General features: G+C 39.3%; 2 protein-coding genes across 2 annotated transcripts; one reads left to right on the top strand and one right to left on the bottom strand.

The window, feature by feature from the left end:
* The first annotated feature begins 1,647 nt into the window (after nt 1-1,647).
* On the top strand, nt 1,648-26,749 carry LOC104156363 (ankyrin-2-like). Its single transcript, XM_009695479.1, has 12 exons — nt 1,648-7,429; nt 8,828-8,902; nt 11,081-11,212; nt 11,731-11,877; nt 13,218-13,500; nt 15,865-16,150; nt 17,930-18,022; nt 18,491-18,574; nt 20,291-20,455; nt 21,886-22,068; nt 23,617-23,708; nt 25,815-26,749. The coding sequence occupies exons 1-12, from the start codon at nt 1,648-1,650 to the stop codon at nt 25,996-25,998; spliced, it is 7,506 nt and encodes a 2,501-aa protein (XP_009693781.1). The 3' UTR covers nt 25,999-26,749.
* Nucleotides 26,750-54,913: 28,164 nt separating this feature from the next.
* CAMK2D (calcium/calmodulin-dependent protein kinase II delta) lies at nt 54,914-107,078 on the bottom strand. Its single transcript, XM_009695478.1, has 16 exons — nt 106,968-107,078; nt 104,056-104,158; nt 97,891-97,974; nt 96,766-96,860; nt 95,071-95,193; nt 93,946-94,029; nt 93,172-93,214; nt 89,043-89,080; nt 83,052-83,111; nt 81,410-81,451; nt 78,801-78,849; nt 62,775-62,850; nt 61,502-61,596; nt 60,056-60,284; nt 55,795-55,844; nt 54,914-55,250 (listed from the first exon to the last, which is right to left on the bottom strand). Exons 1-15 carry the CDS (start codon nt 107,076-107,078, stop codon nt 55,838-55,840), a joined length of 1,239 nt encoding a protein of 412 aa, XP_009693780.1. The 3' UTR covers nt 54,914-55,250; nt 55,795-55,837.
* Nucleotides 107,079-108,876: the final 1,798 nt, after the last annotated feature.

Raw genomic sequence — 108,876 nt, 5'->3', positions numbered from 1 at the left:
GAGAGCCCCAGCAAGCATTCTTGCTACCAGCCACACTGCATTTTATTTCCCACTGGAGTTTTTTTGTTTCAGGCTAATTAATTAACTTGACTCTTTGGCCAGCGAGACAGTCACCCATTTGTCATTAATGCAAATATGTATTACAAATCTACAAAATTACTAGACAGCATTTCAGTACGCACGCTAAAAGCAGCAGCACCAAAGAACTACGATTTCAGCACTAAAATCACCCCCAGCAATCTGGTTATAATTAATGTTCAGCACAAACATTTAGCATTCATTACACACAAGAGAATAGTGTATGGATTTTTTTTTTTTACAAAGTAACACACATAATTATGTATTGCTTAGGTTCTCCTTATTTGCATTACTACTTTGACTTTTAGACTGGAGTGCAGAAACGTGTCAAGCTTTATGTGATGTACTACCTTTAAAAGAAAAATGTACCATTATAATTTCTAAGCATTGCATTCTGTTCCTAACTTGCTTCGGTCCTCCAATGTTTCATTCTGTTCAATATACATTTTCTAGTAGTCCTTCCTGAAATTAAATATTCCCAGCAGGCAGTTATGGCATAATGGGAATTACCTACATCTAGCCTACTGTATATTGATTGCACAGATTAGACAAATATTTCACCACAGTATGTTTTACAATATTTTCATGTATCTTTAATTTATATGGTTAATTTTTAGAGCTGTTGTTTTTTAACTGAAGCTACATACCCAGCGGCATTTGCAACACCTTTGCTTTGCATGGAAATAACTTGCCTTACATGAATTGTACGTATGTGTCCAGTGTGACTGTCTCTGATTTTTGGTTGCCATACATTACATTTTTTAAAACTTTGAAATCACTTCTAAGTTGATTCACAGTTTTTTCTTATTATCTCTCCTACTCTGTCTTCTCTTTCCTCAGTCAATTCATTAGTTGTCAATGAGGATGTTCCAAGGAAAGGACCATGCCTCTTAAAACCAAAGAATGTTTGTTTCATTGTTTAGGTGTGAAATCCCCTTAGATGAAATGCCGGTTTGCAGCTGATTCAGATCACTATGTATTTGATCGTATTTTAGATTACTGCAGAATTACTTTTAACTTTTTATTTTGGTCATTAAGAAAAAAAAAAATGTTAACCCAATGTTGTTTGACAGTTTGCTAACACTGGCTTTCTCTTAGAGGAAATCGACTTTCAATCAGTTCTAATGCTTTCCCCCTTTTCTTCTTGGTTGTTTTTTTTTTTTTATTTGAACATTGATCTGTAACATCTGAACAATCTTGAGATGCCTATCTTTGTGTAACTTCACTGTGTTTCTTCCGTTTTTAATTTTAAATTTGTTGTTGTTGTTTTGGTTTTTTTTAGTGGTATCCTGATTTGGTTTGTTACAGCTTTGACAATGTATGTGTGGTTGTGCTATATTGGTAAAGTTAAGCAAGTTATTTCCTGCCATTTTCCTTTTCAGTTTTGGTTTTGTTCCCCCCCCTCCCCCTCCTCCCGTTAGCTTTGCTTTGCTCTTGTACCCTCAGATCTTGTGGATCCACCATTCCCGGCCCATTTTGTTGACCTTCCTACCACTGCAACCAAAGACTGTCATTTTCAGTCCTGATTACATTTTCCAATCTCTATTTTTGATTTCCATTTTACTTTCAATGTTTTTCATTCACATCAAAGATGACGAGACAGAATCTACAGAAACATCTATCCTGAAAAGCCATCTGGTTAATGAAGTCCCTGTACTAGCCAGTCCAGACCTGTTGTCTGAAGTTTCTGAGATGAAACAAGATTTGATCAAAATGACTGCCATCTTGACAACTGACCCTTCCGAGAAATCAGGCTCCATTAAAGTGAAAGATCTTGGAAAACCCACTGAAGAAGAGCCAGGAGAGCCTTTTGAAATAGTTGAGAGAGTGAAAGAAGACTTAGAAAAAGTAAATGAAATTCTGAGAGGTGGATCCTATACCAGAGAAGAACATGTTTTACAGAAGTCCCTTTCCAAGCAAGAACTTGCAGAAGAGGAATGGGTCATTGTCAGTGACGAAGAAATTGAAGAGGCCAGAAGAAATGCTCCTTTAGAAGTCACGGAACCTACCTGTGTAGAAGTCAGGCTAGACAAAGGGACAACAAAAACGGAGAAGCCAGACATGACAGGAATGGTCAATTACCTTACAGAGGATTTAGAAACATACATTTCTCTTCATGAGGTACAGCCACAAGCCTTACAAGAAGACTTAGTAGAAGAGAGATTTGAAGCTGTGGTAATAAGCAGGCATTCTGAAAAAGGAGGGCAAGAATCTCCAACAGCTGACACACTCAGTCCGCAGGAGCAACAGAAGCCAGCCTTAGAAATTAAAAAGCCAGTTAGGACAAAATTAAGAGACAAGCAAAAGCTAAAGGAAGGCAAGGTGCACGGCAGTGAAGAACAAGCAGGACTAACGAAGCTCACTTCGGATGAGTCACTAGGTGAGGAACCTGGCTTAACACTGACAGCTGCTCCTGAGGCTAAAGCTGTGTCCCCTGTTATAGAGGAAACTCCTATTGGCTCGATAAAAGATAAAGTTAAAGCTCTTCAAAAACGAGTGGAAGATGAACAAAAAATACGGTCTAAACTACCTGTCAGAATTCAAACAAGAGAAGGCACTGCTGAAAAGGCTTCTAAAAGACCAGTACAAGTCAAAAAACCGGTAGCACACAAAGCGCAACCGCCTGTTTCACCTTCTTCTAAGACAGAAAGACTTGAAGAGACCATGTCAGTTCGTGAACTGATGAAAGCCTTCCAGTCGGGTCAAGACCCATCCAAGAATATATCTGGACTGTTTGAGCACAAATCTGTCAAACAGAAGCAACAGCTCCCTGAGAAGGAAACAACCCGGAGAAAAACAATTTCTTCACAAAGCGAAACGAGGCGAGTGTCAAGCCACAAGACAGACAAACAGAAGGACAAACAAAGCACAATAGTAAAAGCAGAGAAAGAGCCACAATCCAAAAAAGGAAAAATGCAAATTTCCACTGTCGAAATTACCAAGAAAGCTGTAGGTAAAGACCAGGTGAAAGAGCAGAGCCGCAAAAAGCCAGCCGAACCTCTCCCTCCAGTATTTGATGACGAAAATGCCAAAGATACAGCGGTTGTGAAGGGCCCGACTTCTGATGACCAAGGAGATACTGACTTCCAGATCAGCCCTGACCGAAAAACCTCAACAGACTTTTCTGAAGTCATTAAAGAAGAACTGGAGGACAACGACAAGTACCAACAGTTCCGACACCTGTCAGTTTCAGAGGAGGGAGAGCTTAACTTGGAGCAAGTACTGACCAGTCCCTTCAGTGTCGCTTTTCCCACAGAGTATGTGAAAGATGGATTCCTTCCTGCTCTTTCTCTGCAAAGTGCTGCTTTTGATGGGAGCTCAGAGAGCCTTAAACACGAAGGTGTGGCTGACTCTCCAGGTAGCCTACTTGACGCAACCCCTCAGATCAGCTCTGAGGAAAGTTATAAGCATGAGGGTCTGGCAGAGACTCCAGAAACAAGCCCTGAAAGCCTTTCATTCTCACCAAAGAAAACTGATGGGCAAATTGAAGAAGCTAAAGGAGCAGCTAGAGCACATACAACAGCAGAAACATGTTCTCCGAAGGAACTCTCTCCAAAGGAAGATGAAAAAGGTATTACTGAAAGACAGCTAGATGCTGTTACTGAGACTACTAAGTCTCATTCTGACCATGTATCAGAAGAGCTTGTACCTACAGCCTCTGAAGTAGAGGCTGATAAGCTTAAAGAAAGTAGCTCAGCTTCCATTATCAAAGATATTAGCAGGGATAAAGAATCCAGAACCACTGCACATTTAACTGAGTCTTCTGAAACACATGACACTGCTTTAGAGAAAGAAAAAGATATAACGTGTGAACGCCGTGTTGCGGTTAGAAGTCCCCAGAAATTGGAACTTTCACTTGCTAGCCATGATAGTGAAAGCTTTAGCCCAGTTGCAGATGACTCTTTGGCTCTAAGTCATAAAGACTCACTGGAAGCAAGCCCAGTGCTAGAAGATAACTCATCACACAAAACGCCTGATTCTTTGGAGCCCAGTCCTATGAAAGAGTCTCCCTGCTGTGATTCCCTTGAAAGTAGCCCTGTAGAACAAACAGTGAAGGCTGGTATTTTGGGGCAGGGTCCTCTTCAGTCTGTTCTTAGCAAAGGAGAAACCTGCCCGGAGCTGGCATCGGTGCGTTCCAGGATACTCCGTGACCCTGAGGGAAGTGCTGATGATGACAGCCTAGAGCAAACATCCCTCATGGAGAGTTCAGGGAAAAGCCCTCTTTCACCTGAAACTCCTAGTTCTGAAGAAATTAGCTACGAAATCACACCTAAAACAGCAGACTCACAGGCACTGTCAAACATACCAAAGTCGGCCGCGATCCCTGAAGTCAGTGAAGAACCAGAGGATGATTCAGAAAGTGAACCAAAGAAGAGATTCACCCCTGAAGAGGAGATGTTTAAAATGGTGACCAAAATCAAAATGTTTGATGAATTAGAACAAGAAGCAAAACAGAAGAGAGATTACAAAAAGGATTGTAAGCAGGATGACTCTTCTGTATGTGAAGCTGAAGAACCAGAGTCGACAGCTGCAGAAGAAAGAGAGATACCTACAGTGGTGATGTCTGCAGCTGAACCTAGAAAAAGTTCTTCCTCTTCAGAAAGTGAGCCGGAATTGACTCAGCTGAAAAGAGAAGCCGACTCAGGCCTCTTAATGGAGCCTGTGATCCGAGTGCAGCCTCCCTCACCATTACCATCCAGTATTGACTCCAGTCCTAGCCCCGACGAAGCAGGTTTTCAACCCATTGATTCAAAACAATGCTCTATCAGGACAGGTGCAGTGAAAGCAGAACAGGATAAGCCAACAGAAGGCGACAAAGAGGAACCACTTATCCTTGGGGGCAGCTGTAAGGCTTCCACAAGAGACCCAGGCACTTGTCATTCTGATGGCTGTGTATCAGCAGAAGCTGATGAATCAAAATGTGATAGTACAGATGGCAGTGAGGCAGTTAGTCCCAGTGCCCTGGTCACACAATCTGGGGGTTCTCTGTGTCCTTCCACTGGTGACAATTCTCAAAAAGGAGTTCATGTTGAGGCTTCATTAACACTACAGCAATATGATACCACTGAAAAAGATGTCGAAACCCCTGCACTGTTAACACACACAGATCTCATTTCTACAGGAGCTGTGCCTGAGAAAGCAGGTGATAGTTCTTGTGGACACAGTACCGCTGAGTACTCTGGACCACAAGATGGCAAACTGGCTGAAGACGATACCACTGGCCATTCTGCTTTGGGAAGTGATTTGGGAAAAGCAGATACCAATTTTGAAACACCTCAAAGAGATGCTCATGCTGAGGAACACTTACCAGAGTCTTCATCCCTTATCACTGAAACAGGGGAACTTGCAAGTTGTGTAGCAGATGCTGCCGAAAGTAGTGCTCCTTATATAGTAAGCCCTTATGAAAATGTGTCTTCTGAACATTTCTTTACTGACTCTGAAAGTAAGGTAGGGTCTGGTAGAAGTCTGCTATCTAGGGAAAACTATTCCATTGAAGAAGGAAAAGTTCAGACTGGTGAAGCTTTACTTAGCAGAGACACAGGTAGTGAATATCACTCTTCAGAAAAAGTATATATGGAAATAGAGCCAAAACCAGCGGATGCATTTCAGAAAATGTCACAGGGGTCTTCAGCATCAGATTCCACAAAATTAGGTGAATCTGCCCTTGAGGATGTAAGAGATGAAACGGAGAAATTGATCAGTCAGGTTGTCATCACTAAAACTGATGTGGATTCTGACATGTGGAGTGAAATACGTGAAGATGATGAAGCTTTTGAAGCTCGAGTGAAAGAAGAGGAACAAAAGATATTTGGGTTGATGGTAGACAGGCGATCACAAGGCACAACACCTGATACAACACCGGCCAGAACACCCACTGAAGAAGGGACACCACTTAGTGAACAGAATCCTTTTCTTTTTCAGGAAGGAAAGTTGTTTGAAATGACTAGAAGTGGAGCCATTGACATGACCAAAAGGAACTATCCAGATGAAAGCTTTCACTTCTTCCAAATGGGGCAGCAGTCTCAGGAAGAAGTTTCTTTATCTGAAGAAGTGAAAGAAGCAGCAGAGGTAGAATCTTCTAAGCTGAAGAGTTCACCAGATCCATTTTCACCTTCAGAATCAGAGGACTCAGATATACAAGAAAAAGATACATCGACATATTCGCCCCCAGCATCTGAGTCTAGTGATAAATCAGAAGAAATGATGGGTGAAGGTGTCAGCACAGGCACCACAAAAGCAGATCTTAAATCCAGAATTCCGATTAAAATGGGTATTTCAGCTTCTTCAAAATCACCAAAGAGAGAAACTGCTGCCTCTGAAGCTGAGCCCCTCTCCAGAATGGAGGCTGACATGGTTGATGATAGCAGTCAGGTGCCTTGCCCTATCTCTCCTGAGCAGTCTGTAGTAGAAGACGAGTTAGATTTTTCCCAAGTCACTAGATCAGTTTGTTCTGAACAGGGTGATGAGTCCCCAGACTCTTCACCAGAGGAACAGAGATCTGTGATTGAAATCCCCACTGCTCTAATGGAGAGAGTGCCTTCTTGTGAAAGCAAATCCAAAATTCCTGTAAGAACAGCTGCTGCTGCATCGCAATCCTTGCAACAATCAGAAAATGAGAACCTTCCCACAGACGTCTTCCTAGACAGTTTGCAGTGTGAAGGAAGAGATGACCAAGCAAAACCAAAGTCTAAAATTCCTGTCAAAGCAGCTTTCCAAAAAGCTGAACAACAATACACATACACAGACACATCCGTCCGCAAGCCAGAGTCACCCAAAGCTCTTGACATGACAAGCAAACTACCTATGAAACAAGATAACCGAAGTAAATCTGAATCCGATGCAAGTATTCCCATGGACCCAAAGACTATACGTTCAATAAAAGCTAGGAGTTATGCTGAGGCAGAAGCAGAGACCAAGGAGAGGGAGAGAGAGATGCAGCTTGAGCTAGACTCAGATGAGGCAGCAACAGCAAGACCCAAGGTCTTTTCATCACGGTTGCCAGTTAAAAGCAGAAGCACTACAGCCTCCCGCAGTGCTTTTAGTCCCACAAAAGAAAGTAAGGAACATTTTTTTGACCTTTACAAAAACTCCATAGAATTCTTTGAAGAAATTAGCGATGAAGCTTCTAAATTAGTGGAAAGACTCACGCAGTCAGAGAGAGAACAAGAATTAGTTTCAGATGATGAAAGCAGTAGTGCCCTAGAAGTTTCAGTTATTGAAAATGTGCCATCCAGTGAGACTCAGCAGTCAGTTCCTGAAGACATCTTTGACACCAGACCCATTTGGGATGAGTCCGTAGAGACTCAGATTGAACGTATCCCTGATGAAAATGTCCATGACCATGCTGAAGGTATTTGCCAACGACTGGGATTCCCTGTGCGACGCATGTCATGAATTAAACTTTTTGGTTGTTTTTTGTTTGTTTGTTTTCTTTGGGGTGTGTGTGTGTGCGTATGTATGTTTGTATACAAGTGTAACCTGTGGCATTTTCTTTTAAGCTTTTGGTGGTTGGTTGTGTATTTTGTTCCCCTGTGAGCTGTGTTTGGTTTTTTGTGTTGTGTCTGTATTTTTCGTGTCTGTGAAACAATCTCAAGATTGCAAACCATGAATGCTTATGGGAAGTGTTACCTTAATAAACAAAAACACTTCTAAAAATATGTATTGTTTTACCATTAAGCTGATGGCTCAGGTCATGCACATTTTGGCTTTTGGCTTTCCCTGGCCCTATTCCTAACTATTAATTTTTACTAATAATGAAATATTTGGGCATTGATTGAAACTGAGATGGGCAAATTAATTTTCTTTTGAGTTGTTACACAAAGAAATCTGCAGAAGTTTTAAGCAATCAAGTTTTTCATGTTCCTTTTTTTGATGATCTGTGTCTCAAGAAAATTCTGGGTCACCAGTAACATTAGTACAAGTTTTCTGGTGTTTGGCTTTTCCTCTCACCTACTTGTGTACTACTGCTGAGTAGCCACGATGGAAATCCAGTAGCTAAAATGAAACATGCATATATCATTAACCCTAAGCAGTTTTCTGAATCTGAGATATTGCAATCCATGTGTGCATTCAGGGAAAATCAAAACTCATTCGGCCATCCTCAAATTAGCTTTGAGGATGGGATTAACAGTCAGTCTCACAGTTACCAAAATAAATGAAGACTGGCGAATGAACATCTGATTTTTCCTTGCCTTCGTTCTATTTTGTATCACTCTCTAGCTGAAAGGGTCAAAGACACTTAAATTAACTATCTCAAATACAAACTATAATACAAAGTGCCATATGGACTGTTTGAACAAAACTTCCCCTACAAGAGAAAGAACATCATTAGAAGCACCAGTCCAGATGAGATTTGCAGCCTTGGCATTTACTAAGGAGGCATGGAAAATTATGGCTCTTGACTTAGTTAAAGTCTTCAATTTAATGTTAGAATGAAGTTTTAGAATAAAATGCTTGGCCAGAATAGGCACAGTAGGCACTTCAGTCCTTGTTTAGATTTTCACATGAAAGCCTGATTTTCATGGAAAATGTAGAGTCTCCTGTGTTTTTTGAAAAATCAAGCGCTTTTTTTTTTTTCCTAACCTGGGGGTTTACAGTCCTCACTTTAGTTACCCAGTTGTAACAGCCTGTCCGCATTCAGATTACAGCAGTTAGGGAAAAAAAAGCACTTTCCCTTCTTGGGCTCTATCGCCTATGAAAATGGTTTTTAACTTGTAAAAGGCAACTTGTGGCTCTCTTTGACCTCTAGATCAACAGGATGATCAGGAAAGGACAGAGGAAAGACTGGCCCACATTGCTGATCACCTTGGATTCAGCTGGACAGGTAAAATGCATGTCATCTACTCCAGACAGAACGGAGGGGAGCATTCCTCTCTTTTTTCATGTTTCATTCCAATGATTTCCTGATTATCCAAAGAAGTTTTATAGAAATATTTCAGTAGCTTACTGTCTTCTGGTGACTAAGATTCCTACAGCCTATTAGGTAAGAACTTGGCCTCTGCACTTAATGTGGCATCTCCAGAGGGAAAACTCCTAGGACGAGAGAGTGACAAAGACCTGGCATATGTTACCCTACTTTTGCTTGCAAAATGCAGCAACTCTGGCTAGAAGATAAATGAATACATGATTAAACGTCATCTGGAACTCCTGAGCTGGAAGGCCATTATAGGGACAAACGACATCAGCTTCTTTTCTACAGAACTGCGCTGAGGAAAAAGGGATAAAAAGGGACCTATTTGTAACAATCACTTTAATATTATGGATTTAATAGATCTGAGACATTACTGGGGACAAGTGAACATAACACAAAATGAAATGCAGATGACTGTCACTGAAAATCAGCTCAGAAGTCTTTACAAAGAAAAAGCTGTGCAGAAATTTCAGTGCTGTGTCAAACGGTGCAATCCAACAAAAAATTGCTGCAAAAAAAAGTTAAATCAGGTCTACACTTTTTTGTATCTATCCCTAGAGCAGTACCACACTCTGGAAAATAAGCAAGGCTCTAGGAGTTAAAGAAGAGTTGTATACCAGAGAAAAAATGTTGACTCCTTGGTAATGAAGACTGTCCTCTATACTGTTTTTATAAGCGTCTTCAGAGTATAAGCAAAAGTACCAGCGATATTTTGCATATGTTGCTCGCCTCTTCCTTTCCTGTCTTCTATTTCAACCCATAAAGAAGACTGGGAGCATATGTCACTCATCCCAACAGGGGTTATCTTGAAATCAGAACTGGGACCTGTGCAATGTAACAGATTAGGAACCTGCTGCAAATCGTATGTAAATGAATAGACAGTTCTGAAAACAAAACTATAAAAAAAATGGATGCTCATCAAAATAGTCAGTAATGTTTCATAGCATTTTAGAGAGGGCAGGGTAATACACCTGCATAAATGTTCCTGCCTTATATTATGGTAAAGATTGATTATAGTAAAGATTACTGTGTCAGATGTTACTTTGGGGGATAAAATAGTGGTTGTTTTTTGTTCAAACTTATTTGACTACCTAGTATTTCAATCTAATGTGTAGTTACTGTGCTATCTGTTGAAGTCTACAGTTGTACCAGTTTACAAGCTGGCCTGGAAATAAGGTTAGCTGGGGTTTGGGGTTAGGGTTCCCTCAACCCCGTTAAAACATGACACCCTCCAAAATCAAGTCCATGCCACTACAGCAATAATGACAATGGATTAGAATATGAATCCTTCTTTGTGAAAGAAGCAGAAATCTGAGACCAGGAATAACACTAGAAATCTCACAAATTCTCCGTGGCTTTAACTAATTTGGTGACCCGTTTCAACAGTTGCATCCTAATTTGGCGATAGCAGAAAGCTGCTTCTTGTTCTGGATACAATAAAGATGTTACGGACTATTAAACCATACCTCTCTTCTGGATTTCAGTCTGAGCCTATGCTACATCAGAAAGACATCAGTTATTCTTAGTTTCACGTTTTCAGTTTTTTGTTTTCAACTGTAATTCATAGACATTTACCTTTCTTTAAATGAAAAAAGTCCAGGGGAGTAGTAGTATTATGCTTTAATGCTATAATTTAATTTAATGCTATTACTTAAAATGAATCCTTTTACCAGATTTTGATTAAAGTTTCTGAAATATTCAACATTTCAGAGGATAGAATCTGCTGAGCATGGTGCTCCATAGCTAGCAATGTTTTTATCTCCTCATGTGCTATTTCTGCAACTGCACTCTATTTGATCGTTTGTCACTGCTAAATTTTGTCAGCCATGTTGTGCCTCTGAGAACTGGGAATGCTAGACACAAAAAAGAAAAGCTCACACAGACCTATCACTTCTAGGTATAACGCATTTCTGTCCTTGTCATGAACTTACTGTTGAACAATGTCTCTAAATATAATACAAGGCACATAGAAGCAAAGAGAATTTGGTTTCAGAAAAGTCTGCAATCCGCTTTGCTACTGACAACTATAAAATAGATGTAAGGCAGGGAAAAAGAAAAAGAGATCTTCACAGAGATGGATTTCTTTTTCAGAGCTAGCAAGAGAACTGGATTTCACAGAAGAGCAAATTCACCAGATCCGAATTGAAAATCCTAATTCACTTCAAGACCAGAGCCATGCACTCCTCAAATACTGGCTTGAAAGGGATGGGAAACATGCAACAGGTTCGTTTCCAGTTATAGTACATGTAACGGTCTCCAATTTGCTAGCTGAGGTGACAGATGTGTGTTATAATCACAAAAAGAAAATCTGGGTAAAATGTAGGCTATGGAAAGAATGACCATAGAGTGTACTTAATTATTTTGAAGCTTCTCTGTATAATATGGCATATCATAGGATTCTCAGAGAAATAGTTTAATCTTGTTCATTTGAGGGCAAGGCAGAATGTCTTACAGCAAAAAAAGAGTGGAAAAACACTGAGGCCTCTTTTTCCTAAATTGAAAAATATTTGGGGAAAATGAAACAAATTTGTTAAAGGAAAAAAGAAAATGAGTGGTAATTTTTATAGGCAGCCCTTCAGTGAATTTTAGATTTTACATAGCAATGCTTCTAAATGCATCTGTATTTTATATATGATATTATATTGCTCCGTATCCTATATATGTCCTTCATATGACAAACAGAAGGGAGAGAGCATGTGAAATTCTTAACTCAGCTACATGGTGTTGTTCTAATGCCACAGATACAAATCTTACCCAATGTCTCACAAAAATCAACCGAATGGATATTGTTCACCTAATGGAGACCAGCGGCATAGACTCCATGCAGGTCCACAGCACTCGCACGTACGCAGAAATTGAACAAACCATAGGATTGGACCATAGTGAAGGTAAACGTCTCCTGATCCAGACTGCCCAGGTTATCTCACCTAAGCACCAGCTTCTGTTCTGAAATGTTTGACTAGGATAATCTGTTCAGTCTTATGACTGAGTGCTAGAATCTCATTTTGAAAGCACAGATAATATGGGTGAATGCAAGCACGACATCACACAGGTCACCATTTCACCAGGTATAAGATCTCTGCATTAGCTGATTCTTTTAAAGCAAATAAAGGAATGTTGTCAGAAAGTACTGCAAATGGTTACGCCCAGTTTGTTGGGGTTTTTTTGCTTATACTTTAATGAAAGTTAAGAAGGTTGCATTAGGATATGACCAAGATTTGTAAAAGGAAAACTACTCCATGCTTTGGAAAAACTTTTGGATTCAAGTATCCAGGATATTGTAATTCTGCTGTGATGCTGTTGCATTTCTTAAATTTCAAAGTTCAGTAAATTAGATCAATGGTTGTAAACTAAAGAAATACCTCCAAATTATGTGAAATAAAACTCTCTTCTTTGGAAGTGATACTTTTACCTCCTTAACTTAATACTGAACTAGTAGCTCAGTAAACTGTTAGACAGCTGCAAACGTCCCATCTTTAAGAGAATGTAGGAATAGAAGGTTGTTTGTTATAATTAGCATTCTAATATCACAACTGATTAGTTTTAGAACCTTAACTTCCATGTCCAACTCAAATTCAGTACAAGCAGTTATGTCTTCCCCCAAGCTGTTCTTCAGAGTTCACTAGGTTCCTAGGGAATGTGGCTAGTAAGGAAAAACAAAAGCCCAAGCTTGTGACTTGCAGCCTGTGGAACAGAAATGCATATGCTATTTTATATTTTTTTTTGCAGCATGAGAGCTCTTGCTTTGATATTAGTGGTTGGGGATGGGTGGATGTGTTTATATGCTTTGAAGCACATAACTTAGCTAATTCTTGCATCTAGTCCTGTATGAATTTCTTTGTTCATACTTGTGTAGTTATTTTTTACATAGGCAGATAAACAATGGATGGGGGGGAAAGTCCCTAAAACCTATCCTAATCTGCTGGAAAAAAACCTGTTGTGATTATTCTTTCATACTTTGAGGGTATCATGATTAATTACTCTAGGTAAATTCCTGGGTCAATTTTATTTTGCCTGCTACTGTCAAGATTCATTATTCGGCAATAGTAGTGGTAATTCACTGTTCCTTCAGCTACTCGGAGAGGTTATGCCCTCTCCCACTCAAGATGTCTAAAAATTTCAGGTAATGTGTTCCATCCCGGGATTTTAAATACACATGGAGAATGAAAAGGACTTCCTGCATTCTAGTAAGACTTGTAATGACATTTCTCATCTCTGTTTTTTAAAGGGTTTTCTGCACTGCAAGAGGAACTGTACAGTTCAAGACATAAGCAAGAAGAACAACACAGAATATCTAAAGACAGTGAGCCAACTGAACACCCTCCTATTGTCTCTGAGGAAGATGTGTCCGTCAGTTATTCTCCTTTTCAGGACAGTACTCCCAGGAGTGAGGCAGAAGTATCAATGGCCGAACTCCTGAGACAAGCACATAAGGACCAAGTAGAAGCTGAATTCTCAGGGAAACCCCAAGATGTGCCAGAAAAACCATCTGCTTCACAACATGAATATTTGTAAGTGTCGGAAGACCAGAATGAAACCTACGTGGAACAGATTATCTCTTCTCTTGTAATAAGAGGATTTTCCAGTTTTCTTTGAAGCATGTGAACTCACTAGAATTTTCCTCCAATGGTGCGCACCAGTTCATTAGCTCCTACTGCAGGTTTGACTTTTTAATCTACGTGGAGGAAGCCTTAAGGAGAAGGAGAAAAAGTCAGTTCGTCACTGTGAGCACAAAGCAATAATCTAGTCTAGTACATAGGAAAGAAAAGAGAGATAATGTAGAGGTGGGGCTTTTGGCAAACTGCATACTTTTTCCATATGTTAGATGGCAAGTAATGTTAAACTTAATGGAATTAACAGTAGAGGGGCCTTTCTTCAACTTCAGGACAGCTTCTTCAGCTGAGGTAAAAACTTTCCAACTTAATCGTTACTTACAAAACTCATAACCACGTATTAGGAATTAGATTTTTAGAAGTAAATTTCAGATTGCCAAAGGAACAGACACAGGGTTTTATACAGACCAGACAAAAGTACTTAAGGAAACACCACATGATAAAAGTATAGATTTAGAAGACCTGTACAGCAAAGCCTTGAATTCTGATTTGGGGCTGTGTCAGTGGGGTTGGTTTCATTTGGAAAGGAACTTGAAAGGAAAGGATCATCTTTCTTTCTTCCCACCATCCCTAATCATGTGCCCATGCTGAGAACTCCAGGAAGGGTTGATTCAGGTATTCATAGGCTAGTGAAATACGAAGGATCCCCTTCCAAAGAAGTGATTTTCCTGGGAGTGATTAGCTTTGATGTGGAGATGCAGCTCCGAACAGTCAAAGCACAGCCGAGTCCAGCAAATGGTCTTTTGGGGATTCTTTTGCTCAAGATACGCTTTACACCCAGGAGAGAGTGTGGGAGACAGAAAACAGCATCTAAGGTAGAGGACTTATGTTGCACTGATAGGCAAAAATACCAATGCTTCCTAATGTTTTGCATGAGGAAATGAATGTTTCTGAGGAATAGAGAATATATTTGAGACAATATTGCCAATACTAAATGACAGTAATGATGACAGGGGAGTATCACTACACTTCAAGTCTAGTTTGAACTAGGAGGAAAATTGGGCTAGATTTAAATAGCTCATAAGGAACCCATACTAAGAGGAATATACAATAACTGGTAAAGCCTAGTGAATCAGAAAAAAGGCTGGATCAATACTGTTTAACTTCTACTACAATGAAATCTTTTCTTACTTTAGAGCACAATTGTTTCAAGGGCAGTAGTTGGGGGAGCACAACAAACTGTCAAAATCCAACTTGTATCAGGAAAAAAACATATACGTGCAAGTTACTCTGTTACTGTTATCTACTCATGGGATAGGTTATGGAGAAAGGAATCTGGACTCAAAATTATTAGAATTTAACCATTTGCTCAGTTAATTTTGAGGATGAGAGGGGAAGAAAAAGCAAGCATGTAGATGCTAGCTCCGAAGCACCTCAGAAGTTTTAGAAATGGAAGATTTAATTTTTGCAGGCTCACTATTTTTCAGGCTGTAATTCCACCAGTTTTGATATGGTTGTCTTTTTTTCTTTTTACTGATATACTTGAGAAAAGTCCACCTCAAAAGAGGATTCTAGGTGATGAAGCAGGTAATGTTTTCACAATTAGTGCAAATCAGAAGTGACCTTTTCCAGCTAGCATCAGGGTTCTAAGTTTACTTGATAAAACTCAGATGAGTTAGCTTAATATCTGAAGTCACTACTATTCACCCATATTCATCAGAAAAATACTGCATGTACATATGCTTTAATATATGTATTACATTTATATATGTTACATAGTAACATATGTAATAATATGTTTAAATAACTTGCGGCAGCAATTAAATCATAGCAATGTTCAACAGTGAAAATAACATTACAAACAAAAAAAAGATTCTCTACTAAATTTCTGTTTGGTAAGGCTCCAGAATTCTACATAAAAGTTGGTGTCTCCTCACCTGCAGCTGTATAGCTTGTAATTAACGTAGTAGTTGCTTCACATCCATCTATTGTGATCCAGTCTTCACCCCCCCAAAATAATAAGCAATATGTAGATTTGCGAGGGCACAAGCGACAGCAAAGCTCACATAAATCCTTTAGAAAGACCAAGTTTTGCGGAATTGGGTGCAATGTTTGGACAGCCATTTGAGATTTTTCTTGGGTCGGGAAGATGAGAGGGATCCCTAGCCAGATTGCTCTGTAGTTCCTGCCAGGTAGTATCAGTTATTTCTAGACTTTGCTAGACAGACAACACAACAATATTTAATCAGTGCACAATGTTCCATTTATGGAAACTGGAAAGCACCCCATGGTAGTAACTTCCCTTGAACCTGTAATTCACAGTGTCACAACTCCAGGAACAGAGCAGTCTACAGCACCAGTATCTGGAAAAGCAGCAAGTGAAAAATCTGCACACTTCAGTGCGACAAAGGAAGAGAGAGAAAAGCCACCCCCACAGCCCCCATCACCTGCTCAGAGAGGTGACTCTCCCATCATCCAAGAGCCCGAGGACCCCCAACTCCACCAGGATGACCTCTCTCCAAGGAGAACTAGTCTAGTGATAGTGGAGTCAACTGACGACCAGACAGAAAAGTTTGGAGGAGGCTATGAAGAGGAATCTTTAGAAAAGGTAAATAACATCTTTGCCTCAAAGTAACTGACACAAAAGAACAAGTTTTGTGTCTTGCTTATTCCTTAAGATGTGAATATTTGTAATTGGCCAAATTAATCCCCATCTGCAACTGAGTCTTTTCTCCTTTCCTCTGTGGTTATACGGGCCAGCTATAGTAATTTGCATAGAGGCTTTCAAAGCTGAAGCAAAACCCAGATCCTATAGTCCAGACTGTAAATCTGGTTCTGCTACCCTTATTTGTCCTTTGGTCTGTGCCAGTTATGTCCATGCACGCAAGACAGAATTAGTGTAAATAACAGCTGCAGAAACAAACCATGTACAAGTGAAAGCTGAAAAGCAGATGCAATGAAAGACAAAGTAATAATGTTAAAAGCTTATGAAGGAAGGCAAGACGAGCTCAGAGCAGCATGAAGAATGACATGGAACATACTGCAAAGTTAGCGAGATGGAGAAGAGGCAGCAGGATGTAGATGCAGAATGCTGAGAATGGTGTTTATGTAGCATGCAGGCAGTAAAGAGAAGTGGAGACAGGAGATGCAAGAGAAGAACAAAACCAATGCAAGGTAGGTCACTGGTGGTGTAAGACAGGAACCTTACTGCAACGTTTGGACAGAGGAAGACGTCAAGAGGCAATGAAAGAAAGCAACTATATGGCTTTTAGTGGGGAATTTGTATTACTTGGCAGGCAAAGGTTTAAGAATAAACAGCTTGCTTTGCCTGTTCTAAGTGGAAGAAAAGGAGAAGGCATAATTGGGCAGGAAATTAGTTTTATCAATGAAGACAGAGCAGAGAAAGCACAGTTCTACTTAAGCAGATATTGTTTCCCATTTTGACGTTCACCTAGAAACAGGCTCTTCTTTCTTTGCTGTTTATGTTGTCAAATGTACCACCCCTAGAATGAAGGGTTTCAGAGCTCTGCCTCTGGGATCTCAGAAAAAAATGGAACATAAAATGCATAGGATAACTCAGATGTTGAAAGATTAGCTACAATAGGACTCAATACAATGGCTGCTGTAGGAAAGGCTGCCCTCAAAGATAACATATTTCTTTTCCCCTCCATTTTTTTAATTAAAACAACAACCAGCACCACCAAAAAGGACCAACCCCCCCCCCTTATTTATTTTCCCCTTTATGCTTTTATACTGCTGATACTTCCCAAGTAGTTCTTTTCAGCTTCTCTTTGCCTTCTGATCTCTTCATTTACATTTTTAATTCTTCCCTATGCAGGAGAGAGAACTTCAACGTTTGTTACTAATTTTTCTTGATCTTTCCAGTGCTAAGGCTATTGATACATTGTCCTCTAGTTAAAACTGTTTAGTCCTACTATCTATATGCTGCACTACGTGCTTCCTGGTATCGAGGACTGAAAGGCTTTCACATAATTTTCTGTGTAATTAATACAGAAACCATATGCAATGTGTATCAATTCCAGAGCTGGTATTAGTAATACCCTCTAGTCCACCTGCAATGATGTCGTGCCACAAGTTTCAGGCTTGTCCCTGGCAACCTTAAGACCAGTAAGGGCATCCTATAGAATTAGTACCACAAAGATTCAGCCTTCTTTTTTCAGTATCCTAATGAACAGCTAATGTATAGTCAAGTGGCCAAAGCTTCCCTCCCCGCATCACTGTTTCACAGATTGAAGTCAGGTAAGAGGGCAAAAACCTAAAAGCAAAAGTTTTCAGAAGTGAAGATGGTTTTTGATTGAAAACAAGACAGAACCTGTAAGTACTGCTAGTACCATACAACAGAGCACTGCTTCCATGCTTCCACTAGGAGTTAGCAGAGGAGTTAGGTGGGCTGGAGACCAGCTCGGACGAGGATGAGATGGTCACTACCAGGGTCATTCGTCGGCGGGTGATTATTCAGGTACTGAGTGTTAACGATTGCACGAGCCTGTCGTGACTGGGCCCTGGTAACACCTTTGGGCATGCTGCCGAGACAGCCACTTGGCTGGTCGTGCACCTGAAGCTGGAACGCTCCTGGATAATGGGCACTGGATAAGCCATTCCAGTACCTTTTCTTGAAGGGAGGATTACAGTAACACTGCTAACCCAACTCCAAATTCTGTTAGATGCCTCCGTAGGAGGAGGATGAAGACTTCTCAGCCCCATACACAACACAGTCAACTAACATATATTTGCCTGTCTATTGTGGCATAACTTTTCTTTGCATGCCTTTCTAAGTATTTATTTGCACAACAAATTTTTTTCTAACATTTCTCAATTTTATTTTTTTTCATTCTTTAATCAGTTAATTAACCAATTTTAAAATTGCTTATTTACAGTTACCTACATGAAGGCCTTGCTTCATAAAACTTTGTTCTTTGTCATACAGGCTGATAGTATGCCTGAAATGCCACCAGAGACAGTCACAGAAGAGCAATATACAGATGAACATGGCCACACAGTGGTAAAGAAGGTATTGTCAGTTATGCCCCTTGCCAGCTTCTTACTGTCCTATAAAAGGAAGGATAAATACATCCACACCCAATTTTCTTTTGTGAAGGGGCATGATTTTTAAGAGTAGAGCATGGAAGGAACCAGAATTTCTGTTCGTGAGAGATTCTAAAGTTTGAAGAATTATTTTGATTTGCAAGATTATTCTGCGTTACAGTTTATGACTTAACATGACCTATTTTGTTAATTTTCCCACTTAAAGCCAGTGAAAATTCTGCATAGACCCACATTTCTGAGAAAAAGTTTTTAAAAAAAACCCAAACAAACCAACCCCCCCCCACACCACCACAATTTTATCGAAGATCATGTTTGCTCTTATTAGTGAAACTAATGGAGGGCTGGGTCTGCAAGAGTCATCTAAGTCCAGACTTTAGATCTTCAAAATCTCCACTCAGCTGTGCCTGACCAGGTTCTTAAATTTCTGTATCTGTACCTACAGTTCAGGTCTTATGGCACAAAGAATATTAAAAGTCCTTATTTGTGTGATGACCTCATAAAATTATAAGCGTGGTCTGAAAATGCTTAAAGTGAATTCTGCACAGCATGGAAGTGGAAGAGGAAGGAACTGTTGTGCTCCTTGCTTTATCTGACAACTCAGTGCTTAGAGAATTGGTCTAGGACTTGGCTGAATTCTGCTGGGTGGCAAACTCCATCTTCTGTCTCCCAAGAAAACACCACAGACCCTCAGCTGGATAGCCTGTCTCTGGAAGTCATTTCAATTCATATTAAAATAAACAACCCAGCCAAATATTCCTGGGCACGTTGTGCAACAGTGAGCATGACTGTATTCTTTCGGGTAGGTCCATGCCTGGGAGGGCACTACCCCCCACCTCTGTGACCCTTAAATACAGGTGACCCAGTGTGATTGAGCATCACAGCAAATAAACTTTTGGACAAAGCAGGAAGTAACTGCTTAACGTTACCTTGTCAAAAGGGGCTGGGAAGGCGTACGAAAATGTAGAGCTCCAGGTCCTCTGCAGAAGGATGCATACCTATCCTCCTGAGAAACATACCTCCTCTTGAACCCTGTAATTCTCTTCTGCTCCTCTTTATTTGGCTTGCCAATGCCTAGAAAGCTTAAGCACCAGATTAGCCTCTTAAGTAGGTTAATTCTAGCTCACTAGTTCAGCAGCAGTTGGTACCATCCGTGTTAGTGTGATGTCCAAGTCCCTCTGAGAATTCTAGCTCACTAGTTCAGCAGCAGTTAGTACCATCCGTGTTACAGTGTGATGTCCAAGTCCCTCTGTGAATCTAGTTCTAAGCATTTGCTAGCCAAGCTGCTAACCTCTTACCTTCAGAAGCCTTTTTGAAAATGCCAGTCTGAAAATTATTTCTAGCAGTTGTCAAGTATGTTTTCTGTCTAAAATACTATACCTCTTTTCCTAATGATAACTACTGCTTTAGAGGGTCATTCCAATATCTGTGTTGTGCCCACTTGTGAAATAAGTTTATGGAAGCTTTGCTGTGTGGTAACCTAAGGAGGGCGAATGCATCAACTTGCAGCTTTACTACAGGTACTTGTGAGTATATGTGTTAAAGGCTAAAACACTGAACCATCTATGAAGGTTTTTCTGTGTAGGAAAAAATGCCCTTTGAGTAGAAAATACTATACAGAGAATAAGAAGGAATATGTTCTTGGTTAATTCTTTTGGGACAAAGCTCCATTTCATTCCTTCAGGTCACTAGAAAGATCATCCGGCGATACATTTCTCCAGATGGCACAGAAAAAGAGGAAGTCCTAATGCAAGGAACACCACAAAAACCTGTCAGTGTTGAAGAAGGCGATGGCTATTCCAAAGTTGTAAAACGGGTTGTGCTGAAGAGCGACAGTGAACAATCAGAGGTCAGATCTTCTACTTCCCTTGCGACAGTACAAAGCAGCAGTATGCCAGCAGCGTACTTAGTAACTACATCTTACTCATGCCAACAACATGCACTTTTGAATGACACTTTAAAAAGTTTTATTGCAGATGGAAAGGCCTCAGAATAAAGACAGGGAAAGTGGGCAGGGAAATTTCTCTGAAAATAAGTCAGGATACAGATTCAGTGATTTATGAGAAGTACCAAATTTGTAAAGAAAGCGGCTTTGTACTAAGATGACATATAGATAAATGGCAAATCTGTATTTGTTATTATACCTCTTAGTCTAATAAGAAAATTAGCGAATGTTGTAATGAAATTATCTTATGTTCTCTAGGATTCTAGAACTAAGCTCTTCTAAAACTATACAGTTATATTAGGTTTAACTTACTGGTGTGTTCTTTGCTTTGAAGAGGCTAAAAAAAAGTATTACTTTCATGCAAACTGTTTGTAGAGCCAGGTAATTAAAAAGAAAAAACAACCAGAAAAGGTAAGCGCTTTTCAGCTTATCTTTTCCTGCCTTAATTCACCATGTAGGCCTACAGACATTTGTATCAGCAAAATTAAGGTTGTGACAGAGGGCCAGAAACTAGTAATAGGGCTTGCTTTCAGCAGTACTGCAGTTGAAAGCAACACTTAACAAGCGGTCGTTGGAAATGATAAGAAGGTAATTGCCATTTTCTCTTGCCAGAATTAATCATCAGAATTAATCCTCTAGGAGTAAGGTAACAAGAAAACAAATTAATTTTTTTTTTTAGTTAGCTGACCACACCAGAGCCACTCTTTATCATATGGAACCCATATACATTAAATTCCTGTTTTGCCAAGTAAAATCATGTTTGTGGCTTTCCCATGGTATTCTAATATTCTGGTCTGTTGCTCCTGTAAGAGTTCCTTGGTTTTACAAGTGCGACTCATCTCTCATAAGAATATCTTAAAATAAAGATACAGACTGATACCACTAATTCATACTACCTGTGTGAATACAGCAGGGATTCACAGCAAGAGGTCCACGTGTTACTTGGTGTAACTCCAGTGGCCTTGGCAGGTCAGCCAGTACGGCAGCCTGTGGTGTGGTGGAGGGCAGCAATGATGTCCCGGGTACCCTGAGGCTCGCTGGGGTTCCAGAAACAGTTTTCACCCTGCCAGCATAAAGCTTCTCAGCAGAATGAAGTATCCAGGGCTGTTCCTGCTGTCTGAACTGGCGTGTATCTTGCAACGTCTCATTGTGGAGCTGTAAAGCAGGCAATAAAATGTACACTCGCTATTTTGATGCGTACACATAGAAAGTGAGACGCTTCCTATATTCCTGTTCTCTATGGCAGTGATTAAGAATGACAGAGTAACTAAAAGCTTTGTTAGTATCCATCATGTAATTCATATCCAGGATACTTCTGCTTTCTAACCTTACAGGTGACCCTGTCTGAACCTGCTGTTTTGCCTAGTGCCTCCACATTCCAGTCTGAACCAGTGGAAGGCCGGAAGGTCAGCAAAGTCATAAAGACCACTGTGGTGCAAGGAGAGAGAACGGAGAAACACCTGGGGGATGCTAGCTTAGCTACTGATCTTCCATCAGCCAAAGAGGACTTTGAAGAGGTAAAAATGCCTTTTAAATATAAATACTAAAACAAGTGTTGCGACATACCTGGGGACAAATTCTACTGTATTGAAAGTTTTGTTGGTGAAGCATCATACTCAATTACTGAGTATAAACCTGTGTTGTTATACTCAGCCATGTTATAAAAGGATTACTATACGAAGTGTGTGTTTGGGGAGGGAAAGGTGTAGGAAGCTACCATTACAGAATTAGCTATGAAACATTTTAAGATTCTAAAAAAACCCATGGAGGCTTTAAGTAAAGTTGTTAGAAATCATGGGTGTGGTTACTGTTAAAGAAAAAGTTCATTCATATGTTATCACGCATGGAGCTAATTTTAGAAATTGATACAGTTAAGTCTACTCTCTGGGTAAGCTGATGTATTTGTCCTTGAAAAGAAGAATGAGCTACCAAGCTAATTAACACCTTTCCTTTTTTAATGCTTTTCTGATCAGTTTAGACATTTCAGTAATAGAAAAGTGATACTGAATTAATACAACTTTTTCTATAAGGAACTGATAGCACTTTGCTCCTAAGACATTGTGTTGTCCCTTTGAATACCATGTGTAAAACCCATCTTAAAGGATAAAAGCTGTGTGTCATTAGATGCAACTTAAGTACTTGATTTGTTTTTTCAATTCGACAGAACACCATATAAACACATAGATGCAACGATGTCATGGTCTGGGTGTTTCCTGCTGTACAATGGCATTACAGCTTGCAGGAAGCCAAGCAGCACTAAGCTATTAGATTGAGATGCCAAATTTCCCATTCCGAATATAGGCCCTGCAGCCAGATCCCCCTCTCCTGACAGTAACAAAACGAGCAGCAAAAACCGTCATGTCGAGGTTCAAAGAAATGGCTTGGGAAGTAACGCTTTTTTCCCCAGCTTGCAGCAGCTTCCAGTTTAGTAAATCAAGAAGCCTGCAGAAGATAGCACAGACAAACCCACATCCAGCAAAAAGGAAAATAAAAATGCTGCCTTTTTTTCTGTTTCCTATGAAGTATTAGAAACAGCAGATTATTCTGTGGAAAAACTTGCCAGGCTGCATTCCCTGCTTCTCCCATTTCAGCACAGTCGAGGCTCAGGAGCATCACCCATCGTTTCTGTGTACACCCGTCTCTGTACTGCTAGCACGGAGAACAGGCAGCTCAAGGTGGCCGTGGGAACAGCTATAAGAGAAAGAGTATTTTCTGTGACAGGAAAAAGGTCGCTGTAGCAGCTGTCGTAGACAGATACAAAGGATAAGCTCTGCAAGCATGGTATGGCAAGGCCTTCAGCTGGGCTACTTCAGACTTGAAAAGAAAGTACCAGGACATGCTTCAGTACAAGTATTAGTAAAATGAAACTATCCTATACAAGAAACTGTATCTGATCTGTACTTTTGAGGAATATTTGAAAGGATGCAAATGGCACGCAGATGCTTCTCTTATTTGTCTATTCATCATTGTCTCAGCATTCAACTTCATTAATACAAAGCACTAAGGTATGAAGAGCAATTATCTTCTGTCCGAGGGTTTGGTTTAATTTTATGTTTTAATTCAAGGCTTTGAGCTATGCAGGGAACCAAACGAAAGTCCAACTCCCCACTTTAGTAGAAAAAGAAATTATGAAAGAGGATGGATCAATTATTAAAAGGTTTGGCTTGGCATGTCAACGAACTGTTTCTAGTAACAGATTAACAAATCATAATAAAAGAGTGGATTTAAGCGAGTCTGAAGTGAAACCACTGGCAGCATCTAAAGCTTTACTTGCAAAAATACTAAAGATGACTACTAACATTCTGTTACAGGCAGGGATGATACGTGCACTGGAAAGGTCTGCATTCACTTGAAAAGACTGGGTAATAGGGGTGTGGTGGGTTCACCCTGGCCAGCAGCCAAGCGCCAGGCAGCCGCTGCGTAACCCTCCTGCCCACGGCGGAACAGGGGAGAGAACAGGAACAGCGAAAGCGAGAAAACTCATGGATTGAATGAAGACAGCTTAGTAACTGAAGGAAAGAGGGAAGCACAACCAGACAAGGGATGCAAAGGCAATCACTTGCCACCTCCCACAAGCAGACCGGTACCCGGACAGGTGCTGAGCAGTCATCACCCTGGAAGACATAATCCCCCGCAGCTTCTTCCTCTACCCTGTTTTTATTGCTGAGCAGGATTCTATATAGTAGGGAATAACCCTTTGGCCAGTTCGGGTCAGCTGTCCTGGCTGGGTGCCCTCCTGATCTCTTGCCCACCCCCAGCCTACTGACTGAGGGGGCCAGTGGGGAAGAAAAGAGCAGGAATCGATGCTGTGTAAGCACTGTTCAGCAGCAGCCAAAGCACTGGTCTGTCACCAACACCGTTTTGGGCTCAAACGGCCAACGGTGCCGCACAAAGGCTGCTGTGGAGAGAGTTACCTGCATCCTGGCTAGACCAAGGGGTATCCCTGCCTAGCTGATTTCATAGGAGGCGATGCAAGAATAACAGCGTGATTTACAGTTAACATTAATCAAGGTTACTTCCAAAATATTTTTTTCATACCAGTTGACTCTGTGATCATTTGATAATCTGAACATTATCAAAATAGATGAGAGGATATATGGCAATAGAGATATATATAGATATATGCATGTGACAGTTGAGCCTTAGGAAGAATGAGGCAGGGCAGATAGGAAAGTATTTGGGAGACAAAAAAAAAAGCTACTGTAGTACAGCAAGTGTATTCATTCCTCCCGCACCCAACTTGCGCCAAGGCTGCTACAGGCTAGGTATCTTTTACACATCTTTTCTTTTCGCAGTGGCCATTGGGGTGGTAAAGCCAATGTTTGCATTTGAAAGCCCGTCCTGCCCAAACTGTGTCTGTAGGGGTAACAAGCTGTAAATCACATACCAGGTTCAGCGTTCGGGGGGTGGGGTCACAAGGACACCCTGGGAGCCAAAGACCTGCTGCATCTGCTTTTGGGTGAAGGGTGCGCATTCTTGTCAACGTGCTCCATCTAACAGAGGGACCTTTTGGTCATTCAGGTCAGACTAGGAAGTGTCAGCTGTCTGATAAAAATCAAGCTATTCCTGGCTGAGCATGCAGGAATTTCCAAGTGTGCTCAGCTTCCCGTGGTCCTCTCAAGGACACTGACCAAAAATTGGGCTTCTAGGTAAGGCTAAGCAAGAGGCACCCAGCTATCCTAGGACAACTACATTTATTTGCCTAGAATCTGGAAGGGACTTGGTAAGGTTTAAGGTTCTGACTAGTAGAGCAAGATGGTTCCAATGAGGCAAGAGAGTAATTAACAGGATAGTCTAGGACACTACATTATCACAAAGGGAGTTTTGCTGGCTGTCAGAAGTAAGACTTGTTCAGAAGTAAGTGCTCAAGAAATTAATCAGCTTAAATTACTATTTTACAGGACAACTCTGTATGTTGAAGTTAAATACAGCAAATAGGAAGGTCTTGTGTGAATTTAAACATATGTTGCATGTCTGTGTGTTACAGCATGGTTTTGCTGGGCATGTAAAACTGCTTAATCAGCGTATAGAGATTAATTGCTATTAGTTTACATTATGAAAGCCAGTTAAAGCGGTGGTGTGTTGTATTCAGAATCCGTAATGAATATCTGACCTCGGTAGCTGGCTTAAACTGCCAGCTGCAGTTCTTCTCATGTTATTTTAAATGAGAAAGCCTTAAAACTGCAGCTGAAAAGGAGCATTTTTTAAAACCTTAAGGAAGCGTGGGCTTTTTAAGACAGTGTTCTCATTTATTTTGTTTTAGGACAACACTAAGTAAAGCCAGCACACAGAAGAGGACTGTGATGAAGGATCGGTATGGAAAACATGTTCACATAGAAGAGCTGGAAGACACACCAGAAGCACTACCACAGGATGACCTCCAGCATGACCTCCAGCAGCTTTTCAGACACTTCTGCAAAGAGGACTGGAAACAGGAGGCGAAGTGAGAAGCTGCCACCCCTCAACACCGCCACATAACCGTCCATCCCATACGCAGCATTCATCCTCCCTGGGTGTAGACATTATTACCTACATCATCACTGGAAGACACTGCCATTTCTACTTGTGCAGATGCAGTGAATTTGTTTCTTCCCCCCCCACCCCATATTTGATTTTGGGTTTTTGTTATTTTTTTACCCTGTAAGCTAATTTGTGACCAAAGATAGCATCCTTCATTTCGGGATGATTTATCCACCGAATCGTCGTCTTTGTGCTGTACTGGGAACTTGTCAGCATTGCCACTTCTTGCTGTTCCTTTGCTTCTGCACTAGCTTCATGAAATTGCATTTGTCAAGCCAACTTCATCTACAGGCCTCTTCAAGTGACTATGTACATGCATCATAAAAGAGGGCGTTAACATGTAAACTGTATATAGCAAGAGTATTTGGACTTACAAGACTGCAGAAAACACACTGCCTACGACTACAATTAGCATCATGGATTACAAGGCCTATTGACACTGCTGAACAGCGATTAATAAAATAATGTTAACACAATCGACTGCAAACACTGACTGAGGAAGCCCTGCAGATCTACTGCATCCGTAAGACTTCCAGTTTAGGGATCTATTATAGTTAAAGGCTCTAAGAGTCAGGCTAAAAACCTGGAAATTCAGCTGTTCTCATGAAGTAACAGCTGACTGTGGCCATTAATACTTCTAAGACCTTCGGACAGCCACTTAAAAGATTTCCAGAAAAAGAAGAGAAGAAAAAGAAAAAAATACCCAATTAGGTAACCAACTTGCTAGCAGCTATATCTATGGCACATTTGCATACGGTATTAAAATCTTTTAGATCTGGACATGTGGCAGGGTGTATTAAACAATTATAACTACCGTAGTTTCCTGTTTTCATCACTGCTTAGCAAACCACACTGTCTTATTGGTGGTACTTCCTGCTGGCCACTGCACTGTAGATAACTATGGGAGAAAGACTTACCCACTATACAAGGAGAATAATTAATTCACCGTGTTTTATCAAGATTGCCTCTTATCCGATACATGCATGTGGCATTTGAAGGTCAAAACCAAACCCTCTTATAGTCATGTCAGCTTGTTAGCCCTCTTAGCACTGAGCGAGCAGTTTTTATCTTCCAATCAAGCGTTTTTTAAAGAGAAAGTGCTCACAATCCTTGAAAGCCAGTTTCTGTTCATATTTTGTTATCTATCTATATATGTAATATATATATTTCTAAACCAACCCTCTGAAAATCACAATAGCATGTCTGCACTTTTATTTTCAAAAAAGGGAACATAGAGATCTGACATTCTGCGTGTTCTATAGCTTAATATTTAATGGAGGGAGCTCTGTAGTGTTGTAGCGTATATAATACACACATACACACACAAACACACAAACTAAATGTTTTTAAACAGCTATTTGATTTTTTTAATAGTATACTCAAAACCAGAGCAAAACAAATCCTCTCCTCTAGGAGTAGTACTTTTTCCAAGCTTATCTGGCCTTCTACAATTATAGGGTGGTTTGTTTTTTGTTTTGTTTTGTTTTTTTCAAATGACTCACTCAGTGCTCAGAACAAGGGCACTTCCTCATTAAGGTAGTGATGCCAAAAGCATGAAAACATCTTGGGAGTTCTGGCTTCCTGCAGGCAAAACAACCCAAGGTGCCATGCTAACGCTTTTGGCAGGCAGGAAAAGAAGAAGGAAGGAAAAAAAAAAAGTTTTGGCAGCCAAACCGAATGAGACCCATGATGAAACATTTCACAAGACATCATGGCTTTCTTACTCTCAGAGACAGCACAGGATGATCTTCAAGGATGGGGCTCTAAAGAAATGCATTTCTGTTGTGTTATTTGCGGTGCAGATGATGTTCTGTGTAACAACATAATGGTTATTCACCTCTTATTTTGGTTTTTTGCTGTGTTATCAAAGAACTTGAATACTGTGAGAAGAAGTGAATTTTAAGTTGACGAATCAGCATCTTGTTCCCATGGTGATAACACTAATTGAATATATCTATGAGGGCATGTATTAGTTAAAAAATAAAAAAAAAAATACAACACTAACAATACATAGCTGCAATGTGTACAATGGCTGATTTAACTAAATAAAAATGTACAAGTGTTAAATGTAGAAATAATGGCTCACTCTCTTTTACTGCCAATGCAGCATAAAAAGAAACAGCACCCACTTGGGTACCTTAACTGAACTATCATCATTCCTCTGTACACAGCTCCCTAAGATAGATTTATTTTTTTTTTAATTCTGCTATTCAGCACTCATTGCTAAGTGTCAGTCTGTTTGTTGTAACAGTCAGATAGAAATTTATTTTTAAAATCATGGTTAATAGTTTTTCAAAGGGTACCTAGCCATGTTTTCTAGTTATTTTATTGGGCCTGAAATTGTGGAATTTTCCTTCAAATATGGCCCAGACTGTTTGTTACAGTCAATTACTTTTTCAGTGCCCACTACTGAGAGTTTCTCAACCAGAGGAAAGAGAGGGAAGAAAAACGTAGGGTGAAATTCGTTCACGTCCTTGTAATGCACAGAAAATAGTCTGTCTGTTGCCAATGTAAGTATTTATTCTATTGCTGCAGCTGGCTCTCTGGCTAATGTAACAGGTCACATTGCCGCAGCATCTCCACTTTTCGCTGTTTGCTTGTGCGTTACCTTCATGGCCGTCAAAGGAGTCCTCTACCTACATCAATTTAAGCAGTTTTGGTATTTGCCAGACTCCAGAGTCAGTGGCCCTCCCCGATGAAGGGCTCAGGTGAGGCACACCGGAGCGCCAGCCCAGCCCAGCCGGATGCCTGCGGGCCAGACCAGAGCTCAGGAGGTATGGATCAAACCACACGTCAGTCACCAGTCACCTGTGACAGACACAGCAAGCCCACATCAAGGCTTACACATTCAAGGTGGTACTTAAGCCAAAGGCTACTGACTTTTTCCTCTCTTTTCTCTTCTTTCCCAATGAAAGACAATAATATTAAAAAGAAAAACCAACCCAACAATCAAACTCAGAAACCCGCACAAGCAGCAAACACACAAGCTCCACCACACTACCATGACATCAGCCTGAGGACAAAGAGCAAATAATGGCAGAATCCAACATTTGCAAAATATGAAACCAGTTTTTTCTTTTTCCATGCAGATCTCTTAAATATACTCATTAAGATAGACCAGATTAAAAAAAAAGTCTTTATTTCTTCCAGCCTATGCATATCAGACCATGTGTCAGTTGCAGAGCAACAGTTGTGGCTGTAATACCAACACGGTATTCATGTACTCTTACTCCAATTTATTCAATGAACTTTCTTTGGATGATGAAGGCCACGTAAAGCATAAGCCCCCCAGAGGCAGCAGCCACGTTTCCACGTGGGTGTCGGCGTGGAACGCAATTCCTTGCAGCCACGCGTCACAGCTGTGTCACCCCAGGGAGCCGTGCTGCCCGTGCTTCAGACTGCAGCAGTCAGGTATGCTGGAGCTGCACCAGGGTGGTGGGGAAACGGGCCACATATCAGAGGTAGACTATCAGTGGTTTTAAAATGTTTTTAAATCCTAGCCCGACTAGTTTCAACCTCACTATCAGCACTTTCCAACAGAACCACTATTTTCCTGAAAGACTTTGGCCAGTTCTGCTGAATAATACCAAAAAAAGTAAACACCTTTTGCGACACCACTTCCCCCCCCCTTTTTTTTTAATAAGCAAACATAAGTTGTTAAATAAATGGCAGCAACCATTCAGGTACTAACTCACTCTTCCTTTCCACCTGGAAAATGGAAAGGCTTTTTTTCTGTATATAAATATACTTAAAAACTGAAGTTTTATTAAAATGTTTGTAGTATCAAGCCTTTTTAGTCTGACTGTAAAGCTCTGCAAGTCAGCTCAAAAAAAAAAAAAAAAGAGCATTATTAGCAGCCCCCTCCATTATCTTCTGCCTCTACTCTGCGGCAAACCCCAAAAGAAGCCAGTTTGGATCTACGCCCAGCAGAGAGCTCTTGAGCACTTGATGACCGACCTCTCTGACGATCCTGGTGCGAGCTACCGCTAACAACGGCGGGACCTGCAGAACACACAGAGCCACCTGCGGCAGTTGCCGCCTTACCCTGATGAGGTGGTGCCACTTCGGCAAAGTGGGGATAAACTAACAAATGTGTCATCCGAGACATCTGTCTGGGGAGTTTTTAGTTGACACATTCCGTAAAATGGAAGTAAGTAGAGCATCTTGGCAGGACCTGTGGGTGCTTTCTGAATCATGCTAGCTAGAGTACATTTATTTACAACTCAAAGCATTAAATGAGCTAGAAAGACTGAATTTACACCTAACACCTGATCACATCATACATGCATAAGCAATGACTTTTGTAGGTACACTATATATATATATATATGCGCCACACACTAAAGCCTGTAATTTCAAGCCTTTGATAGCAAGCAATTTCAAAGAACAACATATTTCCCTGAGGAAATAAATAGAAATGGCTTCACCTGCATCACCGCCTTAAAGCCTTCTCCACCGTATCCCAGCTATGAACTTTGCAATTGCTGCAAGCACAGAAAGCAGCACTGCAGAAAAGCCCAAAGCTAGAACAGTTGTCGGGTCTCAAAATATCTGGTAAAGAGGATATCGGTTGCAATTTTTGTCAGTGAACCATCAACACCAGAAAAAGAAGCCGTATTCTCCATCTCTGCCATCCTTCTTCAGTCCCCTGCCTAGATTTGGTTTGTCTTCTGATGTCTAACCCTCTTCTCAGTAGTGCCAGCAGCAATGGGTACAGTCCAGCGCCACTTCTCCCGTCACGTCTGCCTCCCGCTCCTACTAGCACGCGAGCAATCAACAATACTACCTATCTAGGAGGCTGTCAAATACTGGTTGCTTTAATGGGGGGGGGGAGTCGACTCTACAGAAAGAGGGAGTAAGGCAAGCTATTTTGGAATGTCTTTCTGACGCATTGCAAGAGTACTGGGAATATCACTCGTTATACATGCATGCTATGGGGCTATTAAGACTCAGGAGTGTACCCAGAACGGAATCATCTTTAGCTGTCAAACAAACAAGGGCATGCAGCCACACAACAACCACCAACCCCAAAACCCACTCACACACAACAACAGCAGCAGCCCAACCCCGGACCCATTTATCCCATGAAAGCTAATGCATTTCCCAGTCACTGAACGGCTAATGAGGGCACCAGCTTTTCGATTTCAGTGAGCGACTCCCTTTCCCCTTTGGATGCTTTTCAAATCTACACCATCAAATTAACATCCTTCTTGGTCAGACTTAAGCTCTTTTTGATGAATCTGACAGCAGCTTTCTCTCTCTGGTTACTAAATCAATACCCGAGTGAACATGACATGAGCCCAAACACCCCTGTTGCTGAGCTCAAGGATAAAGCAGAGCGCACCTGTCAACCTACATCCCTGTAATTACGGGGTATGAATCTAAAAACGGCACACCATTTAAACACACATAATTGAAGTGATTGAAGCACCAGCATCTACTACCAGCTGCAACGCGTCAGAACACCCGGCGTGCTCAAAACCAGCCAGATTTGTGGTGCAACACCATGGCTTTCACTGAGCTAATACAGTTAGAGTAGTAAATATAGATCTCTCAGAGAAGGCAACTGGAAAAAAAAATGTTAAGTTTGGTCAGGTGCTGCTCAACTTCTAAACAGATGAAGGGTAAAGATCCAACAAGGACTCTCCCCTCCATCAAACTAAAAACCAAAAAAGGCTTTTAAAAGAGCAAAGAAACACACAGAGAAATAGCTCAATCCAATTCATTAACTTGTGTTTCAATTTGCTCTTCATGTTTCAACAGGTGACTGACCATGAGTATTAGCTTTTCCTCTTTGTAATGCTATGATTTCAGCTTCATGTTCTTATGCCAACATGACTCCATAGCAGGAGCTGTCAAAATAATAGGATTAAATTAAAAAAAAAAAAAAAGGGCTGTAAAAGGCTCCAGCAGTGCTAAAGATCAAGCATTCCTCCTAAGCACCTTAGGGTTTCCCTTCGCATCTCTGAGAAATGAGATGTTGCCTAGTTGGTTGAAAGGTAGGAGACAACATCCAGAAGCACCCTGCAAGCCGCCACATCACCCTGTTGTTTCTGAACCCAGAAACAAGACAACTGAGCCGCAGAAACTAATCCGCCCGCTTACACCAGCCTTGCCTCTGCAGGCTTCCACACACTTGTCTTTGTGTCTGTCTGTTACTACTAGCAGAGAAGGCTTTGTGTTACTACCTCCAGTGCTACATGCAAAAATGGGGGCGATTAAAAGAAAATGTGTAATAGCTGGTTGAACCTTTCTGAGGCCAGATGGAATTAACGTCCACTCAGCTTTTGCTGAGCGGTAGCTGGCATTGCAGACGACTTTTATTAAATAGCCACCAGAGTGCAGCAAATCACCAGTGTTTAATAGAAAAAACCCACCGAAACTCCCACGAATTCTTGAAGTCAAATACTCCAGTATTGGCAAGAAACTCCCCACCCCTTATTCCAAATGTTAGAACTTAAAGTACATGTGTATTCTCTTTGCATACATACACAGAGTTCTCCCCTGCGACAGCAACGCTAAAAGCCAGGCAAAACCAAGTTTCAATAAGCATATCAGAATACTTTGGGAATATTTAAGTTTTATTTGCTTAGACAGCATTTACATCCCTTCGTTGTTTACTTTCCATGGGTATCGCAGCAGATGGGTCATTGTCAGCACCCAGAACACGCACATTTCACTAGGGAGTATTAAAGCAAGTTTTGTACTTGCATGTGCAACTATTCCCATCATTCACCTGGTTCTAAGAATAACAGCCACAGGACATGAACACGCTGTGCAGCCAGTGCTTCCAGACAGACCAGAGCAAAACATCTGGGGTTTGGTTTTCTTTTTTTTTTTTTTTTTTTCTCCCCTTAAATTTCAAATACTTTCTGCCTGATCTGTAAAGCACAAAACTTGTTCTCCAATTTAATTCATTTATAGCCCTGGAAAGATTTTTTCTGGTCAATCAAGATCATTTAAAAGAAAGAAATAAAAAAAAAAAAAAGGAAAAAGAAGAGAAAGTCATTGCCCTACTATTTACAGCTTAGATGACTAAGCCCAGAGAAGGTTTCAAAGGTGCGAGACATGGCTGTACCTGACCTGGGTGCTTAGCCCAAGCCCACTGAAGCCAACCCTACGCTTCAGAAAGTTTTAATATCAGGCCAAATTTGCTGCAGTTGTTAGTGAAACTCTGAATGGTTTAACCACGTTGGGAAATGGAAGTTACAGTCACTTTCTAACATCTCTGTATTCAGTGGTTCTAAAATTGAAATACATGACAATTTTATCAAAACTGATATCCAGATCCAGAGTAATCCTGTGACCTTTTTATGACTGCATTTGACATCTTTATATCTCCCTCCAAGCGTGCAGTTTTGCCTTCATCGAAGCTGATCTCCCTGCCTCTTTCTAAATGGTACGCCAGCTCCTGCAGGCACCCTGGAAAGCGGGCTCCTGTTCGCATGAGCCAGTCCTACATCGGAGGGCTGGGGGAAAGCAGTATCTACACAGCAAAGTACACAGGTAGCCAACAATAAATAAGGGAATTGGAAACACATTTTCAGAGTTGTAATACATTGCTGTAGGCTTAAGAACAGACATTCTTCATGTCAACTTTTAAAATAACGTATCTCTATGCAAGTGCCACAAAACTCTGCGTTCACACACAGGTACCAGCTCGAAGAGCCTCTCTTCTCTGACCGTTTTACCACCGCCCTTTATCCAGAGTGATTTCTGGTGACTGAGGAGAGATTCTTTTCATTCCAGACCTGCTCTAAATTACATCAATATCAAGCAATGCAGGTGCTTATTCAGGGTTCTGGTTTAAAAATAGGATTGCCTATATGTATTATATTACCCTCTTCTCACTACACAGAAGTTATTACAAATTCATAAAGTCACTGAGGACCACTGATGCATTCAGGGTACAGCACAGGCAGTACTCAATAAGCAATTATTCTTTTTAGCCTTGTTTCCTTAGGAAACTAGGTAGTGAACAGACATAGGAATTCCATAATCCTACTTTCAACCAGGAGTTTAGAGCAAGACTCAAATACTGCAAAGACATTTTCTGCTGTTGCTTTTTCTATGGTTTTCTACAACGATAACCAAGTTCTTCACAAATGTTATCTTCACAAAGTCAGACAGAATGAGAAATACAGAGAAAGAAAGGCTGCAGTTAAGTTTTAGAAGACCAGGTTGTGATTCTGCAGATATGATATTCTTTCCCATTTCAAATAGAAATCAACAAGTGAATTCTCAGTGGAGACAGAGGATACAGCTCTTAATTTCATTTTTCACATGTCCATCTTTGGTAGAAATAAATAAATTAATAAAAATCAAGCATTACATGACTGCATCCTTTGTTGATACAAATTCAACTGATAGACTAGACTGACTTCCACCAGCTGTTGAACTTGTACATAGGCATAAGCAGGGTACTCATATTAAGCTCATTCACTGCAAGGTTGTGATGTTTCATGCTTCAACTCACTCAGAAATTCTCCTTTTTCCTCAGATACCTCTGCTGTTCATAGATACATTAGATCTTAAATACCATGAGATTATGCAATCATTTTAACAACTATTTTTAGTTTCTTTGAGATTAGTTTGTAAGAACAAGAACAGAACAAGATAGTTAAGTAACCAAGAAGACTACAAAAAAGCTAACGTTTTGTTCAGTTGGTATTTAAGAACTCTCTTTATCGTACAAGCCATTTGAAAATACAGCTGGGAAAGGGAAGGGTTACAAAGCACAATTTCACTCTTCTCCTCCCCTCCCCTATTCCTTCTCACAGGTGGAACGCGTGTGCCTGCACTTGATGATGATGCTGGCAGAAAAGCCCAATTAAAGTTCCAGAAAGGCTGAACTACAACTGGCATGGTGGACTTTTTTTCTTTAAGCCTACAGTAAGGTGAAACTACTCCAAAAATGCTCTTTAAACTCAGAAAGCAGTTTACATTGCCCTCCTGAATTCTTAAAGTATCTATAAGATGAGAAAAGTATTTGTCCACAAGCAATTTTCATGGGGAAAATCAAATTAAAGTGCAAACCAAACATCTCTCCTCTGATAACCACAGACCCACACAGAGTGAGGCTTTCCCCACCCTTACCCCCCAAACTCCAAAATTAAAGCTTAGCACTCTAACAAATATTGGTTTTCATCTTTTTTTTCTTGCAACCTATGAATCATCAAACAATATCAGATTCTTCTCAGTTACAACGCTGAAATCAGACAGACATAATTCAAACTATGACACACTTTTTTTGCTTGCTTTCCATACACGGGGAGAAGTATGTAGCATTTAAATAGTGGAAATTGTGCGATATGGTTCATCTGCTTAATGCACATGAACTGACTTAAGCAGGGTCCGAGCCTTTCAAACTATGACACACTTTTTTTGCTTGCATTCCATACACGGGGAGAAGTATGACTTTTGTAGCATTTAAGTAGTAGAAATTGTGTGATATGGCTCATCTGCTTAATGCACATGAACGGACTTAAGCAGGGCCTGAGCCCGCAATCATCATCAGAGATGCAAATTTTGCATGATCCTGCAGTGAAACATTTTGCCTCTCTCCCCAGAAGGCCCTGAACCTTTCTTAAGGCCTGAACAGTAGTGCCCCATTTCTCTATCAGTCATGAATACTTTCCACTCCAGGACAGAGATACTGGATAGTACCGCTCCGGTTTTAGTTCAGCCTTCAGTAACTTATTTTTCACCTACACAAAAGCATGTGTGTCTTCTGCAGATTTCCATAAGGCAGGTTTTACGGTCTCCGCTTTGCCAGCGTTATTTCTGGATTGCTTTCAAAGACTAAGGCCAAATTCTTCTCACAATAATTTCGAATGAGGAGAGCAGACTTCATGTCACCAGTTTGACTCAATCCCATTATCCAGCAGTGCTCTAAATCAGCGTTTCAAGAACATTTGCACAAGCAACTATTTGTTCAAAGACTGAAATCTGGATAAATACACCTCAATCACGCATACATCACAGAAAGCTAGTTAAAGCCATTCGGAGATGGTTTTGTTGTTACTAATGAAGCTAAACTCTGTTTCTGTCTCTCCATAGCAGTACCAGAGTAACAGTGACTGACCTCCCATGGCATGGTATCTATTGCCAGTAGGGAAGTGTGTTAAGTGAACGTCACATAATTGGCACACAATATGAAATTCATTCCAATACAGTTAGTAAATGATTTCAGCATTTATCAATCCATGAGAAATTTGTGAGAAAAGACGTTACTCTAGTAAACTATTTTCCATAAAGAGTATGCCAAAGTTTATCCAAGAATCTGGTGACATATGAAGAAAGATTTCCATGCTCTTGCTCCCCATGTAGTGTGTCCGGGATGAAGAAGAACATGTGTAACACATGGGAATAATCAATAGCAGACAGGGCATTTACATAATTTCTTTGAGCTCTGTGAACACTTACTCCAATCAGCACCTCATAAGAATCACAGAACCTAGCTAACTGCTGTATTTATTTTGTTTTGTTAAGGTGTGGGGCAATTCTGAAGATCCTGAAAAACTCAGACGTTACAGTCCTGGCACATATCCAGTAGAAACCTCAATAATAATAATAATAAAATAATCTCTTATAAACAGCATTATCATAAAGAAGGAATATGAGCAGCAGTACATTTGCCATGAAAGGGCACCTAACTCTAGGCCTTTGAAAATAAACCAGTACGTTTGAATAAACTGTTCTCATACTGTGGCTTGTATATACTTGAAGGTTTTCAAAGAATGAAACACATCATTTAAACAAAGCTTTGTGTACGCCAGTTGAATATCAAGTGCAGATGTCGGCTAGCACAGGAGGAAGCTTGCCTGGCAAACAGATGCTCCATTTTCTATGTTTAAAAGACGCTTTTAAAATGAAAGCCTCTTACTCACAAGAACAAACTAAACCACACTTGCGGGCGTGTTACTTTTAGCTTGTTTTCTTTGCTGTGCAAGGCTTAAGATTGCTGCCCCATAAGGGTACCTAGAGCCTTTTATCTAAGTTTTTAGAACAAAAAGTAACCTCTGCAGCAGGACCAGATCACCATTTTCCTAGCAAGAGTCCAGATCAGCAGAACAACAACTCTTCAACAACACATTCACAGATCTTCACCTACATCTGGCAGCCTCCTCCCCACTCCTAAATCACACACCCTCTACAGAAAATACCCTGTTTTCCAGTCATCAGCTACTGTATCTCTGCTGTGCACAACAGGGCCCCTCCAGCCAGTACTCACCATTTGTAAACACCTCACAGGAACACCTGCTCCTCCATTTGAAGGCTGAAACACAGCCACTCCCATCACGAATTCCTGAAGGTTTCCTCACTGCGATGCTTCCCTCTAATATCAGCACTAAGAATATCTCAGAAGATCTCTAACTTTCTGGTAAAAAGAGCCCAGCTTCAAGGACGCTCTGGGCCAGCTGCGAGGCAGCGGCCCTGACAGGAGGGAGGCGCAGGCGGGGCGTGGCCGCCCCAGGTGGCGGCAATCACCACAGGCAGGGCAGGCCGAGGCCACCCCGCTGCAGGGCCGTTGGGCTAAATCACCTTTAAAGGTCCCGCCCTACCCAAACCATTCCACGGGTCCACGAAAATGTAGCACGAGGTGCAGTTACATTTGCTCTTTGAAATGGTAAAGGAAAATAATAAAACAAACCCCAACAAATGCACATATATATGAAGAGATTGCAGGTAATGAAGCCTGAAAACATGGCTGAGTACACGCTGAGACAGACTTATATGAAGTGCCACAGTCTTTACTTCTTAAACAGCAGTATTCTGTTTATGAGTCATTTCTAACTGGTGCCGCAGGACATATGTACCCCATCTTTGTGTTTTGCTTTCAAGAGCTTTGGGTCATGCACTCCAACCTTTAGCAAGTTAACCCATCTCAGAGAGAAGGTTTGTGTCCCTGCTGCCCCACACGCACAGCTGCGAGCACCGTGCCACAGATATCTGCCAGCAAAAAAGTCATTAATCCTTAACTAGGCACCCCAGCACTTCACACACGCTCGCTCTGTTACGGTTCCAGGCGAGTCACCAAGCCACTGACTCGGTCCTGCCAGCGGCCACGCCAACTGAACAGCGTCTGGAAACGAGGAATTGCTGGGTGAGGCACAGGAGCGAGTGAGGAGCCGACAGAAGTTATGGACGGTGCCCTTCAGCGGGAATTCGGACCTCACAGGTAACTGCAGGGGAGTACGGGGGACCTCACGGAAAGCAGATGCTTGTGAGGTAACCATATCCATAATGCCCTCTAAGGGAATAATAATAACAATAACCGTTATTATACCATACTAGTAACATTGTTATTGTTGCTGTTGTTGTCGTTGTTATTATTATTATTACTATTATTCCCTCTAGATGACAGCACCAGAAATACCAAGTGTGGGTATGGATCTAGTAAAACTGGGACCATCCAGGATAAAGTAATCAGGGGCAGGCTATTTATTCAGGAGGGGACTGAGGCAGAGAAAATGAGGTACAAGGACAGCAGAAAAGAGGGTCAAGAAATGGGAAGAGGGATAATACAGTCGTACGAATGGGGCCTGTGCTTGACCGCAGCAGGTGGAGCAGGACAATGAAACAAAACCTGTGCTCCTGACCCTCCCAAAAGAGTCAAGCCTGCTTCTGTGGGCGGGAGGAGCGGAGGGGAGGGGGGAAGGCAGGCAGGACGCTTTCCCTGCCCAAAAGGGCAACACCCAGACGGATGGATCCCATTATCATGTGTTAGTGCCCATTCCCGGCCAGATGGCAAGTACCCACCACTTCCCACCGCTCTCACCCTTCTACCGGCGCATCGCATTGCTCTGTATTCGGGCTTCTCAAATTCAGCAGTATTCTGCCTATTTTCCGCAAGAACGTTGGCATTTAACACAGCTGCATATGCTACAACCTGTGGAAAAACAGTCCTAGGTGGTTTTTTTGGGTTTGAGTTTTTTTTGTTGCTTTCTTTGGTTTTGTTTGTTCAAAGCAATTAAAACCACCTACACTGCAATAACAACTGTATGGAGGTTAAATCCCAAGCTGTGTTTTCAGGCACAGCAAGGTCTTATGTTCTGCTTAAAAGAAAGTTTTGTTAGTTTAGCATGCCCATAGACGATACGCAAAGCCGAGCGCTATCTTAGCCATGTGTAGTGATCCTGCCTCTCTGTTTACACCATCACTGGTAGCGTATTATCAAAACCTTCTTGATAATCGGAAATGGTTTTAGGAAACCGTCAAGTACCTGAGAAGACAAAGTGCAGCTTCCTGCAGCTTGGCTTTGTCTTCTCAGGTACTTGACGGTTTCCTAAAACCACTTCCGATTATCGAGAAGGTTTTGAGTGCCTCCTTAGCTGCAGACCAATGGCCCTATTTAATAGGGCTTTTAATGATAGCCATTGGCAGACAGGCATGATTTTCTTTGCCCCTATCTCACCAAACGCCAGATAGTCTAGAAATATGAGCCATTAGTGCCAGCCAGCTATTTCCAATTGAGTTATATCTTTTCTGTATTCTATTACATTGTTACCTAGAGGTCTTTGCTTCTGCTCTTAATTTCTCTGGCCCGCTTATTTTATTATCCAAGTGTCATGGCTGAAAAGTATACAGCAGCAGGTTTTGTGCGTTTACTCCAAACATGCTGAAAAAAAATTGACTTTGAAAATCCCAGAGCCATTTCTCTGACATCTTTGCAACAGAGTCTGAAATACACATTTTAGAGGGGTGGCAGTTGCAGGCTTGCCTGACAATTCAAAGACACCAGAAAAGCTGTTGCAGATTTTGGACATTAAATCATTTGAATATTGAACAGTGTCCAGGTTCTCTGGCTAGTTTCCCAGATAGATAGTGTGTCAGTGTTGAAGAGAAAGTCCTGTGCATGGACAACACTTACAAATAAATACGTTACAGAGACAGGAAAATGGCTGATCCTGTAGGATGCAGAAATACTTATGTAGGAAGAGATAGGTAAAACTGCATATGGGAATTCAGACCCCGTTTGACAGCCACAGGACCTCTAAATCCCTTACAAATTTTAAGCTTTTAGCCCAAGTCTGCAAGCATCTTCAGCACAATTTTGCTATCAATCAGACTTGAATTAATTAATATTCAACAGAAATTTCTGTTCAGTACAAATCACTGAATATAGCCCCAAATTTGAACCAGGACTCTTACTGTACTAAGCCTTTACACCACTCATTCTCAGCACTTCTCTAACCTCCCCTTTCCATTAGTTACAGTTTATCGATTTGTTACGATTTCTGATACCGCCTCAACTTTTACATCCACCATTACGACAATTTTCACCTGTAGGTTGCCATTTGCTGATACGTGACGTATTCATATGCATACCTTGAGGCATTACCTTAGCGACGTAAAAAAAAAAATCCTCTTTGCAGAAGCTACTGAAGTCACAAACATGGTATACTCAGATGTTAATGATCAAAATTACCATAGGCAGTTTTGGATGGGCTCCAAAGTAGAACTGCTCCCTCTTTTTATCATAGGTAACCAACTTCTGCCCCCGGTTATCACTTAGTTGTTTGTTAAGCTGACCGGAGGAAGGTCACTGAAATGAGATGCTGGAACAAAGCTGTCTGTAGAGATGTATGATCTCTTGGTCTTTCATAGATTCTTGAATTAGGAATAGAAACCAACAACAACAACAAAAAGAAATCTTTCACCAGTCAGCTGATATTTTTAGGATATGTGAGCAAGAAAAATGGTCAGACTTTCAAACCAACTTAGTCCTATCCTTTTGCTAGAAATGCTTCTAGGTTCATTATACATTTTTGAAAATTGTCTCCTTTTTCTAAATAAAAGCTGTTTTTTTTAAAAAAATTACAATGCCTGTAAATTGGTTGTGTTATTCTGGAGCTTTCCTCTGCTCATCAGTATCTATGATACCTCAGATGGTTAAGTACAGTTCAAAGAAGACGTGTTGTAGAAGAGGATGAGACAGCCTACGCTGTTGGCTGTATTATCTCTATACTGTCACCTGCCACTAAATTCACACTTTATTATTTGACTGCAAAGGAGAAAGAAGGGGAAAATTACAGCCTAAAGAGGAAATGGAAGATGTGAACTCAATATTTTTCTCCCTCACGCTTCCATTTTATCTCTCCGTAACCACTGTTTCATTCCCTGAAACCAAACTCTTATGAGAGGTTGCAGCTGAGCTTCTCAATCTAGAAACTTCTCAAATGTTATCCTGAGTTATGAATCAAAAGCATTTAATTTCTCACTCATCTAACCTAAGCTGACTTCTGCGAGGAGACAGACTGGCTGGCAGCAGTGAAGCACAATGATTGTTTCCCATAGATACAAGTATGCATTTATGTAGGTTGTGCTCAGATTCTTCATCATCATCATCATCGTAGTTGTCACTGCTGAAAACAATAAAAAGTGGGTACTCTAATAAATTGTAGCAGAATTGATGAATGCCTCCTCTGAGGTTATTTTCATGTGGTGGGACAGCTGATCACACCAGACTCTTGCCACAGAGCATAAGATAAAGTACGCATTATTTTATGAAAATCAGCAGTTCTGGTCAAATCCGTTTGTGCATAGCTCAAATGACTTGACTGCAGCCATACAAGCTGTGCACTGAACCCCTTCTATTTGGACAACTGAAACTGTGAGTTATCTCAAAGGGACTTAGACCCCAATAAGCTCCAGATTGCAAATCCAAACTTGGTTTAGGTTACTTCCCAATCTTTTAATTGCAACAGGAATGAAGTAGGCCTTGATCTTTTTCATAGCTCCCATAAAGACACACGCCCCCCAACTTAGACGGGAGTTGTAAACTGAAGAGATTTATTTAATGTCAGGTATACGTAAATTCTGCCTCCTGGAAGAAGGATGAAAGTGTAGCAAATAGTAGGAACAGACTCCTAATAATAAGAAAATATATATGTATGTAATATAGATTACTATGTTATCCAGCCCACTTTTCTGAAAGGTAATAAAAATTCACATCAAGCTCTGCAAGCAGATGCTAATGAAAGGATGAAAGATAGAAGTTTTAACTGCCCCTAACTCCACCTTTCAATCATAGTTAATTACAGACCGAGGACACCAGTTATGCAGCTGGTCACCTCCATTGTATTAGCATCTGGTCTGCATCAAGCACTTTCAGCCAGTAGAAAGGACCTGGCTTCTTTGTAACAGCAGCCAAATAACAGAATCTCACAGCAATGACCTGGGTAGCAATACCGATCTTTTGTGCTCGGGGACCGGGAGTAGGACCCAGAAAGTTTGGTATCATCTCCTAGCACAGGTAGTGGAGGTATCTTGGGCTGGCCATTAAACTTCTCTTATGCCTTTGTCAGCCCTTATCTGCAAACAGAATACTGCAATTATCTGGTTTCCTTTGTCTTACTTCTTCACAGAGGAATGGTTTTTTTCATGTCGGGGAACTGATGACAAGGATGATCCTTCACTGTAGGAGCTCACCGAATATCTTCAAATTGAAGTATTTTTTTTTAACTGAAAATTATCAATGCATTCATTTCAGTGGGAACCAAGAAGGCTCCTTAAAATTGGAAGCTTGAAAAATTCAATTTATTGAAGAACTTTAAAAAAGTCACTTCTGCAAAAACATGTAACAACCTTTTGTTCTGCTTCAGACTCTGCATGCCTGGGTGTGCACTGTAGCATTATATTTTAACCAAGTCACTGTAAAACTGAAATCTTGTAATTACATCTTCTCCATCAACCATCACCATCTCAAATCTCCTCCATTTGTCTAACTGCCAGCTCAGAAAGATTTATCCGGCATCTAAATATCAGATCGGGTTCTTCTTGCTTTTGCAGGCCAGTATCAGTAGCAAAAAAAATAACTTTGGTTTGGGGCTTTCTGGGAGGGATTTTTGGTGAGCTTCTCTTTTATTTGCCTTTTTTTTTTTTTTAGGATGTACAAAGAAAATGCACTGCTAATGTTTTACAGATGTATTGGCTTTGAACTTGCTGACAGATGCAGGAAGTTGGTTTTAGCTAACATAATTAACTAGTATGACCTTCAAAACTCACAGGGTATTAGCACATGCTCTGTCGAGAACAGTGGTACCTTGCTGCCGCCCTCAATTCAAGTATTGCCCTCAGAATGGTGTGATGTGGCTTTTCTCAGATTTGGGAACCGCTGCTTAATTTCAGTTGTCAGGATAGATGTGAAGCTTGCTTTTCAGAGGGAGCTTACTTGGGACACTACCTCTTCCCAGCCAGCTTGGAAAGCAGAAAGGTTCCCATGACGAGGACTTGGAAGATGAGCAAACGCCACAAACCATGAGGCGCTACATGCCATGCAGCGAGCAAGCACAAGTCTCTCTAAGCTCTCCTTATAATTCTGGCCATAAATCCTTCATACACAGACTGTAATCACTGTCATTCAGAGAATGAAACTCACCCTTGTACCTAGAAATCCCTGTCATCCATCAACTTTGTGGCCTTGGGCAAATTACATACTGTCATTTTTTTAGCCATAAAACTAGGTAGGCGATGCTTGCTTACTGTCAGGGACATGTAAGGATTAATTAGCTAATGTTTTTAAAAGCCTCCCAGTCAAACACCAGTGCACGGCAACACTACACCCAGTAATACTGCCTATTGTTCCAGCTGCTGACTGTGCCCCAGGAACAGGGCTCACATGAAAGAGAGAGACAAAGGGTACGTGGAAAAAAAATAAGGAGAACGGAGGGAGTAGAGTTTCAGACATAGAAGTAAATGATTCATTTTGAGGAGTGGCACGTGTTATCACTGTTTTTAACATGATAAATGCTATGTGGCAATAACCTCAGGGTTTCGGGGGAGGGGGGGAGGATGAGGAGGTTTGGGAAGAGGAAGGCAGGGCAGGAGCACTAGGCAGCAGAGGGAGGAGGTGAGCATCCGAGCAGAGAGGCAGGGAGCAGCAGAGGTACGTTTTGGCAGCGGGGTGAAAGGCTCTAACAAAAGCGAAGCCTCAGACTGCTTTCTCCTCTCACCAGCAAAATGTTTAGATCTTCGTGCCAGCTACTCCTCCTCAGAGATGAGTAGCATGAGCTGCTAAAGCCTTTTAATGAAAACAGTATACTCTTCCTCCCACTGGCTCCTCCACTCTCCCAAACATCCCCCTTACATCCTTTTGGCAGACAGCATAAGACTTGTGGGATGTAAAGTAACTCTGCCTCGTTGCGTGTGAAAAGCTGGTCTTAACTGGTAAAGAGTGCTTATAGAAAGGTGTGAATGTGTTAAGACTCAAACACCAAGATCCCCTATTTAACTATAGAGGAGAGAGTAAATATTGTCCCATGTTCTTGGTGTACCACGGAGTCCTAACATTGAGAAACCCATTACAAAGAGATCTGCAAAGTATCAACTGAGGACTTTTAAGCCTTTGTTATTTGTATCTCTTCACATGTTGAAATCATCAAACACATCCATTTATTTAAGTAAAGAGACTTGTAATGTTTCCTGCCCTCAGCTTTCTGTTAATTAATGCTCGCTGCATTTTTGAGCCTTTGTGGCACCGTCAGTTGACAGTTGCCCAGGGAAAGGGATCCTTTCTGCTGTTGTCATTAGGGAGATTTTGACAATTTTTTTTTAACCTGCATTGAAACACAAACTAGATCCTTCCCTACTTATTTTTCAGTGAAAAAAACAGGAAAAGGCTGTCTCAAATATTCACTCAGTGGTTATGGCACTGACATTGCACAAGAGACACACAGGCTCAAATTCCTGGCCTGAATGAAAAAGAGAACGAACTCCTACTTGTGTCTTCCAGATCCCTGTCAAAGTGCTCTACATCCAGGCCCTGGAATCAGTCTGCTGCTGCTGCACTTGTCTGTCTTCACCACAGGGTATTTAACTATTTATACAAAGTGGTTTGGTCCCAACAGGAGTCTGAAACAGTGCTTCCAAAAACAGATCACAGAATGATGTGCCAACACCTGTATGTCTCCAACCATGTGCATGCAAAAATCGCATTTGATGAAACACAATTTTCATACCAAATGATCTGTGTTGCTGACCTCACAGATGGGGACAGACTTTTTATCAGGGTCTGCTGTTGACAGGACAAGAGGTAATGGTTTTAAACTAAAAGAGGGTAGATTTAGACTTGACATAAGGAAAAAATTTTTCATAATGAGGGTGGTGAAGCAGTGGAACAGGTTGCCCAGAGAGGTGGTGGAAGCCCCATCCCTGGAGGCATTCAAGGTCAGGCTGGATGGGGCTCTGAGCAACCTTATCTAGTTGGAGATGTCCCTGCTCACCGCAGGGGGGTTGGACCAGATGACCTCTAAAGGTCCCTGCCAGCCCAAATGATTCTATGATTCTATGATCTATTTCAAACCGCAGCGATAGCTGTGAGAGGCATTTCACTTCAGTGAAATTTCACAGCACAGGCCAACCTGCCATGCTTGCACTTCTTAGAGCATTGTGACACTTTATCAGTTAAACACTTCTATTGAAGGATCAATGTGTTGCACAATAAAATTCCCTCTTCCCCCATTTTAATCACTGCTCTAAGTACTTAGGGCAGAATTTTAAAAAAAACCTGAAACTGTTACTGCTCTTTAGAAGGGATTTCTTTGCATGAGTACTTGCTGTACACATTTTGAAAAAAATATTTTGACTACCAGCACGCAGTAGAATTCTACCATTCTAATGAGCCAGGAATGTGCAGTTTTCCAAGTATCACTGAGGATTTCAGGCACCTCAAACTATATTCAGAAACTTCTTCAATCATGTTGTGAAAATGCTGTGACCCGGAGAAAGTTCTTGCAGGTGATCCACAGAAGCAGACTTTAGCTGGGTCCCTCTCAGATGCTGGAAACTAGTTAATACTCCCATGTTCTTAAAAATACATACATGAAGTATATTTAAGTCTTTAACTAAAGGGTAATTTTGTTCAACTTTCACAGAACCCTTTAATCCACAGGTTGTCCAGGGTCTAGAGAGACAGTCTGAAAATTACCAACACAAAGAAGAGCAATGAAGGCATGGAAATGGAAGTTGACAGATGAGAGCTAAAAGCGCGCCTATCTACACCATGTTGTACTGGCAGCATGAAGGCCAGCCAGAGCATCATAAATAAAGCCTGCAAACAGAAGGCCAGGCATGCTACCAATCCCGATTATTACGTGTAAAGTTGCTCTGCTGTATTGAGACTCTTGTTTAGAATAACTTTTCCGTAAGATTAGATTTAGGGAGTGCTGTCTCGGGAGGGGGGGTGTTCATAACTTAGTGTGTTCAGGCAGCTGCTAGGAGACAAAAAAGGAGGCAAAGCTGATAATTATTCACCTAAAACAAACATTCCCTGTCACTAATCTGCCTTCCAAACAATTTCCAAATTAATTTAATAAATCATCTTTGTAATTTACTAAAATATATTACTTTAAAATATTTACTTTTGATCAAAGCCAAAAGAATATCCATATGTCACTGTAAAAGAAAGTTAAGCTCCCTAAGCCTACCTCCATTGGTACAGTATTGATTTGAACTACTAGAAAAAGAAACATGCACTTTTATAACTTCCGATAGTACCTTTATCTTGGTTTGGTAATACAGTGGTTTGACGATTTAAAATTTTAGTAATATAGTGGGATATAAACAAGGTTTTTCACATGTACATGCTGTTCTGGTTTTGTTTTTTTCCTTTGTAAAGACTTGCTTGGAATTCAAGTATTCATATGAGAAAGAGAATTCATCCATGAAGGTCAAAGTAGCACATTTTCCATAACTGTATTTGCCACAATGAACACAGCAGGCAAGCTCTGGCATGGCCTAGCCTCTGTACTACACTCTGCAGTAAGTTTTGTCCAGAAAAAAAACAGAAACCACCATTATTAGTTTCAGAGCTGCTGATAGGAAGTGTCTTTCTTCGATTCCTCTCTTGTGTGCATGCACGAACAGGAAAGAGAAATTCAGAGACTGATGTACGAAAAGGTGTTTTTCCTTGGTTTTAGATAAGGTATCTGGAGAAAATGACTTACTGTGCTGAATCTCATGAGCCCTCCTGAGGGGCCAGGCTATTGCCCTCTCCACTTGGAACACAGTTTGGCTGACCTTATTAAATACTTTTGTTTTCCTGCAAGAACCCAATGGCATTGGCTGTGAGTGAGTTAAGTGAAGGATGAAAAAAGAGCTGCTGATTTTTGGACTTCTCTTAATTTACGTTGGTCACTTCTCTTTCCTCCCAATGTGTAAGTGCTTAATATGGGCTTATAGCAGAATTTGGTTTCCTGGGATGATCAGTATCTCACTTTCAAATTGAGAATGTCCCAGGTGCCTAACATTTGCTTTTGCTTGTATATTGAGGCAAGTCACTCCTGACAAAATGGACAGCTTAGCACTGAAAGGCTGCAGGCTGAGCTTCTCATTGTTAGTGCACACCAACCATAGGGTAACTCTTCTACTCCGCAGCAGCCAGTAATCTAGTGGTTTGGGCACGGCAAGAAAAGGAAAAGCTGGCTTCTGCTCTCAGGACTACTTACATGTTTTATTACTCCTCTTTTCTTGTTGCCATCACCCTAGAGTAGGGCCACATGAAGCTCTCAAATGCTAGATGAGTGCCGTACTCCTTTCACCCTCCTGAAATGTCCAGCTACCATGTTTTGAGCCTGTTTTTTGGACCCAGTCCAAGAACTCATGTTCCTAGATCAGAAAGTACTGGTGCTCAGTTTCTCCCAAAGAAAAAGCTGATGTTTTAAAAAATTATTATTATTAAGGGTGCTTCGTAATTATCCAAACTGTCACAGCTTTGTACTGTAATACAGTTTGAGTTTGAAGAAACCTACTTTAGAGCTACTGATCCCTCTCCGTTGCCAGCCAAAAAGCAAGCACCTGAGAAAGAGCATGTTATTATAGTATGAGACATATTCACAGAATGATTGATGATAAGGGAAAATCCAGTTAATGTCTGCTGTGGGGATGACTAGAAAAAACAGGTGTGGGAAGTAGTATAAAGCTTTGTGTTCCAAATTGTTAATCCAAAACTAGAATTAACCTACTGGTTAGAAACAATAATTGGAATTTTATGGCAGTCAATAACTGAGGAAGGAATCACTATTTTCATCAACTTTACATGAAGACATGTATCTGTACCCAATTAATTTTTTTAAGTTGTTCACCGGCTCTGGACCCTTGACCATAAACTAGTTATGTTGGTAGATATGCTGCATTCAATTACTTAAGAAATAATTGGATATACATCTTCTCCAGTGGTAAAACTGGTTTAAGAATCCTATCCTTCCCCACCCAAAACTTCTTCTATATAACTCCTTTGTTATGCTGATGCAACCTCTTGTCAGATAACCTTGCAAAACTAGATCAGTAAAATGATCTTAAAAAACCATCTATTTTAAAAAATCCAGCTTTTAACTGTGATCAAAAGTGGAAATAAGTATCTGGGTGGGGACAGGAGGCACCTTTTGAAATAGCATTGTCCTGGAGAAAAAGGAGAAAAATGTAAGACTGCAACGTGAGCAGCAACATTTGAGTATGCCAGAGTCTCTGGAGACCAGACCTTTGAAACAAAATGGGAATTCAGCATTTAGGCTCTTCCAGCAAAGCCAAATGGCAGCCCACTAACTGCATCCCAAGGAAAACCTGCTCTGCTCCAGACGAGCTGTCAGGCAGCCCTTCTAACAGGAATTCCTACACGAGGAAAAATAAAAGCTACATCCCTTAGCAATGCCCCTGGAAGCTGAAGCAAGAACAGGAGCTACACCCAAACCTGTGATTGTAAAACCGCCGCATGACTCTTACCCCTTCTGTAGTAGTGCCTACATTTCATCATTTTTGAAGTGTCCAAGGCACTTACGATTTCATTTCAGTGTATGACCAGCAGCACTCACAGCTGAAAAGCAGGGTAGCCATGCTCTCAGCTAAATCTCTGGCTCAGGCCAGGGAGTAGATGTTCAGATGCCCATTTTGCCAGAGGAACTGAACCAAATAAGGGTGCTGAGAACACACCAAGCTCCTGATCTTCATGAATCCCTGCTTCAGGGTACTAAGAAGCAGAGGCATCACCTACAAGCCTCAGAAAACAAACATGGGGGCACAAGGAAATGTACAGTGAGAGGGTGCAAACTGAGTTCAAGACAGAGATTTTCTGACAAGGGAAAGAAATAAAGCTCAAACAAAACACAGCACAGAAGATGTGCAAGGAGAGCAATTAGAAGGGAATCCTGTTAAAACAGGACACTGATAGTTCAGGGACAGATGGGTTAATAAGGTATCACAGAAAAGAAGGAGACTACTCAGGGTAGGAAGGACAGGCCTGCAGAGCTGAAGGACACTGGTGATGGGCAAGGTGAAGGCATGTTCCAGGGATACATGGAGCACCAGGGAGAGCTCAAGTGCCAAATCTCACCCAGTGTCTACCAGTCCTTACACTGGGGTTTTGTGAAACTCAGTTCAAACTGTTTCACTCCAGGCACAATTCAGAGTTTCTGTGACACCCATCACAGCAATGCTCCTTGCCGGTAATATCCTCTGTCACTTTGCAAGTAACAGTAGCACAGATCATCAGCTGCTTCCTACACCAGCCTCTGGGGCTCCCATCATCTTTGCTTCTATTCCATGAAACCCTCAGCAGATCCATCACCTAGCAGAGCATGCTGGGATTTCTCTGGGAATCCTGTGGTACACTGTGTTTGAAGGAGTGACTGCCAGATTCAGAAAGTCACCATGGGAAGCACATGTATACATCAACCAGAAAAGAACACAAGCTAAAAATGGGGCAGTAGGCACTACCACCAGTACTTGAGGTAACATCACTATGTCTATGCAATATTGACATCTGATCTTTGCAGTTGCTTCATTCTAGGATAATCCCACCAAATGACTTGTGCAAGGGAGGCAACAGCTTAGTAGTCCACGAACATCTTCCTTGATGAATGTGCTAATGTACTTACTTTTTGTCCACTGAAACTGTAAGCACCCTTAATCCTGCCATCAGTCCTGGAGCTGAACTCTTGCTTCTTGCTCTGGTACTTACCCTCATTCCAGGGCACAGGACAGGGCAACAGTTTTATATTGTGTTTAAGTTGATGTTTTGCTGTAAATGTGACAGAGGTGTGCGCTTGGGAGTACTCTCTTCTCCATCCTTACTAAGAGTTTGACTTCTATTTAGGTACCAATGTTCAGCAATAACTTTGCTTATAAAATGAGTTGTTAGGTACACAAACATGTGCTCTTACCTCCACTATCAGGCTGGCTGCTTGCTAGTATGGTCCCTTGACTACATGTGTTACTTAACGATCTGTGACTGTCACCACCTTGGTCCTGGGCAGCTGTCTTCTCAGAGAGCCAACACTGAATGCCTGAGAAGGGTGGGAAAAGGAGTGGTGAAAGAGCGGAGTGGTCTCTTTCTTCCCAGCTCAGGGTTATTTGTTTGCCATGAACCTTCTCTCAATGCAGCAGACAGTTTACTAATAAACTTCGCTCCCCTCTCTGGCTGTACCAGTTTGCTAGGACACTGGAAAATACCTGACAGTGAGCAGGGAACCTGGTGGTACACGCTACTGTTTCTTCTGCCCTACCATGAGACAGCATCTTTCCACTATGAGCTGAGCTCATGGAATAGCAGAAGTGAGGAACTAGAAGACCTAGCCCCTTAGCTGTCATGAGGTGTGTCACATTCCTGATAAATTCCACACTGAAATTTAATGCAACTTTTCAGAGGATATTCTGTGGTCACGCAGACTCAGCCCTTGCTATTTTAAGGGAAACAACCTTGTCCCAACCACTTGCCACATTCAACTATCTAACTTTGTTAACTAATTAGAGGTCATTATGATGAAAAAGGTTATATGGGACAAATTTCTAGTTAGTTCATAAGATGGTCCAGCCCCATAGCTGGATTCTGGCAACATCTTTAAAGAAAGAATGTGACATTTCTGTAAATACCGAAATACTGCTCTCCTCTCTCTTCACCTTGTAAACCCTGTTTTCTATCAGCTTGTCTTTTTTGCATTGACTCTCCTCCCCTCACACTCTGTGATTAAATGTTCTCCTCCTCCTCAAACTTACTGTCTGCAGTGCCTTTCGCCTGGGCTCAGAGTCTGGACAAGAACATGCTGGAAATAAGCAGCCTTGTGCTGCTGTTCTGCAGCATACCAGCATGCAGAATTGCTGCTTTCTACTCATTTTACAGGCATGCTGTCTTGGAAGCAGCTCCTGCAACTTGTTCTGCTCAGCCACGGGTATCTGTGTAAGAGAGGGAGGAGAAGAGAAGAAAGGCTTCTAATCTGCCATACGTAGGATTCCTTTCATCCGAGGCATAGACAGTCCTCAGAATAGGTAAGTCGTCCTTCTCATGGGGATCAAAACCTCCCCATACTCCTGTACAGGCATGTCACGCCTCTGCTACAGCGGCTCTTTCCTTGCAGGAACCAGACATTTAGCAGTTGGGCCTTGCAGCACTGAACTTTTAACCCATTCACCCACAGCTGTCTGTATTTTATCAATAATTTGTTAGGAAGAAAAAAGCTGAATCTCCGGAAGCAATTTGGATCAATTGTCCAACTAATACAGCTAATTTTTGACTAATGGTCTTTTCTTAAGAGGAGTTTATAAAGTACGTACAAATTTAAGAAGAAAGAAAGAAAACCCCTGAGAAGTAAAAAGTAATTCTGTTTTCTGCAAGCACACAGTCCAGGGAGACGATACATTACAAAGGATTAATAGTACACTGAAGAAATAGTAAAGTTAATCTTTGACACAATGAACTCTAGATTTAGTATACAACTCTAGGAGACAGATGTTTCTTTTCTTAACTGTGTCCTGGGAGCCCATTTTTAGAAAACGGAACCAATCTGATTCCTCCAGGTATGTGCATCGCGTATATTCAAGATCCAGCAAATGGACATTTTCAGCCTCTGAAATATTCGGTGCTCCTTACTCACATTAAAAATTGAATGCATGAAAGCATTGGGTTCCTTTCTGCTCAGAACAAATAGCATCTTCTTGTGCATGCCTAAGTAGAAACCATCATTACAAAAAGCCAGCAGGAGGCAGCATATTAAAACATCTGTGCCATAAAAGGACATCCACAACAACAACAAAAAAACCCAAACCCCTCATCCCTTCAACCTGATATTTAGCAAACGTATTCTCCCCACCTCCCTCCTCATCATTATCCTTTATACACTGATCTCTCTTCTTCTCCACATACCTGAAATTAGTAGCAATTCCAGTGCTGTCAAACAGCTTACTGCAGGCGCACAGTTAAAATGTAAGTCAAACTGATTTCTGGAATAGCATTTAGTGGAAAAAATGAGTAAACAAAGTAGGTAGAAGTGACATGACAAAATATAAAACCTCCCAACAGACTAAACCACTTTTGCTTCCTCTGGGGTTTACCGAAACGTTCCAAACCTCTGAGTTCTCTCCTAACTATTTTTCTTTTTGTTTACAAATACACAGCAAAATGCCACCCAAAAGGAAGCACTGAAATGTTCACAAACCCAGGAATACGCTCTCGCTCCTTCGACAGGCGGTACTCCTGGGTCACTGCCACACCAACGTCGCTGCTACAGCTCTGGCTCCCAACTACGCTGCCCCTGGCACAGAACCAGAGAAATGGTCCGGCTCTGCATTTCACGACCCTTGAAAGCTGGAAGTTGTCTCCTCTCCTCCGCCCCCTCGGTCTTTCTTTTCTGCTGGTATAAAGGAGGGTTCTCAGTTGTGGCTCAGCATAGGATAAGAGAGCTTAAAATCACTAGAGACATATATGAAAGCTTTCAAACTGGTACATTATTCTAAATGCTAATCATTTACAGACTTTAATGCATTTTATGATCTGCAACGCTAGACATACAGTAACTGCTCATCCAGCATCTTCTGTTACAGGCTGAGCATATGAAACACAGTAAGGCAGCTACGGAAATGTGCAACTATCTAAAACATTTCTAAATATGGACCTACAAATACAAGATATGTGCAAAATCTATCAACAAAGTACAGCATAAACGATGTACAATCAGGTCCTCAGGAAAGGCAGTTAAGAACTAACCAAAAGACAAGTCATGAAAGCAAACACTCATGTTTTCACGCTGCAAATTCGGCTCGTAAGAAACTGCATCTGTGTCTCTGACTTCTTAATTCAAATAGACACTACGCATTTTCCAATGTAAAAATCACAATTGGGAAATTAAAACACAAGCACAATGTCAGCAGAAATCACAAATTTATTAATCCTTAAATATATCAATCATTTACCATTATGGCAAGAAATATGTACACTGTGTCCCATGGTAAACTGCAGTGTTCCAAAATGACAGAAGTGTATCATTCAATTGTGGTGGAGAGAACAAAGCACAATTTCCTCACGTCTTGGTGTGGAAGACAAACTTGGTCTACAGTAATACGTCAACACCACATGCTATGTTAGAAGTATAAAAAAAACACCCTACACCTAATTTGTTAATTTTAAATACAGTTATGCCACTTATAGCCGCTTCACAAAAAAAGTAAAGAAATTAATGAGAAAAAAAAAAATGAGGCCATTACTTTTTTCACAGATCCCATTGGCAGGTTAATATGGCTCAACACATTTATTGTAGATGCTTATTTTAAATATATATAGTTTAAAATCATGTAGTAATTATCAGAGAAGCTTAAATCCATCTACCATACATCCACTAGTAACAACATCAAAATGTTTAAGAACTGCTTTTGATTAGTAATCAACACAGAAAGGTGAAATGATACAAATTAGGGAAGCTTTCCCATTTTAAAAACTTCAGGCTGCCGAGTTGTAAATTTTTAACCGCTAAAAAGGACATTGAGATATCATGCACTATACAGCGCTGCAGAAAACAGTTAGCCCTGTTGGTAACAGAACAATTAACAAATGAAAAAAACCCAAAAAAACGATCCCTGTATTTTTCTGTTAAAAATGGAAGGGAATAAACCTAAATGCTTGCAAGGATGTATCTTCACAGCAACATAAGGGAAGCAAAAATAGTCCCTGTTACAAAGTTTGTGTTCTGAACTGACACTGAGAGCATCCCCCACGCAGCGTACAGGCGTTCGCAGCAACGGATCAAGGGCCAAACCAAGTTGGTAATGCTGCAAAGACTGCTGTCCTTGATACTGTACGCTGCGTGAGGATTTTAAGAAACCAAGAGCAGATTGAGGGGAAAGAAGGGGGAGAAACAAATCTGTGGTAAAATGTTAGCATCTTATTAGAAAACTGGTGTATCCATAATACATTTCCAGAGGAGCAACAGCAGCAGTGCAAAGTAAGTAAACTCTTCATACTAAGCTTTTAAGGCCTAATGTTTCTTGAGTATATTAACCACACAACTGGTCTATAGCTTAACCAAAATTTTATATTTTTTAAAGTCTCCTTAAAAAATTTACAGTACACTCTAAATGCGATAAAAATCTATCTTTCTCTCTTCTTCCATTTTAATCCTCAAAAACTGCCCCTCAATCATCACTTAGTTCCTTACAACTTTTAGTTTTGCTCAATCATCCAACAGAAATTTTCAATTAGCATAATAAGAAAGCAAAGGTAAAGACTCAAAAGAGAAAAAGAAGCTGCTGGCTCACCAGAACACTGACAGTTAATTCTGAAGTGACCAAGCCAGTAAATGATGAGATTTTTCCAGTTTACACAGACTAATAAACTACGAATGCTTCAGCTGGTACAAAGCCAAGATATTATCACTTCCACATTTATCAGTGATTTCGTCCATCTACATGCTGTAATAAAAATCTGTTTTACAGTAACGGAGCTGCCAGCAGAAATCCTGACCATTCCTACCAGAACCAAAGCAAAATCCTGGGACTCAGGGAACAAGGAGGAGTCAAAAACCAGTTCTTAAAAAAAGAGGGTAAAATGTACTTTTTCTTTTTTTTTCTTTTTTTTTTTTAATAAACAGGATAGTTTTTAAAGTTGTCTGTCAAAACTTGGCATAAATGGAGAAAGTGACAAATGTATTCTGTATCTACTGCTGTCCATCAACTTTTTTTTTTTGTCTTTTATGCCTTGTTATTCTCTATTTGCATGGAACATCACCTTCATCGAAATGTTAACAGTGTACAGATGGAATATACAGCAACATGGTGCATCACAAATGTGTTACATGAAGAACCTTCACAACTTCATGCACTCAGAAACATGCATGAAGAGAACGGGATGGCGAAGATGGTAATCAACCAGGTGCGTTGGGTACAGAAAATGCAAGAGCGGCACCGCTGATATTTTTAGCTAGGAGGAAGGAGAAAAAAAAACAAAACAGATTGCCATTACTGAAATAACATCACCACCAGATAACAATACATGCTCAAGTGTTAGCCAGTACTATTAAAAAAAACGTCTTCTCAAGATCATTTAACACAATATCGTGAAGAAAACCAAGGGGAAAAAAAAAACCCTGAACGCTCAGGCAAAGCATTCTTTTATTTTCCAAACCACTTTACAGACATTTTCCATCTTTACAACATGCCAGAGAGGCTGTTAAAATAAAAAAGGAAACTGAGGCAGGAAGCCAAAGTGCCTTAACCAATTTCTTAAAGGAGCGAGGGCAGAATTCAGATGTGAATCTCTGAGTTTAACTTACTTCTTCAGCATGTACATTACAGACACTGCCACAGACTGAGATTCTCATACAAAAATTGAACCAAGTAACAAGGAAGAATCAGATATCATTTACATGCAAGACATGCTAGAGCCGTATGCAAAGAGAAACGAAAGAAAAGTAATGTGTAAGCAAGTAGTTAACTAAATCAGCTTATAATATCATTTGTATTACCGTAGCATCTAGGGGCCGAAGTCATGATTGGGATCCCGCTGTGCTAGGCACTGTACAAACACAGAACAAAGTCTTTACTAAGTCTTCCTGCTGTTTGGTATTTAACTAATGAAAGTATAAGAAGGTGCAAGGTGTGATAAGTGAGGCAATATAAGCCTAGGAGCCTCGGGTCTGAATTTAGGTTTGGGAGTCAGTTTAAGGTCCAATAGCCCTTTGACTGCCTGTATCATGCAGGTCCACTCTCTGTGTGTATGCAGAGACAGTTCTGCAGAAACACATCAGCACAAGTTCTTAAGAACCAAGAATACAAAGAAAAATTTCCTACCATCAGTCATATTACCCAGAGAGAAACAATGGATAAGACAGAAACCAAAGTTTGTCTTATCTGACTCACAGCAAAAACTACAAATAAAATTTACTTATAAACTAAATATACTTTTGTGCTCATATTCTTTTCCAAATAAATTATCTGCCGTAAGGAAGCATTTCCATATATCTATAGCTCCCAAAGAGCTCAGTTCTGTCCTTAGATGTATGCACACTCCTTACTGTAGTCCTGAAAACAAATAAGCTACTGTGCTTGCAGCAACTGATTTGACATAATCTAGGATACTATGTTTGCAAAAGCAGGTCACAGCTATAATTGCTTTTGCAAGTTTATTGGATTTGAAATTCCTCTTCAGACATTATGTGTAAGATATTTTTTTATTATGAAAGTGCCATTATTAACTACTATGTATTGGTAATAATTAAATAAATAGCTGTAAACTGTATAAATTTTGAATACGAGAAAAGAAAGGAAGGATAATCTAGAATAATACTTTAATTAAATTTGTAGTTTTCCAAATCTGTAGGTTTTCAAAATGGAGTTATCGGTACACTGCCGCTCTGACCGGGAAAAGTGAAGGTGAAGTTCAAGGCAGTCTAAAAGACAGTCAGGAAGGGTTACAGCAGGCGAGTTCTAGCGTGGCGCTACATGGGAATCTACCAGTTAAACTTGAGAAGATGGGGATTAAAGAAAGAATATGTAAAATAACTAGAAGAAAAACAATAATGCTTGGGCTGAATGGGGAACTATCAGCCTAGAGGAGACTCACTAGTCTTTGCCAATGACCTGAGCACAGGCAGTAGGAATGATCTCATGTAGTATACTTACACTTAGGTGGAAGGCACTATAAATACAAAGGAAAACAGGAGTATTGTGCAACAAGAACCAATTAATCTTGAGGGCTGGGTAATCCAGAAATGTTACATGTAATAGTAGGGAGTACAAAGCTGCATGCTCAGCAAAGGTGTCTATATACTCATTGCTTGGAAATGACAGCTGAGGATAAATACATGGCTGTCTTAAATGATCTACTGATGTGACGTAGATGACAAAAGTGCAAAAATCATGCCAGAACACAGCAGGTGTGGCATTCTCAACAGGGAAAAGAAAGGCATTGCGAAGTTAAATAAAGCCCTGACCACAATTGTATACGGTATTTCAGAAGCACCTAAGCTAATGAAAAGACAAACCTCAAACCAAAAAAGACAGTGAAGAGCTATTAAGGTAGCCAGGAAAGTAGAGATCCTATCCAAAAAAGCCAACCAAGTTAGCATTGTTTATTTACCCTACAAAAATAGAAAGTGGGAAGTGACCTAATCAGCCTTCATATAAAACAGCTCATGTCTCCGTATCTATGCCCATTTTAGGAGGACAACGATGAAATAAGAATAATCAAGGATACATTGAACATGACTAAAATTTCGACTGGAAAGTAAGGTTTCTAACCATCAGACCAATGATATTTTAGAACAGTGATACGAGCAAGTCCAAAAAACCCCCTCTGAATTCAAGATGAGGGTTAGGTAAGGGATTTATGTGATATTGTTGCTGTCGCTACATAGGGGCTACATATCTAGGGCTACGTTGCAATCTCAGAGCATCTCTCCTTAAGCCTTAGCCATGCTACTGCTCTTCTGTGACCTCTTCAGGTTGGATACCCTCTCACAATCCTGAGATCTCCTCTGTCTGACCCCACAGGCTCAGAACACCCACTGACATAGACAAAACCCTGCAGCCTCAGAAAAACTACCTCTCGGCTTCTTCTCCTTCCATCCTTAGCAGTGCCAGAAATCCTTACCTTTCTTAGAGAGCACCAGCAGCTGTAAAGCACTGACATTACACAAGTCCTAAATACTGACACTGCTTCTGAGGGGCAAATCTCAGATCTGTATGTACACCTGCATTCCCTTCAGAGGTGCGGTCTGAACGGTCAGGAGTTGCTCTGTGGCAGCTAGTGCAGGCCCCTTATATTCCAGAGAAACTACCTCTGGCGAGTGTTTGTAGGAGCAGTACGTGTCACAGCACACAGCAGCCCATCACGCATGTACACGTTACGTGAACTAAGTGCTGAGGCTCCCGTTACAACACTGTACCTCAAAAAGAAGCAGCTGTAGAAGCTATTTAGTATCTCTCTCTAACGTATTACCAAAATCATTATTACAGGAATTATTGGGCAAATTCTGTAATCTTTCATGAAAATAGTAGTAAGACGGTTATTTTGTTGCCTTTTGGTTTTGGTGTCTGAGTGTCATAAATTACCTTTTCTCTTTAGGATTGCTTCCTATAAATATGGTTAAGTAAAAAAAAGTTTGACACACTCCCCCCACCCCCAATCCTTCTCAAAAAAATGGAGGGAAAAAAAAAAAACCAAAGGAAAAGATGAAATAATTCTTTAGTCCCATTCATGTCATTCTGCTATAAACACTTACTGTCCAGGGTGCACTGGGACAGGTGAGCCTGTGTCACTTATGCTTTCTGGCCCTACACATCCCTTGACAAAACACTCCTGTATGAAAACATCAAAAATCCACATAACTCTGCATTTCAAGAAAATGTAACTACTCTTTCAATATTATCTGTTTAAACACTGGCTGTGCAGCTGGAATGTGAAAAAAAAAAGGATGACATGGTTCCTGCTCCCACTGGATTCACATTTTTAAATAAAATATAATAGTTATCCCTAAGTAATCAAATTACTTTTTTCCTAAATTAAAAAAAAAAAAAATTAATCCCCACTAAAGTTTAACACTTCATTCTATCATATTCCTTACTTTATCAAGTATTATTTCATATGGGAGAACAGTGTTGCAAGAAGTAAAATATGGGACATGATGAACTTCGAGGGATGAAATCTAAGCTCTTAACATCCACTCCAGGAAATTCAGCCACTATCCACATTAAGACACCTCACACAAATGTAATTATATCCTACACAAAGTGCTTGCACCCGAGGAAATCAAGGCCTATACCAGTGCTGCCTAATTTTGAAACAGCCTAACCTAAGCCAGAAGTCAGCGAGGTTGGGCTCTGAGGGACACAGCAGCATTAGCGAAGGCTGCAAGCAGAAGAAAAGCAAAGGACTTGAGCAGAACCTCTGAAGAAGCCGTGACTCACTATCTTCTTATGGCAATGATGAGTGTGCTGTCATTTACGCTGCTGAAGATCTGGCTTAAGGAATTCAGGTCTGCACGCGTTGAGTCATGGCATGACTCTGAGGGTATGACAGGGCATGCAGAGATGTCCAAATGAACAACAGAGAAAAATGGTAACGGGAGAGATCTGAGGCTTACCCGCATAGATGTCACAACTATCAGACAGTGACTATTCAGCAGTTAAGCAAAGAGAGTATGGGAGAAGAGTTAAGAATGTGATAGGTACTTGTATGACTTAATTTACAAACTAAATATGTAAACTGGCTCAAAATCAACTTGCAGCGAATATAACTAGGCCTGAGTAAGTAGAGGTGGCTGGAAATCACAACAAGTATTAGTCAAACTTCTGTTTTTCAGAACATTAATACTTTTTTCCTTGAAACTTTCCAGTCAGCTCTAACAGTTCCGTGTATCCTATCACTTTTCATTTTTTTCAGGTTTTCCTGGAATTCTACTTCAGGTTTTCCAATCCTATTTTGTGTTACTTGTATCAAGCCTTATCTGCAATAAAACACTCTTCTGCTCTTCAGGCTGTCAGTTCAGGGACTGAGTTGGATCAGTGGGCATCACAGTTGGGAACAACAACAAAAAAAGCATTATTTTAAAAATATTTGCACCAATACTATATGCACACTACTGAATATAATACACACTTCATAAATGACCACAAGAAATTATACTATCAAGAGGACGGTTTCATAGTTTTTAAGGCCAAAAGCAGCTGTTAGACTATCTGGTCTGACCTACATAGTTTAAACTTGTGGTCTGAATGGTTCCTTACTTGATAGGTACTGTTGGTGACCCTGAACGGTGAAAATGAACATTCTGCCATTTCCCATCACGACGGTGCCAGACCCGCGTTTCCTCTGACTGCATAGTCTTTGGCATCCCACTTCCATCCATGTACTGTGTGAGCCGTATATATGCAATGCAAGCAGCATCGTCTCCCACAAGGTGGACATGAGGATTGAGGATAATGGTGTGGATTGGCTTATTACTTTTGGATAAAGCTAGGAAACAAACACACACACACAGAGGATAAATGAAATTTTCTGTACGTAAGCCAAAATAACTCCTCTCACCCCACTTGATGAAATGAAAATCTCAAGCTTAGCAGATACAAGGTGGTAATTATTGTTTACTGATAATCACGACTGAGAACTAGCTCAAGTACATTGTAGAAATGAGCACAGTCATAGCATAATGTATGTCTTCCCCTTTCCTATAAGGAAACCAATCAAATGTTTAATAGTCCATATTATTTGTTCCATGTATATACATGGATTAAAGAAAGTGGGGGCCACCATCTTGAGTTTCCTAATTGAGTTTCCCCAACACTTCAGTTTCACTGCTGTGTCTAATGGCATTGGTACTTAATATTTTCAGTTAGAATAATCCAGCTTTTAACTCATTAAGTGCTATTTTAACTTTTAAGTGCTCATATCTATGAAAACTAAAGGAAACATTTTAAGGAAAAACATAGAAAATGCTGTTTTGGAGATGGAAGGGAATTTAGAATATAATAATCCCATTTTACACTCAGACATTTCTCACAAATTACTGGATAAGATCATACCTTCCTTTACAATATTTTATTTCCTTTTGAGTCAAGTCTGCTCTAAAATGGATACCTATATTACATGATCCTCCAAAACGTTATTAAATCCACTCTATGGGTAATTTTTCTCTCTTATAGCTGACGTGACTGTAATATATATATTATATATACTGATATTTTCAAACATATACACTCCCCCCAATATAAAAAAGACAGCTGATCAGGTCCTTAGCAGTGTGCAGTGAGTGACTACAATGTCTTCCCCAACACACCACATACTCATTGGAAGTGCTGCTAGTTGCAATCACTGTAATCACACGATTTAGTGACCTTTCTTTTAAGTATACTCACAGCAAGATTTTCGCTTTTCCCCAATGGAAAAAACAAGTATGAGACTTACTCATCTATGGTGTGTTTTTTCTTTTATACATCTTGACTTTCTCTTTCTAAATACCTGAAACTTTCCTCTGCTATCCAAGGTGCCCTGTGATGTGTGACTGAGTGCAGCAGAAACACAGAAAACCACATATAGCAGAACTCTGAAAAAAAAAAATATTCCCTTCCCCTGCCCAAATCAATTAACTCCCAAACCAAAACACTAATTAGACCAGAGAAACACAATCACAAGGAACAGATGAAGATTCACAGAGATGAGAAAGGAATGTTTACCATTTTCAAAGTAAAACCGATGAAAGTCCATCCCTTCTACTAGATTACCCAAAGCTTCAGGTTCAAAAGATGTAAGGCCTGGATCACAGATTTTTCTGTGGAAAAGAGGAAATTCCATAATAAACACATGCAGTTATGTAACACAACTTTGGAGAGATTACTTTGTAAATGTTTCCTTCATTCCCATCAGACATGTTACCTACCTGTGCCATCACACTGGAAAAGAACAGAATTAAATGGGGGAAAGTAATGGAGTTCTGATTTCACCTAGATTAGTAAATTTGGCAGCTTAATTTAGGTGGACTGGATTTCATATAAATCATCTTTTGACCAAAAAAAAGGCTGCCAAAGAAGGCCCCACAAGTCAATGGTATTACAAGTAGGGATTTTTACTTGTGACTCTGAAAACTGGTTCTGTGCAATTCAGAGGATATTATTTATGTCTCACATCATTATGTAAGCAAGATTTTTTTTTAACTGACAAAATTTAGACAAGAATTTGGAATAAGTTTCCACTTGACATTTGTACAACAAAGGTTTTAATGTGATCATACCAAACTAAAGTTTAGTGCTGCCAAGTCTTTAAACAGGGTGAGCAGTGTCACTGTTGAACTGTGAGGCTCATGCTGCAACAGGACAGAATCCACTCAGAGAAACACAAGAGACCAAAAGAAATGCTGAGAAGGGTCTTTTTTTTTTTTTTTTTCCTTTTTTTAGGTAGGAAAAGAAAAGAGGAGAAGCAGTGACAGAATTGTGTCTTTGCAGAGAAAAGCTGAGAGAGAAATTGATCCGCTTTCCCCCAGCAAAATCTTGCACAGTGCTCAGTAGAGGCTGGTTGAACCTAAACTCCACATGGTCTTTCACGCTCTGAAGTACAAATGAGATTCCAGCCAGTATCAATCTCTACATACAATCAAATTTTTCTGCTGAAAGAGGCTTCTACTGTTTTCTTGATTCTATATCACAAATATGACTTTACTTTTCGTACGACAAGAGAGATCGCTGCATATTTTGCATCAGGATTATGCTCCTGTCTCAGCAGAGTAGTACATTGGACTTACACTAGCAGCTCCTCTGAAATTGGCAACCAGGCTCGTGTAAAGCCAGGGCAAAGCAGCAATGAGGATATGTGGTGTTTCTTGGGGGCATCTGAGGATAAACTTCAATAATACACGAATACAAACACACACGCTTCTATATAAATATGCATATTTACATTTACAGTGTCAAATACATCAACTCTCCTCACTCACTCTTAAATGAGAAAACTTACGTGTAAGCTTCAAAGTCTCCATTGTTGATAGCTTCAATCAACTGCTCAGTAACCTTGATAATCTCCTGCTTACGAGCTAGAGAAAGATACAAATACTACTCTTAAAATGGAAGGCAAAATGGAAGGTGACAGCTGAAAGGCTGTCAGAAGAACAGCAGTAACAAAGGTATTCTGTCATTCCTCAGCTGGTGCAACAGCCATTTCTCTTCCTTTTCTATGACCAAAGGACATGTTATATTGCTGCTTGACACTGTTTTGGCTTCAGTGTACTCCTGGATTCATGAGGAAATTAAACACATGTCAAGATCAATCCACTTTCCTATCAAGCTTCTAATCATCTTTCCTTCACTGAAGGATCTGCTGTTCAAAAAGGTAAACAAAACCGAACACAAACCCAAACCCCAACTCTTAACTTCAAATTAAAGACAACTGATTATTGTTTTACAAGCAACACTAATGTTTCATATACACATGGGGCCTTTACCTTTCAAGTGACTAATGCTGATTTTCAGGAATCTTTGTAACACTTAGTGTTCGCTTTGGCCAAATGTGTGCATTTAAGCAAAGAGGAATTTAGGCCTTAAGCCTATAATCAAGATCCTCTGGTGCAAAGCTTGCGGATTACACACAATGCACGCACATCCACACAGGTCTAATCACCACACGGTGTCTTTCAGCTCTGACTTCTGTGATTGTGCCTATCCTTTGCTTGTAAAATGCCGAACGCATCTACATTACAATAAATCTCAATTAGATCATTTGTCAATATTATGCTACATCTACTAACTAATAATAATAAATGCTAAATAGTAACAGAAGAGTCATACATTAAAAACAGCACGCAGAATATGCATTTCTAGTAAGAATATTCAAACTCAAGCAGTGTTTGCATATGCTTCAAAGGCAAAAGTATGTGGAACAGTTTCTCCTTTATCTATCAGTCAAGAAATAAGCTCAAAGTTCAGTATTTGTTAAAGTTGGTAGGAGTTACACTAAAACAATGCAGAGTAAACAAAGTCCTGCACAGTGGTGTGGTTATTTCTAACATGAGTTACTCTAGGAGGGCGAAGTTTAAGAGACTTTATCAAGATGGAAAATCATAAGGACTTTACTTTGAAAACTGACTTCTACTTTAAAAAAATTTTTTTGAGGAACAGACGTTTATATTTTTGCCCTGTGCATTTATCATTTGGTAAAGTTCAACCTTACGCCGATGAAGTTCAACCAGTGGCACTGCTCTCAAATACAGACTTTTGTGAATTTAATGCTAAATGGGTAAGAGATAGATATTTTACCGTTACATTTGCAAGGATTTAACTTACATCCAACTCCTTATTAAACCTCAGAAAATCAATGTGGAAGACCGAGCTTGAAATAAAAATAAATGCAAGCAGCCAGGCTGTAGTAGCTCTCTTGTACAAGCAAGAGGTTTAATTCCCCTGCACACTCCTACACGTGGACTAGACTATTAACACACGCATGCACGCAAATATGCTTGGAATGTTAAAACCAAAGTACTAAGAGAGCTCACATTCTTCAAAAAGAAAATGTTGGAGGCCATAGGCAGAATGCAAGTTTCCAATGCTGTACTGCAAGAACTGGCATCGTGGTGTTAAAGAACCTTTTCATTTCTTTTATGCTCCACCATCCCTTTTACTAAGTGCACAGCTAATATACTCAGATAAAAAGCACCAACAAGAAACCAGCAAGGAAAGATTGATGGAGAAAAAAGTGGATATAAAGGTCAAGCAAGGTTTTTTGTGAGTAGCTCCTGACTACTAGATAGCATGATGGGTAAGAATATTTCAAGTACGAATTGCCTTATTTTTCCACAAAGATTGTGGAAAGAACAAAGATTTTTAATGAAGAGATGTTTTGACTGCAGATCAACAATGGCTCCATTGTCGTATGTTTAAACGACACAGACCAAACTGAGGACCTTGCACGGCATTGTCAGCACAAGCCAAGTGGTAGGATGGCTGAGTAAGAAATTATGGTGCAGTGATAGAAAAGGTTGGCAAAAAGAAATCCAGAATATGCACACTTCATGCAGTGAGGAAATCACAAGTTTTGCACGCAACGTCTCATATACATATAACTAAACTAAAGGATTTGATTAAATAATCTGGTAAGCCGTTCCAATCAAAGACTAGGAAATTACAGACTATTAAATCAGATGGTGGGAAATGAGGTAAAAATCTCTGATGAGCTGCTACAAAATCATGAGATCATGCTATTGAGTAACAATGTAAGTAATGAAAATGTCTGCAAAGTTACTGTAGTTTCCACATGCAAGAGACAAAACCACATGGACATGTAATTTTACTTTCACTTGGCTAGAGACAATGGGCAATATTCCCCTTTTTCACTAATATCTGTCATTTCTGTTTCTCAAGCTTTATCATGATAAGCCCACAGTTAACTTACATGTTATACAGATTCTGACAGGGAACAGCAAACGACAGTGAATACCTGAATATATTCTATTATACAACATTCTGTGATCCAGACCCAGAGGCTTATGAAGGTGTTTTGGTTTTGTTTTAAATGAATGGTGTGCAACAGCTCAATGAAGTTGGATGGTAACCTGACTCACTGGCACCTGTTCGTGCCTTCAACAGTAAGAGTTAAAGGAATGTGAATGACAAAGGTTTCTATCTTTGAGATTTTGAGACTTCATTCCAATCTGAATAAGAACAGAATTTTTTGCTAACATACATTTAAAAAAAATTGTTTGGGGTTAATCAAAATGTTGCACTTCAATCATACCTTTGATGTTGTACTACATTACAAGCTATAATTCAACGTCAACCCCAGAAGGGAGAAACTGAATCATCTTGCCAAATTGCTCTTTTTCCTGTTTTTTCTTCCAAAACAAAATTGCAGTGAAACATGTATTTTCATGAAGCTTTCTGATAGGAGCCACTTAATATTACAGAACATGGTTCCAGCGAAGTTTCTCTGGGCAGTACTAACATCTAGCAGAGCTGTGTCTGCTGACCTGGAATATAAAACACATCCATCAGGAAGCTCTACAGGCCAGCAAAGTAAGTAAAGGAGATTAAGGCAGTATCACTGGCTCAAATCAATCACTGTCCAACTCCAGCACTAGCGTCAGTTCTTCCAGTACTTGTGGAGAGACTTTGCAGTTCACAATGCAGGCCGTCGGGAACAGAAAGATGTTGCCAAATCATCTGCCTTCCAAGTCATTTCTTAATTTTTCTACAAAATTACAAGCACCATGTGAAACTGTGTATGAAAGCAACCACACTACTCTTCCCTTTCAGCAACACACAAATAATTACATGCTTATTAGAAAATCAGATTTCTTCCTATTTAGTGATCTGATATGCAATCTCACTGGCAGAAAGCGACTGAGAGAGCGAGCGTAATTTAGAAGCTGGAGTTCCAGAAATTACTTATCCTGTGTGCAAAGGTCCTGCCTCATTCTCAGCCGTTTCTCATTTGAAAGCAAGAGAAAGCATTAAAAGAAAAAGATGGTCAAGAACAAGGCAGTATGAAATATTCAGTAACATCTGATATCAAAGAATAATTAAAATAATTAAAAAATAGCCACTGTGATTTTACACAAATCTCCTACTGATTGTTTTTGGGGATCTTTTTTATCTCAGCATTTTATACTTTCTGTGTAGGTATGCGTATGGGTGCACAGAGACAGAGTACAAGTACAGACCAAAAGTATTTCAGCCTATAAATACATAGTCTAGGAAGCAGAGGTTTAGCCTGGGAGGAAGGAAGAGAAAGGAGACAGGGAAGAACTGGGATACCAAAAGTAGAACATTGGAAGGAGACTGGAAAGCAGCAAGAAGGAAAATGCAGCCATGAGTTGGTGGCCATGCGAATCAAGTCAAATACTTGCGCTTTTCCTTGGCGCAAAGGAAGAAATAGGGAGGTCACTGAAGATGAGCTAAGGTGAAATGGATATTGGTAGGAACAAGGTCTTGCTATTGCAGACAACATCTGACAGAAATAATTGATGTTTATTAAAGTGGTAAGAAAATTACCAAATTTTCATTATAAATTTGATGGACTCCACGTAACATATGCTCTTCCAAACCTGCAATTTCTTTTTCCATCTAAATACACTTTATAAACCACACAAGGACAACAAGCGAATACATGAGGCATTAGGGAAGAGGCATCTGGCCAGTTCCCATCTGCCAGATAACTGTCACTTACAATCACCATTTTCATTCGATTTTTTTTTTTTTTTAATCCAATAGAAAACTTTGCTTGTATTGAATTCTAGCAGAATTATGATGTTTGATGTAGAGGAGCAATTTTATGCTATTATACTTTTTATTTGATGTGCAGTAAGAACTTCCTGAATAACGTACTTGAGCTTTGGTAAAAGCCGGCCAGAAATCTGTACGCTCTCTCTCAGCGTGATGCAAGGCTCAGACTGAACCAAAGTGCGCAGTTTCTTTGCCATTATAAGCTACATGCATTACGGCTGTCGTCTTCTCTCCCTTTAAAATATCATCATGTGTTCAGAGTGCAAGGACTATGGCATGTACGTCTTATCGCATGTAAGAGTTTTTCTGATAAATGAGAAAAATAAGATACTGCAGGAAAACTCAAAAATTGTAATGGAATTCTGATAAAACTGGTTCAGCTACTTTTTCCAAGAGCTGTGGTAAGAGCCAATTGAAAAATTAAAGCCTGACCCATCTACACCGTCTTAGAATATGGCAATGGCTTTCTATGGCATAAAAATTACATAATCTCTGTAAGCAAAGGATTACTTCGCAAAAATACATTTGGTGTTTTTAAAACAACTGAGGTGTGAGGGAAGAATATTGTTAAAAGAAGTCGAAGGTGCTGAGCCACTTTACTGGAAAACTAATAATGAAAAAGACTGCAGATAGTATAGCTGGAAGCTACCATAAAACGGCAAACTTGTGTGGAAAAGACGGTAGCTTTTACATTCTCTGCTCAGAATATGGGTGAAGTAAATACATTAAAGAAAAGAACACAGACCTACTCTCTAAATACAACCTTCACCCCTGTAGACTCAGTGAGTTAAGGTAATAAGAACTAGCAGTTCAAAAAAATATGACCCCTGCTTTGGCAAGTGCGTAGGTCTATGACTAATACAAAGGCAGTTCAAGCAAAAATATTACGAAGAAGAGCTATAAAAAGACCAAATAAGAAGAACAGAACAAACCAGAACATTTTCTATCACTGGCTAAAATGAGTTCTGCAGCACTGCTGTAGTACATACGTTAACTTTAAAGGAGTTATTAACCTCTAGCTATATTTCATTACCTTTTTTCCCCACTCAGCTACAGGGTGGGGATAATCTTTCATAATTAAAGACCACTGTTAACACTCATATCTAAAGAACACTCAGTAAGAACACCATTTACTCAAAAAGCATCTAACACTATAAATGCCTTAAAATCTACAAGGTGCAGTCTCATAGCTAATGAAATCAAGTATCACACAGAAAAAAAAAAAGTACAAAACAACAGCAAAAACTGTTTTTCTTGAGGGAACTATGGGGATTTTCTTCCCTTCCTGTAGTCCCAAACAACATTTGTAAACTCAATCTACAAGAATCACACAGAAATGACAGATATTTTCGTATTTTAATTGCAGAGAGAAGGTGTAGAATAAAAATGAGCTGCGAAAATGAAGTCTTCAGAAATAACACATACCAGAAACTTCATGTTTTGTGAAACACAAAAAAAGAATTCTTGGTAACTGACTGACCCCCACATTGCCATGAATTTTTCCAAAACTGACACCAGTATTTTTGTTCTGAAAATAATCTGAAACATCTTATGCTTCATTCAGATATTGGAGTATCTTTCTACTGTTATCAATACTCTAGATCATTAACTATGTAACTACTATACTGGAATGGTTATTAATTACCCCCACTGATCTCACAGAAATAGGAATACACTTTTTTATTGTTCTTTGACATAGCTCTTTTAATGCGAAATAACCCTAGGAACAGTCATCATACTAGTGAAGTAAAAACCCAGTATTTTTGGTCTTTCAGGAAATAGCTTATCAAAGAAGGACAGCGCAGACAGCACTTGCAGCAGGGCCTGTGAAATCCATAGCAAAGACAAATCACTCTCATCTTTCAAACAATACCCAAATTGGGGAACTGCATCCCCCTTACTACTGTTTGCTTTGAAAGAGATAGGGATGACATCCCTGCTAAGCAGTAAAGCACCTCTCCAGAAGAATGAGGCAGCCTGCTTACAGATTAGCACATGAACTCAAAGATGATTAAAATGATTCTGCTTCTTACTTGCTCACATGTTGTTTCTCAAGGAAAAAACTCTTCATAAACTTTCAACTCGGTACTCTTAACTACATATCTTGTTACACATCAGACTGGATTAATCTCATAACATTTTGGACACGTACAAGCATAGACAAGTGAGTTTGTTCTCTCAACTCCCCTCCCTTGTAGCCAATGGAGAGAAATAAGCACTTTCAGGGCACGATTCATCATATCCTAAAATAGGTGTTTAAGACAAGTGTGACTCATCTGACCTATTTGCGTTGACTAAAGGCAGTCTAGACAACTAGCTCAAATATAGGTATCTACATTGTGGAGGACGTCTAAATCTGGGGAGACAAATCCTACCCATTGTGCTATCATTTTAAAACCGTACAGTCCTTATCAAGGTGACATTGCTCTGCTAAAACTGAATGGCACAGTATGGGGGAACCTGGCCTCACTTCTAATCTGAACATCATCCCAACAAACAGCAATTAGATGGAAAGCATACAGCCACTAATGTTATTTCTATACTCTGAAAATAACCAAAGTTTGAAAAGAAAGAGGAAGAGACTAGAAATTTTATCCTGTGTTGTATAAAGAACTCTGGCTATGTGGATGTACCAGATGTCATTCAACTTTTGAGCACGGACTGCTACCCCAGAAGCAGAGGAACACAGTAAATGTCACAAAATGTTTTTCAAAACCATTCTTTTCACATCAATATTTGAAAATTCTCTGCTGATAATTTTTTTTACAATTTATTCCACAAATATTCCAAGAAAGTAATTTCTGTGAAGAAAATAAAAGAAGGTGATGCATGAATACGTGACTGATTGAATCTCAGACCTACATAAAAAAATACCTAGATCCTCAGATGACAAGGCATGCTCCAGGGACTTATGGTTCAAGAAGTTTATCAAAAGTTAGTGCATGTAAGATAAGAGCTTACCTCTCACCCCATCGCTTAACCTTAAACTTCGATATGAACTAGGACATCTGAGTTGTCATCTTAAATTTAATATCTCTTTCCTAGTGCCTGCTGATTCCAAAGATTCACTCCGATTCATCAAATTATGATATGGGTGGACGGTTTGCAGAATTTTTTTAGGCTATTAACTGTCTTCCACCTTTCTGAAAACCTGTAAGCCTACTACTTGCCTAATGAAAAAAAATGTAATTCATTAGATATGTAGGCAAATATCTGAAAAATTATCCTAGCACTTTTCCACCCTATACACACAAAAAAGATCAAACAAAATGAATGCATCTCCTATTTAATCCTTTATCATAATGTGAAGATAAGCAACTTGTCATATGCCCTACATAGTTTCTTGTTATTTATATGAAATTAATTCTTTCTAAAGATGCTCTCTCCTTGGAGCTACCATACAATTATACTAATATTTATACTGTGTGGCAAATGCTGGCAAATGTTTATTTTTTAATGACAAATCATCTACGGTCTCAGAACAAAGCTGTATCATGGTCACTGCACTTACAAGATACTGCACTATGGTTTCTCCACATGTTACATTAATCATGGCATCTGGCTGCTGTCTCAAGAAATGATGTTTAAAGTCTTGATGACTGAGACATTAACAAGCTTTGCCACTGTGCACATTTTTATTTAAATTGTGCTCCCACCTAATCACTCTACCAATTCAGAGAGATCTTGTTGTCCACTACTGTTTTAGAATGGAAAATCAATAATAGCCCTCACTTCTACATCTCTTCCCTTTTAAATAAGCTTTAAAAAGCAATGAGATGTGTTGAGATAATAATAATAATAATAATAATAATCCCCAAACAATAATTCTGAGAAATGTGGCCTTTGCCTATTTTACTTATAGGAAAACTGCGTTACCTTTAAAAATATATTCTTCAATACCTCAAGCACCTAGGGCTGGAATGGTGATGTTCTATTCTGCAAGACTTACTTTATATGATAATCCTTCCTCAACACGCCACATTTACATCATTGTTTTCCCATGTCTGTGACAGCAGATTAAAACCTATCAAGTTTACCAGCTAAGAAATCAATATTTTTCTTCTTTATAATTATAACGTATACCAATAATTACAATAATTGCTACTCATCAACAAACAGAGAGTGAATTCAATTTCATACTGCACAGAGCTAATGCTGTAGAGTATTTTGGTTCCCACCTTCTTACCACTGTGCTGTCACGAAATCGCTGTCAGGTACGGGTATTCATCTAGTTAATCTTTGGAGCCCTTCTCGCTTCCCAGACACTTTTGACATAGAGAAATCGCACGTGCCTCTGCCCACCACCTCCCACCCTAAACTTTGTAGTCTGACTTCACTGTATCATTTTTCTCTTCTAAATTCTCAATTTGCTCTTCAAACACACTGACTTGAATTCTTCTGTGATGCAATTTAAAAATCATAATCACTTAAGCCTGTATCATTGCCTTTGGCAAGTCCAGTAACTCCCATGCAGTTTACCAAAAAAGTCTCAGCAGTATCAATTTTCACTGATTTTTTCATAGCGCTCACTGCTAGTGAAAATTATTCATTGCTATAGTTGTTTGTAGCAGTTACCTTTTTTCTAGTGAATGTAAGTCTGCCAAATGTACACAACTCCAATAGCCTCTTTATATTAGTATTGCAGAGACCTCTATAATCTGTATCAGTATTCTAAAACGGATCGTTAGAGCTATCCCAACAAAAGTCCACTTCAAAACGATGTTAGCACAAACACATCTTCTGTTAGCCACACCAGCGGTTTTTACCCTAACAGCCTACCATGTTCCTAATGTCTTCTCTCAGCACTTAAGCTCTTTTTACTTGCACTTGAATTAATCCTATTCTTGGTAGACAATAACTACTTTTGGTTTTCTGAATTTTCTCAGGCCACAGGACTGCTGATTCCTATTAAACACACAGCTACAGAAAACACAGCATACCATGGCCATTGCTAAGATTTTATTACACCAGAATCACACATTTTTAAAACTAAGTTGAGGACAAGTGTGGTTATGGGGACTTCACACTTTCTTTGGTCACTAAACTTAAGTTATTTAACAAAATTAAATATTCCTATTATTGGGATGAAGTTAATTTGAAGCATCAGAATAAAAAAATACAAGCAAGTCTGGTGCATATTCAGATACTGGGTTAACTTCTGGTGTTTTGCCTACTAGTGTTTTCGCAAATTCTACATTTCTAATCTTCAAATCATTCAAACAAAACTGAGTTGGTGGGCTAACTACCAGATGCAGTAGTACCACCATGTCTCCACCAAGTAGCTTTACCAGAATAGTTTCACCTAATACTTTTCCTGCCTCAACCAGCAGATGACTGTTTAATTTGATCATTGTCACGTTCCCTAAACTGAATTCTATCTGCATTTTTTAACAGGATTTTTGATAAGTTTATTTTGTGGAACAAAGAGGCAAAGAAGTGTGCTTGCTTCTGAAGTCACAGAACGAACAGAATAAATAGGGGATTGTTCACTTTCTTAAAATGTCACTGTATATACACACTATGCCATTTTTTTTTTTTCAGAGAAACAAAAATAATCTACTTTTTTCAAGACTAGCAGTATTACCTGAGGTGCCTTTGTTCTTAAGTTTGAAACAAAATTAGTAATGCACATCTATGTTTAAATATTAACAATGGTCTTAGCACTATTAACTACCTGATGAAGCCGGAAATGTGAGGCTGCTAGCATTTGAATCTGAAAACATACATGTATATATATGTTTTATATAACATAATAGATATAGTATATAACATAGTATATAATAGATTTTCTGGGGATAGATACTATGCATAGAATAAAAGCCTTATGGCATGTGTTACTGATGTGCTAGCTTTGAACGTTCTACAACTGTATGTCTTTCCTATGACTTCCTCTCTTCTTTAAGGTTCTGTACAGTTTGCGCTGTTGGTATTTGCAGTTCTAGTTTGATATATAGTCATCTATATATTGATATATACTATCCTGCTCTTCCCTCGGAATGAAGCTATTCTTTCAACATTACCTGTCAACAGTTGCGACCAGAGACAGCCCATCATCTCAGGGACTGATTCCGATCTCACGTGAATTAATTGTACCTACCAAAAATTCCACTCAAATTTAAGATAAGGTTCAGCCCAATTACACACAGTCTATGTTTCCAAGGGCCCACCGGGATCTCACCTTTACCAGTGCAAATGCCCATTCTTTGTACCAGTGCAACTACCCTAACACACACAGGATGCAGGATCAGAATCCGGCAAGCAGAACCTACGTTCCTAGGAAGTCATTCCCTGTTTCAACTCACAAGGTCCTTCCACTCTAAAGAATTTGAGTTAATTCATAAACAAGAAATGCATCTGCCCAGGTCTTTTATGTTCTATCCATATACAAGCTACTAACCCAATGCCTTTCTCCTCTCATATTTAAACTGCTCAAACATAGTCTCCTCACCCCAAAGACTTCCTTTACATTTAATTGCTTGCTAGTCATCACAGATCTCCTCCTAAGCAAAGCATGAAACACTTCAGTTGTCATGAACCAATGCTGCAAGCTAACAGCTGTCACAGCAGCTTTAAGGCTGGTTTATCAATGGTGATGCTAAAGAAATGATGCCACACATAAACATAACAGGTAATTAATCTGGAGACCCTACTCAGGATCCAAGTCAGAGGTAAGAGTAGAATCTATCTCTAAGTTGAAAACTACTGCAAAGACTACCTCTGCAAGATACAACTTTCTCAAATACATATCTATTTATACTGCTGTTACAGCTGATGATAATATTTTTACTATTAATAAAACGTGGCCAAGAAATAAATAAACAAAAAAATATACTTCATACTTTCGTAAACCCTAAGAAAAGCTCATTCATAGATCAGACAGACCACAGTATTGACCTTTTTTGTCCTACTGTCAGATGATGGGGAGGGAAGAGGAGAGACAAGAGATCATCTGAACAGATGAGTCTCTCAACTTACACAGTGCAGAGGAAGGAGTGGAGTGGGAGAGCTCAGACTCAAGCGAATGACTCTCTGAGTTTGCATTTTTCGTGGACTTGCCCGCTGAATTGATGGAAAGAAACACAACATATGAACAAACAAAGATGAAGAGGTAGAGCGTGATCAGAATCCGCAGCAGGCACTGGCAGCAGGAGCGGCCGCTGGGGCACGGCAAGGGTGGTGACCAGTGAGATGAAGAAGCAATGGAAGAGGAGGAGTGGTGGGTGGAACATAACCTCTCCATGTCACCCTCCTTTGTGAGAGCTGTATGAGGGTCAAGTAGATGTGAAGGAAGAGAAAGAGAAGGCCAAAAAAAAATAACGGTAATTTAATTACAAGCAACAAGAACTTACAAAATCTTTGAGCACTCAAACAATGTTAATGATGTACTTTTGGGAGGCAGTGTGGGTGCCAAAGAACAGTGGTAAAGGTCGTAGTCATAAACGACTCTGTTCAGATGCCAGCGCAGATTTATCCCTCTATCCAGTACTGAGATATACAGCCTTTTGAAAGAGCTTTTCAAAAAAAGTTCTTAGAAATTTGAAGGTTTTTCTTCAGGAAAGTATGTTCCAAACGGATTAGTTTAAATTAGTTTCTTTCTACTGTTAAATAAAATAAAATTAACAGGTGTCAAATGAAATAAATTAGCAAAATATATCAAAATACATGCCTCCTGAATGGTTAATGTTTTGAATGATGTACCTTACAGATATATTAACTAGCACAGATTAGCCAGAATTTACCCAATCTGTAACGCCCTACAATTCAGCAAGTATTCCCACTGGGAATCATCATTCTTACTATTGCTTTCATTAATTCACTTCCAGGGGCAAAAAAATACCATGAGAAATCTAGATTTCCTGACCATGATAAATTTAACAGCTTTATAAAAGTCTGTGTGCATTGTTGGCAAAAGTAACAAAGGCATTCTACAGCATTACTGAAAAAAGATATCCATCTCGTATCAAAGGGATGCTGCCAAAGAGTTCCAGTCTCATTACTACAGGAAGGAGAAATCCCACAAGTAAACCCAGAAGGCAGCATTGCCTACAGTCCAGTTCTCAGTATGTCCTTTCTGTCCACTCCTGTCCTTACATTTAGGAGGGGTCACTGTCATGCAGATAAGCCCATGATCAATGGATAATGTCAGAAATTTATGTTAGCAAGGAAAATCTGAACTACAGCTTCAAGTAATTTCAGACTCAAATTCTAGAATGAGCATATTCCTTGAATTATTAAAGCTTACTATTGTTTGTCAAGCACTGCTTCTATACTAAAAAGAAACATGTTCCAGTCCTAAAAGATGTAAATGCATACATGAGCAAGACAGTTACAGACACTAAGATTTTCAATAAATAACAAATGAAAAGTAAGCTTGATTGTACTGTATTGAGGTTAAAATACCTGCTTTCAAAAGTGAAAATAGGGTGAGATCCTGACATGAGAGGAGAATACTGTATGCATTCCTTGCGAGATACGAGGTAAGAATCTGTTCCTAAAGACATATTTGTGATAGTTCATTTAAGACTTCTTTTTTTAATTGCTACCTTTCTTAACGAATCGTAACATGGTCCACACAACTTTAAAAGAGTCAAATCAATAAAAATTAAGAAAACCACTTGATGCAGAGCTGAATGTTTTAAGTATGTGTGAGTTGGTAGTACGTACAAAGGAAGAAACCTTGTACCTGTTTGTGCAATCTATGCATGGTGCTAGGATAATAGGAGGAGGAATAAAGTGCATAGATTGCACGCCTTTGCAAGGAAGAGTCATTCTCTGCGAGGTGTGGGTCATACTGCAATACCATAACACATACACTAACGCTACTTTCAGTTACAGGGGCAGCCCCATTTCCCTTCTCCTTCACAGGAAGGAGAGCGCCTCTTCCCATGTTGTACTCCACGCTGCAAAGAAAAGCAAAAAGATTTTTAAGGTCCTTTATCACCTAAGGTGGGAAACATTTCTTGTAGATCTCAAATTTGGTGACCAAGCATCCTCTTGAGCATACACATAAGGACGCAGACAGTCAGCGATTTGAGAGAATTCTCTCTGCTACCTCTGAAACCCAGTCGTCCCTATCAGTATTTTATCTCCAGCTGCAGCCAGTAGCTGTTCCTGACAAGAGAACAGCTTTCTCACTGTTGTGCTAGAAAATCTACATCCAGAAGGCAACTTTGGCGTAGGGGGAAAACATCTTTCCTAAGTGCCCTGCTAAAGCACGAAGCGTGAGCTTTTAATAGTTCTCAGGGTTGTAGGACTGCCTATTCCCTGAATCATTCTAGGAATTAGACCCTAGGGGTACTCTTAGCTTCAATTTATAATAAAGCAATCTGAAAAGCAGCCTCTGGTGGAAAGACTGGAAGTGTGAGAGGAATACTAAAAAGTGAAAAACAAGCAAGCTTGCCAGCAATTAATAACAGGGAGATTATATTTGGTTTTTTAAATAAAGAGAAAATGAAATCCCTATAACACTGGAATAAAACGTGCACCTGGTGTCTGCTGAACAGGGTAGTGGTATCGCCGTGTGTTAGGCCATGGAACTGACGCTGAAACAGCTGCATTAGTGTATGAGGTTATCGTGATCATCCCAGATGTTGGCAGTTCAAACTGTCGTTCTCAGTGGGGAGAAAGCAGCCTACCTTCCCACCATAGGGCAATACGATGCTACTCTGCTGCTTCTGCAAGCACAGGTAACATCTTTCAGCTTCTCCTCCCGCTGGCTCCAGAAAATACACTATGCAGCATTCTCTCAGGAGCACAGCCTCAGCGCACCTTTACTGGCTTACCCACTTGATGCCCTTCGTACCACTATTATGTAGCAGCGGGTCTACAAATAACAGAAAACTTCACCTGCTAAACATTTTACATCTGTCACTAAGCTACAGCAAAGAGAAGGACACAACCAGTATCTTGTCTCTCAGACCTGCGATTACTGCAAGATCCTTTTTTCTGTTTTGGGAATAAAGTACATCGTGGCCATCCAATCCACTCTTAACTGTGATACCACAGAATCACATAAAAGAATTAGGCAAAACATTTTAATTGTTGTTTTTCTTATAATTGTATGTCTGAGATATAATTCTGTGTGCTAAGCCTCAGACAGAATTTTATAAAAATCCTAGTGTTATAACATCATGTTATATCATCACGCAGATGCCCTATAATTAAATAATTCATTTAATGAGGTTAGTTGCTAAACTACACATAATGGTGTGAAAGAAGAAATACAAAGTGTTATGAATAAAGGTAAATTACACTGTATTTTCCTCTGCGTCAGCTGCAGACACCAGTAATTGTTCTCCAAGCCATTACTCTGCATTAACTCAAACTGCTATCACTAGGTTGCTATTTAAAGTGAGCGGGTGCTGGCTGTTAACACACCCAAGACTTTGTTCAAGTGGAGGTGAAATGATTCTCTGAAACTCTGAGAACAAAGTGCCATCAGTGACTTAATTAGAGCTAACTGCAGCTCATACAGTACTGTAAGTCACAATTTACAGCTGTGTTGCTACCAGCAGCGGATAGAAAATCTTCTCTCGACCGCGGGAACACCAACTATGCACAAGTAGAGAAATTCCTGGAGCGCAGCAGACTGCAGCCTGTGCAAGCCCGAGCTAAGCTGCCATGGCATAAATGCCCCGTGAATCTCACATGCAGTGTAACAGAAAAGCTGCACTTTCAACACCGTGCTCCTGCTACCAGCAGACTGTGCTTTCATGCTCACGCTATCAATCTATTACCTGGGCAATACGGATATTTTTATCAAACGTGCATAGCACCTGTTCTGCCAGTCAGAAACCAAGAACTAAATATTTTTGACACAATTCTACCTAACGTTTGAATCTTTTTAAATTCTAAAACACTCACGTGCTCTTCAGAGGCCAATGAAGCTCTTTAGCAGATTCAAGTCTGTATTTTAGGGCACAACTTTGCTAATAGATGCTTTTAACAGTGACTTAGGCATTATATTACTTCCAACATAAAGCAAGCCCCGTATTACAATGGTTCGCTAAGAATTCTCTTTCCCATTCTCCACATTTTATCTTTACTATCACCTCTGGCTTGTGTTTCACCGGTACATATAAACATTGTTCTTTGAGGCTGAAAAACAATCTTTTATGTGAAACAGAAATACACAAATCTAATAGTCTTCTTTTAAAAACCTTTTGTTTTAAAACACAATGTTATTAAAGTAAGTATGAATAACATCACAGTATAATATCTAGAGGGGAAAAATGGAAACAAAACCAGTATTTATGAAGTTACAGAACTGATTTTATAAAAAAAACTATTTAGTTTTTTAAAGAATAAAAGAAGATGAAAATAAGGGTACGGACAGAACAAAAGAGAAACATGAAAAAACACTGGCATCTGAACAGAACGAAAATTAAAACAGTGACATAAAAAAAAGGCAAATCCAAAACACAAATGCATGCTAAAAGTACATAAACTAAGTAAGAGTTACAAAGCACTGACTTACATATTTTTAATCTACTACTATTATTACTGGAACTAGTATCTTAGTTAATAAGCAGTAACTTTATATTCTTCATTCCAAAACATCATGGCAAATGGTGTTTTGGGAAATGAAAAGTCAAAGGTAAATCGGAAACTGTCAGAAGTAACACAGAAGAGCATAAAAGTAATTTCTTTTCAAGAAGGAAAAACAGTTTTCTCTCTTAAGATTCACTAGGAATTGCTGTGTTTAATGACCTAATGAAGTCACATAACTCACACTATTGCTCCTCCAAATGTTTCAAGTGCAAAATCATACCTTTCACATCCTCATCTTCAATGGTTGTATTGGAACTCTCCGTTGATTCCTGTTGAGAAGTAAATAGGAATAGAATGTACAAAACAAGCCAAGCCACATTTGCGCGCCTTTGAAAATTACAGTTAGTTACAGATATCATGCAAAGCCTTGAAGCAGGGTGGGATGTAATTCACAAACAAATGGTCACACACTGATTAAGACATTTCCACCTGAATCTGATGTCAAACATTGCCATTCTTTACAGTAGGGAACATAAATACATTTCCTGCTGTCTAATGCTTTTACTTCACAGGAATGTAACGGAAGCTTTTTTTCCTTTAACATTCAACTGTACAAAGTCCATGTGAAATGTTATATGAATTACCTCAGCCAAGTAGGAGAGCTTGCCATTTTAAGCTTAGTGATTAAACCAACTGTGCAAAATAAGTCATTCCCTTCCAACTTATAAATACGCAGGTTTCTGCATGCTGCAATTTACAATTGTTTTTCTGCTCATATGACTTATGCAATGTATATTAAAACAAAGTCTCCCATTGATTTTAAGGATATTGTATTAGATTCTATCATTTTTTATTCTGTTTTTGTGATAAAAAAAATTTTGAAGGAGATGGACAATTGATAAATATATGATAATGACTTTGACAAACTAAGGTATCTTCGTAGCAGTATTCTTCAAACCACCAGCCATGCAGAGGAATGACTCATCTATCAGACAGTTTATACTTAAGCCACCACACTGTTAAAAAGGCAAGGATACTGTATCTCAGTCTTTCATGAATTACAAGAAACATGAAATATTACGGGTAAATTCAAGAGGGCACTGTCAAATCTAGTAGGTATAGTCTTAGAAAGCCGGAAAGTTTTGAAACTTGATTTTATTTATCTGCATACTTTCTTGAAAAGAAGAACAATATAATTATTTTTTTTTCTATTTACAGCTCCACAGCAAAAAGGATTAACTGGTCCATTTTTATCTGAGAGACAGAAGATAAGACTGGTATTGTATTTAACTCTTAGAAGGATTTTACAATTAAGTAATAAAAGGTAAATTTGACAGTGCCCTTTATTTACTGTGTCCTCACAAGGCTGAGCCGAAGGAACGTTCAAAACGGCTAATGCATTACTCAGACCTTAAAAAACCAAAATGTATGTGCATCCATAAACAAAACTACATGAATTAATTCACACAAACAAACAAAACTGAACAAGTCACCATGCTTGTCCTGAATTGGCTGGTGTTAGATGTTTCACTCTACACAGATGTACCATGCTCTATTCACTTAAAATATTAGATAAAGTACTTATAAGTAATGAAAACCCTACACAAATACAAGTTGTAAACACCATGCACAAGCTCACACGGCAGATGTAGCCTGTAATACTGAAGCATCCACTCCAGTTGCCATACTACAAGGATCAGACTTTCAGACAAATTTAGGAGTAACACTCCGCATTAAGTGGCTTGCTTGTTTGCTGTGACCTTTTGGGACATTGAATATCTTAATCGATATGATTCTATAGTAAAGTCAAGTAGATGTAGTCACGCCAATATTTTATCTGGGTTTTCTGGTCTTTAGCGGACTTCAGCGATAAAGATTAGACTGGTGTTCAAAGACAGGCTCTTTGTTGCCTATGAATTTAAACTTGGGGAGCTGAAAAAGTAGTAACATGACAATAAAAGCTCTATGTTCGACAGATGCAAGGTACACAAAGGAATGGGATATACAAGCACAATACACACCATCGGCACTTTCATGCTTGAGAAATGTCTGCATGCGCTATTTTTTCACTCAGATTCAATCCTTCTCATGTGAAAAAACCACAAGTAGTTAAGACTAGATAAATGAAATGTCAATTCTTTAAGTCAACACTGTAAACAGTGAAATTTTTGTTGAAGAGTAAATTCTTTCCAGGAAACCTAGGAACATGTGTTATATGTAAATGATGATATTTCCTGGCCCTTTTCAAGTCCATGCATGAAAAAAACAAAACAAAACATGTTTTAGAAATCAGCTGCCAAACACAAACATCACAATACACAAGAAAAAAGCATGAAGAAAACGTAGAAAAATCAAAAGACCTCTTTGTCACTTGAAATGTTAAAATTTTTTTTGGAAACCGATCAGTGATGTTATGGAAGAAAACCAAAGTCCTGTGCAAAAGACACGTCACAACATGGTGTACAAGCATGCTGAGGAACAGCAGATGGGATAAAATGAAATGACATCTTTATCTAAAGTGACAACTGCACACAAAACTTGTCAGTATAATCTCACCACACTCTGAGAACAGCGTTCTTTGGTTTTACTTAGACTGCAGCATGTTTGGCTGAAATGAGAGAGACACGATGCTCCCCAAGCCTGGCTGCACAGGGTACCGAACTCTGCCAACTGCTACCAACTCCCCCAAGAGCTTCAGAAGCTCAGCAATCAGCAGGATGCACGTAGAGACAAACACAGATGAAAACAGGCGCAAGAGACATCAGGGGTAACAAATGCAGGAATGAGATTTTCCTTGATAAATTCCTGGAATGGCCCTATTTTGCTGCGGAATAGTGGATGAAATGTGTGGTGTGGAAAAGCAAGATGGAGTTGATTCTTTCTGAATACCTTATTTCCATCAGGGTTGTGGATTACTGTAGTTTGGGGCTCCTGAGCGAGAACAAAATAAAGAGAAAAAGAGTTCCCATTGGTAAACACATTCTCATTAGTGTGAGGGAGTGCAAGAAGAGCCAGCTCACAACCGCTGAACACTGACAAGAGCTAAAACAGATGTTAACTGTTGCCAGAGGGTGAAACTGGATGTCTCTAACACAGATTTCCCCAACAGCAAGCCAGCAAAAAAGATCATCTCACCTAATGCAGCAGCATGCAGAGACCTTATTCATGACCAACGTACACAGGGCTTTGAAGCTCTGGAGACCTGCAGAGGCTCTCTTTTGCACAAGGGCACACTAAATGCTTTGCGCGTTTTCCTGTCCGAGCCAGGCCAGACAAGGCGGCCAGAAATCACCTCTTTTCTTTAAGCATGTTTGCTTGTATTAGTATTAAGTGATCCAATAAATATACAGGGGAATCGATAAGGATTAAGGATGAGTTAACTACTTCTAAACACTACCGTGTTTTGAAAGATGTAGATTACTACCAATTGCTGCCTTGGCAGAGCAGCATAAAAATAAGCGAGAGAGATCGCTGCATCATTTTAAAATGTAATTTCCCCAATTCCTTTTCCCTTAAAAAAAGATTAAATAATCTTTGAAATGGCAGTTAGCCAGCATACCTTCAGCATGGACTACTGTGCATAGCTATGTCTGGGAACAGACCGCCACATAGTCATGCATGAAACCTGTTAACTGGGCCTCAAAAATTACTCGGCAATGTCTGCTTCAGTGCCAGTTGCACAAAAAAATTCAAGAGGAAAAACCTCTCCCAATGCGTGTGAATTATCGACATTTTCAAAACTATATATGCAGGCATACAGGAAACAATTTCTCACAAAATTAGGTACTTATGCGTTGGCATTTATGTTTGTGAGCTCTGTCATACATGTATGCCTAAGAAATAGGAGCTACTAATAAAAGCAAGACTGCTACAGAAACATTCATGAACAGTACTCCAATTAGTAATATGTTCCTAACAAAGGTTATTAATGAGTCATGTCTCCTGCAGATTTAAACTTAAGAGAAACAAGTAAAAATGTTTAGCAGTAGATGCCTCTTGATCCCAGTGAAGACTTGCAAAGTCCTGCTGAGTTTTAGGAAATATGGAATGAAAATCTGAATAAGGTCTATTTGATGGTAGCCTAGCAATAATCCTGTTAGCTCTCTTTGATATCAACACTTATACCAAGACAAAACAGAGAAAATAGTAAGAGCTTTTTGGTTGGGTTTTTTTTTTTGTGCGAAAGGTTAGCATCAAAAAGATGGAAACAGTCATCAGGCAAAGAGCTAAGAGCAACATAAAGGGCATTCTACTCACTTTCTGGCACAGCATGCAAAAAATTCAACTACAGTTACAAACGCCATGACTCCACTGCAACCAGCTTGCATGTAACATTTTCTATCAATAAACACGCTCTCTAATGGACTTCCTCACAGAAAAAAGAAAGCATAATTCAAACAAAAAGTTTTTCCAAAACCTGTTTTTAGAAAGCAAACAGAGTAAATGCATGAAAAAGCAAAAAAGAAGGAAAAACGAACAGAAGACAGTCAAAAACTTCAAGATAGCATGAGAAGGAAGATTCCAGGTATACCAGCGCCGGGGTAGGAATATTTTCCTTGGGGCTGGTTACCACGTTCGTTTTGTTGTTTATCTGTAGGTGTGCAGAAAATAGAAACAGACAGGCCTTAGAACTCGCGGTAGGCATCGTTATCTATACCTCTCTGTATAGAACATCTATATACAGATATAGGTATCTATATATAGATATAGATATGGAAATAAAGAATCACAGAAAGATGAACTTATGAACTTGAAAGAACACTAACAATAGATCCATTAGCTAGCTGAAAACCCTCCAAACATGCTAGCTATAGGTTTTCGGATGCCCTATAGAAAGGTCTATATAAGGTATAGATGACTTCAGCTGTGACACTTAAAAGAACAGAGCCTTTAAGTAGCAGCTAATCATATTTAAGAAGAATAAAGAATTAATATGGGTTTGAAGAAAGTCCTAAATAGCCATTGTGACTTCTTGACATGCAACAGTACTAAGTATTTGCACCCGGTTGTTCCTTATTTCTAATTAGCTATCACTACCATAAATAATACTTGATTATTCATAGCTCTCCAGAAATCTACAGATTCGGTCTACTGGCTTCTGGGAACAGATCTGAAAAAAAAAAACTGATTCCAGATCTGAATCTGATACTAGAAAGACAGACATTGGTGCCTCTTTAGCTTTTTTGGTGTTATTTTAAACAAAAATAATTGGCAGCTGTGACTTTTTGCAGTCTCAAGAATCCCGTAGTAAATGTGTATCAGCCTCTCAATTTTGGTACTTTAACTTGAAAGTGTAAGGCTTCACGCTATACTATCTGTAATCTTACTCCACAAATCAGTACATATCTGCTAACTCTACATGTAGGTCATCGTCTTAATTCTTAAGTCTAGCACAGTACTACACCTTTAAAAGACTTTTGGCTTTTACTTATACAAAATTTTAATTCAAATTAAACTGCTTAGCAATAAGTTTGAAGGTATCTGATTCTTTAAATCCATTTTTGAAAATTCAGCTTTCATAAATATTGTGGTATGAAAAGAACAGAAATACTAAAAATAATGTACCAAGCCACTTTTTACATGCACTAAGAAGCAAGATTAAAGTACAGTAAAACTAGTTTGAAATACGTAATTTTTTTCTTTAACAATAATTAGGAAAAAATATTACGTACATTTTGGTCACGTCTAATTTTAACACGAGCAGTCCAAAGCGGCATGCAGAACTGGGTATATAGATATATATTGTCTGGAAAGACTGTGATTCCCCCCCCCCACCGAAAACTTCTACTGAACTTTCTAGTCACAGTACTCAATAATAATGTGCAAAACAAAGGAAAAAAAAGTCCAAAATTGTTTTGTTAACGGATTATTGTAAAAATGTAATTAACTTCATTGAAAGAAACAAACTAGCAATTTTCGGGTCAAAATTTGGTATTTTTTCTTCTAAGAGTCTTTCTAAACCAATTAGAAAATGGCAATATGCTAAGTAACATATCTGAAAAGGCATAAAGAAAGAGGAAGTCCTAGAATAGCAGACCGGACTGAGCTCTGTATGAAACACTTCTGATTTAAACTTCCCAATGACTCTGTAGTCTCAGATGAAGTATTCAGCTTCTCAGCATGCAGCTAACATTTAAGTTTTGTCTGTCCCAAGGGCCTTGCTAAATTCAAGCCTTCAGAAGTTAGCACCACTGGGGAAATTCACTGAACTTCATGTCCTCAGCAGCTTTTGGTAATTATTTTTACTTTGGTAGAGGTGTGGCAGCTGACTTGGTGATTGCAGGAATTAAGCCTGCAGCTGAACTGAATCTTACTTAGGATATGTCTAGATTATGGAAATGTCAACAGGATTTGCATTGATTAATTACAGACTGCAAATTTCCTTATCTTAACCAGCATTTAGCTGGCTTTGAAGAATATAAAGCAGTCTTGTCAGTTAATGCCAGGGAACATTATTTTGACATTAAATGTTATTTAGTAGTATTTGCGATAGGAACCATTCTCCTGTAAAGAATAAAAATAATTTTCTTTGATTTCAAATCCAAGTTCACAGTGCTCTACAGCAGGAGGATGAGAAACAGTTACTTTTTTAACAATGGTCTTTCTACAGAAATTGTCATTAAGAGAAAATATGAGTCATTATTGAGTTCCAAGTGTTTAGTTTATGCCCCATCTTGGTCTAGTTATTGTCAAATAAATTTCATTTATCTATTCAGAATTACAGCCATAAGTTGGAGGGGTGCCTGAACTCAAGACAGGGAGAGAATAAATACCTTTGTGCATAAAGTCATTCATGGGGAGACATAAGTATTAGCAAGTATTTTATAGATCAACTAACTTGCCTTGATATTTATGGGACTGTAAGATGGGCAAAACACGAACTCCTTACTCAGGAAAAAACTTTAAAAAAAAAAACCTAACCACTTCAGGAAATAAAAAGTTCTACAGGAGAATTGTGGAACAGTGAAAAACACATATAACACTGTTTGACAGTATACTAAATCTTTCAAAACAAGAGAAAAATCACATATCATAGAATCACAGAATCATTTGGGCTGGAAGGGACCTTTAGAATCAAGTTGTATAACTACAAGTTCATATTTTTATGGCAGTGTAGTCATCAGGAGACTACAAATAAAAAGGCCCTAACAAAAGGCAGATAGACATAAAGCAAAAACATAGGAAAGAAATGACGATTTCACCAGATTTCATACAGTCCTATTCAGTAGTAGCTTAATACAAAAAATAAAGTGATATGCCAAACGAATGCTTGTTGTTGAATACATAATGAAAACAGATTAATCAAATTTCAATTCCAATTTTGCCTGAGTAAGGAGAGCAGGCTTGGGTCCATACTCCCTTGGTGAAAGTCCTATAAAAATAAACAATATCCATTACAGCTACTGCTGAAAACTGCAGGAAATAATTCAAAACTTCTTAGTAAGATATTGAGAATACAGCATTCATTAGTAAAAGCAGAAAGAAATAATGCGATTCAAAATACAGTTATTTCTTCTGTGTAAACAGAACTTGGTGAAAACGCTTTGAAACTCAGAGAGAAAAGAGCAATAAGCCTGTACACTTTCTCTCTCTCATAGAACATATAAATGTGCTTTTATTAATATATGAACACGCATGGTGTACTTTGCATATATTTTTAACAGCAAAGGGAAATGATTCCAAAAGGAGTGAAATATTTTCTCATGAAACAGTTATTCTAAAGCTGAATTGTGCTTAAGTGGTGACCATCTCTTTGTTGCAAAGAAGGAAAGCTTTTATACTAATGCATCGCTTGTCAAGAGCCACTCTCTTAGGTCTGACAGTAGTGCAGGACAGACACACACAAACGCTCCAAAAAGCTGGGCATGACTGTAGAACCATTATTGGTCTTTTTTCAATATGTTCTAAAAATATTTTAAGAAACAAAACCTGTATCTTGGGACTTAATCTTTCACATGGTACTTCTGTAACAAAAAGTTAAAGCACACTTCACATTATCGGCTACTAAAAATAGCCCCGCCGTACCTTTCCGGTGACCCTCATTTGGACACTGCTACCACTGATCCTCTGGCCCTGAAATTCTATGTTCACCCAAAGAACAGCTTATTTATCTAGATAACTACATGTCTGCTCAGACCTGACCAGCAATTTTTGCTTTTCAAGGAGACTTTTGCTTCCCAGTGAAGGGTGTGGATGAGGGATATTTGCCTTCTCTCTACCGGCAGCAGCAACAGAAGTTGGCTGGGACATCACAGATGACCATTATGAACACCTCAAAGTCAGATTCAAAACCGTAATGAACAGGAACAGAGTGAGTTGCTGTGTGGGATCACAGAGGCCAACTGAACGCAAGACTGTAGAGTAGGTTGAGAAGGAAGAAAAGTTACTGAGACTTGACTGTCAGTTGGGACATCTTGTGACAAAGCCCTGAGCTGTGAAGGAAGTTAGCTGGGAAACTGCAGCACAGAAAGGCTGTGAAATTGGTTTTTTAACTCCTGAGCACTTAGCAAGGCATCTTGTTCTATGGTGGCTCAATTAAAGCAGTACTATTTCACTGTGCAATGTGGTTTGTGTTACATTTTATGATATTAATAGTATTAGCTTTTAAAATAAGGAAGTGTTAAAAATTAAGAGAAGGCTGTTATGAGATTACTATTGTTACTATTTTTATTTACGAAGGACAGCTGCATTGGCCAATGTTACATCTACTTTTCTGGTTTTGTACGTCCCCAAGTTAAAAAAAAACAAAACAAACTTGCTTGACAGAACTGCAGAACAATCCACTGTGGATAGCATATATCAACTGCAGGCTTAAAATTCACAAGGTTGTACTTGTAGCTTCTCACAGTATGGTAACAAAACTAAATGCAACTGTTTGATTTCTAGGTGTGAACGTTTCACAGGAGGAAAAAAATCTGTCGATAAAGATCCTCACCATCATCTGAACACTCGAACTGGACTTCCTTTTCTGAATTGACCAGTCAGAGAGAAAGGAAAAGAAGAAAATGTGACTGGTTGGATTTGAAGTATCAATTCAATGCATGGAGTACAGTATATTTCTGTTTTGGCTTTTTTTTTTTTTAAGAAAAAGACAGCTTAAGCTGTAGGAAGGGGTGGAAAAATGCTATGGATTATATAGTATCTCAATAACAAAATGACAAAAATAGACTTCCCCAGATGTAAATTTACTCCCTTTGCTCCACATGACCATGCAGACAAACAGCAGACACATAAAATGTGCTGAAAACTAAAGTATTGAATCCCAACATGTGTAATTTAGGCAAAATTTTGGCAACAATTGTTTCCAATATTATAATCAAAACTGAGACATAACAAATACCATCATAGACCTGTAGGAGGAATGATATTTAAAAAGGCAAAGCTGGTCAGATAATAGAGTACATAAAATTTATATATTCCACAATAAAACACTTTAAGGGTTTTCCATGGGGATGATAGAGTAGCACTGAATGCGTGCTTCTCCATATAACTAGGATATCTACTACTTGGCAGTGAGAAGCATTGAAATCGTAGTGTACTCACTTCATTTTAAGTCAGTCTCATGATTATTTTTTTTTGACAGGAAAAGTGTGTGTATGTGGGAGAACAGGAACAAATATACTATGAATCTAGTATTTAAGTATGCAATGTTTTGATAAAGTACAAAGTTAAGATTAAATAGAGAATTAAAATTCAGGTCAAAGACACACTTCTGAGTGAACACACAGAGCACAGAAGAATATCTTTTGAATCATATAATGAAAGCTTGAGGCACTTATTTTAGCCTTCAGGAGTCCTCTGAGAAAAGAAATAAAATATTTTTCATTGCTGAGTGATTTTTTTTTTCTGGTTGTTTTTCAAAGTATTTATCCAGCACGTTCATTTGTGAAGCATCTCTCCTCCTGCAGGATCCGGTGACATGAGAATAGGAGCTCTAAATCATGTATGAAAGCTGCCAAAATGTTCCCTTCTTAGCAAGGTCTATTAGTCAGGATGAGCTGATTTGTTGAGATAGTAAACCCCTCAAGTTCTGCCAAATATAGCAAGTACATCTGGCAGAATACACCTCATGTGGAGCCAAGCCTACCAGTAAACTTTTGGTCTTCCATGAAATCTAACAAAAAGTCAAGGGGAAACACGAAGGCGATAGAGCTGCAGATAAACACTGATACCTAAAAAAACTAACATGCCCACCACCAAGCCATTAATTTATATTTATAAGCTAATTAATAACATTGAGTCATTAGTTACACAATCATCCTTCATTAAAATATCAAGAAAAGTATTTTCTCCAGTAGTTTTCTATCTTCCACTTATTAAAATCCTTGTTTTTCAAGTATTTCTTTTATTTCATTTTTAAGCATCACATACTAACTCTCATCTTTCCAAATATATGGTAAGAAGCACTGATTAACAAATTCTATAAAGGAAAGAAATAACAATAATTAATTCTAAAACCCGGCAGAAGTTACAGATAGGTAGTGACTAATAAAATCTATTTTAAAGCTTGTGTTTAACCTACCTTAACTCCATCCGGCTTTTTCAGTAAACTCTTGGCTGCTGTAAAATCAGACAAATAATTTCGGTCAGGTGGTTACCACTGAGGTCAACCAGCTGCGCAGCAAACCCCCATTGCCTCCCAGCTGCAGATACATTTTCAGCTTTTATTTCCTCCTTTTGTTGCTCTGAGTATAGGAAACGAAATATTTAAGAAACTACAAATACTTAAGATTATCATACATCACTTTTTCCATTGATTAAAGCTGTAGGTTAACTGTACTTATACAAGGAGAGACCTCCTTGGGTGGCTTAGAGGAAATGGAAGCAGGGCGAGTGTGAAAGCAGCAGCTTTGGATACGTTCCATTTTTTCAACTGCAATACATTTACAATTGTTGATGAGGATAGTTTGATACAACTATGAAAAAGTACTGTTCTGATGGCGGGAACTTTGACCAGGTGTTTGTAGAGCCCACTGGTATCTTAATGATGTTATTAATATATAATACTATATTATAATGTGTTATTAATATGTAACCAATATCAGATCATTAAGGCACCTAAAGAGCATAGTGAGGTACAATACTATCTATTCCACCTAACGCAAAGTAAACTGCGTATTAAAAAAGCACCTCTGAGCAACGGTTCTTTGGGGATTTCCCACCATGACAGCATCAGTCACCTTGCGTGAAAGGTCAGGAAAGTTGCAAGTAAGAAAGGAAGAACAATAATCTGCTAGCGAAGTGTTGCTTTGGAGGCATGCTTCCTAGGAGTTAACAATAACAAATGATAGACTTTGCTTCAACTTCTAATGAAGAAAATCTGTTCTTTTCTGAATCATGTTGCACACTGATCGAATTTCTTCAAAGCGGTGGGGACCACTGGGCAAAATTGCCCTTGCTGTAATGTAATCCGTGTGTTAGGCTTTAAATTCCACCACTTAAAACTGCCACCAAGAACAGGGCCAAATCATTCCACATTCCTAAATTTGGAGGGCTGAAGTGCAAACAAGCACACCACAGCTCGGAACCTGAAAACATTTACAGCAGAAATACATGCTGGGTGACCTACCAAATTCAAATAAACTATTCACTAAAGCATAAAGGCTTCATGACTCACTGCCAAAGACTTGGAGAATAATAAATTACAAAACAAGCCTGGCATATTTTGTTCTTCTTGTTGTTTATGACCCAATCTTCCTATCAGAAAGCGTATCACGGCTTAGGTTGTAAGAAAGAGCTGTTCCACATAGGCTGTTTTGCTTAGAAGTAAGAAGCCTTTTTGAAAGGGAAATGCTGCAGCTAACAATCTGGCATAATCACAGGGGGACCAGTCCTGACATGGAGCTCCCACCATTACCAGCATCCTTCTCTTTAAAACAAAAAAAAACCCAAAACAATTGGACCTTGCAAGCCTAGGGTTACTCAAACTAGCTGGGGATATCGGAATTATTGAGTATGTGGTTTAAACCTGAAGTTACTTTTTGTATTTGTGGCTTCTTCTCCAGCTACATCCGCATTAAGTGCTCATTTAGCTCTGGTTCAGAGTACGAAGATGTAAGATCGCCTCGGAAACTGTACAGAAATAGCTAATGTCCATTATTGTCCATATAGTTTACATTAAAAAAACTGGAAAGTGAAGCCAGGTTAATGTTTATAATTTAATTAATATATCAGCCCTCCGAATGCAGTTCAATTACGGACATCAGCCAACACTGCCATTGAAACTCTCACAAGGCCCACGATTTACAACTAAAATGAACAAAAATAAATTTGCCTATATTATGCAACAGGACCACTGCATGTTTTAATTTACAGAAACATGTAAATTAATATTGAAAATAAATTGGTTTACATATATTTTTGAGATAGGATACATCCTGTTGCAACGTGTGCTTACAGGACCTGATGCAACACGGCCTTAGATTTTACACTGCCACAAGCATTGTGGGCACTCCATTAACCTCAGAAATTCCTTTAGGGAAAGCGAAGGGGAGGAGCTGTTTCTAAAACCTAAGGCCAAAACCCCAGAAGTTCATTGCTTTTGAAGCCTGTTTTATACCGTTATCCCTTACAAAAATATGGGAAAACAAATTAATTCTCATAGGCTGCTGTTCATAACAAACTAGGTCTTTTTGCTAAATTGTGCATAAAACTTCTGAGTTCTTTTAATGCTTAAGAAACATTACATGTTATATGTAAACAATTAAATGAAAGCCAGTAAAATGAGGGCACCAAAAGCAATAACTACACGTACTGTGTTGATGGCATTGCCAGCATGTCCTTTGAAATGCGCCTAGTATGGATTATTATGCAGTATTTTATGTTATAGGACATATTCCACACTCAACTGCCTTTGTTGGTTTTGGCTTGGAATGTATTTTTAATAATATTTTGATGCATCCTTCTTTAAGCACAGATACTGCATACAAATCAAGTATTTAAAGAATTTGCAGTAGCAAAGCAATTAGCATATTCTAAATTAAGCCCACAATGAAAGACTTCTTGCAACTACAAGCAATAGCTATAAATAAAACCTAAGGCAGCGCTAATAGGCGAGAAAGCAGACTGAAAAGAAATGGTGGTGTGACAACATGTAGAAATTAAAGTGTTTTAGGACAAACAGCAATTCTGATGTAGAAGAGAAGAAAGATGTTCCTTTCACGTGCTGAGGGTCTTACCTCACAAGAAATATACATTCCACATAAAAGGAAGAAAGAAAAAGGAAAATAAAACACTTTTATAACCACATCATTATGGACAATGACCTTCAAAAGCATGCTTTGCAATGAAATACAATGAATAAACAATTTGAAAAAATAAAATGTCATCAGGAAAAATATGGGTCGTTATGGTGTAAAACAGAGATGATAAGTGAAAAAAATCCAAAATAAAGCCAAAAACCCTGTTTGTTTTTCATGTCAAAATACTATTTTAAAATTCCTTCAGCTTTTTTTGGTTCATGAAAGTTGAAATTGACCATTACATATATAGACAGTGACAGTTATGAAAAGTGATGACAAATGATATATTTGTTTGATATTTAATAATAATTCATCTTTACAAGATACGCAGACTACAGCATTCCCACCTTCAAAATGAATTGGCAGATACTGGCAATTCATTAAGCATTAACTCAATTTACATAAATACAGTCTTCTGTGTTATAGGTGTGTATTAAATACAGGAACTTAACTAAGAAAGAAATTGTATTTCAAGTACTATGCAAACTGAACAAGTTGTTCTTGCATTCTTGATTATGTAATTTAATCTGGATGACTCAGTGCTTATTATTATCCAAAACATGCCCAAAGCACTATCATGGTTTTGTCTGTAAATTAATTTAGGTTACACTCCAACAGTTACATCATAGAATAGGAGGATATGTAAAATCACTGATTTTTAAGTTTGGCTTTCTTTTTCACTATTCTCTTGAAATCTCAAATGGCAAAATGAAAAATTTAGCATAGCATCAAAATTTTGGCAATACTCCTATTGAGCACAATTCTAACTTTACTATCAGCAAACATATTTTAGCTTTCTCTATTAAAATTTGTTTAGTAGAAAGACCTAAATCCCAGGGATATCACTACAAAATTATTTCATAAAGAGGAAACATCTCTTGTTACATCAAATTGAGTGTTAGAAGAGAAGGAAAAGGAGGACTCATTTTACTACATTTCTTACTCCTTAGGAAAGTAATAAAGAATGAATGTGTTTTGTTTTGTTTTTTTCAAATACAGGATGCAACAGAACCCTGGAATGACATTTCAGGTATATAAAAATAAGTAAGTTTTTAAATGTTGTTTGGTGACACTTATGCATGTGGAGCTATATGCATTATTTTCGATTTTCCTCCACCAAAATAGACAGAAAAACACTATCTGCCTTTTGACAGATAACACTAAAAAAGCAAAGAGAAGGAACTCACATTCTACTGAAAAATTAGACTGTCATCTACAAGGGATTCTATTTGGCCCAAATAGTTTAAATTCTCTTGTTTGCTTCTGCAAAGGAAACCACTTAAGATACATCATATTTAGATGCTCCTGAATAACAAAGATCTTTCTGTACTAATGAATCTTTGTTAGATCTTTGTCCTCACAGACAGCAAAACATAAAGACCATATTAATCTGGAGCTCAATGAACATACCTGAGAAATTTCTGGTAGCCAGCATAGTTGTCAAAATGGCCCCCTGTGTACACATACATTTTCGCAAATTAGTATCACACTTGTGTAAAATTCTGAATGTGAACATGACACAACAAAAAGGAAAACACACACGTAAATTACATCAATTACTGAATTAACCCTGAAAAGATGGATTGTCTGTGCATTACCAATCATATGCGATGCCTTGAGTGCATAAATTGTGATTTAATCTTAATTACACACCTATCAGGCATCCTGAAAATCTCAAATATTTACCGATTGTGCGTATGTAATGCACAAACCATGAATACTCACAGGCACGGTAATTATCAGCAAAATATATCTGAATATGAAACAGACTTACTAATGTGCTTAGATTTTTTTTTCAGGTAGGAAAATGAGTTTATTTGTAATGTGCTAATTAGAAAAGTCCACATCTGCAAAGTTATCCTGGCTGGTCAGGAGAAAACAAAGGATAATCTAAACGAATAACCTTAAGGACCTTCCCTCAACAAAATATTTTTAACGTGTATAAATGAAGATGATTGTTATTATTTTGAATCCAACAAAATTATGCTATGTTCTACTCACTTTCATGAAAAGTTTAAGATCCTCATGCCAAAAGCTGACCATCTATCAAATAGTTCATTTAAGCACAATATTCCATGAAAAAATTTGCTTAGGGACCATTTATTTTACACATGGAACACAAGGTAACATTCTTTTATCTTTCCAAAATTAACTACTCATTCTTGCAGAAGTTTTCATTCTTACCTTTAGTTTTCTTCTTGCATTGAATTTCTTCAAGCAATCTACAGTCTCTTGTCTGTGCATCATAGAGGCAACAGTAGAACGTTGCTAAGAGAAGAAGAAAAGAATAATTTTAACACACCCAGCCAAATGTCTAGCATTTTATTTACTCTACAACATACATGTTACAACCCACATGGTCCAAAACTCCAGCCTTTTATTTCGACCCTTACTATCCCTTTGTGCAGGTTTCTACACATTCAGGAAATTTCCAAATCAACAAAACCAAGGTCTCATTTTACTCAGCCTTTTCCATGTGAAAGTCCTCTTGAAAGAAACAGGGACTAAGAAAAACACAAAACCTTAGAACTTGGGTTATGGAGTATAACCACAATCAAAGTAATATACTGAATTACGATTGTGGAAAATATGTTTTAAAACAAGAAGGTAACTTTTCTTTAGCATTAGTGATATTAGGTGAGCTACAGCAGCAGGAAGTACTTCAGGGAAAATTCAGCGGTACCTGCATTTTCCCTGTAACTCAACTTTATTTGCATCACAGTTTTAAAGGCAAGATAATGCAGCCTACTGGAAAGAACAAAGATCTGGGAACTCGCTGGATGTCTCACTGTGACTTTCAAAGTATCAGCCCAGACTACCTGCAAAGTCAAAGTGTAGAATATACTGAGAATTGGAAAGTATTCCTGGATCCAGTGACAGACAGGCAGCCTCTGCTACCTGCAAATTGACTTTGAAAAGTCCCTTAATTTCCTGCCTTTACATGTCATGCTTATCGTAACGGTTATAGGGAAATGAAGATATAAAGTATTACCTAGCTTAAAGTTACTTTCTTCTACATTTTTTTCCTCTGAGAATTTAAAATTATGCTCTAATTTTGGCAGTGAACTTCTGCACCACAAAGTCAAGGCAAAGGAGTGCATTTCTGCAAAAATCTTATCCCAGGCTGAGACCTCAACAGACAATGCTATTGACTGTATTTGTAAAATTACAATTCTACACTCCCCTAGTTACACAGCTGCACGAGTAAGTACAAAAATTATCCTCTAAACACCTTCACTATATGCTGAAGTAAACCATATGCTGATTTGTCTGCCAAATTATCCTGTTAAATCTGTGGAGATTACTTACACAGATCCATGGATGCTTTAGTGCTTCTGATGCTGTGATACGTTTTGCTGGGTTGATGGTAAGCATTTTATTGATAAGGTCTTTTGCTTCAGGAGTCACTGTATCCCATTCTGGTGAGGGAAACTTCAGAAAAAAAACCCGTATGTGTCTATTATCTTGCACAATCTTTACACAATTTCACCTAAGGATTTTTATTGATACTATTTCTGTAACATTAATTGCTAGCACAACTAATCAGTTTTAAAGGGGAAAAATGCAGTTTGCTGCAATTAGAAAATTTTGAATTAACCAGTTTTATAAATACTGTTTTTCTCCTTTACTATTTTGACCTTTTCTTTATTTGGTTCAAACGCACAGCACTTCTATATTTACAATAACATGATGCAAATTGAAATTCATAGCATAAACTAACAATGGCAGACAGAATAACAAATTCTAGTCATCTGAGAGGCATATGGCCGTACAGCACTTGATACAGTCCTAGTTTATCTTTTAATAAATACAAAAATATTATGCATTATCATTCAAACTCCTTGTCTGCTTTCTTTCAATGTAAATCTTAATGCTAACTGTATAGTTATGGTACGTAAAGCTAACTAATTCTGAATTTAACACCTCTCTGCTCAGCAAAATATTTATACATGCACACAAGCATCTGCTCAAATGCAAATGGAATGAAAAAAACCCATGTCTTAAACTGCTGTTTGTGAACAGACCTTAACCTTGAGGATTTTGTGTTTTCCACTATGAAAAATATTTATTCTCAGACAACAGGAATTTGTTATTATCTAGGTACAGTACGTCACAAGTATGTACTATGTATGTACAATGCAGACGCATAATTCAGTCTCTGCATTTCCTCATTTCTTGCCCTCTCAGCCGAAATCATAATTCCCCACTGTCACCCTGTTTGTTAGTGTATGATTACTCGTTCACTAGGAAGAAGACTTGACAGACCACAAGTTTATTTTCACTAATAGACCATAGCAGAACAACTCCCTTTTCAGTCATCACTGTCCAGGACTGGATTCAAAGAAGAGCTTAAAAATTACAAGGTTCTGTCCTGTCTTCTTCATTGTTCACAAATTACTTAAATCTGAGGACCAACAGTCTTCCCTCTGTTTAATATAATATAAATGGATGATGTTGCAAAATTCATAATATCACTAAATCATCGGCTCTTACTTACTAGCAGCTGTAATGCTTTTTGTTGGAATACACACAGTTAATGAAACTATTCCTTTTGGAAAGCTCTATAGCAGCTTGTACTTCCAAAAGTGGGCAATATGACAGCATCAAGGTGTATATTTAGGAAGCTTAAGACTTCTTAAAAACAATTTTGAATAACTGATTGGTTGAAGGGATAAACCACAAGGAAAAACACAGGCCCTTGGGAGTTCACAGAGGTCTGAACAGGCTTGTCAGGATAACATAAGCTTGCATGATTTACGCAAGGACTAGACAATGAAAGCCTGGAGCCATAGGGAAATCAGATTTAAATTAGCATAGGATGTTCCCATCCCAATAAGGTTCATGTTCCTAAAGTGACATTTACTACATTGAGTGGCTCATAAAGATAACCAGTACAGAAAAAAATTTAGGAAATAATTCTAATTTCACTTTGCATTCTAGAAAACTCCTCTTTAGAGTTAGTTACAATTACAAGTAACTGACTAGACAGAGTATGGTACATACATCATAAGCACCAGCCTTGATCTGCTGGTAAAGCCTGTGCTGGTCTTCATCCCAGAAAGGAGGATATCCCACCAGGAGGATATACAGAATGACACCTGCGGAAAAGTCACAGTAGTAGTTAGTGATTTCAAGAAACAAACTCCAGAAATTTGTTTCGCACCTGACAACCCTGTAAAACAAATGGCTCAACAGTATTATCCCAGCTACTGAAAACTACTGCCTAGTCATAGTGGAGAAAATAGTAAATGTAGGGTTCACAAGATAACCTCCTATGGAGAGTGTGGGCAATAATGAGTATCTGACACAACATCAGATCAGGAACACCGAAAACGTCTAGCTAGCTGCAGAAATAATTTTCAATGATCACGGATGTTCTAGGAAAACGCATTTTTTTACCTCTGGTTTTAGGATGGTTTGTACCGGTGTCTGTAGGACTGTGTTTTAACTAATCTCATGCAAAAAAAATTTGGGCAACTCTATTTATCTGTATAAATATATGGTCAATAAGAAATTAAAAAGTCCATCTGCTAGTCTTACAGAGACGATTCACTAAATAAAAGTGCTTTCATAAATACAACCAAATAAGCGTGGGTAGAAGTAAAACAAGGAAACCACCAATTTTTCTCAGCTAGGCAGCTGCCACTTATCAGTACCTTAAACTACACTGTTTCAAGAACTGGATGATAAAGTAATTCCTCTGTACACCAGTTCACAAGAGTGTATTTAGTTTCACAGTTTAAAACTGCAGTTCTAGTATACTGGTCAGATCAAATTTTAGGCTGCTTGTGAACCAAAGCTAAGGCCTGGCTCCGAGTACGAATTGTTATGTTTTCTAACTAGTTAGGCATCATGCGCCTGCAGCTATTTTTTTGAATACTTTGTGAAAGTGTGTTGTGTTGACATGGCCAAGAATGCCATAATAACGTAACCTTCACAAATAATTTTTTAAAAAAGAAGCAGCTGGTAGAATAACAAAAAATCCAATGACCTCTTCTAAAAATTAATATTGAATTTTACTGAACACATAGTATCTGATGCAAAAATATAATGTATTCTGGACATCACCTCTCTCCCTCAAAATACTTTACAGTGGACTGAACATGGTCTTTCAGAATAATTTCTTACCACATGCCCACATATCCACAGGTTTTCCATAAGGATCTTTTCGTAACACCTCTGGAGAAAGGTATCCCGGAGTACCAGCAAAGCCTGTCAAAAGGCAAGGCAACGAGTCTCAAAAGCTGTACATGCTCCGTAAAAATCAAGTGATTCTCATCTCAGTCCATAAGTCACAGGACATTATTTCCCAAGCCACTGACCACTAACCCCTTCGTTTTGAACTTTTTTTTTTACAGCAAATCACCCAGAAGTAACGGTAACAGGAATGCTTACGCAGATTTGGCACATCCCTTTCTGCCACCACATCTGGCAGAGTCGAGAGGACAGCAAAGAGTGGGCTGGTCACCCATTTACACCAGCGCTCCCGATTCAACAGTGGTGTCAAGGATCCACTGACAGCGAAACAGGGGAAGGTTTCCAGAGATTACAAGATAGTTGACGAAATTTCTTTCATGACTTCTGCATTACTGTAAGCTGCAGCCAGACACCCGGTAGTGAGGTGCAAATACATTTGGCTCAGGGTCAAGGTCAAAAAGTTAGCAGAGTAGGGGGAGTGTGGGAAACATTATCTGAGTGATCCCCTCTGAGATACTAATTGAAAGACAGTAAATTCACACCACACACGCCAAAGACTGGCACTGTTGGTTTTGGTTTTGGTTTTTTTTTTAATCATTAGCCTAATGTAGACTATTTTAAAATAGCCCCAAACTATAAAAATTAAGACTGTAAACATGACTTGTATGGGATTTCTGGGAGTCCATCAGCTGTCAGCTGTGAAGACTGTTACCACACAGAGAGTACTTCCACTGACATTTAAGGGGAACTAATTAACAAAACAGATGGGCAGCTAAGCTACAGTATCTTAACTATAAGGAGCATTTAAAGATCTCTATTCAGTCTTATGGGAGGGCAGATTTCTGAGTAAACATGTAGGGCTAGATTTAAGAAAAGCTTACGTATGGAGAGATCTCTCATTTAGAAGAAAATCAGAAAGTAAAAATACTGTTCAAATTTCTTCACACAGAAGTGGAAACTCAATTCAGCCAATGCCAGATGGTGGCAAAGTAAACGTTCACTATTAGCTTCCACAAGAGCACAACCGGCTATTACTTAGTAGGAAGACCACCAACTTCGGGCTCAGCCTTCTTACAGCCTTTGCTGTTCATATTTCACACAGTTACTTCCGATACAATCTTTCCTCTGCAAAACTCATTTCCGTGAAGTCACTCCGCTTCTGGAAACCTCCTTACAGAAGTTTACAAAAAGCAACTCTCAAGTAATCTAGCCTTTAAAATTTTTATGTTCTTCATTCCTTATTCATTGCCAGCAGCACTGCTTTCTCTTAGGAGAAATGCAAAACATAGGTATAAATGTAGACTTTTCCTAGGACACTGTAAATGATAAAAACTTAATGACCAATAACGTTCTGTACCACTTCAGTTAGTATGTCTGTTCTTTCAAGCATCTTCGCCTAAAATAAATGCTTGGGAATTCTTGAAAGGTGAGAAATTGGTGGTTTTCATAAAGGACCACATGTCATTTCTGAAATACCACACTGGATTCCACAAAACTTCTGAGAGATGGTGATAATGTGTAAAGTGTACAGCTACAGAAAAAGGAAGCCTTTGCCCTGCGGCTGGCAATCATTTTAGAGTGGGAAGAGGAAATGAAGGAACACATTCTGTAACTTTTACTGAGAACATAGCTAAAATATTTTCATGAAAAATAAGCTTGTTTTTTGCAGTCTCCTGATATGAGAGCTATGAATTTTAAAGAGTACTATCATACAGGAAACACATACTGAACTCCTTTGAGAAGCTGCAAAATATATGTTCTAAGTAGCTTTAAATAGAGTGGTGTTTCGTATCTCTTCTTGGTTGTAGTGCTCTACATTAATATTTTTGTTCATTTTAAAAGGGAAGTAAAGTTGTGACACCATAGCTCCATAAACATTACTATGCATTACTTGAAAATAAACTTTAAAGCAAAAATAAATATAGTACTTGCTAACTTGATCTCTTGATGAAGATACACAATGGGTCTAAACAGAACTAACTGGTATGCTTTTAGTACATATTCTGAAATTGTTTAAAGCAGCAAAACCAGAAGAGTACACAGTCATGATTTCAGTGAAAAGGAAAAAACACATTGAAATTGTTAACTGTTATTTACCAGGTAATTCTATAACTGGTCAGAGGGATCCCAATACGAGTGCGTACTTTTCAGAAAACTATTGCCAATAGTAGCAATTACTTCAGCTAAAGCAACTTGCAAAGCTGGAAACTGTTTGTGACTGTACAGTGTCTAGAGAAGATCACATCACCTTGTACTCCTGTCGTCGTATGATTTAAGTAAGTATCCCGAGGCCCACGACAAATGCCGTGCTCTGTTGAGTTCAGTGGTGCATGGGTACGTGAGATGGCATATTACTCAGCCTAAATAGCTTACAGTCTCCAAACCCTCTTATACAAAGATTACATATATACTTAACTTCATAAATGGTGAGCACGTCTCGAGTCAAACCTGGACTGAAGGTTAACTATAATCCAACAACATAAACTTTAATGCAGAGAGACGCATCTTAAACACACAGCAGAAGAGATTACTGCTCCAAGATCTGCCCTATGCTTTCCCCTGCTAGACTTACAGCCTTCTCAGCATCACTCATGCAAGGATTCCAAAATAAAATGCCAGAATAAACCAGGTTAGTTTAAACAGTGTAAGTTGTACATCTCTGCTAATGTACCTCCCTTTGACTCAAGAATAAAAATAAAATCAGCAGTTGGTGAGAAGGTATGGAGAAGGTGGCAGCAAGGGGCAAGTGCAAGCAGTGGAGAGTAAGTATAGGGCAGCAGCCTTCTCTTCCTGCACAGTTGGATCCACAAGACCAGCTATACACAACATAAATTTAACACAACCAGAAAACTAATTCAGTGAAGCTACCCAAATGACTTACGTGGTATATATTTTAGTCCCAGTTGCAGGGCTGGACTTAATTTGAGATGCAACTAGGACTAAATGCAGCTGCCCGTGAGTTAACTGCAGTCCTTCCACTGACTTCAGCCAGGGGCAACGAGTCGCCTGCCGGGGTGAGTCCCTGGAGCCCACCTGACACTCTCCCAGTACACTAAACACCCGCTAGCAGTGTGGGGCGTTTCAACTACACCTTCCAACCCTTTCTACAAACAGGCAAGGAACAGGTCTGTTTTACAAACATGCAAACCAGGAAAGTATTCTGTTGTATCCAAACACACAAACAGCCAGCCAGTTTCCGGCTGAGGCATAGCCATAGTTTAAGCAGAAAAACGACCATCACACCAGAGGACTACATGCAAAAAAAAAAGAAAAAAGAGGAAAAAAGAAAAAAAAGGAAAAACATACTGATGCAGAGCTATAATTAGAATCAGAGCATGTCATGAGTCACTAAGTGCTGCAGAATCCAGTGGAAAGCAGAAAAATCTTCTGGAAGGAAGCAAGTTCAAAATGACAAGCACATCGGAGTTCATGTTTTGCCTTGTTCAAGCAGTTGTAAAGATGAAAGAAGGAACTCAGACCATTACTGAAAGGCTTGGCAGAGAAAGTTCCAGAGAAGGTGCAGAACCCACTAGCCTTATCGAATACACAAATTAAACACCAGAGACTCATGTTACACTACTTTCTATTATCTTGCTGCCAGCTTACCTCTTCCTTACGTATATATTTCAAAGACATTCTGTTCAATCTCCTTTCTACCCAGTTCAGCACGGCAGTCCTCATGACGCTACGAGTCTAAACCAAACACTTCACAAGAATCAAATCACCAAAAAATAAAGTGCAAAATTTTACAGGGAATTGCAACCTCCTGTGCATCATCTGGATCCATACAGATGTATCATCTAGAGAAAATATCCCTGAAGTTAAGTTCATTCTGCTGATTTTTTTCTTGAGATGCTTCCTGTTTACCTGATGTTTTTGTGATTATAACAAATCACGTGTGTTTTGTCTTACTTCTATTCCACTCCTTTTGTACTGGTCTATTTGTTAATGGGAAGAGCAATCTCCTCTGTTTTTTGTGGATTACTGAAATCCATTTATATAAAGGCTGGGATTTAAAACAACAGGCTAGCTTATAAAGCTACCAACATATGTCCAACGGTACTGCCTGCGCATCCACTTGTAGTTAATATCCTAGATTTCAAACACTCGATCTCTCAACCCACTGCCTGCACAAAATCCTTTGTGCTTTTATTCTAACCTTTGACAGCAAGCTCGCCATCATTTTGTTTAATTTTAAACTGTACTTTCTAGCTGCTGTAAGTGAGAATAGGTAGCTGCTATAAATATTCTATTCAGTATTTTTTGCTCCTGGGATTTACAATAACATCTGTCCTGTGCTTCACATCTGTTCCAAGAGGGTGGTATGTGAGATAGACACATCACATTTGTACATGTCCTATTATTTAAAATGACCAGTATTAAAACTTTTTCACCATTTTCCTTTGGTCATCTGTTAACTGTAACGAACAATCTACAGTTAGTTGGGTTTTTTTAAAAAATTAACAAAAAAAGGAATACTTTAGCAGAACTGGAGACAAGTGCATAACATTTAACTCACTAGCCCTTGCCCTCTTCTCATAACCTGAAGTGGAGCACTGTACAGGAGACTAAGACACATTGCAGGTATCGATTCTGGAGACTTGGTTTACACCGTTCATTGTCACCTTCAGGAGGGCAAACACCCTCCCTTTCCAACATTTCATGTGCCGGCCTGAAGCACAGAACATGCTCTCTTCTGGCGGTCACACAAACACAGAGTTCGCTTCCACATTCCCACACACCTTTGCCACATTCACCATCAAGCAAGCATACTCTTGATCCCTTCCAGGTGAAGATAATGTTTTCAAAATTACCAGAGTGGCTGAGAAACTGCAGTCCCAACTTCAGAAGATGTTTTAAGCTGTGGATCAACAATCCTTTCCAGAATACTGTGCAAGGTTGCAGATGCTTTTAACCACCCTTTACTTTCCTGGATTTATGCTCTCCATGATCTACTAGGCGAGTTGCTTATACATTAATGATTGTACATTTTTAATAAGCCAGCTTATTTTGACCTCAGTGGGTCAAAGAACAGTTTTATGAACAGTTTTACTTGCAGATGTGATGGGGCTGTCACCTCTAGGACAGCAATATGAACAGCTGGGACAGATACCTTGTACTCTCACAGCAACATCTGGATGTGGATGACTGTCCACAGTCTCTGGTACTCAACTCCCCCTTTTTTTAATTTTTGTTCAAGTCACATTTGAGAGTGCTTCAGAATAAAATTTTCGGGCATTTCTAGCTGACAGACAATGGTTCAGACAAAATGTTTTGATGACTGGGCAGGTACACTCAGCAGTATTAACCTACAGTTTTACTCCTCAGTCACCCGAGCACCTGACTGGAAACCACCCATCTCCCTCCCAGACTTCACACCTGTATTTTCTTCCTGTAGATACACAAGGGAGAGAGGGGGAGAAGGGGCTTGTGTGCACCTACGTCTCAGTCAAACTTATAGGCTGCCAAAGGCTAGGACAAGCCAGGAATCAGGAAACCTAAGTTTCAGGGTCAAGAAAGTCAATGGCACTTAGACTACATGCAAAAGGAACATTTGTAAAGCTGTATTTACTCAAAGCATGAATTAAAAAACCCTCTCCCCTCTATCCTGCCCCATACCAGTACTGCTGTGCTGGCAAAATCCCCAGTCTGAACACAGTTGTGCCAACAGAAGAGACCTTTGCCAATTTATTTTATGTCATTTTGTAAGGTGTTTTATGTTTACTAGTCAAGAGTATGCTATAAGGCAGAGCCACTTCTTGTCTAAGCGAGCTCTGAGATTTGGAAATGTAGCCACAGGTAGTTTTTGAAATGTTAGGGGATTCCCCCCCCCTCCTTTTTTTTTTTTCATTTTTAAACTAATAAGGTTTGCTACCGAGCTCTGCTTAATTCAGTGAGAATTACATATAACATTCTTCCTGGAGAAAAAGCTGTAGAGACTGAACTATGAACAAAATACCCCTTAAAGCTACATATCAAGTAGTCACACAGCTACTGTCTTAGCACGTTTTACAGCACTGTGAGAGTTGGGCGGTTTGGGAGGCTTGACGGCACTGCCGAATAAGTGGTGAGAAAAGTAAAAAAATATTTACTTACCAAACCAAGCCTGTTGTTCTCCTTGGACTTCTATAGCCAAGCCAAAGTCTGCCAGTTTTACTGCTGCTCCCTTGGATTTACTAGCTAAAAGTAAGTTTTCAGGCTTTATTCAGAGAGAGAAAAAAATGAGATGAAAAGATAAGTAAACATATTTTAGACAGGTTTTCTCTTTTTTTAGTTACGGTAGTCTGGAAAGGAACAAATACTTAAAAGAGTGAAAAAGAGAAAAAAACAACTGTGTGTTCTCCATGAAATTGCAAAAAACTGAACTTTCCATTCCTACTTGGAAAGAACCACCAGGTCTGTAAACAGCCTTCACGATCCCATGACAGCAAGACTAAGGACAGCGTGCAGATCTACTAGAGAAGGAGGTCGGCCAGAACGCTCATATGGAACTGCGACACCTGTGTGCGTGTCAGGACAATTCGGAGGCTCCTAAGAGCTCACTACTGGAAAAATGCTGTAGTAAAACCCCGTAAGACAGGTATTCGTTGATTACTTGTCTAACCTATGCAGTTTGCAGGATTAGGCATCTATAACTGTCAAACGTAAATATGTTTTGCATGACAGCTTAACAGTAACAGACGTATCATTATATTTGTATTTAGAGGGCAGGTGTATTTACATTGCAAATCTTTCAGCAAAAAAAGCATGCCCACATTTGTGCTTGTAAACAACCTATCACAAATAACAATGTAAGTTAGCAAAAGAAAGTTCCCACTTTGCTTTTTTTTAGGGTGTTGGTCACATCTGAAATCAAATGCTACAGTACACTCACCCAATTAGAAGTAAAGGATTTGAACGTAACAATAGTGTTCATTCTACTGTTCACAATGTATCCCCTGAACTTCATTTAGCAAATAGATCAAATGCAAATTGTCCAAAGATAATTTTATTCTATGAATCTTAAGAATAACTTACAAAATACTGTAGAATTCAACAGATTATTTCAGAGAACTGTGACCTCTATAGTATTTTCTTGCCATTTCTTTCTTTTCTATCTCCATTATTTTTAAAAAAGGATTTGTTCTACATGTGCCTAATAACAAAACCTCACTTTCAAGGGTATTGCTGTGACTCTTCCAGAAGCCATTTTTGCAATGACCTATCACAAGGGAATTCACTATATCCACTCTGGCACTGGGGACCCAATCCTGCAAACTCTCAAACGCATACTTCATTTTAAACCCAGCAGCAATCATATAAGTTTCCAAGGGACTATCTATGTGATTACAGTTAATCCCACACAGGTACTGAGCTTAGAAACAATTAAGATCATAAGCTTCTTTCAGCGAAGGCTATCTTTAATCCATCTGTCAAGTATCCAGCAAAATATGCGTGAGCCTAATTAAGACCTCAACCACTGTGATACTTGTATTAATTAAGAACACAACTGGCCCTGACAAACTCTTTAGTCTAAAGGTGGGGTTTTTTCCCCTCTCACCAAACTGTAAAGGAGTATTTTTTCAGCAACTTACAAAACCACCGTTTTCTCACTCATCCCCCTTTGTTGCTGTGTCATAGAAAAGACAGTATTAAAAACCTTTCACCAACAGTTACTTGATGAATCTTCTGTTTCCATGTTTTTCAAAACTGAGATTAGGTTCTCTCAGAATAAAATATCATCTTTATCTTCAGTTAAATTATCAGTAACCACTTCAATGACATTATACCAAACACTGACTGAATAGCTGAGGACTATTCTCTAGGTTCATCAACACCGACTTAGACAATGTCACACTGCTTGTCATTTAACTACACGAATTTCAACATAATAGTTACACAGTTCTTGAAGGTTTCCTCTCAGAGTGAGAGAAGTTTGCAGTAATTACTACCCGGAATGCACTTCTTATCTAAACCTCTTAAAGCAATGGATGAGCCTATTTGGTTGGGACCTTCAGCAAGCCAAAAGCAGTGAAATGCCTCACTCTCTTGGTTGAAACCCAAGCACTAATCTACCAAGCACGTATCACTTCCCCACACCGGACTCCATCCCAAATAGTAGTTTTGTGTTTTCCTGCTGCCTTTTTTTTTTTCCCCCCCCTCTCGTTTTTTTTGGGAGTTTTGTGGTTTTGGGTTTTTTTAATTCCATTACGTGCCTTTACTCTGCCAATCAAGGTGCTCTGCAGAAATACCATTGTCACAGGTGAATATGTTTCAGCAGAAGCTGAAGTAGATTTTCTGATTCACTCCTATGCCAAAGACAACAACAGCCTTTTGGGCAATGTTGTGTGGGACTACGCGCTCAAACAACACGCAGCCGTCATTTCAGGATGATGAGGCACACTACATAATTATCGCGCATTAACTTAGAATGACTGCAATTCCTTGGAAAACATTAACAGCCCAGCGCGGGCCACTCGGGACTTGTACTTTGGCTTCAATACTGTCACCCTGTGTTACCGGTAGACGGGCTGCAGTCAAGCATGTAGAATGGTATTTTTAATTACTAAAATTACTTACAAATAAATTAATCTGATTTATGCCTTATTTTTTCCAAAGGTCTTTAGTTCTTAGAGATCAAGTACTTCTGCCTCTATGTATTCTTCCTTGACTGTAACTAGACCATCCGCTTTTTAGGGGGAATGCAAGAGGGTCATAATCACAAAAGCAGCAACGCTGCTGACTGCCAAGAACTGGAATTCCTACATGGAAGTGCACTTTTACCATCTGTTAAAGACAGACTGCCACTAACAGGTTAATTTTTTCTGGATTTAGGATCCACCACCATTCTGACTTACACCAGAGATTACAATCAGAGCAGCAACAAGCACTTCTGCAGGTCATGAGAGGCTGCAAAAGCTCCGCTCTCTTTGCTACTAAATTACGCTGAAAGGAAAGTTAAATAAAACAAGATTGTCCAAAATCTCCTCCTGTCATTGCCCTCCCCACCCCCAAACATGCCATCAAACTGTGGTCCGAGTTATCGGGAAAAAATCCATCAAGTGTTGCAGTTTCAGGATCCATGCCAGGCCATAACCATCTTCTACATGCCTTGTAGCTCTGGTCTTGGGCTTCGGCATCTTCTTTTTGGTACAGAGAGTTCTGCTGGGATTTCACCACAGTCTTTCCTTTCACTCCTTTTTTTTTTTTTCTTTTGTGACAAAGTAGTAACTGAAGAAGGATGGTTTTCTGCTTCCTGAAGTTTCCACTTTCAGAAATGAAACTGGGTACTACAGCTTGGCAGAAACATTTTTTCTCACAGTTTTTCCAATTCATCCTGCATTTGCCAGAGTAAGAAGTCCACACATGGTGTGGGGAAGGGAACAGCTGGATTTAATGCATTGCCAAAGAAAAAGTTATTTTGTGTGAATGTATGAGAAGCACTAGAAAGCATTCCTCATTCTGTCAGCTTGCACAGCTACAATCCTTTTTTTCAATTCCTTTTCATGCTAGAAGCATAGTACTGCACGTATGGTGAGGACAGGAATTGCTGCAACAGCTGGACAAATCTGACGTTCTTTCATTTAAACTTCTTCCATGTTATCTGGCTGCCACGCAAGATTTCTGGATCGGATAGAGACTTGTCAGTCTCCTGTTGTACAACCGTGACACAGGAAAATCCAGAAGCACAAAATGGATAGAGAATTTTGTGTATGTGTCTTTGAAATCCATCATGCTCTCTAAGCTTTCAGAGCGTAACCCTTTAAGTTCCTACAGGACAGCAACAGAGACTTTATAAATTCAGACAACGACTGTAACAGTTGTTTATTTGGGAGTGAAGGATGCCAAGAAAGATGGTGGCATTCTCATTCCAACCTTATTACTAGTGATAACCACTAGAAAACTCCTATCCTGGGAGGAAATTCCTGCTCCCCATAACTCAATCAGGAAGAGAAAGAAGAGACAAAGAAGCCGTGCCCGAAGGAATTAGCGTGTTTCACTGCCTTAGCCCACATGCCAATTTTTCTCTGCCTCTGTAAAGGATCTGATATATCAGACAGTGCACTTCCACTTGATTTCAAAATTAACCATCTTCTTTTACTTGAGGATCCTGAAGCCCAAATGCCTGAATTAAGTCCTCTCCCTTATCCACAAGACCAGTTTACTATCAGCTTTGAGAGAGACTTGTCTCTCTGAGCTTCCCAGTAAAAGAAAGTGAGCTTTACTTGTTACTTTCCATGCCCACAGGCTTTAAATGCAGAGAGTATTTCTGCAGCAGATGCCTCCAGCCATTTGGACATGTACATGGTTAAGAAAGAGGTAATGCTCTTCTCAACACAAAAGTGTCCTTTCTGAAGCTTCAATCCCAATGCTATTGTTCATCCGGAAGGAACTTGACTCCTCTGGTGATCATGGCGAGAACACTGTAGAAATTTCTGCTTTCTAAAGATGTTCTGTAGCCCAGTCATCATCTGGAGAAGAGAGAGGTCTTTGTGCCAGCAATCTCACAGCAGCTGGCCTTTTGTCACAAAAATGCGTGACACGCAAACGCTAGCGTGCTTCCCAGAAGCACTCCAAGTTATGCTGATGAGAGATGGAAAGTTCCCCCCACGCCCTGCCCCAAAAGCTCTGGATGACAGAGAGGAAGATCGCGTATTCAACGAATACACCAGATGCTTGAAAAGCAACTACTCTTCTCCCTGGTATGACAACGGGCGCCAGCAGACTCTGACGGCCGTCTTCACAGCCCGCATCTGGACAGCTAGGTATCGGCAAGCCTTTGGCAGATTTTCTCCAGCAAATGCTAGCGGTTCGTTCTTGTGCGTGGGTGAAGTTAAAAAAAAAAACCAACAAAATTAAAAGATAAAAAAAGGAGAAGAAAAAAAAGAGAAGAAAAAAAAAAAAGAAACCCATTTCCACTGGTCAGGGCTGTGCTTC

The sequence above is a fragment of the Cariama cristata genome, unplaced genomic scaffold, assembly GCF_000690535.1.
Source record: "Cariama cristata isolate BGI_N322 unplaced genomic scaffold, ASM69053v1 scaffold1602, whole genome shotgun sequence".
In the NCBI taxonomy this organism is placed as follows: Eukaryota; Metazoa; Chordata; class Aves; order Cariamiformes; family Cariamidae; genus Cariama; species Cariama cristata.
This window is presented reverse-complemented; position numbering and strand designations above follow the sequence as displayed.

What these genes read in the sequence shown, in the direction of transcription:
- LOC104156363 (XM_009695479.1), top strand. Translation starts at nt 1,648, where the DNA reads ATGTTTTTCATTCACATCAAAGATGACGAGACAGAATCTACAGAAACA. An exon ending in GCTTCACAACATGAATATTT is followed by an intron (nt 13,501 to 15,864) that starts GTAAGTGTCGGA and finishes TGTAATTCACAG; the next exon opens with TGTCACAACTCCAGGAACAG. An exon ending in GCCACACAGTGGTAAAGAAG is followed by an intron (nt 18,575 to 20,290) that starts GTATTGTCAGTT and finishes TCATTCCTTCAG; the next exon opens with GTCACTAGAAAGATCATCCG.
- CAMK2D (XM_009695478.1), bottom strand. Translation starts at nt 107,078, where the DNA reads ATGCCGAAGCCCAAGACCAGAGCTACAAGGCATGTAGAAGATGGTTAT. An exon ending in ATATTCCTACCCCGGCGCTG is followed by an intron (nt 81,452 to 83,051) that starts GTATACCTGGAA and finishes GTTCTCGCTCAG; the next exon opens with GAGCCCCAAACTACAGTAAT. An exon ending in GGAGACTTTGAAGCTTACAC is followed by an intron (nt 61,597 to 62,774) that starts GTAAGTTTTCTC and finishes TCTTTTCCACAG; the next exon opens with AAAAATCTGTGATCCAGGCC.